A 137,573-nucleotide genomic window follows, 5' to 3' on the forward strand; every position below is an offset into this window, starting at 1 on the left:
GTAGACCTCACACACTAAGAGTTGAGCACCTGTTGTATTTGGCTCTGTATGTAGGAAATTCTGTGCAACTGTGTAGGAAATCTTTGTGAAGGCTTTGTGGAGGGGAAGGCAAGTTTATTTTAAAAATGATTTCAGCCACTCATGCTCACCCCTGCAAGCACAAAGACATGTCATGTTGTCTGTCCAGGCAGCAGTGTGTATGCAGGAAGAAGGACAAGGGATCTTGGCTTTCAAGTTTTCATGGCATCTCTGGGGTTGTTCTTAAGAGCATGTGAAGGTTTTGGATAGATCTTTTTGTACCGTCTAGGAGCTGATATGGTGTCTGCATCTTGTCCCACCTCTGAGCCATTAGGACTTAGGCTTTTGTCTCCTGCTCTAAATGTCCCGAGAAGTTTGAAGCTGATGGACAAGGATCTCAAAGAGCTAAATGGAATGCCATCAAAAACTTTCTCCTTTTGTTTCTTCTGGTGCTTCTACCCCCAAGAAGTCCTGATTTTCCATTAACATCTGTCTGATGTTCTTTATGTGTTTTATTACAATCTGTGATACATAGAGACAGAGCTCTCCATGTATTTCCTGCCACGTGTTACCATCCAGACTTGGGCTAAGAGTCACTGAAGTAGAAGTGAAGATATGCCTAAACTTAAGCTTCTGAGAGAAGATATCCCTCCAAGTATGTAAGAGTATCTTTTATTTTCAGACATGATCCTCATTCTCCCACTGTTCTGGTTTCTAGGTCCAAATCTCTGACTCTTATACTGGCTACGCCCACTTAAGGGTGTTCGAAGCCCTTCCTCAAAAGAAACAAGGTCCCAGCCTTGAGAGTTATCAAACCGGCAAAACCAGAGATGATCCTCTGGACTACTTCTGAGAGATGGTGGGGAATGTTTCCCGACTTCTGCAAGTTGCACGGGGATTCTGCCTGTGTCAGTAAATGCATGAGAATAAAATAAGTTTTGAAAGCTGTGTTCATCTCCTGCTTGTTGTGTCTGAGTCTGCCACCTGTCTAAAGCTTGAGAGGGCTCTGAAATACTAGTCAGAGCTGTTTCTGCCACCTAAGATGCTGTAGCTCTAAGACAGAGTACACTCCTTTTATCTCTTCTTTCCTAGTACTGTCAGTGTTCATAGGTCTAACAGGCTACCTATTTCTTGGGTTTGCTCTTAGTGCATTAAACACAAGGCTGCTCTTCAGAAAGAGTGAGAGAAATTTCTAGGGGAGGAATTGAGGAGCAAAACGGTGTGCCCCTCTGTAAGGGCAGCTTGACTGGTTAGGGTTGGGTGAGGAAAGGCACGACCTGCTCAAAGTAGCAGGAAGAGGGACCTCCTGCTGCAGCAGGAAGAGCTCAGTCCCAGCACCCAGGCCCTGGAGCAAAGCGTGACCATCATGATTACAGAGCATGGTTTACTGGAGATGCATGCAGCTCATTCGTTTTTTGTAGCGTCAGGAACTGGCAATGAGATCAATTTTCAGTTAAGCTCTGAGGGAACAAAGGAAGAAAGCAACCCCAAACCATGACAACCATATTTTTATGTTACCAGCTGCTTCAGTAGGTGTTCTTGAATTACACCCAGTGCAATCCAAGCCAATGAGTTTGGGCTCAGATGTGAGACATTAAATGTTTCAATGGGTCTCATGCCATGCCTTGCTTGTGTTCATATTTGTGTGCTGTACTGACTAGGCATGCATTAAGTCGAGCATTATCAGTGCTAGCTGACCTCTCTCACAATACCATTTGGCAATATGTTTAGCTTTTTTGAACCATATAAAATACTTCAGGATGGAGAGTTTACCAGCAACAAAAAATACCATCTCCAGAAGCACCTTATTTTAGCAAAACAAGCAGTGCATAACAGCCCTGACGTATTCCACCAATGTTCTACATTGGGAGTGTGGGAGGAGTCTTTGGGCTGATGTGAGCAAAAGAATATATGCAAAAAAGTAGTCTGAGCTCCCTGAAGCTCCCCTTAATAGTTAGGAAGCAGATCATGCTCTAAACCATTCTGGTTACATGCTCACAGAGCATTCCTGCCACAAGAGGCATAATAATGTGCATGTGTAGTTTCTTCAGTGTGGAAGCAAGAATCTGCCCTGGTGTCATACACAAGTGGGCTGTTTCTTCTCAGTTCAGGATGCAGCACCACCTCTCCCAAAGTAAACTATCAAAATTTCCAACACACACACACACACACACACCTGACCTCCAACCCCCATCCTCCCTCCCCAAAGCCTTTGTTGTTGCCTCACCCAATTAAAACAAAGTATTTCTAAGTAAAAGAAATATTAATGTAAACATAGATGTGGTGCTTAGTGGCACGGTTTAACAACGGAATTGGCAGTGTTAGTTTAAGGGTTGGACTAGATGAACTTAGAGGTCTTTTTCAACTGAAGTGATTCTATGATTTAGTCATCTGGAATGTGAAAAAGGCTCACGGAAAAAAACTGAACAAGATAGTAACTATTATTGAAAAAGTGGCAAAGAAAACATAGACATGTGTACTGGGTCTGGCTGGAATGTTAACTTTCCCAGCAGCAGCCCATACAGTGCCGTACTCTGTACTTGTAGCTGGAACAGCAGTGTTATCACACCAGTGTTGTGTCTACTGCTGAGCAGCAGTGGCACAGCATTGGGCCTTTCTCTAACCCTCCTAGGGGGTGGGCAAAAAGTGAGGAGAGAAACATCACTAGGGCAGCTGACCTAAACCAATCAAAGGGATATTCCATACCATGTGGTGTCACACTCAGCAATAAAAGGTGGAAACAGGAAGAAGGGGGGAGGGGTGGGCTCTCGTTGAGAAGACGTCGGTCCTCCTCTCGAACACCGGCTGCGTGCGTTGAGGCCTTGCTTCAAGGACGTGGTCAATCATCGCTCATTTGTGGGAAGTAGAGAGTAATTTCTTTCCTCTGCACTTCCATATAGCTTTCATTTATTTTGTTTGTTTGTTTTCCTCCCTTTTTCCCCTTTTCCCTTTTACTTCCCCTTAGTTAAATTGTTTAGTTCATGGTAGTCTTTATTTAATTATTATAATTATTTCCCTTTAATTAAATTATCCTTATCTCAACCCGTGAGTTGTTCTTTGCTTTACTTCTCCCCCTCCTCATCTAAAGAAGGAGGAGTGAGAGAGCGGTTGTGGGGTTTAGCTGCCCAGCACGGTAAAACCACCACAGTCCTTTTTGGCGCCCAACGTGGTGCTCGAAGGGTTGAGATAACAATAGAATTGATTAAACGCATACAACTAACACACTTGCTTACTAGTAACCATGTACATTGTCCTGTTAATAATAGCTTTGTTCATATGTCATGCAATCCGTGTCATATTCTCCTTTCTCCTATATATCTGATCTGACAAAGTGCTACAATCTGTGTTCACTTTTTTTAATTCGCTGTGCTGCCAAGCACTGACCTTGGGTTTAATCTGGAATTCAGGCTCTGCGCTGTTATCATTTGGGTCCCATGGAAACTATCTTCCAGAGAATATTCAGAACTACACTGCCTTCCTTTTCTCATCTGGACACCAGTTTATTAATAATATCAGGAATGGTACCTTTCCCTTCTTTCACAGTGGGCTAATTACAACAGTTTGGGAGTATTTTGAAGATCCATCTGTAACCCATGTATTGCTATTTCTAATTCTGAATAACAGGTTTCATTTTCTCTCTAAGATTAGTCGATTGTTTAGAAAACTTATTTGGGAATCTGTCCCAAAACAGTCTTGTGGTGAGTGGCACGGTGTGTGGGATGATGTTAGCAGATACCTGTCACGAGTGTCTCCTCCAATAGTTTTGAACTTCACCCCTGAGCAAGTGCTAAATCCTAAAAACTTGGTAGAATGTTTGAGAGTTGTATGTCCTGACCCTGATAATGCCGGAGAACAACAGCTTGCAGCATTGTGCTGGGTCCTGGTTTATTCCTATCAAACACTGTTTAACATCATCCAGCAATTTGAAGAGCGGGAGAAAGTCTCTGAATCTGATGACCAAGTAACACATGCTGTGGCTGACCCAGAGGACCAACCAACTATGGTATCAGTCGCCCCCATAGTCAAGTCAAAACAATGGAAACGGAGGTCAGCTCGTTTAGTAAGGGAAGAAGGCTCTCCTAAGAAGGAGGGAGAAGGGGAATTGGCAGGCACCTCTAAAGCAGAGCCGTCACAAAAACAGCAGGAAGACGAGACGGAAATCATAAAGGAATCAGAAATCACTTGATCCTTATCCCTGAGTGAGATGCGAGAAATACGAAAGGATTATGGTCGACGCCCAGGTGAACACATCCTCACTTGGCTGCTCCGATGCTGGGATGCTGGGGCCAGTAGCCTACAATTAGAAGGCAATGAAGCCAAGCAGCTGGGATCCCTCTCTAGAGAAAGGGTAATCGACAAAGTAATCGGGAGAGGAGCACAGGCCCTCAGCCTCTGGAGACAACTCCTGGCAGCTATCAAAGAAAGATATCCCCATAAGGAAGATATTGTATATCACATAGGCAAGTGGACCACTGTGGATAAAGGTCTCCAACATCTGCGGGAATTAGCTGTGCGGGAGATGATTTATAGTGATTTGGACAATGCCCAGACACCTCAAGACCCCGATGAAGTCCAGTGCACAACATCCATGTGGCGTAAATTTGTGCGGAGTGCACCATCAGCACATGCCAGTACCCTGGCAGCAATTCACTGGGATGAGGGGATGGGACCAACAATGTATGATGTCTCCTGCCAGCTTCAAAAATATGAAGACAATCTCTCTGCTCCGCTACAGTCCTGTGTCTCAGCTGTGGAGAAATTGTCTAAAGGACTTGACAAGCTTGTGGAGAAAGTATATTCCCCCTCATCTAGACAGAGTGATACTTCAGCCACTAAGAATCAGCATTCGCCTGCTCAAGAGAGAGAGTACCCAAGACGTACACCACGTGGCACCTTGTGGTTTTATCTGCGTGACCATGGGGAAGATATGAGGAAATGGGATGGTGTACCTACTTCAACCCTAGCTGCTCGGGTACGTGAACTGAAAGGAAATACAGCAGCAAGAAGAGGGGCTCCTAAAAGAAATGCTGCTCCGGTTTCTGTTGGGCAGTACCCCAGAGGCAGTAGAAGAGCTGATGTTATTCTTGACCATGATGAAGGGACCTCTACCTCTCATTTGCAAGAATTAAGTGGCAGACGCTCCAGCCAGGACTAGAGGGGCCCTGCCTCTGGCCAGGTAGAGGAGAGGGATAACCGGATTTATTGGACTGTGTGGATCCGATGGCCTGGCACATCAGAACCACAAGAATACAAAGCTTTAGTGGACACTGGTGCACAATGTACCTTAATGCCATCAGGCTACCAAGGGACAGAACTCACCTGTATCTCTGGAGTGACAGGGGGATCCCAACAACTATCTGTACTGGAAGCTGAAGTGAGTCTAACTGGGAATGAGTGGCAAAAGCATCCCATTGTGACTGGCCCAGAGGCTCCGTGCATCCTTGGCATAGACTATCTCAAGAGAGGGTACTTCAAGGATCCAAAAGGATACTGGTGGGCTTTTGGCATAGCTGCTTTGAGCACAGAGAAGATTAGGCAGCTGTCTACCCTGCCTGGCCTTTCAGAAGACCCTTCTGTTGTAGGATTGCTGAAGGTTGAAGAACAACAGGTACCAATTGCTACCACAACGGTGCACTGACGGCAATATCGCACCAACCGAGATTCCCTGATTCCCATCCATGAGTTGGTTCACCGACTGGAGAGTCAGGGAGTAATCAGCAAGACTCGCTCACCCTTTAATAGTCCTGTATGGCCAGTACGAAAGTCTAATGGCGAGTGGAGGCTAACAGTGGACTATCGAGGCCTGAATGAAGTCACGCCACCACTGACTGCTGCAGTGCCGGACATGCTAGAACTTCAGTACGAACTAGAGTCAAAGGCAGCCAAGTGGTATGCCACAATTGATATTGCTAATGCATTTTTCTCCATCCCTTTAGCAGCAGCATGCAGGCCGCAGTTTGCTTTCACTTGGAGGGGCATCCAATACACCTGGAATCGGCTGCCCCAGGGGTGGAAACATAGCCCTACCATTTGCCATGGACTGATCCAGTCTGCACTGGAGCAAGGGGGAGCTCCTGAGCACCTTCAGTACATTGACGACATCCTCGTGTGGGGCAACACAGCAGAAGAAGTTTTTGAGAAAGGGAAGAAAATAATCCAAATTCTCCTGAAAGCTGGTTTTGCCATTAAAAAGAGCAAGGTCAAGGGGCCTACACAGGAAATCCAGTTCTTGGGGGTAAAATGGCAGGATGGACGTCGCCGTATTCCAATGGATGTGATCAATAAAATAACAGCAATGTCTCCGCCAACTAGCAAAAAGGAAACGCAAGCTTTCCTAGGCCTCGTGGGATTCTGGAGAATGCATGTGCCAGGCTATAGTCAGCTTGTGAGTCCTCTATATCGAGTGACTCGAAAGAGAAACTATTTTGAGTGGGGCCCTGAGCAACAACAGGCATTTGAACAAATCAAACAAGAAATAGCTCGTGCAGTAGCCCTTGGGCCTGTCCGTACTGGACCAGCTGTGCAAAATATACTGTACACTGCAGCTGGGGAGCATGGGCTCACCTGGAGCCTTTGGCAGAAAACCCCAGAAGAAACTCGAGATCGACCTCTGGGCTTCTGGAGTCGGGGCTATCGAGGATCAGAAGCCAATTACACCCCAACTGAAAAAGAAATACTCACAGCATATGAGGGTGTTCGAGCTGCTTCAGAAGTTGTGGGTACAGAGGCACAGCTCCTCTTGGCACCGCGGCTACCTGTGTTACACTGGATGTTCAAAGAGAAAATTCCCACTACACACCATGCAACTGATGCTACATGGAGTAAGTGGATAGCGTTAATTACACAGCGGGCTCGAATGGGAAAACCCAATCGCCCAGGAATCCTGGAAGAGATTATGGACTGGCCGGAAGGCAGAGATTTCGGAGTGCCAACAGAAGAGGTAACCCGTGCTGAAGAGGCACCACCATACAATGAGTTGCTAGAAGACAGAAAGCAGTATGCGTTGTTTACTGACGGATCCTGCCGTGTGATAGGGAGCCATCGGAAATGGAAAGCTGCTGTGTGGAATCCCATACGACGAGTTGTGGAAGCCATGGAAGGGGAAGGTGAGTCGACTCAGTATGCAGAAGTAAAAGCCATACAACTAGCCCTAGATATCGCCGAAAGAGAAAATTGGCCAGTATTGTATCTTTATACTGACTCATGGATGGTGGCAAATGCTCTGTGGGGGTGGCTGCAGCAATGGAAAGAGAGCAACTGGCAGCGCAGAGGTAAACCTATCTGGGCTGCTACCCTGTGGCAAGATATTGCTGCCCGGGTAGAAAACCTGGATGTTAAAGTACGTCGTGTAGATGCCCACATGCCCAAGAGTCGCACTACTGAAGAACATCAGAACAACAAAGAAGTGGATCGAGCTTCGAAAATTGAAGTGGCTCAGGTGGACCTAGACTGGGAACGTAAGGGTGAGCTGTTTGTAGCTCGATGGGCCCATGAAACATCAGGACATCTAGGGAGGGATGCCACTTACAGATGGGCTTGTGATCGAGGGGTGGACTTGACCATTGAGGCCATCACGCAGGTTACCCATGAGTGTGAGACCTGTGCTGCAATCAAGAAAGCCACGAAAGTAAAATCTCCCTGGAACAGGGGGAGATGGCTAGGGTTTCAATATGGTGAGGCCTGGCAAATTGACTATATCGGACCACTCCCAAAAACTCGCCAAGGCAAACGGTATATACTCACCATGGTAGAAGCAACTACTGGGTGGCTGGAAGCATACCCTGTAAACCATGCCACGGCCCGAAACACTATCTTGGGCCTGGAAAGACAAGTATTGTGGCGTCATGGTACACCAGAGAGAATTGAGTCTGACAATGGGAGTCATTTCCGAAACAATCTTGTTACCTCCTGGGCAAAGAGGCATGGTATTGAGTGGGTGTACCACATCCCTTATCACCCACAAGCCTCTGGGAAGGTTGAGAGGTACAATGGACTGTTAAAGACTATGTTATGAGCATTAGGTGCTGGGACGTGGAAACAATGGGACACAAATCTACCAGAGGCCACTTGGCTAGTTAACAATAGGGGGTCTGGCAGCCGTGCTGGTCCTGCCGAAACAAAACCCCTACACACTGTGAAAGGAGCTAAAGTTCCCGTAGTGCATATAGGAAGGTGGATGGGGAAGGCAGTGTGGGTTGCTCCTGCCTTGGGAAAAGGCAAACCCACTTGTGGGATTGTCTTCGCCCAAGGACCAGGGTATACCTGGTGGGTCATGCAAAAGAATGGGGATATCAAGTGTGTGCCTCAAGGAGATTTGACATTGAGAGAAAACTAATCTATAATCTAAGTTGTATGTTGTAGGAAGATGCTGTAGGATCAACGACAGGTCAACTTTGCAAGGAGCCGGGCAGTGCAACAAGGACTTGAGCTAAGCTGGTGCTGGTGTCCAGACATCCAACTCCGCCTGCCTTGAGTGGCCACTTTGGCAGATGAAGACCTAATCATCAACAGTTCTTATGAACATTTTCCAAGAAAGACCTATGGAATGAAAAGATACACCTGCCTATTAATCCTGTCCTGTTAAATCCTTGTCCTGTTAAAGGACAAGGGATAATGATGAGAATGCTTGTATGCTAAAGTATGGGGATCTGAGTGTGACACAAATGTTATGGAATAAGGGGTGGAGGTTGTACTGGGTCTGGCTGGAATGTTAACTTTCCCGGCAGCAGCCCATTCAGTGCCGTACTCTGTACTTGTAGCTGGAACAGCAGTGTTATCACACCAGTGTTGTGTCTACTGCTGAGCAGCAGTGGCACAGCATTGGGCCTTTCTCTAACCCTCCTAAGGGGTGGGCAAAAAAGTGAGGAGAGAAACATCACTAGGGCAGCTGACCTAAACCAATCAAAGGGATATTCCATACCATGTGGTGTCACACTCAGCAATAAAAGGTGGAAACAGGAAGAAGGGGGGAGGGGTGGGCTCTCGTTGAGAAGACGTCGGTCCTCCTCTCGAACACCGGCTGCGTGCATTGAGGCCTTGCTTCAAGGACGTGGTCAATCATCGCTCATTTGTGGGAAGTAGAGAGTAATTTCTTTCCTCTGCACTTCCATATAGCTTTCATTTATTTTGTTTGTTTGTTTTCCTCCCTTTTTCCCCTTTTCCCTTTTACTTCCCCTTAGTTAAATTGTTTAGTTCATGGTAGTCTTTATTTAATTATTATAATTATAATTATATTTCCCTTTAATTAAATTATCCTTATCTCAACCCGTGAGTTGTTCTTTGCTTTACTTCTCCCCCTCCTCATCTAAAGGAGGGGGAGTGAGAGAGCGGTTGTGGGGTTTAGCTGCCCAGCACGGTAAAACCACCACAACATGCCAGTGAAATATACCATCTAAATTTGAGAGAAGTACTTACTCTTATTAGTGCAGAAATGCTTGTAAAGTTCGAATTCCTTTCTAGGACTTCTCCTTAGGATCCAGAAAAACATCAAATTAAAAAAAAAAAACAACAAACAAACTCATACACCCTCTACTGGACATTATATCCTACTGCTGCAAGAGGAAAAACATGATTACCAAGGGAATGTTTCTTTCCAAAGGCTACAGTACTCCTCTTTTCCCTTGCTCTCTGAATCTTTCTGTTCAAGTCCACCTTCCAGTATTTGCCAATAAAATACACTTGAATTTAAGTATACCTTAAATCTACAGATGTATTCACCGTTGCAAAACAGTACATAAAAAGATGCAAGATTTTCTCTTGCTGCTTGCTGCAAATCCACACGTGCTAGTGTCTCTTCCCTGCAACTTCCAGACCTGGGAAGTCCACAAACACGCCTCAGGCACAGTATTCTGGTTGAGGTGCACTGTAGCCAGTGCAGGTTCTTGGGTTTGCATTAGGAAAAGATGAAAGGAGAGCTATGTGATTCCTTCAGATACTGTGCAGTAAGAGAATGGCATGAGAGAAAGAGATTGTTTTTTCCAGATTTGTTAAAAAAAAATAATAAAAAAAAAAGGTATTTTCTTGTTCTTTGATGGAACAGGAATCAACCTTTTGCAGCCTAAGAGGAATTCCACTGCCCTGTGTCCTTTACCTTGATAAAATAGTTTGTTCCAGCAACCACCTGAGCCTTAAACTCCACTGCACTGAAGACATCAAAGGTTTTCCCTTCTTTTTCTTCTAGCTGAGGCTTCACCTTAAGGAAACATCAAGTGATTAAGACTGATGCAATACTCATGTATTTAGGACTGAAGGCTCACGCTATCAGTGTGCCCGATTACCCTGAAGGTCTTTTTTGTGTGTTGAAGCAAGGCCAGGAGTCTAGAGAGGCAGCACAACCAAGACAGTGATGTGGTTCCATCATCACAGACAGAGACCAAGTCTGGAGACAGCCTCTACCAAAGCACTGTGTTGTTATTCTAGAAGATTTATGTTGATGTTATTTCCACTGTTAACGTCTCAGCTTCCCTTCTGCCCTGTATATTTAACAACAAATGTAAAGTGGTTTACTATGTACATCCACAAGACTTTAGGTCTTTTAAAAAGAGAAGATTTAAAACATATGTGATCTGTTCAAAAAGAAGAGGGCTGTCTTCAGTGTTAGCTCCCTCTTCAAATCACGTAACAGACAGGCCTCCAAAAAGCAAGCTTGGAAAGCAACACACCTCAGATTGAGGCTTTACAACACTGGCCAGTTCTACCATCATTTAATAACTGCAATATGAAGCGTTTCAAACTGTAAATATTTCCCGCTCACCCAAAAAATAACAAGCATTCGGAGTCATCATTCCCAGTTTCCAGAGTGTAAAACCTGTGCTGAAGAAGTCAGAATAACTCGACCAGTACCCCTTATATGGACGTGAGCTCTCATGCGTTGCTTGCCCTTTTTCTGTCCCACACTTGTCTGCCGAGAATCTCATGGCTATACAGTAAGATTCTTGGGTGGAAAAAGAGATTTCAGGGTTTGTTTGCAAGGGCAATATGAAATAGTCATGGAATCCCTGCTGCAAGCTTGGTGCTACCCAGAAGGCCTTCTTCATTGCACTCCATCATTACGAAGCCCTCACTCCACTCCTAGCACAACAGTAACAGCAGTGAATAGATTTTCTCTTTTCAGTTATATTACACTTCTTCTTTGTACATGAATACATTTGCTATCCTGCCTGCATCCCAACTTGGGGAAAGTGAGCACGACTGCCACCACTCAGGTGCTGCACCAAACTCTGGTGCTTTTCTGTACACAAGAGTGGATTCTGAATGTTAGGAAGCATGGTGGAGGGCAGATGTAAGTATCCCACTGTCCCTGTCCTGTCCTGTGCTCCCAAACTCACCCTAGATGCTGCGCAGGTTTGGTTTCACAGGTCTCAAAATTGCCCCAGCTCAGCACATTTCCTATTTCCTCCACAAAGCTCAGCACTAGGCTCGGTGGCTACCAGCAGCTCAGAGTCACATGCAGCTGTAGCTTGTTGGGGTATCATGGCAATGACTCCCCACGGTGTATGACAAATGGACATCCTGACACAGTATGGAGAGCTGAGAGAGAAGTAATCCCTGAAAGACCTGATTTCAACCCACTCTGTTAATTCGTGATCAAGGTCCAGATCTGGGGGTCCCAGTGGGCAGTACACTAAGCATGAACCAGCAGCGTGCCCTGGTAGTGATGACGGCTAACAGCACAGTGGGCTGCATCAGCAGGAGTCGAGGCAGAAGAGAGAGTAAAGTGATTATTGCCCTTTACTTGGCACTCGTCAGAGCACATTGAGAACTCTTTAAGATCTCCCCGGAGCCTTCTCTTCTCCAGGCTGAACAATCCCAATTCCTTCTGTCTGTCTTCATAGGAGAGGTGCTCCAGCCCCTTGATCATCTTTGTGGCCTAGGACATGGTTGGCTTTCTGGGCTGCAGGTGCACACGTGCTGTCTGTGCGGTGGGATGTTTTGTGATGGGATGTAAGTGGCACTGGTGTAGCTGTGGGCCATGCTAAACGAGTGCAGATAAAATGGTCTCTGTGTCTAGTGACCCCTTTCCATTCTGGGATCTTGCTTAGTCTGTGACTGAATGCTCTTTCAACTTTGCCATCAAGGTAGTCACAACATTACTGGGCCTCTTGATGTCACGTGTATCAAATACTGGAGCCAACAAATACCTGGATTTCATCCCTTTTCTGGTTGAAACTTTGTTTCTGCACGTAAAAGCACTTTAACGAGAAGCTTAGCTGATATCCTTGCTGAGTCTTGATCTCGTGCAGGTAGTCATGTCTTATGACTCACTATGCAACCTTCAGACTGACCCACTTCTTTAGATGTCCCAGTCACTTCTATGGAGACGGTTTCATTTCTTGTTTAAAAATAACTCATAAATACCTAATCCTAGGGTTTGGATTCTTTTTTTTTTTTATTGTTGTTGTTACTGTACCGGTATTTTTACTGACTATAGTTTCTGTTTACTACTTAAAATTGTTTACATCGGACCAGAGTAGAGACACAGTCAAGGTCGTCAATGTTCTGCAAGAGATTGTGGAGTAATTGCCTAAAGTGACTAGGAAGATTAAACTAATATTCACAATTTAAAGACAATGTCCAGCATTGAAGAAGCTTTCAGGGTGGAGTGTAGCTGCATTACCAAAGTGTTCCGTAGGCCTCTAACCTTAGATGTTGTTGCACTAGGGGAAGCTGGTGTGCTGCCTCTAAGAGGAACTGTACGGAGGGTGGAGTAGAGTGGAGTGGAGACATCGCGGCCAGGCTCCGTGTTAAGATGGGAACTCAAAGGTACAAGGGAACTGATAAGCTGCATATTTGCTACCCTGGGCCAATGGCCTGCCATGTTTTTGACAAAATGCTGTCCTTTTGGTGAACTTTGCTCATTATAATATCATTATAATACCAAAACACACCTCCATCCCCAAAGCTACCCACCTCCAAGGCGCGACCACCCCGCACTGAGCATGTGCTCTGAATTTCTCGGAGCCTATAACTTTAAACAAAAGCGAAAAAATTTAGCACCAATCATAAGGAAGGTGTGTATGACTAGAGTCACTCAATCTCCACCTAGAAGACAGAAAGTAATATAAATTGGATGAAGAGAGAGGGGATGTTAGGGAAGATAGCATCCTGACTTCTGGGACCAGTTGACGGGCTGAGCGTCTCTTCCCCCCCTCCCACAATTGGGACACCTTTGGGTGAGATTTGAACACTTGGTTATAGTGGGTGTCTCTGCAGAAACATAGAAATCTCTGTAGGGTCTTTGTACCTTTTTAACGCATGAATTGCCAGGCTGTGTATTTCATGCACGTTAGCTTGCTTTTGCAGACAGTAAATCATCGCTGGCAATCCAAAGAACCTGTGTACCTCTTGCTGTGATAAATTGCACTGAATTGCATTGTTCCTAGCTGTGACAGTTCTCACTGAATGTGACTGTTAAGGATGTGTTACATTGTTGGTGAATCCGTGAATGTGATAGTTCAGTATTCTGAATCCAACCGGATTGACATCGGTTAATTCGTTATTGGTGAATCTGTGACTGTGATAGTTTGGTACCCTGAATCTGTCCGGACCCATAATGAGTAATTGTGTACACGTGTTAACGCGACAGAGCTGTGATGAGGATGGCTGTTCTTTTCAAGGCAACATTCTAAATGCTGTTTAATTCCATCCAGAGCTTAATGGAGAGAGGTTTAGACTGCCTTAGATAGCCCGTTGGCACTGATGAACAAGTCTGTGAGTTGTCAGCATTTCAAAGCGACTTCATGAGCTGTGTGTGCAAGAGAGCACTGCACCCTGGTGTTAGATGTATCACTGCATTTTGAGACAGCCGTTAATACATCTGTTGAAAGACAATGGGCTAATATTCATGTGTAAACTTCAGTGTCAGCTGAACAGTTAAGGTTGGCTTCCCTTCCCATCTGCACAACTCTGCGTTCTGGGGGAAGAAAAAGGTTCTTGTGCTTTGAAGGCAACACCCAACAAACCCAGAAATATGGAGTGACTTCCACACAATATTAACGTCTTTAGTTTCACTCCTACTGTCTACCTGAGATTATAGCCTAACTTGCCTTAGTACATTTCTTAGTAATCAGAAGCAAGCATTCTCCAGAGGGGTTGTGTTGCTTTGGGAACCGAATCAGAATACCTTCCAAGGGCATTAGTGAGATCTGCATCCTGGTGAGTGGAGAAATTTCTAAACTGGCTTGGTTTAGCCCAGGTGCTGTGCTGTTATTGGATGTACTCTGTGACTTGTGGCCTCAGCGTGGTGAGCTGGCTCTCCCAGTTTGCTAGCTCATCTGTCTTGCTGTGTGAATGAGACACGTGGTAGGAATGTGGCAGAAGACAATCAGTGCTTGAGTGAATCAGCAATGTCTTGTACAGATGAAAGAGGTTGAACTCATTGGCTTGAATTGTCATTCCCTCCATGAACGGGGCTGTGAGGATCTCCTCATGTGGTGTGGTGAACTGAGAGAAAATGGAAAAGTTCCAACACCTGCCACTCCCTTTATTCCCAAGAACTGTGAATGTTTTTCACTTTGTTCAGGAAGTGGTATTAGGACAGCAGTTTTCCCTCATCCGGCTTTCATCCAGTTACATAACACTGCTGCTCAAGCTTGGGGCATTCTGCAACATCCTGGTTAGTAACATGCTCTTATCTTGATCTGTATACCATTGAATTTAGACCCCAGTCAGCTCTAGTTTCTCAATCTCAAGTTCTATGTACCAAGAACAGTCTTGAAGTTGGATATGAAGCACGTTTTCAGTCTGTTGCATCACTCGTTATCTGTGAGGAAGCCAATAAGCGGGAAATTGGCCCTGGAGTTCCAAGAAAAACAAAAATGTTCCTGCATATAAAATCTGTCTAGATTGTCTGAGTGCTGGGAAATGCTGAGTGAGGCTTTGCTGCATTTCCTGAATGTATGGACTGGTCACCTGCATGTGGGTGAAGAGGCAAGAGGCTTCTAGTTTGAGCCCTAACCAACTGTCTTAGGGTATGGATGGCTGGAGACGGTCATTTACCTTTCTTGCTTTCATGGAGCCATTATACACATAAGATTTTAAGGTGCTCCTTACATTTACTATTAATAGTACTAGTGCTTTATATGGCTTGTTGCTCCTGTTTTCACCATTTCTCTCCTCATCTAGTTCTGATTAAGATTACACCCCTCTCTTTACAGAGCTTGAAACCAAGGTAACCCTAATGCATTTCTTGCTGATGTTGCTTGTAACTCTACCTTGTTCGCTTTGTGCTTTGAATGACTCTTTGTGCATGGATCCCACTGTAAAGAGGGCTTTGTCTTCTGTACGTGATTTACCTGATGACTTCTTTCCTGCTGTAAAAGTATTATTGCAGCAATCAGAAACTGCTCCCGAGCCTTATTAGTCTAATGCAAGTTTGAATGCTCAATGTTATTACAGCCGCCAACTTTGCAGATTTGATGCAAGATTTTTACCAAACCACCATCCCCTTACAAAAGGCTTCTGCCAGGTCACAGGACTTAGCACCTGCTAGCAAAGACATTGCCCCAGAAGAAGCATTGGCTTGTTAACAGGATTATACAAAATACCTGGGTGCAACTTTAATCTAACTGGAAAATGTCTGTCTTTACAAAAACTAGTATTGCTCAAGAGGCATAACAGGAATTTCCTTTGAGAAACTGGAAATATTTATCCCCAGTTAAATTTGGCCCAAAGGTATTTCCTATTTTCCAGTGCAAGCTGGGGTAAAGGTAAATAAGTATCCAGGTTTTGAAATCTCCCATGAATCTCTGTGTGCGTAAACTTGAATGAAACTTGATGTGCGTAAAATGGTTCCGGCTGGGATCTTGTACAAACAGGAGTCAAAGCACCAAGTCTCTTTTTGCGGTACGGCTTACTTGTGGGAGCAGCAAGACCTTGTTTCCAAACAGATCCAAAGAGGACATGGACCACACAAGCCGACGTCAGGATGCCAGGCAAAAGGAGCGGAATCATTAATCAGAAAAACTTGGAACTGTTTAAGGGGGTTAAAACACTGGTTAAAATTGGTTAAAACATGGTATCAAGTTGTCACTGCTAAATGTAAGTTTTCTTTTTCTCATGCTTACAAAGTAGCTGTGTAGAAAGGCACTACAGAGACCTGCAGGCTGGCACTATGTCCTTGTAATAAGATACCAATTCCAAGATTAGCCATGGATGCTACATCCCAAAAGGGGGCCATTTCCTGTATCAGCGGTGGGTGGTCAACATCCCAATTTAGCAAGGAAAGGGCAATTCATAGAATCACAGAATCACAGAATATCCCGAGCTGGGTCGGACCCACAAGAATCATGGAATCCAACTCCTGGCACCACACAGCTCTACCCCAAAATTCAGACCGTATGACTAAGAGCACAATCCAAGTGCTTCTCAAACTCTGACTGGCTTGCTGCCATGACTGTGTCCCTGGGGAGCCTGTTCCAGTATGCGACCACCCTGTCCGTGAAGAACCTCTTCCTGATGTCGAGCCTAAACCTCCCCTGGTGCAGCTGGACACCATTCCCTCGGGTCCTTTTGCTGGTCACTAAAGAGAAGAGATCAGCGCCTGCCCCTCTGCTCCCCCTCATGAGGAAGCTGTAGGCCGCGATGAAGTCTCCCCTCATTTGTTAAGGGTTAAACTGAAGGGCATACCTTGTGATTCTAGCTTTGCTTACCATAGACATTTTTCTACTCAGAAGTGGCATGTTAGTGTGTATGCAAAGAACATTCTTACGAATACAAGGATGTACTATGTTTCGTCACAATGTAATCCTACCCATGACAGGCTTATTCTCAGGAAACCCCTTGATTAGTCCTCTGTGCATTAAACACTTTTCCTGAAGCCTTTAAAGTTGCCAGCCAGGAGATATTCTGATTAAGATGAGAGTAGTGATTGGTTCTATATGTTAATAGTCATAGGATTCCATGGTACATAGAGGTATATATATACAAGGTGCCTGATGACTCTTCTCAAACTACTCTGGACTTCCCTCCTCAGAACCACCCATCATTTCGGAGACGTTACCTGCCACAATGGAGCCTGGGGGCTTATCTAAAACTCAGCCTGCTACTCCAGAAATCCAGCATATTGTTGACCAGGTGAGTTGCAACCTATCTAAAGATGAAGTCTGTGTGAAGGGTGAATCTTGTGTGAAGGCTGAGAGACCAGGTGGTGATACTGAGTGTTGAAAGTGAAGAAAATGCCCTTGCCAGGAAGTATTTTTCTCAGCGTTCTGCGTGAGGCACTGTGCAAGTAAGACAAACCCAAATCACTTCTGTGTTTCATCCTCGTCCATAGGCAGGCATAGTACTAGCTACCTTCACTTAATCTTTGAATACAATCAAAAGACCAACTCTTCTGTTCTTGCACTGTGGTTGCTATATTTGAAAGGAGAAGATTGTACCTGATAAGTACCAATATGCAGCTTTTAGGAAAAAATTGTTTATGAAACCTAATTCTAACGTGATGTTAAAGAATGCTGGAGGCAACACTTGAAATAGGAAAGAATGCTGGAGATGTGGTTGTAAATTGAATTATTTTGATGGTTCTGGCTTTATTTTCTTACAGGTACGTGTTTAGTAATATGCAAATTGGAGTGGTAGAATTGAAGGAACAGCCTAAATATGAACCTGCCAACAGTTTTTTTTTTTTTTTTTTTCTTTTTCTTTTTACAGGTGAAGGCAGAATATGAAAGAAGGGAAAACAGAACATTTGATATCTTTCAAGCCATAGTATATAGGGATCAGTTGGTTGCTGGAACAAACTACTTCATTAAGGTTTGTATGTGTTATAAGAGGGATTATTCTGTAGTCAAACAACATAGGTGACTTGCATAGTGGTTTATAGCAAGAAAGGGAAGCAAATGTAGACAACCTGATGGGACCAACAAGAATCAACACTATCTCTAGCTGCTTATAAAATTCCTCTGTCACTACTCTAGAATAGAAGTATAAAAACATAAACAACTTTCACTGTGCTTGTTGAGATATGAATGATAACTTTTTTAAGATCATCTCACTTGAAGAGAGTGGATAGCCTTCTCAGCTCAAATTATCTAAACTAGCCAGAACTGTGCTGTCCTGTTGCCTTTGAAGGCAAAGAAGCAGATTTCATATTCCCTCTTGTGTCCTCCAGTAGTGTTTATGATGATTACTTTGAAGCCAGCCTGAGCATTTGATGGAGAGTTAGTCCATTTGTTAATTTAATGCGAGCATCCCAGATTCTTCTGACTGGTTTTGTATGCAAGCACGTGTGCTGATCCTTTGGTTCTGTGTCATCTGCTGCAGAGGTACAGCCTGCCTGTTCTTTCTTTAGTTAAAACAAACAAAGAAACAAACAGACCAACCACTTTGCAGACGAATGTAGTGCAATTCATCGTCTATTGGAAAGCCTTACCCATGGATTCCAGCAGTTTTCTGAGAAGTAACATATCAGAAATTGCAAGTCATATCCTGCAAGCAGAACTGAAGGCGTGAAAACAATTGCTTAGAGGCGGGCTGGCTTTCTGTACATAGCACAAACCCTACATGTGACTGCTCTAATATAACCTCACGTATGAGTGGATATAAGCCTGGGTAGGATGCGCTCTCTTGACAAGAGTCAGAGTTTGTTTTTTATGGAAGAGAACTGGCAGATAGGGTTTGGGGAACAGTGATTCTGCAGAGACGTAAAGAGCATTTGCTCTCAGATGCCCGTATTTAGTTGATCCCAGAAAGGACAGATAGTGCCAAACCTCCTTTCCTGAGCCCTTCCATAAAATAACTGTTACCAGTTATTTCTACATTCTGTGGGTACAAGGGAATAGTACTGACAGGCCACCTACTTGTATGGCCAGTTAGAGTCTTACTTAAACAAATGATGTTTATCCTTCCCCTGCTCCTGTGAGATGTGCCTTCATTTTGTGGTCGAGTTGGTGAGCAATGAAGAGTAACGACTCATAGGAAGGCTGCGGTAGAGCCAGAAGTCACGCCCAGTTAGATTTCTTCCCTTAGTGCTTATTGCTGACCTAGGCAATCACATGTGTAAAGTACTTGCGTGCTGTCCATGGTAAGCCTACCAAGTACTGAGTAGCCTACCTACTACTGAGGAGCCTGACCAAGCTACTCAGAAGTTAAGACTGATATGTAATCAAACTTAAAAAACGCATTTATAGCACTGGTGACTGGTGCTGTCTTGCCCAGTTTTGCAAGTGACCGGAAACACTTCTTCAATTTAGCGTTAACTGGAGTGAGCGCTTTTATACTTGGATATTTTCCACATCACTAATATTTTACCAACAAATTTACAGCTGAGATGTAATGCAGACAACGACAAACATAGTGCAACACTGCAGTCACCAGAAGGCATGTAAAGACCTCTTAAGAGCCTAAGGCATTAAACCTTCCTTTTATACCGTAGACCTCACACACTAAGAGTTGAGCACCTGTTGTATTTGGCTCTGTATGTAGGAGATTCTGTGCAACTGTGTAGGAAATCTTTGTGAGGGCTTTGTGGAGGGGAAGGCAAGTTCAATTTAAAAGTGATTTCAGCCACTCATGCTCATCCGTGCAAGCACAAAGACATGTCATGTTGTCTGTCCAGGCAGCAGTGTGTTTGCAGTAAGAAGGACAAGGGATCTTGGCTTTCAGGTTGTCATGGCATCTCTGGGGTTGTTCTTAAGAGCATGTGAAGGTTTTGGATAGATCTTTTTGTACCGTCTAGGAGCTGATATGGTGTCTGCATCTTGTCCCTCCTCTGAGCCATTAGGACTTAGGCTTTTGTCTCCTGCTCTAAATGTCCCGAGAAGTTTGAAGCTGATGGACAAGGATCTCAAAAAGCTAAATGGAATGCCATCAAAAACTTTCTCCTTTTGTTTCTTCTGGTGCTTCTACCCCCAAGAAGTCCTGATTTTCCATTAACATCTGTCTGATGTTCTTTATGTGTTTTATTACAATCTGTGATACGTAGAGACAGAGCTCTCCATGTATTTCCTGCCACGTGTTACCATCCAGACTTGGGCTAAGAGTCACTGAAGTAGAAGTGAAGATATGCCTAAACTTAAGCTTCTGAGAGAAGATATCCCTCCAAGTATGTAAGAGTATCTTTTATTTTCAGACATGATCCTCATTCTCCCACTGTTCTGGTTTCTAGGTCCAAATTTCTGACTCTTATACTGGCTACGCCCACTTAAGGGTGTTCGAAGCCCTTCCTCAAAAGAAACAAGGTCCCAGCCTTGTCAGTTATCAAACCGGCAAAACCAGAGATGATCCTCTGGACTACTTCTGAGAGATGGTGGGGAATGTTTCCCGACTTCTGCAAGTTGCACGGGGATTCTGCCTGTGTCAGTAAATGCATGAGAATAAAATAAGTTTTGAAAGCTGTGTTCATCTCCTGCTTGTTGTGTCTGAGTCTGCCACCTGTCTAAAGCTTGAGAGGGCTCTGAAATACTAGTCAGAGCTGTTTCTGCCACCTAAGGTTCTGTAGCTCTAAGACAGAGTACACTCCTTTTATCTCTTCTTTCCTAGTACTGTCAGTGTTCATAGGTCTAACAGGCTACCTATTTCTTGGGTTTGCTCTTAGTGCATTAAACACAAGGCTGCTCTTCAGAAAGAGTGAGAGAAATTTCTAGGGGAGGAATTGAGGAGCAAAATGGTGTGCCCCTCTGTAAGGGCAGCTTGACTGGTTAGGGTTGGGTGAGGAAAGGCACGACCTGCTCAAAGTAGCAGGAAGAGGGACCTCCTGCTGCAGCAGGAAGAGCTCAGTCCCAGCACCCAGGCCCTGGAGCAAAGCGTGACCATCATGATTACAGAGCATGGTTTACTGGAGATGCATGCAGCTCATTCTTTTTGTAGCATCAGGAACTGGCAATGAGATCAATTTTCAGTTATGCTCTGAGGGAACAAAGGAAGAAAGCAACCCCAAACCATGACAACCATATTTTTATGTTAGCAGCTGCTTCAGTAGGTGTTCTTGAATTACACCCAGTGCAATCCAAGCCAATGAGTTTGGGCTCAGATGTGAGACATTAAATGTTTCAATGGGTCTCATGCCATGCCTTGCTTGTGTTCATATTTGGTGCTGTACTGAATAGGCATGCATTAAGTCGAGCATTATCTGTGCTAGCTGACCTCTCTCACAATACCATTTGGCAATATGTTTAGCTTTTTTGAACCATATAAAATACTTCAGGATGGAGAGTTTACCAGCAACAAAAAATACCATCTCCAGAAGCACCTTATTTTAGCAAAACAAGCAGTGCATAACAGCCCTGACATATTCCTCCAATGTTCTACATTGGGAGTGTGGGAGGACTCTTTGGGCTGATGTGAGCAAAAGAATATATGCAAAAAAGTAGTCTGAGCTCCCTGAAGCTCCCCTTAATAGTTAGGAAGCAGATCATGCTCTAAACCATTCTGGTTACATGCTCACAGAGCATTCCTGCCACAAGAGGCATAAGAATGTGCATGTGTAGTTTCTTCAGTGTGGAAGCAAGAATCTGCCCTGGTGTCATACACAGGTGGGCTGTTTCTTCTCAGTTCAGGATGCAGCACCACCTCTCCCAAAGTAAAATATCAAAATTTCCAACACACACACACACACACACACCTGACCTCAAACCCCCATCCTCCCTCCCCAAAGCCTTTGTTGTTGCCTCACCCATTTAAAACAAAGTATTTCTAAGTAAAAGAAATATTAATGTAAACATAGATGTGGTGCTTAGAGGCACGGTTTAACAACGGAATTGGCAGTGTTAGTTTAAGGGTTGGACTAGATGAACTTAGAGGTCTTTTTCAACTGAAGTGATTCTATGATTTAGTCATCTGGAATGTGAAAAAGGCTCACGGAAAAAAACTGAACAAGATAGTAACTATTATTGAAAAAGTGGCAAAGAAAACATAGACATGTGTACTGGGTCTGGCTGGAATGTTAACTTTCCCGGCAGCAGCCCATTCAGTGCCGTACTCTGTACTTGTAGCTGGAACAGCAGTGTTATCACACCAGTGTTGTGTCTACTGCTGAGCAGCAGTGGCACAGCATTGGGCCTTTCTCTAACCCTCCTAGGGGGTGGGCAAAAAAGTGAGGAGAGAAACATCACTAGGGCAGCTGACCTAGACCAATCAAAGGGATATTCCATACCATGTGGTGTCACACTCAGCAATAAAAGGTGGAAACAGGAAGAAGGGGGGAGGGGTGGGCTCTCGTTGAGAAGACGTCGGTCCTCCTCTCGAACACCGGCTGCGTGCGTTGAGGCCTTGCTTCAAGGACGTGGTCAATCATCGCTCATTTGTGGGAAGTAGAGAGTAATTTCTTTCCTCTGCACTTCCATATAGCTTTCATTTATTTTGTTTGTTTGTTTTCCTCCCTTTTTCCCCTTTTCCCTTTTACTTCCCCTTAGTTAAATTGTTTAGTTCATGGTAGTCTTTATTTAATTATTATAATTATTTCCCTTTAATTAAATTATCCTTATCTCAACCCGTGAGTTGTTCTTTGCTTTACTTCTCCCCCTCCTCATCTAAAGAAGGAGGAGTGAGAGAGCGGTTGTGGGGTTTAGCTGCCCAGCACAGTAAAACCACCACAGTCCTTTTTGGCGCCCAACGTGGTGCTCGAAGGGTTGAGATAACAATAGAATTGATTAAACGCATACAACTAACACACTTGCTTACTAGTAACCATGTACATTGTCCTGTTAATAATAGCTTTGTTCATATGTCATGCAATCCGTGTCATATTCTCCTTTCTCCTATATATCTGATCTGACAAAGTGCTACAATCTGTGTTCACTTTTTTTAATTCGCTGTGCTGCCAAGCACTGACCTTGGGTTTAATCTGGAATTCAGGCTCTGCGCTGTTATCATTTGGGTCCCATGGAAACTATCTTCCAGAGAATATTCAGAACTACACTGCCTTCCTTTTCTCATCTGGACACCAGTTTATTAATAATATCAGGAATGGTACCTTTCCCTTCTTTCACAGTGGGCTAATTACAACAGTTTGGGAGTATTTTGAAGATCCATCTGTAACCCATGTATTGCTATTTCTAATTCTGAATAACAGGTTTCATTTTCTCTCTAAGATTAGTCGATTGTTTAGAAAACTTATTTGGGAATCTGTCCCAAAACAGTCTTGTGGTGAGTGGCACGGTGTGTGGGATGATGTTAGCAGATACCTGTCACGGGTGTCTCCTCCAATAGTTTTGAACTTCACCCCTGAGCAAGTGCTAAATCCTAAAAACTTGGTAGAATGTTTGAGAGTTGTATGTCCTGACCCTGATAATGCCGGAGAACAACAGCTTGCAGCATTGTGCTGGGTCCTGGTTTATTCCTATCAAACACTGTTTAACATCATCCAGCAATTTGAAGAGCGGGAGAAAGTCTCTGAATCTGATGACCAAGTAACACATGCTGTGGCTGACCCAGAGGACCAACCAACTATGGTATCAGTCGCCCCCATAGTCAAGTCAAAACAATGGAAACGGAGGTCAGCTCGTTTAGTAAGGGAAGAAGGCTCTCCTAAGAAGGAGGGAGAAGGGGAATTGGCAGGCACCTCTAAAGCAGAGCCGTCACAAAAACAGCAGGAAGACGAGACGGAAATCATAAAGGAATCAGAAATCACTTGATCCTTATCCCTGAGTGAGATGCGAGAAATACGAAAGGATTATGGTCGACGCCCAGGTGAACACATCCTCACTTGGCTGCTCCGATGCTGGGATGCTGGGGCCAGTAGCCTACAATTAGAAGGCAATGAAGCCAAGCAGCTGGGATCCCTCTCTAGAGAAAGGGTAATCGACAAAGTAATCGGGAGAGGAGCACAGGCCCTCAGCCTCTGGAGACAACTCCTGGCAGCTATCAAAGAAAGATATCCCCATAAGGAAGATATTGTATATCACATAGGCAAGTGGACCACTGTGGATAAAGGTCTCCAACATCTGCGGGAATTAGCTGTGCGGGAGATGATTTATAGTGATTTGGACAATGCCCAGACACCTCAAGACCCCGATGAAGTCCAGTGCACAACATCCATGTGGCGTAAATTTGTGCGGAGTGCACCATCAGCACATGCCAGTACCCTGGCAGCAATTCACTGGGATGAGGGGATGGGACCAACAATGTATGATGTCTCCTGCCAGCTTCAAAAATATGAAGACAATCTCTCTGCTCCGCTACAGTCCTGTGTCTCAGCTGTGGAGAAATTGTCTAAAGGACTTGACAAGCTTGTGGAGAAAGTATATTCCCCCTCATCTAGACAGAGTGATACTTCAGCCACTAAGAATCAGCATTCGCCTGCTCAAGAGAGAGAGTACCCAAGACGTACACCACGTGGCACCTTGTGGTTTTATCTGCGTGACCATGGGGAAGATATGAGGAAATGGGATGGTGTACCTACTTCAACCCTAGCTGCTCGGGTACGTGAACTGAAAGGAAATACAGCAGCAAGAAGAGGGGCTCCTAAAAGAAATGCTGCTCCGGTTTCTATTGGGCAGTACCCCAGAGGCAGTAGAAGAGCTGATGTTATTCTTGACCATGATGAAGGGACCTCTACCTCTCATTTGCAAGAATTAAGTGGCAGACGCTCCAGCCAGGACTAGAGGGGCCCTGCCTCTGGCCAGGTAGAGGAGAGGGATAACCGGATTTATTGGACTGTGTGGATCCGATGGCCTGGCACATCAGAACCACAAGAATACAAAGCTTTAGTGGACACTGGTGCACAATGTACCTTAATGCCATCAGGCTACCAAGGGACAGAACTCACCTGTATCTCTGGAGTGACAGGGGGATCCCAACAACTATCTGTACTGGAAGCTGAAGTGAGTCTAACTGGGAATGAGTGGCAAAAGCATCCCATTGTGACTGGCCCAGAGGCTCCGTGCATCCTTGGCATAGACTATCTCAAGAGAGGGTACTTCAAGGATCCAAAAGGATACTGGTGGGCTTTTGGCATAGCTGCTTTGAGCACAGAGAAGATTAGGCAGCTGTCTACCCTGCCTGGCCTTTCAGAAGACCCTTCTGTTGTAGGATTGCTGAAGGTTGAAGAACAACAGGTACCAATTGCTACCACAACGGTGCACTGACGGCAATATCGCACCAACCGAGATTCCCTGATTCCCATCCATGAGTTGGTTCACCGACTGGAGAGTCAGGGAGTAATCAGCAAGACTCGCTCACCCTTTAATAGTCCTGTATGGCCAGTACGAAAGTCTAATGGCGAGTGGAGGCTAACAGTGGACTATCGAGGCCTGAATGAAGTCACGCCACCACTGACTGCTGCAGTGCCGGACATGCTAGAACTTCAGTACGAACTAGAGTCAAAGGCAGCCAAGTGGTATGCCACAATTGATATTGCTAATGCATTTTTCTCCATCCCTTTAGCAGCAGCATGCAGGCCGCAGTTTGCTTTCACTTGGAGGGGCATCCAATACACCTGGAATCGGCTGCCCCAGGGGTGGAAACATAGCCCTACCATTTGCCATGGACTGATCCAGTCTGCACTGGAGCAAGGGGGAGCTCCTGAGCACCTTCAGTACATTGACGACATCCTCGTGTGGGGCAACACAGCAGAAGAAGTTTTTGAGAAAGGGAAGAAAATAATCCAAATTCTCCTGAAAGCTGGTTTTGCCATTAAAAAGAGCAAGGTCAAGGGGCCTACACAGGAAATCCAGTTCTTGGGGGTAAAATGGCAGGATGGACGTCGCCGTATTCCAATGGATGTGATCAATAAAATAACAGCAATGTCTCCGCCAACTAGCAAAAAGGAAACGCAAGCTTTCCTAGGCCTCGTGGGATTCTGGAGAATGCATGTGCCAGGCTATAGTCAGCTTGTGAGTCCTCTATATCGAGTGACTCGAAAGAGAAACTATTTTGAGTGGGGCCCTGAGCAACAACAGGCATTTGAACAAATCAAACAAGAAATAGCTCGTGCAGTAGCCCTTGGGCCTGTCCGTACTGGACCAGCTGTGCAAAATATACTGTACACTGCAGCTGGGGAGCATGGGCTCACCTGGAGCCTTTGGCAGAAAACCCCAGAAGAAACTCGAGATCGACCTCTGGGCTTCTGGAGTCGGGGCTATCGAGGATCAGAAGCCAATTACACCCCAACTGAAAAAGAAATACTCACAGCATATGAGGGTGTTCGAGCTGCTTCAGAAGTTGTGGGTACAGAGGCACAGCTCCTCTTGGCACCGCGGCTACCTGTGTTACACTGGATGTTCAAAGAGAAAATTCCCACTACACACCATGCAACTGATGCTACATGGAGTAAGTGGATAGCGTTAATTACACAGCGGGCTCGAATGGGAAAACCCAATCGCCCAGGAATCCTGGAAGAGATTATGGACTGGCCGGAAGGCAGAGATTTCGGAGTGCCAACAGAAGAGGTAACCCGTGCTGAAGAGGCACCACCATACAATGAGTTGCTAGAAGACAGAAAGCAGTATGCGTTGTTTACTGACGGATCCTGCCGTGTGATAGGGAGCCATCGGAAATGGAAAGCTGCTGTGTGGAATCCCATACGACGAGTTGTGGAAGCCATGGAAGGGGAAGGTGAGTCGACTCAGTATGCAGAAGTAAAAGCCATACAACTAGCCCTAGATATCGCCGAAAGAGAAAATTGGCCAGTATTGTATCTTTATACTGACTCATGGATGGTGGCAAATGCTCTGTGGGGGTGGCTGCAGCAATGGAAAGAGAGCAACTGGCAGCGCAGAGGTAAACCTATCTGGGCTGCTACCCTGTGGCAAGATATTGCTGCCCGGGTAGAAAACCTGGATGTTAAAGTACGTCGTGTAGATGCCCACATGCCCAAGAGTCGCACTACTGAAGAACATCAGAACAACAAAGAAGTGGATCGAGCTTCGAAAATTGAAGTGGCTCAGGTGGACCTAGACTGGGAACGTAAGGGTGAGCTGTTTGTAGCTCGATGGGCCCATGAAACATCAGGACATCTAGGGAGGGATGCCACTTACAGATGGGCTTGTGATCGAGGGGTGGACTTGACCATTGAGGCCATCACGCAGGTTACCCATGAGTGTGAGACCTGTGCTGCAATCAAGAAAGCCACGAAAGTAAAATCTCCCTGGAACAGGGGGAGATGGCTAGGGTTTCAATATGGTGAGGCCTGGCAAATTGACTATATCGGACCACTCCCAAAAACTCGCCAAGGCAAACGGTATATACTCACCATGGTAGAAGCAACTACTGGGTGGCTGGAAACATACCCTGTAAACCATGCCACGGCCCGAAACACTATCTTGGGCCTGGAAAGACAAGTATTGTGGCGTCATGGTACACCAGAGAGAATTGAGTCTGACAATGGGAGTCATTTCCGAAACAATCTTGTTACCTCCTGGGCAAAGAGGCATGGTATTGAGTGGGTGTACCACATCCCTTATCACCCACAAGCCTCTGGGAAGGTTGAGAGGTACAATGGACTGTTAAAGACTATGTTACGAGCATTAGGTGCTGGGACGTGGAAACAATGGGACACAAATCTACCAGAGGCCACTTGGCTAGTTAACAATAGGGGGTCTGGCAGCCGTGCTGGTCCTGCCGAAACAAAACCCCTACACACTGTGAAAGGAGCTAAAGTTCCCGTAGTGCATATAGGAAGGTGGATGGGGAAGGCAGTGTGGGTTGCTCCTGCCTTGGGAAAAGGCAAACCCACTTGTGGGATTGTCTTCGCCCAAGGACCAGGGTATACCTGGTGGGTCATGCAAAAGAATGGGGATATCAAGTGTGTGCCTCAAGGAGATTTGACATTGAGAGAAAACTAATCTATAATCTAAGTTGTATGTTGTAGGAAGATGCTGTAGGATCAACGACAGGTCAACTTTGCAAGGAGCCGGGCAGTGCAACAAGGACTTGAGCTAAGCTGGTGCTGGTGTCCAGACATCCAACTCCGCCTGCCTTGAGTGGCCACTTTGGCAGATGAAGACCTAATCATCAACAGTTCTTATGAACATTTTCCAAGAAAGACCTATGGAATGAAAAGATACACCTGCCTATTAATCCTGTCCTGTTAAATCCTTGTCCTGTTAAAGGACAAGGGATAATGATGAGAATGCTTGTATGCTAAAGTATGGGGATCTGAGTGTGACACAAATGTTATGGAATAAGGGGTGGAGGTTGTACTGGGTCTGGCTGGAATGTTAACTTTCCCGGCAGCAGCCCATTCAGTGCCGTACTCTGTACTTGTAGCTGGAACAGCAGTGTTATCACACCAGTGTTGTGTCTACTGCTGAGCAGCAGTGGCACAGCATTGGGCCTTTCTCTAACCCTCCTAGGGGGTGGGCAAAAAAGTGAGGAGAGAAACATCACTAGGGCAGCTGACCTAGACCAATCAAAGGGATATTCCATACCATGTGGTGTCACACTCAGCAATAAAAGGTGGAAACAGGAAGAAGGGGGGAGGCGTGGGCTCTCGTTGAGAAGACGTCGGTCCTCCTCTCGAACACCGGCTGCGTGCGTTGAGGCCTTGCTTCAAGGACGTGGTCAATCATCGCTCATTTGTGGGAAGTAGAGAGTAATTTCTTTCCTCTGCACTTCCATATAGCTTTCATTTATTTTGTTTGTTTGTTTTCCTCCCTTTTTCCCCTTTTCCCTTTTACTTCCCCTTAGTTAAATTGTTTAGTTCATGGTAGTCTTTATTTAATTATTATAATTATAATTATATTTCCCTTTAATTAAATTATCCTTATCTTTACGCGTGAGTTGTTCTTTGCTTTACTTCTCCCCCTCCTCATCTAAAGGAGGGGGAGTGAGAGAGCGGTTGTGGGGTTTAGCTGCCCAGCACAGTAAAACCACCACAACATGCCAGTGAAATATACCATCTAAATTTGAGAGAAGTACTTACTCTTATTAGTACAGAAATGCTTGTAAAGTTCGAATTCCTGACTAGGACTTCTCCTTAGGATCCAGAAAAACATCAAATTAAAAAAAAAAAAACAACAAACAAACTCATACACCCTCTACTGGACATTATATCCTACTGCTGCAAGAGGAAAAACATTATTACCAAGGGAATGTTTCTTTCCAAAGGCTACAGTACTCCTCTTTTCCCTTGCTCTCTGAATCTTTCTGTTCAAGTCCACCTTCCGGTATTTGCCAATAAAATACACTTGAATTTAAGTATACCTTAAATCTACAGATGTATTCACCGTTGCAAAACAGTACATAAAAAGATGCATGTTTTTCTCTTGCTGCTTGCTGCAAATCCACACGTGCTGGTTGAGGTGCACTGTAGCCAGTGCAGGTTCTTGGGTTTGCATTAGCAAAAGATGAAAGGAGAGCTATGTGATTCCTTCAGATACTGTGCAGTAAGAGAATGGCATGAGAGAAAGAGATTGTTTTTTCCAGATTTGTTAAAAAAAAATAATAAAAAAAAAAGGTATTTTCTTGTTCTTTGATGGAACAGGAATCAACCTTTTGCAGCCTAGGAGGAATTCCACTGCCCTGTGTCCTTTACCTTGATAAAATAGTTTGTTCCAGCAACCACCTGAGCCTTAAACTCCACTGCACTGAAGACATCAAAGGTTTTCCCTTCTTTTTCTTCTATCTGAGGCTTCACCTTAAGGAAACATCAAGTGATTAAGACTGATGCAATACTCATGTATTTAGGACTGAAGGCTCACGCTATCAGTGTGCCCGATTACCCTGAAGGTCTTTTTTGTGTGTTGAAGCAAGGCCAGGAGTCTAGAGAGGCAGCACAACCAAGACAGTGATGTGGTTCCATCATCACAGACAGAGACCAAGTCTGGAGACAGCCTCTACCAAAGCACTGTGTTGTTATTCTAGAAGATTTATGTTGATGTTATTTCCACTGTTAACGTCTCAGCTTCCCTTCTGCCCTGTATATTTAACAACAAATGTAAAGTGGTTTCCTATGTACATCCACAAGACTTTAGGTCTTTTAAAATAGAAGATTTAAAACATACAATTTGTACAAAATAAAGGGCTGTCTTCAGCGTTAGCTCCCTCTTCAAATCACGTAACAGACAGGCCTCCAAAAAGCAAGCTTGGAAAGCAACACACCTCAGATTGAGTCTTTACAACACCGGCCAGTTCTACCATCATTTAATAACTGCAATATGAAGCGTTTCAAACTGTAAATATTTCTCGCTCACCCAAAAAATAACAAGCATTCGGAGTCATCAATCCCAGTTTCCAGAGTGTAAAACCTGTGCTGAAGAAGTCAGAATAACTTGCCCACTACCCCTGATAGGGACGTGAGCTCTCATGCGTTGCTTGCCCTTTTTCTGTCCCACACTTGTCTGCCGAGAATCTCATGGCTATACAGTAAGATTCTTGGGTAAAAAAACAGATTTCAGGGTTTGTTTGCAAGGGCAATATGAAATAGTCATGGAATCCCTGCTGCAAGCTTGGTGCTACCCAGAAGGCCTTCTTCGTTGCACTGCATCATTACGAAGCCCTCACTCCACTCCTAGCACAACAGTAACAGCAGTGAATAGATTTTCTCTTTTCAGGTATATTACACTTCTTCTTTGTACATGAATACATTTGCTATCCTGCCTGCATCCCAACTTGGGGAAAGTGAGCACGACTGCCACCACTCAGGTGCTGCACCAAACTCTGGTGCTTTTCTGTACACAAGAGTGGATTCTGAATGTTAGGAAGCATGGTGGAGGGCAGATGTAAGTATCCCACTGTCCCTGTCCTGTCCTGTGCTCCCAAACTCACCCTAGATGCTGTGCAGGTTTGGTTTCACAGGTCTCAAAATTGCCCCAGCTCAGCACATTTCCTATTTCCTCCACAAAGCTCAGCACTAGGCTCGGTTGCTACCAACAGCTCAGAGTCACACGCAGCTGTAGCTTGTTGGGGTATCATGGCAATGACTCCCCACGGTGTATGACAAATGGACATCCTGACACAGTATGGAGAGCTGAGAGAGAAGTAATCCCTGAAAGACCTGATTTCAACCCACTCTGCTAATTCTTGATCAAGGTCCAGATCTGGGGGTCCCAGTGGGCAGTACACTAAGCATGAACCAGCAGCGTGCCCTGGTAGTGATGACGGCTAACAGCACAGTGGGCTGCATCAGCAGGAGTCGAGGCAGAAGAGAGAGTAAAGTGATTATTGCCCTTTACTTGGCACTCGTCAGAGCACATTGAGAACTCTTTAAGATCTCCCCGGAGCCTTCTCTTCTCCAGGCTGAACAATCCCAATTCCTTCTGTCTGTCTTCATAGGAGAGGTGCTCCAGCCCCTTGATCATCTTTGTGGCCTAGGACATGGTTGGCTTTCTGGGCTGCAGGTGCACACGTGCTGTCTGTGCGGTGGGATGTTTTGTGATGGGATGTAAGTGGCACTGGTGTAGCTGTGGGCCATGCTAAACGAGTGCAGATTAAATGGTCTCTGTGTCTAGTGACCCCTTTCCATTCTGGGATCTTGCTTAGTCTGTGACTGAATGCTCTTTCAACTTTGCCATCAAGGTAGTCACAACATTACTGGGCCTCTTGATGTCACGTGTATCAAATACTGGAGCCAACAAATACCTGGATTTCATCCCTTTTCTGGTTGAAACTTTGTTTCTGCACGTAAAAGCACTTTAACGAGAAGCTTAGCTGATATCCTTGCTGAGTCTTGATCTCGTGCAGGTAGTCATGTCTTATGACTCACTATGCAACCTTCAGACTGACCCACTTCCTTAGATGTCCCAGTCACTTCTATGGAGATGGTTTCATTTCTTGTTTACAAATTACTCATAAATACCTAATCCTAGGGTTTGGATTCTTTTTTTTTATTGTTGTTGTTACTGTACCGGTAGTTTTACTGACTATAGTTTCTGTTTACTACTTAAAATTGTTTACATCGGACCAGAGTAGAGACACAGTCAAGGTCGTCAATGTTCTGCAAGAGATTGTGGAGTAATTGCCTAAAGTGACTAGGAAGATTAAACTAATATTCACATTTCAAAGACAATGTCCAGCATTGAAGAAGCTTTCAGGGTGGAGTGTAGCTGCATTACCAAAGTGTTCCGTAGGCCTCTAACCTTAGATGTTGTTGCACTAGGGGAAGCTGGTGTGCTGCCTCTAAGAGGAACTGTATGGAGGGTGGAGTAGAGTGGAGTGGAGACATCACGGCCAGGCTCCGTGTTAAGATGGGAACTCAAAGGTACAAGGGAACTGATAAGCTGCATATTTGCTACCCTGGGCCAATGGCCTGCCATGTTTTTGACAAAATGCTGTCCTTTTGGTGAACTTTGCTCATTATAATATCATTATAATACCAAAACACACCTCCATCCCCAAAGCTACCCACCTCCAAGGTGCGACCACCCCTCACTGAGAATGTGCTCTGAATTTCTCAGAGCCTATAACTTTAAACAAAAGCGAGAAAATTTAGCACCAATCATAAGAAAGGTGTGTATGACTAGAGTCACTCAATCTCCACCTAGAAGACAGAAAGTAATATAAATTGGATGAAGAGAGAGGGGATGTTAGGGAAGATAGCATCCTGACTTCTGGGACCAGTTGACGGGCTGAGCGTCTCTTCCCCCCCTCCCACAATTGGGACACCTTTGGGTGAGATTTGAACACTTGGTTATAGTGGGTGTCTCTGCAGAAACATAGAAATCTCTGTAGGGTCTTTGTACCTTTTTAACGCATGAATTGCCAGGCTGTGTATTTCATGCATGTTAGCTTGCTTTTGCAGACAGTAAATCATCGCTGGCAATCCAAAGAACCTGTGTACCTCTTGCTGTAATAAATTGCACTGAATTGCATTGTTCCTAGATGTGACAGTTCTCACTGAATGTGACTGTTAAGGATGTGTTACATTGTTGGTGAATCCGTGAATGTGATAGTTCAGTACTCTGAATCCAACCGGATTCACATTGGTTGATTTGTTATTGGTGAATCTGTGACTGTGATAGTTTGGTACCCTGAATCTGTCCGGGCCCATAACCTACACCTCTTAGCGCAACAGAGCTGTAATGAGGATGGCTGTTCTTTTCAAGGCAACATTCTAAATGCTGTTTAATTCCATCCAGAGCTTAATGGAGAGAGGTTTAGACTGCCTTAGATAGCCCGTTGCCACTGATGAACAAATCTGTGAGTTGTCAGCATTTCAAAGCGACTTCATGAGCTGTGTGTGCAAGAGAGCACTGCACCCTGGTGTTAGATGTATCACTGCATTTTGAGACAGCCGTTAATACATCTGTTGAAAGGCAACGGGCTAATATTCATGTGTAAACTTCAGTGTCAGCTGAACAGTTAAGGTTGGCTTCCCTTCCCATCTGCACAACTCTGCGTTCTGGGGGAAGAAAAAGGTTCTTGTGCTTTGAAGACAAAACCCAACAAACCCAGAAGTGTGGAATGACTTCCACACATTATTAAAGTCTTTAGTTTCACTCCTCCTGTCTACCTGAGATTATAACCTAACTTGCCTTTGTACTTAGTGCATTTCTCAGTAATCAGAAGCAAGCGTTCTCCAGAGGGGTTGTGTTGCTTTGGGAACTGAATCAGAATACCTTCCAAGGGCATTAGTGAGATCTGCATCCTGGTGAGTGGAGAAATTTCTAAACTGGCTTAGTTTAGCCCAGGTGCTGTGCTGTTATTGGATGTACTCTGTGACTTGTGGCCTCAGCGTGGTGAGCTGGCTCTCCCAGTTAGCTAGCTCATCTGTCTTGCTGTGTGAATGAGACATGTGGTAGGAATGTGGCAGAAGACGATCAGTGCTTGAGTGAATCAGCAATGTCTTGTACAGATGAAAGAGGTTGAACTCATTGGCTTGAATTGTCATTCCCTCCATGAACGGGGCTGTGAGGATCTCCTCATGTGGTGTGGTGAACTGAGAGAAAATGGAAAACTTCCAACACTTGCCACTCCCTTTATTCCCAAGAACTGTGAATGTTTTTCACTTTGTTCAGGAAGTGGTATTAGGACAGCAGTTTTTCCCCATCCGGCTTTCATCCAGTTACATAACACTGCTGCTCAAGCTTGGGGCATTCTGCAACATCCTGGTTTGTAACATGCTCTTATCTTGATCTGTATACCATTGAATTTAGACCCCAGTCAGCTCTAGTTCTTCAAACTCAAGTTCTATGTACCAAGAACAGTCTTGAAGTTAGATATGAAGCACGTTTTCAGTCTGTTGCATCACTCCTTATCTGTGAGGAAGTCAATAAGCAGGAAATTGACCCTGGAGTTCCAAGAAAAACATAAATGTTCCTGCATATAAAATCTGTCTTGATTGTCTGAGTGCTTGGAAATGCTGAGTGAGGCTTTGCTGCATTTCCTGAATGTATGGACTGGTCACCTGCATGTGGGTGAAGAGGCAAGAGGCTTGTAGTTTGAGCCCTAACCAACTGTCTTAGGGTATGGATGGCTGGAGACGGTCATTTACCTTTCTTGCTTTCATGGAGCCATTATACACATAAGATTTTAAGGTGCTCCTTACATTTACTACTATTATTATTAGTGCTTTATATGGCTTTTTGCTCCTGTTTTCACCATTTCTGTCCCCATCTAGTTCTGATTAAGATTACACTCCTCTTCTTACAGAGCTTGGAACCAAGGTAACCCTGATGCATTTCTTGCTGTTGTTGCTTGTAACTCTACTTTGTTCACTTTGTGCTTTGAATAACTCTTTGTGCATGGATCCCACTGTAAAGAGGGCTTTGTCTTCTGTGCGTGATTTACCTGATGACTTCTTTCCTGCTGTAAATGTATTATTGCAACAATCAGAAACTGCTCCTGAGCCTTATTGGTCTAATGCAAGTTTGAATGCTCAATGTTATTATAGCCACCAGCTATGCAGATTTGATACAAGACTTTTACCAGACCACCATCCCCTTACAAAAGGCTTCTGCCAGGTCACATGAAGTAGCACCTGATGGCACAGAGAAAGCCCCAGAAGAAGCATTGGTTTCTAAGGAAGAAGCTGAAGATTTGGAATTAGATGAAGTTTTTGAAGAAGCAGTTTTAAAGATACAAAAAATGGAATCTAGGTTATTCTGTTCCTGAGGTAGTTCATTTGACAGTGTATAGTGAAATTCAAATGACATCACTTGATAGAGGAAAACGATTATTGTGGTGGGGTATTAATGGTCTCACCTGGGGAGAGTCTTCTATTGCGGAATATATTGCCAGGCTTCAGACTTGTCTGTCTAACCCTGAAAAATATAGGGGAAAAGATGCCCCAACTATTGAAGCAAGCACTAGAGCAATTGGAGCATCACCGCAGTGCTCAGGGGCATCTGGAGCAGCTAGAGGCCTTTTTTGATCTAGGTGACAGTGCTTGGCCCCTAGACAACAAAAGGTCAGAACCACGGCTGAATATGGAAGGCCCTGGTCCAAATCATGACACAGACAGAGTTCACATGTGGGATCCCTGGGCCTGCATTCTGAACCATCTAGCTGACGATGCCCCCAGCTGGAAGACAATACTGACGGGATTCATCAACTCGGCTTGATAACAGGATTATACAAAATACCTGGGTGCAACTTTAATTCTAACTGGAAAATACCTGTCTTTACAGAAACTAGTATTTCTCCGGAGGCACAGCAGGAATTCCCTTTGAGAAACTGGAAATATTTATCCCCAGTTTAATTTTGGCCCAAGGGTATTTCCTATTTTCCAGTGCAAGCTGGGGTTAAAGGTAAAAAAGAATCCAGGTTTTGAAATCTGCCATGAATCCCTGTGTGAACTTGTTCACTGTAAAATGGTTCAGGCTGGGATCTTGTACAAACAGGAGTCAAAGCACCAAGTCTCTTTTTGTGGTATGGCTTATTCGTGGCAGCAGCAAGACCTTGTTTCCAAGCAGATCCAAACAGGACACGGACTACACAAGCCCACGTCAGGGTACCAGGCAAAAGGAGCGGAATCATTAATCAGAAAAACTTAGAACTGTTTAAGGGGGTTAAAACACTGGCTAAAATTGGTTAAAACATGGTATCAAGTTGTCACTGCTAAATGTAACTTCTCTTTTTCTCATCCTTACAATGTAGTTGTGTACAAAGGTACTACAGTACCTGCAGGCTGGCACTCTGTCCTTGTAATAACATACCAATTCCAAGATTAGCCATGGATGCTACATCCCAAAAGGGGGCCATTTCTTGTATCAGCGGCAGGTGGTCAACACCCCAATTTGGCAAGGAAAGGGCAATTCACAGAATCACAGAATCACAGAATATCCCGAGCTGGGTGGGACCCACAAGAATCATGGAATCCAACTCCTGGCACCACACAGCTCTACCCCAAAATTCAGACCGTATGACTAAGAGCACAATCCAAGTGCTTCTTAAACTCTGACAGGCTTGCTGCCATGACTATGTCCCTGGGGAACTAGTTCTAGTGTGCGACCACCCTGTCTGTGAAGAACCTCTTCCTGATGTCGAGCCTAAACCTCCCCTGCTGCAGCTGGACACCATTCCCTCGGGTCCTATTGCTGGTCACTAAAGAGAACAGATCGGCACCTGCCCCTCTGCTCCCCCTCATGAGGAAGCTATAGGCTGCGATGAGGTCTCCCCTCATTTGTTAATGGTTAAACTGAACCTTGTGATTCCAGCTTTGTTTGCCATAGACATTTTTCTACTCTGACGTGGCATGTTACAATGTATGCAAAGAGCATTCTTAGGAATATAAAGATGTACTATGTTCCATCACAATGTAATCCTATTTATTACAGGCTTATTCTCAGGAAACCCCTTGATTAGTCGTCTCTGCACTAAACACTTCTCCTGAAACCTTTAAAGTTGCCAGCCAGGCAATATTCTGATTAAGATTAGAGTAGTGATTGGTTCTATATGTTAATAGTCATAGGATTCCATGGTACATAGAGGTATATATATACAAGGTGCCTGGTGACTCTTCTCAGACTACTCTGGACTTCCCTCCTCAGAACCACCCATCATTTCGGAGATGTTACCTGCCACAATGGTGCCTGGGGGCTTATCTGAAACTAAGCCTGCTACTTCAGAAATCCAGCATATTGCTGACCAGGTGAGTTGCAACCTATCTAAAGATGAAGTCTGTATGAAGGGTGAATCTTGTGTGAAGGCTGGGAGACCAGGTGGTGATATTGAGTGTTGAAAGTGAAGAAAATGCCCTTGCCAGGAAGTATTTTTCTCAGCGTTCTGCGTGGGCACTGTGCAAGTAAGACAAACCCAAATCACTTCTCTGTTTCATCCTTGCCCATCGGCAGGCATAGTACTGGCTACCTTCACTTAATCTTTGAATACAATCAAAAGACAAACTCTACTGTTCTCGCACTGTGGTTGCTATATATGAAAGGAGAAGGTTGTACCTTATAAGTACCAATATGCAGCTTTAGGAAAAAAATTATTTAGGAAGCCTAACTCTAACGTGATGTTAAAGAATGCTGGAGGCAACACTTGAAATAGGAAAGAATGCTGGAGATGTGGTTGTAAATTGAATTATTTTGATGGTTCTGGGTTTATTTTCTTACAGGTACATGTTTAGAAATATGTAAATTGGAGTGGTAGAAGGGAAGGAACAGCCTAAATATGAACCTGCCAACAGTTTTTTTTTTTTTTTTTTTTTCTTTTTCTTTTTCCAGGTGAAGGCAGAATTTGAAAGAAGGGCAAAGATAACATGCGATATCTTTCAAGCCATAGTATATAGGGATCAGGTGGTTGCTGGAAAAAACTATTTCATTAAGGTTTGTATGTTTTATAAGAGGGATTACTTTGTAGTCAAACAATATAGGTGACTTGCATAGTGGTTTATAGCAAGAAAGGGAAGCAAATGTAGACAACCTGATGGGACCAACAAGAATCAACACTATCTCTAGCTGCTTATAAAATACCTCTGTCACTACTCTAGAATAGAAGTATAAAAACTTAAACAACTTTCACTGTGCTTGTTGAGATGTGAATGATAAGTTTTGTAAGATCATCTCACTTGAAGAGAGTGGATAGCCTTCTCAGCTCAAATTATCTAAACTAGCCGGAACTGTCCTCTCTGTTGCCTTTGAAGGCAAAGCAGCAGATTTCATATTCCCTCTTGTGTCCTCCAGTAGTGTTTACTATAATTTGATTTATTTTAACAAATTCAATCTTAATAAATGCATTTATAGTACTGGTGACTGATGATGTCTTTTCCAGTTTTGCAAGTGATAGGAAACAGTTCTTCAATTTTGCGTTAACTGGAACGAGCTGTTTTATACTTGGGAATTTTCCACATCACTAATATTTTACCAACAAATTTACAGCTGAGATGTAATCCAGACAACGATGAACATAGTGCAACATTGCAGTCACCAGAAGGCATGTAAAGACCTCTTAACAGCCTAAGGCATTAAACCTTCCTTTTATACCATAGACCTCACACACTAAGAGTTGAGCACCTGTTGTATTTGGCTCTGTATGCAGGAAATTCTGTGCAACTGTGTAGGAAATCTTTGTGAAGGCTTTGTGGAGGGGAAGGCAAGTTTATTTTAAAAATTATTTCAGTCGCTCATGCACATCCCTGCAAGCACAAAGACATGTCATGTTGTCTGTCCAGACAGGAGCCTGTTTGCAGTAAGAAAGACAAGGGATCTTGGCTTTCAAGTTGTCATGGCATCTCTGGGGTTGTTTTTAAGACCATGTGAAGGTTTTGGATAGATCTCTTTGTACCGTCTAGGAGCTGATATGGTGTCTGCATCTCGTCCCTCCTCTGAGCCATTAGGACTTAGGCTTTTGTCTCCTGCTCTAAATGTCCAGAGAAGTTTCATGCTGATGGACAAGGATCTCGAAGAGCTAAATGGAATGCCATCAAAAACTTTCTCCTTTTGTTTCTTCTGGTGCTTCTACCCCCAAGAAGTCCTGATTTTCCATTAACATCTGTCTGATGTTCTTTATGTGTTTTATTACAATCTGTGATACATAGAGACTGAGTTCTCCATGTAGCTCCTGCCACGTGTTATCATCCAGAGTTGGGCTAAGAGTCACTGTAGTAGAAGTGAAGATATGCCTAAACTTAAGCTTCTGAGAGATCTCCCTCCAAGTATGTAAGAGCACCTTTTAGTTTCAGACATGATCCTCATTCTCCCACTGTTCTGGTTTCTAGGTTCAAATTTCTGATACCAGCTACGCCCACTTAAGGGTGTTCCAAGCCCTTCCTCAAGAGAAACAAGGTCCCAACCTTGAGAGTTATCAAATCGACAAAACCAGAGATGACCCTGTGACCCCCTTCTGAGCGATGGTGGGGAATGTTTCCCGACTTCTGCAAGTTGCACGGGGATTCTGCCTCTGTCAGTAAATGCATGAGAATAAAATAAGTTTTGAAAGCTGTGTTCATCTCCTGCTTGTTGTGTCTGAGTCTGCTGCCTGTCTAAAGCTCGAGAGGGCTCTGAAATACTAGTCAGAGCTGTTTCTGCCACCTAAGGTGCTGTAGCTCTAAGACGGAGTACACTCCTTTTATCTCTTCTTTCCTAGTACTGTCAGTGTTCATAGGTGTAACAGGCTACCTATTTCTTGGGTTTGCTCTTAGTGCATTAAATACATGCTACTGGCTGCTCTTCAGAAAGAGTGAGAGAAATTTCTAGGGGAGGAATTGAGGAGCAAAATGGCGTGCCCCTCTGTAAGGGCAGCTTGACTGGTTAGGGTTGGGTGAGGAAAGGCACGACCTACTCCAAGTAGCACGAAGAGCGACCTCCTGCTGCAGCAGGAAGAGCTCAGTCCCAGTACCCAGACCCTGGAGCAAAGCGTGACCATCATGATTACAGAGCATGGTTTACTGGAGATGCATGCAGCTCATTCATTTTTTGTAGAATCAGAAACCTGCAATGAGATCAATTTTCAGTTAAGCTCTGAGGGAACAAAGGAAGAAAGCAACCCCAAACCATGACAACCATATTTTTGTGTTAGCAGCTGCTTCGGTAGGTGTTCTTGAATTACACCCAGTGCTATCCAAGCCAATGAGTTTGGGCTCAGATGTGAGACATTAAATGTTTCAATGGGTCTCATGCCATGCCTTGCTTGTGTTCATATTTGGTGCTGTACTGAATAGGCATGCATTAAGTCGAGCATTATCTGTGCTAGCTGACCTCTCTCACAATACCATTTGGCAATATGTTTAGCTTTTTTGAACCATATAAAATAATTCAGGATGGAGAGTTTACCAGCAACAAAAAATGCTATCTCCAGAAGCACCTTATTTTAGCAAAACAAGCAGTGCATAACAGCCCTGACATATTCCACCAATGTTCTACATTGGGAGTGTGGAAGGACTCTTTGGGCTGATGCGAGCAAAAGAATATATGCAAAAAAGTAGTCTGAGCTCCCTGAAGTTCCCCTTAATAGTTAGGAAGCAGAACATGCTCTAAACCGTTCTAGTTACATGCTCACACAGCATTCCTGCCACAAGAGGCATAAGAATGTGCATGTGTAGTTTCTTCAGTGTGGAAGCAAGAATCTGCCCTGGTGTCATACACAGGTGGGCTGTTTCTTGTCATTTCAGAATGCAGCACCACCTTTCCCAAAGTAAAATATCAAAATTTTCAACACACACACACACATAGACCTGACCTCCAACCCCTATCCTTCTTCCCCAAAGCCTTTCTTGTTGCCTCACCCAATTAAAACAAATTATTTCTAATTAAAACAAATATTCATGTAAACACAGATGTGGTACTTAGTGGCACGGTTTAACAATGGAATTGGCAGTGTTAGGTTAAGGGTTGGTCCAGATGATCTTAGAGGTCTTTTTCAACTGAAAAGATTCTTATTTAGTCATTTGGAATGTGAAAAAGGCTCACGGAAAAAAAATGAAAAAGATAGCAACTATTATTGAAAAAGCAGTAAAGAAGACAGAGAAATGCCAGTGAAATATACAGTCTAAATTTGAGAGAAGTATTTATTGTTGTCAGTGCAGAAATGCTTGTACAGTTTGAATTCCTTTCTACGACTTCGCCTTAGGACTCAGAAAATAAGCAAGTTTTTTAAAAATCTCATACATCCTCTACTGGATATTACATCCTAGTGCTGCAAGAGAAAAAATTAAGGGAACGTTCTGAAGACTACAGCACTCCTGTTCCTCTTGCTTTCAAAGTCTTTTCTGTTCAAGTCTACCTTCCATGAGTGTTACTGTCACTCCCCTGCAACTTCCAGACTAGGGAAGTCCACAAACATGACTCAGGCACAGTATTCTGGTTGGGGTGCACTGTAGCCAGTGCATCTCCTCGGGTTTGCATTAGCAAAAGGTGAAAGGAGAGCTATGTGATTCATTTAGATATTGCACAGTAAGAAAATGGCAAAAAGAGAAATGGATTTTCTTTCCAGCTTTGTTAAAAAAAAAAAAAAAAAAAAGATATTGTCTTGTTCTTTGTTGGAACAGGAATCAACATTTTGCAGCCTATAGAAAATATACATATGAAATCATTAGGAAGTCACACAGTCACATAAGTTTGCTAGAAATAAGTCAGTTCATCATGCTTCAACTTGCTGCTCTGGTATCCGTGGAGACTCAGTGGCTTATTCTCATGAGGAAGGCTTTTGAACACCCGCAGGTGCACAAACTCATCATTTCCAACATGGACCTGAAAGGCACAGAAACAAGTGAATGCTATGGAGTAACAGTCACCTTCATCAGGAGGGATGATTTAGGTTGCTGTGTTTGAGGTTGGGGAAGCAGAGACACAGTAAGGGAAAACATCACCTCAGAAGGTGTGGCCTTGCTTGAGGCAGACTGGGAGTTGTGACTTTGTGGAAACACCACCTGATCTTTCTGTCTGTTAATCCTCCCTTTGCCTGAGACAGGGAATGTGTCTCAGAGTTGCTGAGAAGTGATTAAATACATGAAAAATACTCTAATCTTATCCGGAAGAACAAAGACTGAAATGCTTTGATTACAGTTGCTTATTTTTTTTTGTGTGACATCACTATACGCAGAGTCAAAGCAGGTTTGATGCTTAACTGTATCCTTCCACATTTGGACTTCACTTAATACAATATCAGTGCTCAGCGTCATGGATGTGTAATTTTTAAAAAACAAGTTTCACTAAGTAAGACAGGCTGGGAGGCGGGGGTGATTTTTTTTTTTTTTTTAATTTAAATGCACAGATATATACTTATTAATGCCAAATCACAAGTGTTCCTGTGTAGGTAAAGTAAAGGAAAAACGTGTTTTATAAAATACAAAAAAGGACAAAAAAAAGGGGGGGGGATTCCACCGCTCCATGTCCTTTACCTTGATAAAGTAGTTTGTTCCAGCAACCACCTGAGTCTTAAACTCCACTGCAGTGAAGACATCAAAGGTTTTTCCTTCTTTTTCTTCTAGCTGAGGCTTCACCTTAAGGAAACATCAAGTGATTAAGACTGATGCAATACTCAAGTATTTAGGACTGAAGGCTCACGCTATCAGTGTGCCTGATTACCCTGAAGGTCTTTTTTATGTGTTAAAGCAAGCCAGGAGTCTAGAGAGGCAGCACAACCAAGACAGTGATGTGGTTCCATCACCACAGACAGAAACCAAGGCTGGAGACAGCCTCTACCAAAGCACCGTGTTGTGATTCTAGAAGATTTATGTTGATGTTATTTCCACTGTTAACATCTCAGCTTCCCTTTCTGCCCTGTATATTTAACAACAAATATAAAGTGGCTTACCATGTGCATGCACAAGACTTTAGGTCTTTTAAAATAGAATATTTAAAACATACAATTTGTACAAAAAGAAGAAGGCTGTCTTCAGCGTTAGCTCCCTCTTCAAATTACGTAACGGACAGGCCTCCAAAAAGCAAGCTTGGAAAGAAACACACGTCGGATTGAGGCTTTACAACACTTGACAGTTTTTCCAGCATTTAATATCTGCAATTATTAAGTGTTTCAAACTGTAAATATTTCCCTCCCCAAAATAACAAGCATTCTCAGTCATTGTTTCCAGTTTCCAGAGTGTAAAACCTGTGCTGAAGAAGTCAGAATAACTTGCCCAGTACCCCTGATAGGGACATGAGCTCTCATGAGTTGCATGCACCTTTTCTGTCCCACACTTGTCTGCCGAGAACATCATGGCTTCTTGGGTAGGAAAGCAGATTCTAGGCTTTGTTTACAAGAGCAATATAAATTAGTCTTAAAATCCCTGCTGCAAGCTTGGTGGTACCCAGAAGGCCTTCCCCAGCTGCAGTGCATCATTACGTAACCCTACTCCATTCTCAGTGCAAGAGTAACAGCAGCTAATAGATTTTCTCTTTTCAGTTATATTACACTTCTTCTTTGTAAATTAATACATTTGCTGTCCTGCCTGCATCCCAACTTGGGGGAAAATGAGTGCCATTGCCACCACTCAGGTGCTGGACCAAACTCTGGTGCTTTTCTGTATACAACAGTGGATCGGTAGCCACCCCGTCCCTTGGAGCTGTGACCATACTCTACATCTTCCCTCTGAGGTCACAGCTCTATACTTCCTCCAGGCTATAAGCAGTACATCAAAAGTAATATAATGATGTTTGGATGGTTGTGTACACATGCTTTTTGGCATATAGAAATCAAAGTGCACCCAATAATTTTGCATTTGCAAATGCATGGAGGGGTGAGTCCCAGAAAGCACAGTAATTCAGTCCTCCCTGCTTCTTCCCACTGAGTCAGAGGATGGAGCAAGTGGTTTCCTTTCTCATTCCTAGTAGAGCTACTGTTCCAAATTTTAGGAAGCACAGGGGAGGGCAGATGTAAGTGTACCACTGCCTCTATCCTGTCCTGTGCTCCCTAACTAACCCTAGGTGCTGTGCAAGTTTGGTTTCACAGGTCTCAGAATTGCCCCAGATCAGCACATTTTTTATTTCCTCCACAAAGCTTGGCACTAGTCTTGGTGGCTACAAACAGCTCAGAGTCACATGCAGCTGTAGCTTGTTGGGGTATCATGGCAATGACTCACCATGGCATATGACAAATGGACATCCTGACTCAGTACGGAGTAATGATGGCTAACAGCACACTGGGCTGCATCAGCACTCGTCAGAGCACATTTAGGATACTCTGTCCAGTTTTTGGCCCCCAAAACAAGAAAGAGAGATGTCAATAAACACAGTGAGCTCAGTGAAGGGCCACCATGAGCTAAGATGGCTGCAACACTTGCCCTTTGAGGAGAGAAAGATTTTTTTTTTGTATGAGGACAGTCCAACAGCACAACAGGTTACCTACAGAAGCTGTGCAGTTTCCATCATAGAGTTTTTCAGGACCTGAGTGAACAAAGCCCCAAGCAGACTGTGACTGCTGACCCTTCACTGAGCAGGAGGTGTAGCCCCTTCCCACCTGAACATCTGCAATTCAGTGACAGGGCTGAAATTATCATATCCTGGCAGCTCTTGGATGATCTGCACAGCCTGTTTGCGTACTCCCCAAACAGCTACGAGAAAGACGAAGGTTCAAAATCACCCTGACTAATCCTTGGCACAGCTTCCAGCGAGAAGCCAAAGACTGAGCAAACGCGGGAGGGAATCCTTGCTCTTACGAAATAACGCCGCGTAGCCGAGAGCTGGAAAAGCAGGAACAGGAAACGCACCCGCGTTAAGCACACCGGCAGGCTCTAGTACAAAGATTCAAGCAAAGAAGATCATTTGAGAAGCCTATCCTGATTTCACAGAGCATGTTTTTCTCGATATCTATCCCTGCAGGCAGCGACCCCAGCACCGTGGGAGCGCAGGGCAGCCCCCAGCAAGCCCACGCCGGGCTCAGGCCCTGCGGGAGCCGCCCGGGCCCGCGGGGTCTCGCCGTGCCCGTCCCCCTCACCTCGTCGGCGATCTTCTGGGTCTCGCTGGTGGCAGGCTTGGTCGCCGAGGCGCCCCCACACAACATGACGGCGGCCTCCCCTCTTTCCCTCTCCTTTCCCGGCCTTTCCCTCTCTTCTCTCCGCCGAGCAGCAGCCTCCACGCTGGGGCCCGCCCCGGGGCCGGGCCTGCCGCCGGGGCGGGCCCAGGGCGCTGGGTTTGTGTTTATTTCTGGCTGCTCTGAGCAGGTTCCATAGAAAAACAACAGCAAACCCGCCTCCCCCTGCGCATCCCCAAGGCCCCTTTGTAAATTTGGTAAATATATCCCTGAATTTACCAGCGGTGGGTGTTGCATCCTGCAGGGATTTCCTGTGTGGGTAAGGGAGGACACACGTGAAACAGAATGGGGAAGGAGAAATTCTGTCCCCTTGCATCGTCCCTTTTCTGATGGTCCAGCAGATACCAACCAAGGGCACACACTTTGATGTAGATTTTTGAGCCGTGGGTGGTGGGAAGGGGCAGCCATTCACACGAGTGACTTCTGCTGGGGCATGCCAGTGGCAGTTCATGGGCTTGAGCTTTCCACAGAAGCACGTAACCTTCATCAGTATTGTCTCGTGTTACAGGCAGCTGAGCAACCTTCTCCTGGATGCAGCAGGATGAGAAGATACACCCTCCATGAATGGAAAAAAAAGAGTTTGGTTGCAAATCACCTTCATGAAGAGGTTCCTTCTTTACCTATTTCCCTAGCCTCTAGTGCGTGCGTCACTCAAATAAGGCTGCAGCAGAAGTAAGCACATAGCCTGTGTGGCTTGAGGCTTTCAGCGCAGGGTAAGTGTGCAGTGAAGGTGGATGGGGCTTCCCCAGGAAACTGAGCATTCAAATTTGTCACAAGGAAATTATGGCAGGCCATTGGAGCCTCATTGTGTGCCACGGTAGAACTTCCTTTTAAGTAGATGTAATGAATTAAGAACACCCAAGAAGCTTAGCAAACAATATCAACATTATCTACTGTGAGTGTAGCCAGTGAATATTGTCCTCCAAACAAAGCAGGCAGTGGTGACTTCATGTCTCACATTACATGTGTTTGTGCACAGTTTATATCTTGTGTTGTCCTCATTTGGTTAATTGAGAACTTCTATACTTTCAAGGCTGTCAGCTTCAGGGGCTACTTACTGGGTCTGGCCTGTAGGAGTGGTTCACTAGTCCTAAAGTTATTTGGCTACTGAACTTTTACTGAGAGTGAACTGTAATTAAAGTATTTTTTTTTTTAGCCCTTTTGCCATCTAATAGCTATCTGCATTCACATGTTTGCTTAGACCCAGGAATCCATGGGTTTCAATTAGCACCTTTAAATTAAGCCTGGGGGCTGCAGTCAGCAGCAGCCTGGGAAAGGGACCTGTGTTTTTTTCAGAAACAATGAGCAACTCCCACTTGGTCTAGTGTTTTCTGAAAGTGTGGCTGCAGTGACTTGTGTTTTCAAACTCTTTTTCTTTCCTTTAACCCGCAGTACCATAGCTTTAATCATATATTCTTATTTGCAGGCCAAACAGTTAAAGTTGGATTGGTTCTTACATTGTGTAATTAAAATTTGAGCCCACTCCAAGTAGAATATAGCAGAGCAACAGAAGGGTTAAAATAACTTGTCTCAATAGCACTCTTCATTGGGTTCTGGATTTCCACTGTGCCCCCGTAAAGCAAAACTCCTCAGCAGCCAGTGGAGGTTGCAAAACAAAGTTTTTATGCAGTAATGTCACCTGCAAGTTTTATTTTCCTGCCCTGGCGAAAGAACAAACAAGCAAAAACAGTAACAAGAGAATTGTATTTTCCCCAACACATTCACACAGTCCTTTCATCTCTGCTCACGCTAAGCTGCAGGCCCGTATGCCTTTCCACAGGGGTCTAGACTACCTTCATGTTTGATGAGTGAAGGTACTGACATCTTCACAGCAGATGCCTGTTCTTGTCTATGGGATCTGTAAATAGGGAAGTAAATTCTGCAACATAGCCTCACCCTTCCTGCTGGGCTGCCTAGAGGCACTCTTACTTTCATCAGGCTGCAACAAAATTTTCTTCTAACAACTCTCTTACTTCAACCTTTCCAGCATGGATGGAGAGGAACCAGGCATACCCTGCACAACCAGGAGCACTTACGTCTGCTTTTGGGGGTGTAGAACAAGAGTCAAGAGTAATGAAGGTCAACTGTGCTGTCTTCTGAAGTCCTTACTCTTCTCCTCTAGGTACAGTGCACCCTTCCTCTTCTAAGTACCCTCTCTTCAAGATGGGCCAGGAGGGACATAACCAAGTAGAAGGCATATAGGAACCAAAACATACAAAATTTACTCATTTGTCTGTTGGAATATCTCAGAGCCCAGGTCTGTACATTTTCTTCACCCCATCATCTACCAGCATGCACACTTGCAATATTCATCTGAAATATTACCAAATTTGGGGGCTATTTCTCCATCCCTAACTCCTCCATTTCACCTTGTTTTACTGGGTTTGTATCAGGCCCACGAGTACTGTCATGACTAGCGCAATGCTATCTGTAGGTGTGAGGCAGATTAATATGGCAAAGCACAACACTGACTATGGTGTGAAAGGGTTAGCCATGTATGCCATGTGGAATATTACAGCAGCAACACTTTGTTAAGCATACAACTACTAGCAACATAATCAATCATGAATACATGTCATTGTGCTCTCGCAACGTTCTCCAGGGGCATTTACAAGCTGTTCTCCCCCTCCACCGAAGCAGGCAGGTTGGAGGTTAAGCCACCTCAGCCGGAAGAAAACAGTAGGAAGCTAGTAGCTTGGTCTAGTGCAATGGAGTCTAGGAAGGGTATCGTCCAGTATTTCTTGCTGGGCGGAAAGGAGAAATTGGGACATTACTAAATATAAATAGCAAGGCGCTCTGTCACATTAAATACTTTACATGTTCACACCCTTGGCTGTACACAGCATGCAGGACGTTGGGGGCTTTTTTATTTTCCCCCTGACTGTGCTTTCCCCAAGTGAAACTGTCTATCTTGCTTTTGAAGAGCTGAGAGTCCTGATGCACATGGTTACAGATCACATATACTGGGTAAAGAGGGAATATTATACATAGTGGGGAAGAGGAATATTATACATAAATGTAAAAGCAGAGTATAGTGGAATTGCCCAGTGCCTCCCGTAGTCAGCTGAGTTGCAGTCTGGCAGGAAAAGCTTACACAGGCAAGGCAGCATGCAAAGTTCTGCTTAAGCCCCACCAGAGGCAATCTTCACTTGTCCTTCCAAGATGTCCTGATTTCAATAAAGCAAATGCAAATTCAGTTCAAGGCTCCCCAGACACAGGCTTCTGACAGTCCTTCCTCTGGAGGCATGTGTGTTACCCTGCCGGCACTAACAATAACGTGTGGTGGGGCTATGTCACAGATATGTATCTTTGTTGTCTTTCCCATTCAGAAGCAAGAGGTGAGCAAGTTCCTCTTGGGGACTGGTGCGCTTTTCATGATCTTCTTTTGTTAGGAATGTACCGTGTTCTCTGTGACAGAGCCACCTCCAGTGCCTATAAAATTTCGAGAATTAGCTGATGGCAGGGAAGGCTCTGCCTCAGGGCTTGGTACCTCTTCTTTGGTGTCTCCCACCACTGATTCCTGCGAGCTGGACTCTGGGCTGGAAGCTGCCTGGAAGCCAGGCTCAGCACCGAGGGACTCACTGTTCTGCAGGGGAAGCAGGGCCCGGTGCCGCATCAGGCTGTCGTCACTGTTCTGGGCCTCCAGGGAGTTCCTGCGCTTGGTGTTCCTGTTGGCCATGGCGTTCTTCTGCGGTTCCTCGAAGCTCAGGGACAGGGTAACCGTGCCGCTCCCGAAGCTGACCTTTTGCTTGCACCCACGCTGCTGCTGGCGCTGCCGCTCAGCCGAGGCTGGTAGAGGAAAAGGGTCTTCATGGTTGCTTTTGCTGCTGATGGAGGAAGAAGGGGTGGATCCGGTGGAGCCCCCGAGGCTGTTGGAGCGCTTGCGTGACACGTTGCTCCGTCTCAACGTGGCCCTGGCAGCCACCTTGAAAGCATGGGCGGCTGTGCTGCAGCGCACTTCCTCGATTGTGTTGCGGGATGGCTTGAAGAGAATAATGTAGACTTTGTTGAAGAAGATGCAGGCCAGGAGCCCAAAGCTGGCAGCCAGTATCGCAATCACCTCCACAGCAGAGACAAACTTGCCATATGTGCTGGCATAAGCAGGGATGAAGGAGATCCAGACAATGAAAAAGATCAGCATGCTGAAGGTGATGAACTTGGCCTCGTTGAAGTTCTCAGGGAGTTTTCGAGACTTGAAGGCGAAGAAGAAGCAAATGGCTGCCAGAAGGCAGGTGTAGCCAATGAGGAAGCCAAGGGCCATCAGGGAGCCCTCATGGCAAGTGATGAAAATAATCTCGTCCTCCAGTTCATGGTTTCGATAACTGGATGGTGGGGCTGTGTAGAGCCAAATCACGCAGATGACAATCTGTACAAATGTGCACAAGAAGACCAGGAGGAACTGGAGGTTGAGGCCCCACCACTTTCGGTGGAGGCTTGTGGGGATCTTTGCCTCAAAGACAAGCAGGACGCGGTTGGTTTTCACCAGGATGCAGGAGATGCAGAGCACGAAGCTGATGCCAAAAGCTGGCTGCCGCAGACGACAAGTCCAGTTCTGGGGCTCACCAATGAAGAACAGTGAGCTGGAGAAGCAGCAGAGCAAGGAGAAGAGGAGGAGGTAGGACAGCTCCCGATTTGTGGCCTTGACAATGGGAGTGTTGCGAAATTTTGTGAAGACTCCCAGGACAAAAGAAGTCAGGAAAATTCCCAGCACAGCAAAGAGAGTCAGGGCAATCCCAAAGGGCTCTGTCCAGGACAGAAACTCTATTTGCTTGGGGATGCAGGATGTGTGGTTCTCATTGGACCAGTAATCCTCTGGGCATTTGTCACAAGCGCTTGCATCTGAAAAAGAAGTGACAGGGAGAGGGAAGGTTTGTCAGAATAAGAGACTGAAATGGGAGACAAAGTGCATGGCAGCTACACCCTGTTCTTCACCTTAAATACAGGGAGTGTTCCCTTCAGATGCCTGCAGGTTCACAATATCATTTATTACTGTCTCAGAGTGTTCTACAGTGAAACAAGAAGCCTGCCAACTTAAAACAAAACAAAACAAACAAACAAAAAATGAAAACAAAACAAAAAACAACAACACAATAACAACAAAAAAAATCATGCCCATGCACTCTGTTTTTTGGATCCATTTCTTGGTAAAACTTTGCAAAGCTTGTTTGATTACTTTTAGCTGTTACACAAGCTGTGTCCCCCTCTGTTTCTTCATTTTTATCATCTGCTTCTCTCTGTCTTCATGCCTCTCGCACTCTTATCATCATGTGAAACATCCTGCCTGTCTCTACTAGAGAGAAAATGAAAAACGTGCTTGCCTCCTTAAGTGCTTGAGAGCTTATTTCTTATTCCTTGGAAGTGAGTCTTAGAACTGTTTAAATTGCTCATCTCTGAAGGCAGGAAATGCCCTTGACTCCCAGCACACTCTCATTTCATGCTGGAACATCATGGGAAGATGTGTCCTAAGGATACCACTCAGACAAGCGTCCCACTGATAGTTGCAGAGGGAGAATTCATGCCTCTGTCTCCTTCCTCTGCATAAAAATAATTAGAACCTATTGGGATGGCAACATCTGTCTCCAATGGCTGCCATAATCAAAAGGGAAGAGCCTGCTGCTCCTGCTTTTCAACCCAGACAGGTCTTGTGCTCCATTGGTGAGGGTCATGACTCCTTTGATAGCAGTGGAAAGGGGTTGAGAGCAATGAGTTGGAGGTTACATCCTGCCTCTTCCTTTGGGATCCCATCAGGATAGCAGTGGGCTGCAGTGAGTGCTGGGAACAAACACTCAAAAAACCCCTTTCAAAGGGGAACCCCTTTCTAAGCTCCCCTTGAGCTTTGCACCTGTGTGTGGACAGAAGCCCTGAGAATAACTCCCTGAGAAGCTCCTTGGTGCTAATGAAGAAGTCGGGAATGCAGAGCTAATGAGTGCAAAGCATTTCAAGCTCTCTCTTCTGGAGGGGTGACTGTGGGGAGCATCCACTGCTTGATATGATTCTGCTCTCCTAATGACTGCTTGTCTCTCTCACCTAAGTTGTTCACCTGAAAAACTTGCACTGGATGTAAAAGCACACTCAGAAGCTCCCATCACCATGTCATTTCATTTACTTTTGTTCAGCCAAACTTTTTTTTTTTTTTTGTGTGTCTTTTACCCGGAAGCCTATTGCAAACTGCATGCATGGCAAAGCTAACTTCACATGCCAGGGAATTCAGCCACCTCCACCTGATACAGAGGCAACTATTTATCACTGCATCCTAAAGAAGTGCTTTCACTTTTGTCTTGAGCTGACCTAGAGACTACACTGCCACATAAGGGAGCAAAACAGATCTCCCTCCTCCCCCAGGGCTGCTCATTCCTTCCCCTCTTTGTGTTAGCACGAGAATTCATGCAGCTTCTTGTTCCAGTTGGAAATGCAATCTGCCAAAAAATGAGATTGTTTTCAGGAAGACCACAGACCTAATCCAATTTGCTCTGTGGTTGCACAAGTACTAGACAATGGATGAAAGCAAACAGCTTGGGGAGGAGACGAGAGATTGTCTCTTTCAGTAGTATCACTATGTCAGTTTGATGAGACTGGTTGTGAAACTGTTCTCTGTGCCTATAAAACTGGTAAGTACAGGAAGTAAAGAGCATTGCTGTCAGCTGAAATTGCAGCAGAAAACTGAGGAGTCAGAAAGCAGTCATTCCCTCAGCCTCACAAATTTCACAAATGTACCAGGGCCAGCTCCCAAAATCTTGTGAAAAACACCAAATGACACCTATTAAAAATGACCAGGATTGCTTCTATTTAATTAAAATATGTTACATGTAAGCAACTTGTAATATATGTTTATGTACCTATAGTGCTTTAAAGTGCTATGTGTTTACTATGTGTTCTTGTAAAAGTATTACAATTCCTGTCTGATAGGATGCAGATTAGATTCTCTCCCAAAGGAGAATACTTCTTAAGTTTTGCATGCAGCCTACTGGTTTTCATCTCAAGTAAGGTCTGCAGTATGCACTGGGGCTGGTGCTGCTGGAGAGGGTCCTGAGCACTCTGCAGTATGTGGGGGACTGCTGCTTGGAAAGGATTTACTTGCCTTCGTTAGCCTGGGCATGTCCAACACCGAGGAAGTTGTTGGTGTTGGAAGTTGGTGAAGGAAGAAGATGGTGTTGGATGTTCAGAAAATTTCAAGCAACTCTAAAACTGGAGTTAACTTTTCCCTTCACTGCAGAACCTGTGTGGCTTGATCCAAGCTCCCACCTCAACCAACAAAAAGAATGCTGTGGCTGTGGGTGTTTGATAGGACCCAAGAGATTCTGCTGTCTTGCAGCACCAATGTTAAGAAGCTGTGGTTGGTGACCCCATAAAGGGAAATGTTCCTCTTTGCTTTTGAAGTCGGGAATGGAATGGTCTTTATTTCTCTGTAAAGCATGAAATAAGAAGCTGATAGCAAGAGGAAAGATGGAGGCAGACAGATAATTACAGTACTTAGGACTAGGGTAGAGAGTGTCTCTTTCCTCCAGGTTTTTGGAGAAGCAAAAGCTATTGCTACAATGCAGTGGAGTTTGCCTGTGGCCTGAGAGGCTTCCTATGTGCAAGTCCTTTTCAATTTCTCTGCCTTAATTTTCCTAATTCAGAGCAGGAGTGACAAGCAGCTTAGCAGAACACAAGACCTGAGGACCACAGGACTCAATTCCCATAAGCTTCTCAGGAGAATGTCCTTCCAGGCTTTCTGTGAAAGCCCCTGGCAAAGCAGCCTCCAGCTCAGCACTGCAGGTAAGTGACTTTAACAGAACTGTAGGTGATGCACAGAAGGCTCATATGGTCCACTGCAAACCCCAGAGCAACCCTGTGGGTATTACCTGTTTCATCACTGTACTCCCCGTCGGGGCAGTCCACACACTCGAAGCAGCAGGTGGGCTCTCCCTCAATAATACCTTTTCTGGTGCCTGGGAGGCAGTCCCTGCTGCAGTTAGAGAAAGGTACCTGTAAGAAAAGAGACCAAAGAAGGTTAATGGTAATAGTGCCCTATGTACAGACTTCCCACAGCAGGACCTTGGGATTACTCCAAGGGTGTTGCTGCTTGGTTAAATGTTGGAGAGCCTCAGACAGTCCCCTCTTCTTTCCACAGAAGAGACACATCTTGCATAATAGTCTTCCCTTAAGCCAGTGTTTGAAGGATTGCATCAAGGAATGGTGGGGAAGATCAGCAAGAGCTCTGTAATCTCTACTGTGTTGTGTGCACTGTGAACTGGTTTGTGACCCATGAGACATATGCTAAAAAACAGTCAGTAGGTGATTAAAAGAAAAGACAATCCATGTCTACTGGCAGGAATTTGAGTCAGCGTTGGAGATGATGACCTCTGACTACTGATCCCCAATCCCATAGACTGCGTATCGACTACTAAAGATTTATGGGACTTAAAACAGTTCCCTGAAACCCACTTTCTCCCAATGTCCTGAAGACCCTCTCTGGCCTAGAAACAAAAAGTAACATAACTATGCAAGAGGAGCCTTCATATTAAAGAGAGAAAGGCCCCATTTTAACAACACTGAGCATCTACAGATGCAGATCAGCAGCTATATGGCAGATACAGAAAAGGGGATGTCCACAAGAAGTACACCTTAAGTTTTCCATGTTTAAGTCCATAGAGGAGACTTGTAAACCCCCCATCTCACTTTCATCAGAACTTTCAGCAGAAAGGTTACTTGGGTTTCCAGGCTTTTGCTGCTGCAAATGACCAGAAGTGTCACCTTCTGACTGCACATTTATCCTATGCATGAACCCACCAGGGCATGGTCATATCCTGTCAGTAAATGGTCAGATGAGCATGCATGGGCATGTAAAAATGTTAGTTAAACCCACATTTTCCACTGCCAGCAGAGTGCCCTGACCTGTATGTAGCTAAGGGCTGCTCTGGTTGAAAGCCTCCACTCATGTTTTTTTGCAGGTTTTCTGCTATGTGGAAAGGAATGAGCCTACCTCCCCTTCTCCATTCCTTACCGTAGGATCTAAAACCTACCTGAATCCTTTAACTTCCTCGCTTTTCCTATTGCCTGGCCCAAGTGCTGCTAACCTTCTCATCTCCAGAAAGCTCCTCTGTGGATATGCTTAGGCAGCGACCCTGGGTTTTAGTCTAGAAATTGCCTGTGTGCAGGCATAAACCTCAGCCACAGGGTAAGCAAGTCATGGGTAGTGGCAACTCCTTTGTGGAGATGCCCACCTTTTGGCTCAGGTATTCACATGCAGCTGAGAGTGGTTGCTGCTGCCTGTTGCTCTGAAAAACAGTTGCAGCACAGTTTGGGAATCCTGGTTCTAAGCTGTTAATCAGGATTGCAAAATCAACTGGTCAGTTGCATATCCAGGGCAAATTCCAGCAGCTCCCCACCTGAAGCACTCTCTGCAGTGAATTGTTAATACCTATTCCCTGGGTCAGTTTTTCTGCACACTGTGCATCCACCAAGAGGATTTGATCACTCTAGACTGTCCTTCCCTAGGCTGCCAGTGATGAGCTTGAACAGGGCTGAATCAAAACCCCAACTGAAGTTGTGTGCTGCTTCTCCATTATCTACTAAGCCGATTGTGCTGCCAAAGAGGAAAATTAAATACGTTTGACATGATTTCATCTTGACAAATCCAGGTTGCCTTTTTCTTATCAGTTTACTATCCTCTAAGTGTTTATAAATTGTTTAATATATTTTTTATCAAGTTTTTGGGGTTACTGAAGCTCAGCTCAATTGTGTGTAATTCCCTTGGCTCTCCAATATCTGCTTTTAGAAGCAGGTATTATGATTACCCTCCCCTAATCCTTTGAGACATCACTCGTCCTCCACATTTCTCAATGACAAATTTCTAGTACTTTTGAGATTGCTTTGGCTGTCTTCTTCAGTATTCTGTGGGAAACTTCATCAAGTTCTGCCAGAATGAATCTATCTTACCTACTCTTTAACTTGTTCTTTTGCAAATCTGGCCAATACCGCTGTTCCCATGTTAAAATTAATTATGTTTAATCTTTTTTTTTTTTTTGAGGAAGATTGAAGGCCAGAAGTCTTCAATGAGTAGTGTACTGGATAGTCTTTTGAGCAGAGCCTTTTATCTTGAAGAAATTCAAATTTTATAAACTGAAAAAAAATACCTACAGTAGACCTAAAGATCATGATCCCTTCCTGGTGGCACACAATTTACCTGTCCTGTCATGAAAGTCATCAATATCCAGCTGCATAGGACAGTGAATAGAGATAAATGTTACACTGTTGGAGGAATGCAGACCAAAAAAAAACATAATTACTCAGTTTAAGTGGAAAAAAGGAAAGGAAAGGAAAGGAAAGGAAAGGAAAGGAAAGGAAAGGAAAGGAAAGGAAAGGAAAGGAAAGGAAAGGAAAGGAAAGGAAAGGAAAGGAAAGGAAAGGAAAGGAAAGGAAAGGAAAGGAAAGGAAAGGAAAGGAAAGGAAAGGAAAGGAAAGGAAAGAGAGAAGAGAAGAGAAGAGAAGAGAAGAGAAGAGAAGAGAAGAGAAGAGAAGAGAAGAGAAGAGAAGAGAAGAGAAGAGAAGAGAAGAGAAGAGAAGAAAAGAAAAGAAAAGAAAAGAAAAGAAAAGAAAAGAAAAGAAAAGAAAAGAAAAGAAAAGAAAAGAAAAGAAAAGGAGTGTCCTGAGTGTTGGAAAAGGTGCCAGTGACATTTGTAACAATCAGAAGAAGGGATCAGAGTATCGGGGTTTTTAACTCCACTTGCAGTTTAGGCTCAGTCTCTAGCTGCACTTAGAAAAGCCAGGGCTTGGTATTTCTGCAGTGGTGAGCTCTGCCTGATTAGCAGATCCTGATTAGGCAGAGAGCACTTAATTTAATCCGTAAGTGAAACTGGTGTAGCTGGAGTAAAGGTAATGCTTAACTGATGATGTAAAGGTGTAAGGCAAATATAGTTGTTCAGACAGAGTTACTCAGTCTGCCAGCCAAAGCGAATAATCACCTGGAAGCGAATTGCCTTATTCATTCATCAGGTGCCAATTTAACACATCTAAATGTTGCAGCAGTGCCCAATGGCAACATTTTTAAACTAACACACCCTGTGTCACCTCCCAGGCCACAAGCTCAGTAGCTGCTCCAGGAGCCAAGCTGTCTGTTCTGTCCAGTCTGTACACTTAGCTCTTGTCTGGAGATCTCTGCACTATCATGTTCCCATCATGTGAGGAGAGAGCCCTGGAGGCTAGAGAAATACAATCATGATAAAAAGGTCTTACACCTACAACTAAGCAGAAAAGGACCTAGGCCTAATGAAAGTCAGTGGTTACATCAAGTACTTTTGAGACATATACCTATACATACACCTTCTGGTAAATTAAAAAAAGGTATCAGGTGCTGGTGTGTTCCACCATTTGAGAACCAAGTCCAAGTTAACTTAGGACAACAAACAGGAGTTGTGCTGTTTGTTTTGCAAGGCAAAGACATGAGGAAGGCTCTGGGACATGGAGGGTAAAGACAGCAGAAACAGCTTAACTTGGAACAGGAAGAGACAATTCTTGTTTCAGAGATACTGGGAGCAGAAGAGATGTCTGTTTTCAGTGATGAAACTACTGTGCTCAAGAAACCTTGACCTAGTCAACAGCCAGGCATGAATTTCTAATCTTTGTAGAAACAGCATTACGAAAACCTAAGCTAACTATTTGGGCCAGAGAAAAGGCATTATTTAAAGCATTCGTACATAGGCTTATCAAATGTATAGGAAGGGAGAAGCAGCTCATTATTTCCAGAAGTGTGTACTGAGGGCGTGAAGGACTGGGGCAGAGAATATGTATACAATAAGATGAATGGGTGTTTTAATGAGGCATGGAGCAATAATACGAGGAGTATGCAAGGTTGGTTCAAATTACATCTTGAAGCAACTTGTTAAATACTGCTGTGAGGATTTAAGCACTTACCTCCTTTGAGAATCCACTCCACAGGATTTTGTTTTCGTTGATAAAGAGCCTCTCCCCTTTCTTGGCGTAGACATTGTAGTGCCCAACCTCCTCAAAGACGACTGAGCCATCCTCCGGAGAGAGATGCCAATTTATTATTGAGTAATTCCCTACTAGGTCTCCAAACTCATCAAAGTCCACTTGCTCCCCCATATTATTGGTGAAATTTAAGTGGCGTAGGTGCTTCAGAACCTGGAGAGAGATATAGAGACACTGTGAACACCTGTGTCACAACCCTAACACAGGACATGTCTGCTATTGGGACAAAACTGGAAATAATCACTTTACTACAGTGTTTAATCTCTTAAAAATCACTACATTACAGCAGTAGCTGACTTTTTTCATGAACATCACATGGAAACAGAAACTCTGTACAAACCTTGTAGACATTGCAAAGTATTGTGGCCCATTGGATGGATGGCAGCCATCTGCAACTTTGCTTACTAGTTGCTGCCCCTCTCAGCTTTTTGTTACCCCTCTTCAGTCCCTTCCCACAACCTCTCCAACAGCTCTTCTTTAGGGGCAGAAAAGTGACAGCAGCCACTGAAGTGTTTTGGTCACCCAGGCATCCCACTCACCCTGCTCTTGCAAAATTTATGCTCTACATAAAAGCAATCTTAGAATCATAGAATATCCCAAGTTGGATGAGACCCACAAGCATCACCTAGTTCAACTCCTAGATTCCCAAAAGACCACACAAAAAATTAGACCATGTGTCTCAGAGCACTATCCAAATGCTTCTTGAACTCTGGCAGGCTCAGTGCTGTGACTGCTTCCCTAGGGAACCTGTTCCAGTGCCTGACCACCTTCTTGGTGAAGAATCTTTTCCTGATATCCAGCCTGAACTACCCTTGTCGCAGCTTCAAGCCACTTCCTCAGGTCCAGTTGGCATCATTCATCTCTGAATGATTAATCACTCAGAAACATAAATGCTTGCGAAGCAATTCAAATTTGTCCTTTGATTTAAAAACTCCAAGTCCAATGTACTTGAGTAAAATCCAGCAAATCAGACTTGTTCACCACATGGCAGGCCTGGGCAGTTCACAGCACTTTTTTGGACTCCTGTCTCCTCGTCACATGGTTTCAGGTAATCACATTCTGCCTGTCCCCACGTGTTGACTCCTGTAATTTTCATGCCTTAAGCTGTCACATGCTGTGAACAAGAGCAGTTTAAACCAGGAACAACTGCAGTTGCAAAATTCATGATCCTGATAGCTGGACAAATAGAGAAAAGGAGCAGCAGCATAGAAGAAAACCTGTACAAATGACTGTGAGACAATTCTTTTACATAGTAGGTACTTTTCTAATCTTCAAGAATAAATTGCTGTCTTACGCATTTATCATTTTTTTTTTCTGATTTAAATTGAGATTCTTGTAGAAGTCATGTATGGATTCCAGCTGTTGTGACTCTAACGGCAGCTGGATGTCAGCTGTCCCTAGACCACTGCTGCTCTGGTTCTAGCACCTACAACAGCTTGAGGCCAGTTCTCCCTCTTTTATCTATGGGTGCCCAACCATACAATCCTGGATGGCAAAATGTAAAACAAAATGAACAAGCAAACAAAAACCCAAACTAAATCAATCTGTGGGCAGGCAGAGACCTCCTCACCACATAGACATAGAACAGATAAAAATGTTTCGCTGAAGCCTTTTCACTTGGAAACATAGGGACAGAGGAGCAGAATCACTTCATTAATTCCTGTCAGTTTTGCTAAATTGTCTCATTTTTCTCTGTTTCCCCTTAGGATCCTTCTATCACAAAATAAAATCCCAAGAGCTCCAGAGATACCCTTGTCTCTTCTCACACTTATATTAATGCCAACCTGAGAGAGTCTGGAACAATCAGAGTAGTACTACACAGGACATGACTGGCTATACTATACTACTTAATCTTTGTGTAATGTTGATGGAAGTACATTGAAATATTAACACACTATTTAGTCTTTGAATGTTGAGTTAGATGGTGGAGGGAAGAGTTTTTTCTGTCTTTCTCATCCCCACTGTCCCTCTTCTGGAGGGACTCCTCCATACTGCATTATCTCACTTTGGCCTTTTTTTTTTACAGTAGGGCTGCAATCCTGGATGTGTTAGCAGGAATCTTGCCCATAAGGACAGTACCCAAGCACCTGATGATGCAGGAAACCTGCATTCCTCTTCAAGTTCTAGCACCTACCCCAGGGTAACACCTCCAGTATTGACATCCAGACCAGAGTTCAGTCATGATGAGCTGCGTTTCATCCTTCTCCTCACTCCAACAAAATCATAGAATCAAATGTTACACTCTCATGCAGTACTGCAGCACTGCTGAACTACACTAGCCCTGAGTGGGTATCACTGCTGGGTTGAACTTTATCTGTATAGGCAGGAGGTGCAGAACACACATTTCTTTTGATTAAAGTTACTACACACATTAAGGGACAATCTTGCAAGAGCTGTATTTAAGATGCTTCAGTTTAAGTCCTGCCTCTCCTGCTCAGCTGCAGAGGCAGGAGGCTGGCTGTTCTTACTGTCAGTGAGACAAATGATAGAGAAACTTCTGGATCCCCTGGATATTTTTTTAAAATCTATCTTCATAGCATTCATCTCAGTCACTCTGTTCCTTAAAATTCACAGCGGAGGTGCATCAGGACAACGGGAGTAACAAAATAGGTTTCCCCTCTCAGCAAATACCAAAGTTTGCCTTCAAGTGTGAATTTATGAGGGGCACCTTGTGAACCAGTAACTGAGTGACTGCTAGGACATGTTCTTGTTTTAGATGGTAATAAAATCCAAGGATGTCACCTGTATATCACACAACCAGTTTTAATGTCTATGGGATGAAAATACAGTTTAAACAGCCAAGAAACATATAAGCACTAAACTTCAGAAGAGGAAGTTGTAGACTCTACGCTTGCCTAGAATTACTGCTGCACTCTTATAGGCAGCAGTCTGTTAATGATTAGCTAAAGGCTTTACAGTTAAAAACATGTCACTATATTTTGTAACTAAACATAGAAACATAAATACCCAGGACTCAATTCATGAAGACTTAAAAGACCCTGCTTCAGTGAGGGCAACGGCATGTGTCACGGGTGTATGTATAGCATTCTGGAACCAAGAGTTTACAGAAAAAAGTGTTGACCTCATAGCTTGAGTACACCTTCAGCAGCTGGTGGAAGCCTGTGGGGAGCCTGTTCCACAAGCTGCTGACTTCAGATGTTTCTTTCTGTAATTTCTCCCCCTTTTCTTCTGTCTGAATTACAATGCCTTTTAATTAAAACACCTGTTATCAGAAAGAACTTGTAAGGTGCCTTCTAGTCCACCTTCCTAGGCCACTCCTAGCCAGGTAAGGCCTTTCCCATGGTAAAGCCATTCCCAGCCATGTTGCCTCCCATGCTTTATCCAGACTGGATATTCTGAGTAATGTTATTTCCACTGCAAGGAGCATAAAAACATAACACGCATATAGTTGTAGTAGGTCAGACTAGCAGCTCATCTCCCCAGGACCTGTTTCTGACAGTAGCCAAACAGCAAATGCCTAGGCAAGAGTCAAAGGGGACATGATACTTCCCCAGAATACTCACACATTTTGCAGCTCAGTGATTTCCTGGGCCTAAGCTATTCGTACTTTATAACCCATAGTGGATTATTTTTCCATGATGCATATCTGTGTTCTGCACCTGTGCAAGCTTTTCACATCCACAACTTCCTAGCAAAGAGATCTACATTTTATGACAAAAACTACTTGTTGGAACAGAGCAGATGCTAATCTCTTTTGATACACTTTGTGTTTATGCTGGAAGAGACAAAGAATCATGATTTGCAAATCACCTTTTCCATACATCTCAGGATTTTACAAGCCTTTGTAAGATCTCTCTTCAGCTATTTCGTTCCAAGGCTGATGAGTCCTATCTGACTTTGCTGCTTCTTATACAGAAGCTGCTCCATTGACTCTTCTCCAAATTTTCCCAGTCTACCTCATCCATTCAGAGATCTGCATATTTTTGAAGTGAGATGCACCAAGGCTTAATAAGATGGCTCCAGCACAGTTTTCCTCTCCGCCCCCTTTCCAGTATGACCATTCTTAACACTCCATTTGCTTCTTTGATTATTGCTCAGCCAGAACTGAGCAGTCCACCTGAGGACCTGTTCAGTCTTGAAGATATCATTTGTGATTAGTCAGAACCAACCATTTGTTTTTTTCCTTTGCTCATTGTCTTTCAAACAACAGTTTATCCATGAAAGGAATGAATTTGGTGGCAAACTTACGAAGCCACCTAGAAGCCTGAGCTGTCACTACAAACAGGATCTCCCTTATCCACATGCAGCCTGATGCCTTCAAACAACTTCAGGAGGTTTGTAAAATAGGACTTCTCTTCACAAAAGTCATGCCAACTCCTCAGTATATTCTGTTTTGCCTCCATGCTTTATTATTATTATCATTATTATTGTTGTTATTATTATTATTATTAAAGTACTATTTCTAATAATGGGCTCAGTCAGTCTTTGCTAGTTGCTTGGATCTCCTCCAGAGTTTTTAAAAAATGATTTTCACACCTGCTATCTTTGTAGGCCTCGGGTCCCAACACAGTTTTAAACAAGAGTTTGGGCACCATAGCCAGGACTTCATCTACTTCATCTATGAGTTCTGGCAGAGCTCTTGGGATAATGTTATTCACTTGCACGTAGTTATTAAGTTTTGAATGCTCCTGTGTCCCCTAGCTTCTTCTACATGCACTGCAATATCAGACAGATCCTCTAGAAGTCCCCTATAAATGAACAAACTCAAGAACCTTCTCAAGTTCTCTCAAGTTCTTCCATAGTGAACACACATTTTTTTTTTTTCTCTTTCCTGCTATGGCCTTACCTTTTCTTTTGCAGTGATTATCTATGGTCAGATTATCTATGATTATCTGCAGTCACTCCTACTCTTGAAGTGTTTAAAGAAAGATTTCATAGAATCATAGAAAGGTTTGGTTGGAAGGGAGCTTAAAGGTCATCTAGTTCCAACCCCCCTGCCATGGGCAGGAACACCTTCCTCTAGACCAGGTTGCCCAAATCCCCATCCAACCTGGCCTTAAACACTTCCAGGAATGGGGCATCCACAGCCTCTCTGAAAAACCTGTTCCAGTGCCTTCAGAATAAAGAATTTTCTCCTTATATCTAATATAGACCAGGATGTGGCTGGCTTTCTGGGCTGTAAGACTATTGTATTAACCCAGTGGTCATGGCATACAGCATTTGATTTCCAATTGGCAAGTACCAGGAAGAAATATGTGCATGGCACGTCTGAAAGAACAACTCATAAAATGCCATAAAGGCAATGTTCCCTGCAGCAATAGGGATTTTTTTTTTTCCTCCATTCCTTCCCTTCTATGTATCTATCTTTATCCTCATGCTAGCAAAGCTCTAATTTTTATTGTGTATCCCAATGTATAACTCCTGCTGCTTTCTCTATTTTGGACCATCTTGTTCTTGCTGGTTTTTATGCAGGACCAATTGGTCATTCTGTTGGAAAAGATCCTGGGATGTCTTTCTGTAACGCATTTTCAGCCCCATGCACAAGGTCTGTAGGTGGGTTACTGGGCACCTCATGCTAGAATAATGAAGACTAGTCATTGCCTACTGTACAAGGACTAGGCTGTTCTTCAGGATGGAAAGTGTCAGGTTGCCAGCACTGCAGATTAACAAAAGGAGTTTATCTCTAGGCAAAAGGCTGGTGCCAGAGTAGAAGGGAGGGAATACTGATAGTCAGAGACTCACTGACAATACTGCAAAGCAATTCAGGCAAGCTAGGGTGGACATCCCAGCTCTGGTAAAATGCTAAATCTACCAGAGGCTCAAAAAAACATGAAAGAAAGCATTCAGTTCAAGATTCAGGACTAGCTGTACAAAGGCTGAGAATAACTCAAAATCATTCAACTTCTTCACTGAAAGGGTTGTGAGGCACTGGAACAGGCTGCCCAGGGAAGTGGTGGAGTCACCATCCTTGGAAGTCTTCAAAAGACGTTTAGATGTAGAGCTTAGGGATATGGTTTAGTGGAGGGCTGTTAGCGTTAGGTTGGAGGTTGGACTCGATGACCTTGAGGTCTCTTCCAACCTAGAAAATTCTGTGATTCTGTGATTCTGTTGTTATGCTTCGATAAGAGCTGAATGACATCCTCATAAAGCTAGGTAGGTCAGCAGACAATGTGACTGAATACTAAATGTATATGAAAAATGCAATGTGCCATATATTAAAGTAAGAATTTAAGCTATTCGTGATCCTTACTGGAAGCTAAATTAATTGTAACCACTTAAGACAAAGACCCATTTGTTACTGTAGGCAGCACAGTAAAAAGCTTTGTCTTATGTAGTTGAAAAAGCAAACAAAATATTAGAATAGACTGAGAAAGAATAATGCTGAGAATATGGTGTCAATATGTACCTCAATAATACAGTTTTCCCTGGAAAATGTGTTTAGTTCTAGTTGCTTGATCAGAAAAAAAAGAATAAAATTAAAAGAAGATTAGAGCAGTCCAGAGGTGGTGATGATAACTCTTAGACAGCCAGTTTGACTTCCATTTGATGAGAAATTAAAAAGTGCAGAATTATTTTACTCGAGGGAGGAGGCAGAGGAAGTTTATGACACATGTAGTGATTTGTAGGAAAGAGGTGATTTACATTCATACAGAAGCAGAGACTGCTGCAAAGCCAGCTGACTTTATTCAGGGATTTAGACAAGTGTAGGACATCAGACTGTTGTGAAATTGGAAGATAGAGCAGCTTAGATGGAATGCATTGGAAACACCTCACTTACTGCTCAGTGGAAGGTTCTTGGTGTTCTCTGTATCTTGTGCTATGCTTTGAGCGCTCAGTCTGCTTGGAAACTGAGGAAGCCTAGAGTTTCTTACAACAAGGACTGTTTGTAAGTCTGTTTGACTGTAACTGGGCTTGATGGGTTAGTTTACGTGTTTTTGTAGCTAACAATCAAAGGACGCTGCTTTGCTGATTCAAAGCTGTAGCAGCTTTGATGGTTTATTGATAGTGAGAGGGGACAGAAGTAACAGCAGTGGAACAGGTCACTTAGACCAAACGTGTTAAAGACATATGTTTCAAAATGAGAAATGATATAAAATAGGGCCAATCTGATTTAGGGTCAAATTTACTAAGGTATTATGTTTACAAGGATGACCAGAAAAAAACTCAAAAGCGGAAGCCTAAAAGGGGTTGGAAGTGGATGGTCTTTAAGGTCCCTTCCAACCCAAACCATTCTATGACTCTGTGATTCTATGCTTCAGAAAGAACTATCTGCCCAGTCATAGAAGTTCCCAAAGGAATCAAGAAATGATCATACAGTATGATCTTACAGCCACTGTGTGGCTGTTTTTTCAGATAATATAACTATCAGTTAGGAGGGCACAGGACATAGTAAACATGGGACCAAGATATTTTGTTTCCTGAAGGTCCTCAAAAATTAATGCTGGCCATGTGCAGAACAGCTGTAAAGTACATTGTGTTTGAGCATTTGTGAAATTGTTTTTTCCATTCTATGAGCACTTGTCCATAGAATGCTGGTACTGAAATAATGCAAAGCTGGTAGTGAATAACACATCATTTAAGGATGCTATGATAAAGGATGATGATTTTGCTCAAAAGTGTAGCAGGAAAATTTTCATTTGCTTAGCTTTGATTGAATGTATGTAATACAAGAGCAAATAAACAGAGTGGCAACATCCTCTGCATTACATCTCAACCACGGAGTTTTCAAAGATTTATGTAGGAAAACAGCATGTGAAATCCAGTCAATTGAAATTCAGTGCAATGTATTTTTTAAAGTCAGACTTAAAGATGTGACCTTCAAATCACAGTTCTATTTTTAATTGTAATTACTTTTTAATGGGAAAAAGACTCACTTCATTTTGAGTCTTTCAAAATGTTTATTTGGATAATGTTGTTGCAACTAACTTGGATTTAACTGAAGCTAGTGAATTTGATTAACTCTAGGGGAGAATGGAGGTGACAATAGCAATAAGTTTTAACACTATTTCAGAATAATCTTAGGTTAATTCTAAGGTAAGAGTTTTAACTCTGACGTTTTTCCCTCTTTCTGATTTAAACGAAAATCCAGCTGTATGATGGTAACTCAAGATATTTGTATAGCCCACAGCATGAAATTGTATGATTAGTTCTGTATAGTCCAAAAGAGTCCTTCCTCCGAGTAACTTCAGCAGCGAAGGCATCTGAGGTAGCCTTGGTCCCAGTTCAGTGCCATCCCAAGAAGACTTCATCTGATCCACCAATGAAGAGGAGTGCCTGTAGGATTTAAATATGCATCTGGAAGTCTGTGATCCTATACTTCTGGAGAAAAATGCCTGTAATGACAGCATCTTTCCCCTCCTTACAAATACAGTGGGAATTAATGTAGTTGCTATTACTTAGGACAAAAATCATGTCAGCAAAAGGAAGAAATCATGTCTATGGGGAATCCCTGGGCCTGGAATATAAGGATACAAAAAATCAAACAGTTTTCTGACTAGTCACCTGACTCAGTAATGTACAAGTGTAGGCCAGTCATAATGGAGGTCTCTGTATCCAACAGAACAGAGAAAATCCACTGAAAATCTAGAGGAAATGATGGAACAACTGTGCCTGATCTGCATACATGATAAACCCAGTATCAGTTCAGAGGTTTTGTCTGTGTTCATTAAAACAAAAGCTCATTAATTAGGTGGTAATGATATGTCACTGACTTCATCATACAAATAAATCTCAAAGAGCACTGTTTATTGTGGTGTGCTCTGAGTGTTGCTTCAACAGAGATCATTCAAACAAGACTCTGAAACACAAGTATTATACTGATGGAAAGTAGAACAAATATACAAACTCCTGGAGAACAAATAGGAAAAAATCATTTGGTGTATTAAGAAACGTCTTGAATGTATTAAAATGAAGAGGGTGTCACGTATGCCAGACCCTCATGACGTAAGATTGAAAGAGACAGATAAAGAGGATGGTGAAGGAGCAGGAAAGCAGAATGAGTGATGTGTTATTGCACTCACTATCAGAAAGAAAAACACACAGGATGTTCTTATCCCAAGGGCACTTGCTTTGAAGCCATAATATGACATTAATGGAAGTGGAAGGTCCTTAAAAAGAGATTAGAGAACAGCCTGAGCAATTTAAATTGGATCTAAAAGACTGACAGAAGCAGACAGTTCTTCACAGCATTCTACTAGCAATAAGAAGAGTGCTAATACAGCTGGATTACAATATACACATAAAAATGCCACTGGCCTTGAATGACAAAGTCAGTATGCTACCTAATATTATTCCACAGCAATCAAAACCCACATTTCTAGTATACATTCAAGTGTAATGCATAGCCAGGAGCATGTCTGAAGTTTTCCTCTGTATCAGCCCATGTAGGACATGCACCACTGCTCAAAGGGACACTCTAGAGTCAGCCTCTGATGGGCTTGCAACAGGGGCCAAAGGAAGACAATAAAAGGCAGAGGTATGTCCTCCTCTGTAATCAGACTGGTTAACCTGACCTCACTCCCAAGAAAAACAATGGGAAAACAAGAGTTAGGGGTTGAGGATGAATTAATACAAAATTACAGGACAGACACATAATTGCTACCAGTCAGTAAAGCTTTGAGAAATAAGGGTCTTGTTAATACAAGTTTGGTTGTCAAACACAACCCTTTGGAATTGAAATACCAAGGCTTTACATTTAATGTAAAGCATCCTCCTAAAGGTTTACCAGCAGATTTCTAAAAGCAAACCATCCATTCACAGAGAATTCCTCAAGGCTCAGTAAACAACTCAGCTATCCAATATGTCCTTCAGTACTCTGGCAGCAAACACAGAAGTGCTGCTGGGAGAACTTGCAGAAAACAAATGGATTAATGTAAGGGTAAATAACAACAAAGACAAATCATTCCCCCTAGGTTGCTCTCTCACATCTGGGTTTAATGTGGTAAAATTCAGACTTACGTGTTAAGGCATAAGAAATTCCTGCCACAGGCACAGAAAGGGTATCACATCCTGTAAAGCATTACAGGCAATTCACTGCAGCCTTTCCACCATGGTAAGGAAGGCTAATGTGACTTGTTCATGTATAAATGAAGAAGTAATAAGTGTATGTAAATGTGGGACTTTTTTTCCACTGTCTGGTTGAGGCTGAAAATGTGTCAAAAAGGATGAGTAACTGGACAAGATACAGAAATAAACCAGATAAAGTATCTTATGAACTAAATTTACTCTGTTTAAATTACCAAGATAAGACTGAGGAATAATTTATCAATGTGCATAAACACCTCACTGAGAGATATGATGGACTTTAATAGAACAAGGCCAAATAGAGACCAGTGGAACTAAAGGCTAGTTAAAAATTCAAACTAGAAATAAGAGACGATCTGTGACAGGAGCTGTGACCTGCCATAGACTGTACTAATAAAGAAAAAGCTCTGCTAGGTAGCACATCTGCTGGGGATAATAAATCTTGTTCAACACAAGTATGCTGGCAAGCACAGCCCTTCAGAAGTGAAATACCCAGGCTTTACATCTAATGTAAAGCATGCCTTAGATGAATCAAGATTACTCTCCTGAATGTGATATACATTTACATGGTTTATTATACAAAGGATTGTAAACTGCACAGTCATTTAGCAAGTGACTCTATTTTAACATTTTTGAGGTTCCTATTAAGGTTTTGTCTCTATACAGACAAAAGCAGCAGCACAAGTACAGGGAGAGCTCATTGTCAGTGCTATTGGATGGTGCTCTCTAGTGTACTCTATATGCTTCTATCTGTAGCTAGAGCCACCATATGAAAGGACCAGTGTGGACACCTAGTCTATACCCAATGCCATAGTTGCTTTGTTTTCCACTTTTAACAAACACAATATGAACTAATCCATTGCACACATGGGCCCAGGGAACTGTGTTTACTAATGGTGAAGAATCTATCGTCAGAAATCCTGACTGAGTAAACGATGCTTTAATACTCTTGGGATGTCAACATACCACACAATAACTGTTATGGCAAAATATCTAAGAGCCTAAAATAGGGTTCTTTTTATTAATTTAAGTCTAAATTTAGTTCTAAGTGGTATATTGTGAATTGTCCAATTATTAAAGCTATTAGTAGAGCCAGTAGTTATCCTACAAGCTCAGTGTTTTTAGGCACCATAATCCACATCTGATTGAAATGTCTCTTCTGGGAGGTGTTTAATGCCATCTTTACCCATCTGTGCAGAGATCTAATCAATATATGAGGCTCTCTGCACCCATTTGCTGTCACTTTCCAGTAACAACTCTTTATAGTCAGTCTATTCAAAGTCCCAACAGGATCTGAAACTGCCTTCAGCAATTCTTCCTGAACGACTAAGTTTCATACCAGCCTAAGTTAATACCTGTTTTGAAATTATCTTGCTCTGTATTTCACAACGCAGTTGTTTTCAGTACACCATTTTAATTGTCCAACCGGCCTATATAGTTCAACAGACACAAAATTGATTAGATAAGCGCTTAGGTTCAAAAGTCTGGAGAGATGTATGTCATCTAAGGAAACACTCCCTTCTTTAAGGCCTCACAGAATCCAATAAGTTGAAGCCAATTCATATTTGATTTTTTCTAATTATTTAATTATTTTCTTAAATTTTGGTTGAACAGCATAAGGCAGTTTTTCACAAAGTCTGAGGTCAATCAGATTTCTAGGCATTCTTTACCAGGCATAATTTACTTGAGTGTGTCCTTTATCTGCTAACCATTTGGACAGACCATTTTTCAGCATGTACATCTTTGCCTCAGTGACTAGAAGAGCTATCTCATTTTTTACTCATGAGCCTGCCAAAGTTTACAGCTTCCAGTAAAATCACAACTTGAAAATAGTCCATCTAAGGATGCTCTGCTCCATGACCCTGTGACTGCACACTTTTGCCTTCGCAAGAGCCTTCTCAAAACCCTACTGAATCACAACAATTTTATTCTGAGACAGAAAGAGAAGCCCATCAGCTGTTTGTTCAAAAATGTGGATTTGTTCTATCAAAGAAGATGTTAAGAAAAGAGGGGCTGTAACAGCAGACTATTGGAGCTGTTACTGATAAACTGGACAAAGAGGTAGGGAAGAAGCTTCAGTGCAGGAGGCCTGAGCTCATGCTGTACCCTTGCCATACTGTTCTATAGCTTATGGGAGAGCCTGTGTCTGGGGAAAGCAAGTCCATGAACCAGCGAAACAAACAGAATTAGCTTTACTCAATACACGCTTCTAAAAATATCACAGTCCACCAGTGAATGAGAATGCGTATCTAGCTGGCTCACGGTTCTGTGCCAGGCCTCATGCTATCCAGTTCAGATGAAATGATCACTGAGATAAAAATGTTATTTCTATACAGAAATCCACACAAACACCCTGAACAAAATATATATAACAGTTCCTCTAAAAGGTTTGTATTCTAAGTACATAATATACTAGCAGACAATAAAAAAAAAAATAACTCTTATGAGTTAGTGGGATAATATCACTGAAAAGAAACAAATTCAAACTATATGAAATTATAAAGCAGAACACACTATTTATCCTCACCAGCCACTGACCCTGCTGGCAAAGACAACCATGGAAAGGAATTCAGGATAATGGAGCCACAAGTTCACAGGGATTGCATTGTCTGTCACACACACCACCTGGTCAGTGATTTCAGACACTTAGTGGCTGCTGCCTCCAGTGTCTGGCAGGGAGGCTTCCTAACACCTTTCTCACTCCTGCTGATTGCTTTCTACTAAGAAACCATTGAAGTGATTGTATGAAAAGTGAGCAGCCACAGAACTGCTGTGTTCCAGGAAGTTAATTTCTGCAGTAAGGTTTTCTTCAGTCTTAGATTCTGGTTGTTCAGAAAAGTGTTCTCTGGAGATGCTGGAGGATGGAGGTTTGTGAGGTAAACTCATTACTCCTGTGGCTAAGGAAAGCTTCCTGAATGTAATGAGCTACAAGGGGCTACAATGAGCTACAATGTGAAGTAGGTGTGCTCACAGATTTGGCATTTACCTGCTATTCATAAGTTTGATGTTGAAATGAAGTGAAAAAATGCACAAATAGCAAATATGCTTGACAGCCAACACCACATAATGGTGGTCATATCAGATATGCACTGCTCCCTTGTAGCACCTGCTATTCCTATCCAGTCCTGTTCTTCCCCCCAACTCTTTCTTGGTGCTATAAGCCAGGAAGCCTGGATCAGTGTGCTTTACATTTTGATATAGCTATCCTTCAGTACCAGACAAGAAAATAAAATAAAAAAAAAAAGACATTCTTCCCTGTTTTGGAATCCTCAACAAACACATTACTGCAATTTATTGTGAATATCCCATTCTTTTTTCTTTCCAAGGCGACAAAGCATGAGGGAATAAATTTAAAAATATATTTATTCTGAAACACTTTTAGCAATACAAATTAAAGCTAAATCTGTCTATGACTTGCCCAATTCTGCCAGTATACTCCTGAAAAGCAAAATAGCATTGAAAGACAGAAACCTCAGAGCCAGCAATTGCAGAATTCCTCTACACTAGGGTCGAAACCTGCACTCAATAGCTCCAAGTAAAATGTCTTTGGCAGACCCAAATTAGGTACCTAGAGCTAAAGAGTGCAGTTTTCAAAACTGCCAAGAAGAATCTTTTACTTTGTTTTGACTGATGTTTATGCATTTACCGAGAACAGACAGAAACCAAACTGCAGTTCACACATGTGAATGCTGACCCAATATCTGCAAAGTCTGTGTCATGGGCAGCCTCTAGTTTGGTTAGTCTATCCCAGACAGAGGGAATTACACAAACAAACATGCTTGTGATCCTCTTTTCATTCATTAGTGTTCTTCTGATTTCAGAATCTTTCAGATTTCAGTTTGGGATCCAAGTTTTATGTCATGACCAGAAATGGGCAACTAATTTGCTGCATATTTGGCATATTTTCATTTGTTAACCTTAAATCTAATCCTTCTATTTGAGAATGTACTGGATAGTCTAAACACACAATGAATAGTGCATTAGATAGCACAGTCAAATGCATGACAGGATATAGAGTATTAATAAAGGATCAGAAGACCAGAATGCCAGAATATTATCCATAAACCAGTGAGCAGAATTTATCAACTGAATTAGTGAATGTGTTGTTAATATCATTTTATCAGTTCACAAATACCATTGCCATCTATTATTTATCTATTATTTGCCCAACGGCCACACATTATTTTTCTTCATTATTCAATCTGCTTTAGTTTGATCCTATATAAGCTGAAAACTGTGGAAAAAAAATATGGCCTGTATGGAAAATTGCTGTGGGATTGCAAAACCTGTAGAGCTTGCCAAAGACAATGAACTCTAAAAACTGTTTTCCTTGTTTATGTGTTCTCTCCAGACCCTCTTGTTTATGTAAGGGCTTAATATATGATCAAATTACCTTGTGTCAGCCAAGCTGTGGTAATTGTGTGTGTGTGCACTTTTGGCCTGTAGCGAATACAAGAAAATTTAACTTAGTTTAAACCCCTTCCACTGCAGGCAAACCTTACACAAATTACTTTCACTGCAAGGTGGACCTAAATTGCCTGCAGTGATATGCTAAATCCTAGGAGCCTGACTGTTTGTCCAAGACCCAGGATTGTGAAAGGCACCCCTCCCCAGGCAGCCTGGAGGCGCTCCAGGACAGCTTTTCTTTTTTTCTATGAGTATCTTGCACAGGTATGCCTTAATAGCAACAAAGAACTTACCTGCCATGCCTCAACCTTCTTAATGTCTGCACAGGATCCGTTAGTGAAGAGCCCTTTCCCAGGGGTACAGGTATATATATCCTGCAAAGCGTGGGCAATAGAATATACTGCCAAATACACGTTATAGGATATCCGCAAGTGTGTGTAGTCCATGTATGGTGTCTCCACACTGGTGATGTTCTCATCCCCTGTGCATGGAGGTCGAAAGGCAGTTGTACTGTTTCCAATGCCCAAGCCCTCTTCATGGGCCTTGTGGAAGGAAGCTGAAGCTGGAGAATTTTTGGACCCATCGGGGAGATAGCAGTTAAATGTCTCCTCCCAAAATTCCTTGGCAAAGCCATTGTTGGTGGATTTCTTGGGATGCACCTTTTGCAGGAACTCACGAAAGCCTGGGATCTGTCCTGCCTTCAGTGCAAACCCAATGGTGCTGCCAATGACACGGAAGAACTCTGGCATGGCTATCAGGGAAGAGCTGGCCCAGGCCTCACTTGCCAGCCAGATCTTGCCAGTGATGTTTCGCCTGACGATCTCTTTGATGAGTGGTTCCAGGTCCGGGCCACTGGAGAAAACAACAATCACTCTTGCTGTGGAGTTCTGGATGACCTCCACCACCTGCTGGATCTCTTCTTCGTCTGAATACTGGGAGATGAGCTCACTAAAATCGATGCAGATGTCTCTCTCCTCCGCCTCCTCCCGAAACTTTTCAATCCCTGGCCGTCCATAGTCATCATCAGCTGCAATTGTCCCCACCCAGTTCCAGCGGAAGTACTCGATGATGTCTGCCATCGCGGTGGCCTGATGCTCGTCGTTGGGGATTGTGCGGAGGAAGGACTTAAACTGGTTCTTATTGCTCAAAAGACGACTGGATGAGGCATAGCTGACCTGCAAGAGCACAGCAGACAAGTAAACGAGACCATGAAGTGAACTGCCTGGGAATAAAATGCCAACATTTGCGTAGATTAACTGTCAACCTGTACAACCTCAGATGGGATGAACGGAAGACTGGCACCACATGGTCAGCCATGTTCTCTTGGCCTGTGGTTGCACACGATCTAAGAGACTATGTACTTGTACCTCTGGATGTCCTACAGAGACACACAGGGAGAAGCAGCTGCTCAGACCTCAGTGGATGGAGCAAGTGTGTGCCCTCCTGTAAGGCCAAGGGTCAGAGGGAGCATGACTCTGACACCATCCTGGGAGAATGATGAGGAGGTGAGCCATGGGTGGCACTGATTCTCCTGTCACCTCTGTCCCCATCCTTAAACAGGCTCCATCAGGAACCATAGGCATATTTACATAGGCCATATTTACAACCCCTGCCAGCTGAAGTAAGGATGTGATATGCATCAGTGGCCTTGACCCTGAGGAGTGTTGAGGTAATGCTAGTCATTACCTTAGCATGATTTACCGATTGCCGGACATAATCAGCAAAGAAGCCAGTAGACATTCCTCACTCTATGAGCCACCATGTTTTGCCATCAAAATGGGATTTTATTTCCTTTACTAAAACTATCAAGAAATGTTTTCTTTTTTGTATGCAGAACAAGTGCCATATGCTTTTAAGATATAATTTGGATGTTCTGTAAGTAGGGAAACAATAAAACCCAAAACAGAATAGTTTAAAGATATGAAGTTTTAAATCTCACTTATCTTTGCATTTTGAGATTGGTATCTGAACTCTTTAGGACTGCCTCTCACTTTGAAAAGTCTTCTATAAACAGTTCATTTTGTACAAAGTGGAAATTTACATAAAACCTTATCTCTTCCTTAAAATCTGGCATTTAGTGCTTCTGCAAGAAGAAAGAAAAGAAGGAGGTTTCCTAGTGCAGTTTCAAGGGCCACAGGAACATATTGTCCTTTCACAGAGCTGTGCTCTCCCCTGGACAGGCTCCTACCCAGAACTACCCTTATCTCCTGCAACCTCATGCCAGAAGGTACAAGCAAAGTACCCCAATCCCGCAGGTGCTGTAAGAGGTGAATTTCCTTTCCAGGGTTATTTGTGTTCCAGAGCAAGGCCTGGATTCTCCAAGGGAGGTGACCTTAGACGAGGTCACAGTGGCTTCCCTGTTTAGACCTTAGCAGTGCCCATTGGTTTGGGAACTTCAGCAAATGTCCTGGCATCTCTTTTAAATGTGAAAAAGTCTATCTTTAATGAGTCCCCTTATTCTTAACCACTAGCAATTTAATAGGGTACACTGAAGTAAGATACTAAGAAATAGAACAGAAGCCGTAACATTTTCGGTTTCTATGTCAACAGGATGAGTAATGAGCCTTAGATTAACTGTAAAATATACTTCCATCTTATACTGAAATGTAGGGTTTATTAAACATGGATTTGCTAATGGCTTGCAGTAAATGGCAGTGATAATGCATATTCTAATGCTCCCCAACAACTCCCAGTTTAAAAGCCTGCTTTCTGTTGTCAGACTCCAGCCACCTGTCTGAAATTTCATTCCACATTGCGAACTGAACCTACTGACCTCTACCCATTTCTGTAACCACTAGATAAAGGCTACTTCCTTATAGCATAAACATCATTCCCTGTTCAAAGAAAAACTCCGAGAACTGCAAACATCTATTAGGTACAGTCAAACCCACCAACCCTTCTCAGTAGCCCTCGTTAACCTGGTAACATGTTGTGTAAATTAACAGTATGACTTAAAATGCCACCACAGTGTTTATTACACGCCACCTTCCAATGCTGCTCTGGGCAATATCTAGATGTTGGTTGTAGCTTAAACCATTCTTTCCTGCTCAGACACCCAATGTCCATTTCTTCAGATTCCTGCAAGGGAATCAGGCTAATAAGAACATTAAGTAGACAAGATATATTACAGTGCACCAGGCAGGCAAAAATTCTTCCTTCTTCATTTGTGGTATAGATGGGAATTAGAACCCTGGCTGAAATAATGATATATCCTTTCAGGGCCGAGTAAGAGAACAGTGTGATGCAATCTTGTCACAAGGCCTTCTGTAAGCTCTGGCACCAACACTCATTTCAGAATGGGAACAAGAAACGTTAGGCTATGCAAGGCAACACCTAAATGCATAAAGCCAAGCACTTTTCAGAAGTTGTCTTCAGTGTGGAAACCTAAAATCAACAACAGCAACATTAGGCTATAATATGCCAGCCTCTAATTTTGCTTAGGGTCTTGGCAGAGCAACAGCTTTGTCAAACAAAAGCGTGGGACTGTGGTTACTGTCCCTGGTCCCAACAGAGTCAGCAAACTGCATGAAGGATGCTATGGCACAGCAGCTGGCACAACTACACTGCCACGCAGATGACCCAGGAACAAGTTGGGACATACGCACATACTCTCACAAACCATGTTTTGGAGTCCCTAGGTCAAAGAAAGGCAGGCCAGCCCAGAACAACCCTTCACAGCACCTGATCAGCAGAAACAACAACTTTACAGATCACCTACTTGAATAATCAGAGATACTGACAGAGGTAAGTGTGTCTGGCAATGAATGAGGTCTGCCTTACCAAGCTCCATGCAAGGTGGGCATAACTAGAAAGTGACCACAGTGAAACAACATCACAACTAAGCTGTCATAGTTGGCACCTGACAATGACTTGTCTAAATTACCAGTGGTCACAGGCTAAACTGCTCATCCTCTACCCTTCTAAACCTCTACTTTCCTCCTAGGCTACAATATTGCTGTTGGCTGGATGTCATTACTGGCTGCCTGGCAATCTTTTTTTGGGGGGAATTACAAATTTCTAGCAAGAAATAGTTCTCCCATAAGAAAACAATCACATATTTTGTATTGACCTTCTCCTTGAGGGTCTATGTGAAGTGGCAAAGATCTAACTAGCCATGGAGGTTGAACTTTGCTTGAGCCCTTCTGGTGGGTGGCAGAGAGTGGAACGGAGGACCTGGCACAGCCTCTGAATATGCCTGTACTGGTCCAAATATGTATCTGACACATCTGAGACCAAAGGCTCGTATCTGTTACTAATAAAAGTATTCATTTTGATGTGACACAGTACATTTGGAGGTAAATAAGGCTGTTTTCTGTTATATAAACCATTGTCCCACTCTGAAAGACAGTGCTTCCCATCATTGCCTTGCCCCTTAACCCTCCTAGGATGTATTCAGTTACTGTATACAGTTAGGGCCTCTCCATTTCCAAACCTTCTTATGTTTGAAACAGAGACAGAGCACATAAGCAGCAGTGTGGTTCTCCATCCTTGTTCTGTAATGTACCCCTCTCCAAACAGCAATATCCCCAGCTGCGCCATACACCTGGCAGCACTGCAGAGCAGAGAGGCAGGCCACACCTGTAATCTAAGCAAGACAAGTGAAAGCATACCTGAGGTATGTAAAAGAGTCCCAGCAGATTGGCCACGGCGGTGGAGACCCCAGAGCCGGTTGCCCCCACGACTGCAATGGTGGAAGGGATATGTTCTGAGCAGTTGCAGAATTCATCCAGGTTCAAGGAGTCTATCTTGTTCTGAGCCACAAAACTCAGAGTGGCCTCAAGGGCTTTAGAGACTGTATTGCAAGTGTCAAATATCCTGTATCCCAAGGTCATGTTGGGAAGGAGATTTGGGCTACTGTTTATTTCTTCTATGGCAAAGATCATAGCCTGGAGCCAGCGGAAGCCTCGGAAATTATACCTGGGAGAGTGAAACAAAAATAACACAGAGTGAGAAGGAGGGAAACAGAGGAGATGAGACCAGGGCTGAGACAAGGGGAAAATGAAAGATTCTCGACACAGAAGGCAAAAGCAGCTTACACTATTCATCTCAGTCTCGCATCCGGCTGAATTCAGAAACTTTTGCTTTTGTCTGTTCAGTGGTTATAAGAAAGGTTTGCATATGCGAAAAGATTTTGTTCTGCTTTTCAACACATCATTTTGGGAGCTCAGTTAAGAGGTCGTGAGGATAAGATGACCTTTTCTAAGTTCCTTAAATTCTGGGAAAGTCAAAAGAGAACATGCCTGGAGGGTTGGTTCTCCTGAGGACACTGGGCCTGGATCTCATGATTCTTCAGAAAATGCTCTAACACAGAGCTTCTCCTGCCAGATTTCCTTCCAGCCTGCCTCCTCTGACACATTTCTGAATGCAGATGGCAGTGTCTGCTAAGCCTGACCACGATGCTGTCAGGAACTTGGGCTCAGGGATACCTAATGTGCCAGTGCCTGGTGGCTTTAGGCAGGCAATGTGAGATAAGACACAGCACTGGCATGCTGCTGGATGCTCTGCTCAAAATTTAGTCATCTGTAACACTGGGCCTCATATCACCACTTCACACTGTGAGAGAGGGCACAGCCAACCTGTTTATATCAGCAAACAGAGATATGTTATAAGCATAAATCCTAGTGTAACTTGTTAACTTGCTAATTAGGTACTTCATTGTTCTCATTGAAACAATAATATTCTCTTTATTATGGTGTTTTCATACATCTGCTTTAGACACAAGCTCAGAAGTTGCCACCAGAGCTGGCCTGTAAAACTGAAACACTGTTTTTTGAAGCTTTCTCTGTTCTCTGAAGTGGAGAAGCTGTGTTTTCTGACATGGAATAGGAGCTGATGTTGGGTGAGTGACTAACCCAAAACAGAGAGAGGCTTCTTCATGGAAAGCAGCAGGAAGAAAGTAACTTTGTCATGTGCTATTCTCTTACAGTAAAAGCTGTAAAACTCTGAAAGCAACCAGTAGTGTGTCTATTAAGCTGCTACATTTTAGGATAACTCAGCTGGAATGGCTAACTCATCTATGAACTGACACTTGCCTTTCCTTGTAATGCACTATAGATCAGGTTAGCAGCTGGCTTACAGTTTAGTGTTGAGTTGCAGTTGGAAACAGGAAGGTTTCAAAGCTGTTATGCTTGAGATTAATTGGAAAAACTGATGGGATCCAGAACAGGATGAGCCTGGGGAAATGGTTGACCCTAGAATAGATTCTATATAAAAAGGTAGATTTTGGTTTTCAAGTAAGTGCTATTTTGAAATGCTTTTCCATACCAAGGTGAAGGTTTCTAAAAACGAGGTTTATAAAATCATGGCCTTTCAATTTCTGAGATATATGACATTTTTTAATTACTGGATTAAATGAATTGCTTCCAAAATTTATGTTTCCCATGACTGATTTCTTCCAAGCTGAATGAACATACCAAAATTACTGCTTTTCTAAGAGTTTTATCTGACTTATCTGGACTCAGAAATTCTAAAGATATCACATCTAAGGTTCATCTTTAGGTCCTAAAAAACTTAATTTATCCAACTTCATTTCACCAGAAATCTTTGGATAATTTCCAAAAGATGTTCTGCTCTGACGCTGTACTTCAAACAACAGACAGCATGGTTTCAGCACAAATCTCTTGAGCAACTTCAGGTCAGAAAGGTTGAGGCCAATAAAAATCCTTAGTTATAATGTATGACCAAAGGGACAGCTAGCTTTACTAAGATCACCCTTTAGAAAATGGACACCATTTAGAGCATGGGAATGTGGGTTACATTTAGAAGTTGGTCATTTAGATTTTTTTGTTCTCTAGTTCCAAACCATTAAGGAGTGAAAGGCAATGGGAGAGCTCTGAAATAAAAGGGCAAGTCTCAGAGTGAATGAGGCAGTCAAAGTACAAAAACCAAATGTGCTGGGCATACCAAGCTGCCTCACACTGTCTCTAATGAACTCTGGGAATCATAATGGCAGCAAGAAGGGGTTTTATGGTACTTCTTTTTAAAAATCTAAATCTGTGCACAGATATTTTTAACTAAAATGAAAATAGGATTTGAAACAAGGAACAATATTCAGGCTTCTGGTGTAAAACAGAAAAAAATAAAACATTTTTATATATTTAAAGGGAAAACTGTCGAGAAGTTGGGAAGTACAACTGTAAGGATTTTCACACACTCTAGTATGTGTAAACATAAGTATAAGCGAGTTCACATTAAATTATAGAAGTGGATAAAAAAAGTTAGATTGAGTTTTCTGTCCCTTTGACAGCAATTCGTTTTAAATGATTAAAATGCTGCAATATTTCAGGTGGTATTGTCAAAAGCAGTAAGAATTGAACTGTCTTCTTCTTGATTTCAAAGAATGCTTGTTATTCCATATGGCATGTGTATCACTCAGATGCAGAGTGACTAGATTTTAGATTTCAAACGAGTGCCATTTTAAAATACTTTAAGATATGTTTCCATTACCAAGGTGAAGATTTCTAAAGATAAGCTTCATGAGATTGTGAACTTTCAATCTCTGAGTTACGTGACTGAGATATAACAGACCCATGATACACAACTGCTTTTCTTTTCCTTTCTGACATACATGTATGTTCCTGATGAATATTTATTTATAGCATTAGGCCTGCACTTCATTTGCTTGAGATTGGGTTGGCTTTCTTTTGGAGGGGAAAGGAAGGGAAGGAAGCCTTGTTTAGGAGCTAGATTCCAAATGTGTTTGAAATACTTTTGATAATTTAGCTCATACTAACATGGACAGCAGGCATGCAGTTCTTTCCAGTTGCACCTGTAGTAATAGCAGCATCGGCAGATTAGCAGAAGAGGATCAGATGGGATGGAGACAAACACATCTCACTCCATCTTTTCTAATACCTCTTAGATCTTCAGACAAGGTCTCATTTGTTAACTGAGAGTATTCTATCAGTACTATAGAGATAACACTGATAAAGTCAGATGAACGCAGTGACACTAAACTTGTCTTACTGAAGCAAGATTTCAGGATTCCTTCAATCTCCATGAATGGAAATTGTGTGGATAAATACTTTTCCATTGTACTGTAAGAATCCAACAAAAGGTTGCAAATAGGTTACTTCTGGCTTGGTGTGTATGTGAATTATGGGTAAAAATGGCCTTTGAACTTGGCAGCAGGTTACACAGATCCAGCTGACCTCTTGTTGACCTGCTGTGACTAATATTACTAGTCACTGTTATATTCTTTCAACCATGCAGAAATTTGACTGGTAATTTCCACAAAGAAAATACAACATGCAAAGCATTTACTAATAGAAGCAGACCTTTCATTAGACTTCTAGAATCTTTAAATAGATACTGGTATTGTTTTAGTGGGAAATAAGCAGACTCCAAAACTTATTTTCTGACATGTTATTTTTACAGGAGTATTGACTTAGTCTTGTACTTTAGCATTTCTGAGATGTGCAGCTATGAAAAATGGGCATCAAGGTCTAAATGGAAGTTTACTGTAAATAATTCAGTGCCCAAAGGTATAGAATTGAATTTTTATGTACACTCAGTTCTTTAAATGCTTCCGCTATCATGACCATTCTCCCACCTTTCCCTCAGACCCAGAGCAATCCACTGTTCTTTCAGTTCCCAGGCAGGAACACAAAAAAGGAAAAAGATATCAGGAAAAAAATCTTCCACAAATCTTAATCTTAATCTTCACATCCCCAGAGGAAAGATTATTTTTGCAGCAGTCCATGTTGCTAGACAAGATTGCAAACAAGATTTTTTGCTAGACTAGATTGCTAGATGATATTGCAAACAACATCTTACTAATTCCCATAGGTTTCTTTCTAGTTGGTATAAATGTGTCTGTCCAGGGATGCTCAGGATGCACATGCTCCTCCTGTCATGGGTTTATGATGGGACCCTGCTCAAGCTGTTCTCTAAGTTTCTCCATCTGTAAGATGAAGCCAAAGCTAATAAATGCACAGGGGGATGTCAGAAAGGATGAAGGATTGCAGAGCCTAATGACTGCAAGAAACCCTGAAGAGAAACCTGAAATAGTGATTGTTTGTCTGGTTCTTGATAGAACAGCTCACATTATCTGGATCCAGCAGGAAAAGGGAGATGTGCTAGTTTCCATGAAGGAAAGACAGCTTCATGTGAATTCATGACCTTCATTTATCAAAACCTGCAAGGCATGTAACTGAGACCTATACAATATGAAGGAAAAGGAGAAAGCAATGTGAAACATTGCTAAACAGCTAAAAACTTCCACTTACTCTCCCATATCTGACATAGTTTTTGTTCAAGAATGGTGGCAAAGGCTGCATATGCCTCTTCACTCATACCAGTACTCCTCTTGCTGTAGTGGTTGTACACACATACTAATTTCTCTGTCCTCTCTAGATTTCCAGTACATTAATTACATGTTATTGCTGCTACTACCACTGCTATTACTAAGATATGCGAAGGGGAGACCTTCAGTCATTTGTCAGATTCCTGCAGTCAGGAGGTATAACGAGTTGCTTACCACCCTTAAAAGTTAGAACTTTGGTGAAGGGAATTAATTGTGCAAGCCAAAGCTCAGGAGGCTGAGAAGGAGGATAGAAGAGAAAGAAGAAAAGGAAGTAACTTGCTATTGGAGGGGAAAGAGAAGATCTAAATAGCATAGTAAGCATACAGTTCTGCATTTGGATTATCAAACACATCCACAAGAGAGAGTGCATCGGGGTAGCATTAAAACTCTGTTCTCTCAGACATGCTGACCCAGTGAGCTCAAGTGTCCTGGAGACCTGCAGTATGAAGCCATACACTATGACACCAGGACGATGTCTCACCATGCAGTGTTTCACAGCTCAAAGGCTGTCACAGTGTGGGACCTTGTCTAGATCTCTGATCAGAATAAAGGAAATATTCACAAAAAATCACAACCTTGTTACACCATATTGGCTATGCTGTATCTCAACACAGTGAAGGTATGTGCACATTGCAAACAGTCCATTACAGTGAGAAAAATCCACGGGTATGACCAATCTGTGCCCAATGTATGACCAATATATAAAATATATTGTTATACTATCAATAACATTGCTAACAATAACACTAACAACACTACCACCACTAAAACTGCTGATCTACCTGGCATCAAGAAAGGACAGAGAAATCAGGTTATGAACAGGCCTCTGTTGGTGCTGATAGGGAACAGGGGTCAGGGATCGCTTGTGCTGCAATCAGACTCTGTCTCCAACCGTACACATCAGATATGCATCAGCAAATGTTATAAGGAAAGTTGCTGTGACAGCACCTGAGGTACACAAAGACAGAAGGTGTATTTATATCAAATGCGGGACACTTGATTGTTTAAACAATAAACCCTGTAACTAATTCTGAAGCACAGGAAACACATTGCTCTCACTCCTCTATGACATTTGGTGTGGAAAAATCATGAGAAAGTTTACAGTTTGGATTCTATAACCCCTTGCTCAAAATGCAAAGACGCATTTTCAGTATCAGCATGAATCAGCATGAAAGGAACTATGAACAGGTCATTACTGTTCCCTTTTCCTTTCACTGCTGGGTTATGGGAACAGTTTTTCAAATAGTCATGTGCAAGGTACGCACAGTAGGTTTGTATGCTGAGATGGGGATATAAGCACAGTACTGCAACAGTATGAAGATTGTGAAAATCGAAAGAGTGGAGGGAAAACTGTCCTACCCATTTTGAGAGGCCCTGTTCAGGAGTATAGGTATGGCACTGAACAGAATTACATGCGTGGAAAAAAGTCCAAACAGCACAGATCAGGTTAAATGGTTCTCAGATGAAAGGAAAGCCACATTTTCATAAATCATTTGATACTGAACTCCAGAAGACACAGAGGACAAACCACCTGTAGAGTTTCAGTGGGACCCTTATTTTTTTTCCTGAACTTGAGGCAAGGAGCCTGTCATGGTCTGATGACTTGTTGCTGTTATTGCCTAATGGTGGAGAGAATTATGAAAGAGAGAGGAGAGAGGATGCCCACAGACTACTCTAGTGACCTGGGTCTAATTTTCCTAATGGATATGTGACATATTTTCCTATTCAATAAAGAGATTAAAGGCCATCTAAAAAAGGGATGGATATAAAATGAATTAGACTCAGCTTTGAAAAGATACAGTACCACTGAGGAAAGCTCAGAGAAGTGTGAAAAGGGCAGCCAAAGTATCAAACAGATTCTGCACTGTTGGTTTTACCAGATGTTGCCATGCTTATGCTACTTTAGTGGATTTGCCATCCTACAAAAGGCTCTACAAGACTGGGGAGATTTGACTTTGGGAAGAAACTGAAGCCTATAATTTTATTGTCCAGAAAGTATGAGTTTCATTTTTCTGGACTGACCAACTGCCCAGAACTGAGGAAACTGAATTGTGATATGAAAGACTCTAGCTCATGACTTGGAGAATGTATTGAGTCTGCACGCACAACCCTGCCCCAGGTTACTACCTAATAATAGGGCCCAAAACCAAAAAGGACCACCTTTTGGTTGTGGTCCTGTCTTGTGAGATCTCTGTGCAATTCCAGACAGAAGAATTTTCTGCTTGAGATAGCAAATCATTTCAGGAAAAATATCTGCTTTTAATTTAATATGCACTAATAACAAAAACCTCACCACAGCACATAAACTGTCTCATGGATTAAATATCTTCATTAAAATCTGATGACCAGTCTCAAAAGGTCTGCCCAACCTAACCATTTTTGAATTAAACCTTTCCTGGAAATAGGCATTTATTGGTGAAGATGTACAATGAAAGAGCTTTGAGCTACCTCTAGACAAATTGCTCCTGTTGTAGTTGCTACTACCTCTTCAGCTAGATTTTTGTCTTCCATTAAGTATTCTTTTGCATTATGCTACCAACTCATAACTTGTCCAATTCCTTGAAGAAATATGGAAAATGGCATAAGTGCCTCTTCAGTCAACTCCTTCATTTTGTGCCTGCAGCTTCTTGGTGCAGAGGTAAGAGGAACACAGATTTTACCCATGGAAATTTCATGTGGAGTATGCCTCTTGGCAGATCAAATGCCACCTATAAGGAGCTCCCATTGTGTCCGTAAAACAGCTGGTCTACTTTTTCAGGATATGCTTGTTGTTGGCAGTGCTGCCTAGTTAACAAATCTTTTGGCAACCCACATTTGCAGTACTTCTGAGGGAACATTCTCCTGTGATGCATTCTAATAATATGTCCTTGTCAAGACTGTCACTGAGGCTGACCCAATGCTAGCAGAAATGAATGCTATATTCAGTTTGCAAATACTGGCATGTGCTGCCTGTCACATGGAGCAGGTAAAGAAGACAATGAGTTGAAATATTCCATCACTTCTCAGCATTCCAGTTTTAAATTGCTGCATCCAGGAAAGAAAGAATACTAATACAAGCTACATCTTGCTCCATGAAGTAGACATTCTACACATATTTAGTTTTTGATTTTTGTGTACACGGACTTAAGAAGGCAAAAGAACCCCTATTTAATTACTCTCCTTTCTGTGTGCTCCCTATGAGAACATCTGGGTATGCTCTCATAACCTGGATGGATACATTCTGCTGAATATTTCAGTAGGAGACTGCACCTGGAATCTGTGAGCATTGCAGGAATGTTGTCAGTTATTCTTCATTACCATTGCAACAGAACTGAACTAGGATGAGAAGTCCAAATAATTCTAGATATATAATTTATTACATATGATTCCAAAAGAGGTCCTATGACACTGAAGTGCTTTCCCATGCAAGGTCATGACAAAATTCCCTATCAACTGTTTTTTTGGCTGTATGTATGTATTTCAATTGCAATCAGTTTCTGTCAGTTCCCAATTGTTATGTGTATTATGTGCAGAGCTGTAAAGTGTCTCGTGTTTCATCATAAAAATGCCTACACTTCAATAAGAGAAGCTGTTTTTATGTGCATTTCTCCCTCCAGGGTTAACTGACAAAGATTTAGACAAAATCTATATGTACTGTTTACACAGAAGAAGAAGACTGAGTGAGGAAAAGCTGAGTAAAGAGTTCAAGTCTGGGCTTTGTAAATGTCCTAAGGGGACAGCTATGTGTTCAGTGGGATTTTTTCAAAAGCAGTGACCTATGCCGCTCTCACCTATTCACTTGTTTAGGAAACCAAACAGTTTGTAAAGATGAGAGGCAGACTGTAAATGAAACTCCAAATCTGATATCTGAGCTATTTTATCATGTATGACTGTAATCAAATGAACTTAAAGGTACTACATGTGATTTTCTGTCTGTCTGCTAGGAAAACTAGTTTTTGGATACTATTCAAGCATCCACTGTGAATGGCCAGATAGATCAGTATATTCCTGGTTTGGCAATGTTGAGTAATGCAGGGATTGCCCTCTTTTACTATCCAAATATTACTTGTGATACTCTTTTAAAATACACACTTCAGTCTTCACATTTTTTTTTCCTATTATTTACACCATATCCTTCCATTACCTTGTACAGCAGGTCTCTACAAGCACTGGATTACAGACTGTATGTATACAGTTTATAGCAGCATATCACTTGCAGTTAGCTGTAGTACTCCCCCACCAAAACTTTTTTGTTTTCTCTTTTTGTGGCTTACCTTATACACTCTACTGATTCAGGTCTTGACTTTAGATCCTGGTCTTTAGCAGCCACTCCAAAATGGATGGGGAACAATCCACCAAGAATAATGTCTCCCTTCTTCTGTGCCCGTTGGTTTGGCCCATAGGCAGCAGTGTTCCACATAAATAGCAAAAGAATCAAACAGCAGCTATATAAAGTCATTGTTCCTATTTTCACCAGGGGTTATAGGATGTGAAATTGGAAAATATGACGTACAAAAGCAGATGTTGCAACGTCCAAGCTTTTCTTTTCCTTAATACAGCACAAGGAGGATTTGGGACACATGACTGCAGGGAAGTAAGCAACAAGGTGGAAGCCACAGTGCTGGTATTTCTGCTTCTCTCTTCTCCATTGCAAAACAGCAATTCAGCAGTCCTTGTTTCTTCATGGCCAAAGCATTACAGAGGGCCCATCTCTGAGAACTGCAAAAGAAAGAAATGAGAAGTGATCCCAGCTACACACCAGGGCCCTGTGATTCCAGGGTGGTTCTACTTTGACAAAGAAACCTCTCAGTATGCCACCCTCCAAGGCTGTCCCCACTCAGCAACCTGCCCAGGACACATACCAACTTTGAAAGAGGTTCAGGCACCACAGGGATCCCAGCCATGTCTCCTCAAACAAGTGTCAGGGATTCTCTCAGATGCCCTAACTCTCTATCACACCTGTGAAGTGTATTACTAAACCTATCCACGATTCTACATGACTATGGCCACAGAAGACCCTGCAGAACTTGCAATCAGACCTCAATGTACAGAGCACATTGTAGGAGATGCTTGGATGGGAAAGCTGGAAATATGGAAAAACCAAATGTGTATTAGGAACCAAAACCTTCTCTTAAGCAAATAACTAGGATAAAGTTTTGGTGTATTTCCATCCTATCCTTTCCATTGATCACTCTTTACTTTCTGATTTGAACTTATTCTTGCTAAAAATGAAACAAGGTCAGAAGAAAGACATCTAAAGCAAGAATAACTTCCAGGGAAGCATCTGAATTCAACATACTTCTCCATAATTAATTGGGAAGGCTTGAAAAGTTCAGTCAGCATGTCACTCCAGGTTTACCTGAAGTGGTTTGAAGCTTGTGTCCTACTAGGACAAGAAATACTGCAGCTTCTCTGTGCTCAATACATTTTCCCTTCAGCACATCTACAGGCCTGCCAAAAGAAGAGCTAACTTAATTATGGCATACAAAAATGGCAGTGGCTCTAAGGGAGGAGGGGACAAGAAAATTCATCATAAATGGCTCTTCTGCCTATTGGGTACAGGTGCAAAAACTAGCAGTAAAACTCTGAAGTTGGCCAGTTTTCAGTCTACCCTGCTAATCCTGAAGATGATTGAAATTTCTGAAGCAAATCATCAAGACTTTTCAAGTGCTGAGAATATTTTTATGAGGATGGTTTATAATGCAGTAGATATACCTAGAGGATTTGACCTCTACCCAGGTCAAAAGAGGAGCTATTGCAGGGAAACACTATTATCACAGGGGTTCTTCTACTACTCAGCCCTAATGATTGTGCATGCTTTATAACCACCAAGCACATGCAAATATTTCACACATTTTGGTTAAAATGAAGGTCCAGAAGCAGCAGTCAACAAAAGAAGAGAGACAAAGCTCACATCATTCTCATGCCTCTGCAGTCAGCACACTTGGAGGGCTGGGTATATGCTGCTCTTATCTGTTCTAAACTATGCTTTGGTCCTGGCTTAAACAAACACATTTTTATTGGCAAGGAGAATCAAACCTTTGGCTAGAGATCAAAATACAGCTAGGCAAAAGATTTTCTACCAGGAAATGTGGAGTCACATTGAAACATCTTGTAGGAACATACTGGGTTTTGTATGAAAAAAGACATATTTCATGTTCACAGAATCAAAGGGACTCAGTCCAGAGTCTGAAACTCCCATTTTTGGCAAACCTGACAGCTAGATCTCTATTGCTGAGTAGGCATTTCATCTCCATCCCCCAAATCTGAAACATGTGCATGAAATGTCCAGCTGCTGCTGACACTGTCAGCTAGAAAACACTTTGGGACATTATTCTGGCAAGCAACTGGAGTTATGTCACACTGCTCTATTCAGGGTGCAATATATCTTCCCACCTGGCTGAGGCTAAGTCTGCCAGCTCCTATGGGACATGTTACTGAAAGGCAAGCAATCACTGCAGTCAGCTGCAGACTCGTTTCATTCTGCTCTGGTTCACAAAGGCCTCCTGCTGTCTGATGCCCCATGGAAGTATTTACAATCATCTACAGAATGGATATCTGGTCTCATGGCAGGAGAAAAGGTATTTTGTCTGCCTGCTACAGAACAGAGCTATATGCAATGACCTTGGCACATTGCCAGCCTTCCTGTGCATACAGTCAAGCACCTAACAAATGTTCAGCAAGCTCTGTGCTTAAGGAGCACATCAAATACACTGCAGATGGGGAGGGATGTCAGGTATACTATGCACACTCTCTACTGCCCATCGCCACTCCCTGCCCAATTGAAAGAACCGCTTAGGAAAGTTCACACCTGCATGGAGAACTGTGGCCAGAACATCCTTATCACTACTCCGTTTGTCCTTTTTCCCAAGCACCCCTCAGATCAGGCAGCAGGGAGGCACAAATTCAAACGAACTGGAAAACTGGGACCTCTTCTGAACACTTCAGTAAGAAATTCTGTAATTCTGTTCCAAAAGAAACAGCAGCCAAAAGGTATGCAAAATGGTCTTCTGGGGAGCACAGCAAGATTTAAAATTGAGAAGTAACATAACAGTATTATTGAAGTCAACTTAAATATGCTTGCAGATAGTGTTGATTCAGATACACATGTCACAATGTAGAATATAGAATATATAAAAGCAGCCCCCCCCAAAAAAAAACACAGTGAAAAAGTTGTGTGTCCAGGAGAGATTTCATGGTTAGAAAATCTGGTACTGTTTAAATTAAAAAAGGACATGAAGGAAAGAGGAGAACAGAAAAGATGTGAAATTACAGGCAGTATATGGAACCTAAGTTAATAATCAAGAACTCCTGACATTTGTGGACATAGGAAAGAGGGGCAAGCTGGAGCTTTGGCAAGAGGCTACTTTCTGTAGGGAGCATTCTGCCAGCATCTCTTAGAGAGCACGGACTAGAGGAGCCAGCATCACTGGCACAGCAGTCATGCTATTGTTGAACACTCTTGCTTAAATACCACCAGTTTTGAGGTGGAACAGAACATCACTCATCACCTCCAGTATGGACAAAACATGCTGTACCCAGACTAAGGGTAGGCTGCGGAATCACTCCTGTGCTGAGGGAGATGAGGAGTTACTCCAGCCAGCAAGGCAGCTTCACAGGAGAACAGGGAGGAGTCCTCAAAAAGGGAAGCAGGAGGAAGAGTTATCTGAATTTTTATTTCTTTTATACTTAAAAAAAAGGAAAAAAGCTGATACAGCATACTGAGGAGAGGTTCAGCACCAACAAGGCTGAATTTAGAGTACAGTACTTAAAAATGAGGTGTCTGAAGTAGGGAGCAATAATTTCTTCAGGTGGTTGCAAAGAGATGGGATGGTCTTACTATTTAGCCAAGGGCATCCTTCTCTCTTTACTCCCTTCCGACTGGCAGAGAGCTGGAGGTATGCATGCTTCTTCAGGGGGCACTGTGTGTGGGTCTCAGCCAAGGTGGGAAGGGATCAATGACTTCCACATCTTCTGTGGGGAGAGGGTGAGCTTAAGACCACATCTTTCCGATTTAATAATCTGCTTTTCCCAGTTTTCTGTTTTCTCTTTAATACGGCTTTCTTTTACCTTTAGGGTTCTTTGCTTATGAAAGAGGAAAGAGTTTTCATCATGAACAGACAGACAATGTAATTTAGTTCGCTGGGATGCTGTGAAGGGGTTTGAGCTGATGCTACTAAATATTTAGGAACCTCTTTTTGTCACCCAACTGTACATGCCTGAAGTATTAAATGCAGGAAAAGTGAATTCACATTCTTTATCTTTCCGTGCAGCAGACAAAGTTGAAAGGTAACAGATTTGGACTGATAAAAAAAGGTTAATTTTAAAACAGTATTTACAGAACTCAGTACTCCAAGATGTCATTCAAGAGCATGACAAGGCATTAGACAATGAGAACAAAGTTACTCATTCATGGTATAAGGTGATAATTAGCATCTCACTGAATAATTTGGAACTATCTATTCACAGGATTGGGACTCAGAACTGAAATAATATCACAGGTCCTCTCTGTAATAGGCTGTGGATGTATAAGTCACATCCCTGTGGCAGCAAACTGAGGCACAGATGTACAAAGATGTACTGACAAAAAAGATGCAGATGTCCTGTAAGACATCCAGAAAACAAACAAACAAACAAACAAACAAAAACCAAAACAAACAAACAAAAAAGAAAAAAAAAAAAAACAAAACAACAACAAAAAAAAACAACAGACAAAAACTAAGTGTATGTCCAGCTCCTTGTAAATCTCAGTCGATGGCTGTCTGTAAATAAATACCTCCTACAGCTCGGACATTAGGTATCTTCAACTCATTTAATATGACAAAAGTCTCCCAGCTGCTTTCAAGTGCTGTCTGTGCCTGAGGTTGAAAAAAAATTAAGATACTGATTTTGTGATGAGCAGCTATTTGCTCAGTGCCAGTAACAAGAGCTAATATCCTCTAGCATCATCTTTCATTGCAGCAAATTTTCCTTCAGGTCTCTTTTCTATAATTGTATTAAGATTATGGGCCTCTTCCTTATTAAAGGAGAGTGTTATGCAGCCAAATATTGAATTACCTGCTAATGCATGCCTGGAGACATAAGAATTTAGCAAAATACAGGTGGAAATTGTACCACTAATAGAACAAATTACTGTGCTCCTGCAGTTTTCTGCTAACAAATTAAAAACATTAAATTAACAAACAACTAAATTTAGAAAGAAGCTTTGTTACTATTTTCTTTTCTTTGCAAATAGTTTTACATTTAAAACATTTAGTATTAGCATGTAAACATTGATTATATGCTCTCCAGTGCAGAAGACTTTAAAATATTTTTTAACTCCTTTTTTTCTTCTGTTTTGTCAGACCTTTTGATTTTAAACTCTTTTGAAAGTGGAAGTAAAATAGCAGCTATCTCACTTAAACTTCAGTTGAGGAACTTGAAGGGGCTCCAGGCACAGGAGGAGACAATGGGACACTACTGTCATGGCAGAAACACTACCTGAGGGAGAAGAGGAGGTATCCTTGGGCAGGCACATGTATTTGAGAGATTTGCAGCAGTTGGCACTGTTTTGCTAGTTGAATCTGGCTGTCAGGAATCATGCAGAAAATTCAGAAATGTTCAGTTTGTTCTTTGTGTGAAAAGAATATGAATGGCACTTTCATAGTACGTATTACTTCTTAGTCGGACAGGAATGAACCACAACTTTAAATAGCAGCTTCTCAAAAATAACAGAGTAGGAAAGGATCTCAAGGGGTTATGTAGCCTGTCCCTTAGCCAAGGATGGGCACAGCAATGTTTGTACTAGTCCCAGCATATGTTGTCTAAAGCCTTACAAGGAAGGAGATGTGTCGGACTGCCAGAGCAACCTATTCCAATGCTTCCTCTACATCTAACTTGAATGTTTTTTTGTTGCAGCTTAAGCCTATCTTCTTTTGCTATTATATATTAGCACTTTCTTCGTTATAATCACCTATTTGAAATTGAATTCCCTTCCTCTTATTATATCCCCTTATTTTAGACCAAACAAACTATATCATTTGTTTTTTTCCTTTTTCAAAAACAATATTTTCCTGAACTCAGATTATTCTTGTTTCGTTCCTCTGAACTCTCTCTGGTGTGTCTCCATTAGTGTAGACTAGTGCCCAGAAATGAACATAGTGTTCTTGCTGGGCCCTTACCAGAGCTGAGCAGAGTGGTAGGATTACTTGCAGGCTACAGCCCTATAATGTTTATACATCTCAGCATGGCACTTGTCTTTTTTGGAACAGCATGACGTTGTTAACTTACGGTAGATCATCAGCTGAACACAAATCAAAGTTGAGCCTGTTTATATCCACAATGCCTTGAAATTTCAGAAGAAATTCTCATCTTTCAGAAGGTTTTATCTCCCATTCAGAATAAAGGTAGAACTTGCTGAACTGCATGTGGTCAGCCTGGGTGCTGCAAGGTTGCCAACATGCTCAAGCTCCGCTGTCTCCTGGGCTTGCAAGACCTTTTTACAGCAGGGAGCTGGGGAAGACTCCTGGTCCTGGCTGTGTACCATGGCAATAAGCCTGTCCTCATCCACAGACCCCAAAAGACCTTGGACTGCCACATAGTCTTGCTTAGCCAGTCTGCCCTGCCTTTGTGAGGCCTGGATGCCCCACAGTAAGCAGGGCCTGTAGGTGAGATTGTCCCAGAGCTGTGGTGTTGGTTGGTTTGGAGGAGCTGAGCTCATCACTTACCCACTAGAGTCCTGTTGAGCAACATGCCTGCCCTCAATGGACGTGGAAGAGATTCAGGTAGAACAGAGATTAGAGGATAAATGTGGTCGAGTTTGTGTCCAATCTCATTGCTCAAGACAGCTGAAGAAGGGCATTCCATAGAGAAATGGATGATGGACACAGAACACAAAACTTCATAGTTCTGAGACCAGACAAGACTTCTAGCTCTGAGGTACCATGATACTATGAAAAGTAAATTGTTCATATATGTCATCATGGCAGGCACTAGCACAGCATTTTTTCACCTGTTTGGTCAAAATGAACACATCAAAGATATAACCAAATCCAGACTGCTACTATGGTCTAACAGAAGATCTGTATTTGAAATCACTTGGTGGAATTAAACTGTTCTGTCTTTAAAGTAGAAAAATGTTAGGTGAAAATAAAACATTTTTTGCCAATGTCAAAAGCAACAATTATTACCTTCCCTTATAGTAGAGAGATTTTTGTCTGGTAAAGTGACATGATTCAGAATGGGATCTCAACCTCAGAAAAGTATGGAGAGTTCAGAGACATGTGGTGTGGACAGCAAAATTCAGATCTAGAATAATGATTTCATTTAAAAACCACTACACACACATTTGGTTTCAAATTAAAAACAAACAAACAAACAAAAAAAAAAAACAACAAAAAAACAACAAAACAAAACAAAACAAAAAAGCACAAAAAAAAAAAAACACAAAACAAAACACAAATGCTACAAGTTTTACTAAGAATGAGACTATGAAATCATCAAGACTATCAGCACAGGATCTCCAAGACAGTGTTTCTGTGCCCTGTTATTAGCTTAAGGGGGTGATATCTGGTATAAATGGAACTCTGTTGGCAGGAATCAGGATGCAAATATCCTATTATATTACTGAAAAAACGTGTTAAAAAAGATATATCAGAATCACATTTGGCATTAGAGAAGCTAAAGCAAGGCCAAAAATATTTCATACAAATCTGCCATGATACTGAAGAAGCTGCTGAAGCTCGTAAATAACAAAAGCTGGCCAGGTCAAATTAAAAAAGAAAAAACAACACATATTCTTAGCACAGGGAGGAATAGCCTGCAGAAAGAAAGTGGGCCTTAGAATATGTTTAAGTTGGTGAAGAAAACCTAAGAATTTGTCCTAGATTAATATTCTTAATTCTCCAGGATAAACTAAATATAAAAATGTATATAGTAAACCAGGCAATTGTATCACATTTAATTCTGCTGCATCAGATATGCCCTTCAGTGTGAAGTTTGTCAGGGGGTTACCATCTGCTAGGTGTTTAGAATAGTTTTCATATCTGTAGCATTATTTTCATGTAGCAGTCATATCACTAGTTTTCCTTTACCACTAAACTCATGTACTGGAGTCCAAGTAATAAAGAATAATAAAAAGTCACACTCTGATCTGTGTTCAGGACTTCTAAATTGCAGGGGGGGAGAAAAGTGCCTAGGGTATCACTATTGATAATCTGCACAACAGAGCAATTTGAGAACAAGGAATCCTAAACTGTTAGAGATTGATGCCTAAGCCTCAGCCAGGTCTAACCAGAGCACTGTTTCAATGAGTCTCAAACAAATATGGTGGTAGCAAATGGCAGTTTGCAAGGGCAGTTAAAAGAGCATCAGCTCCTGGCTTTTGCACAACCAGGTAACCCACACCTTCTCAGCTCATCAGGCAGCATTTACCATGTGTGGATTTAGTAGAGAGACTATGAGACTTTACTGTCTCATAAAGAGAGTATGATTCCAGGCCAAGCAATACAGGTGGGACCATGTGACTTCATAGCAACCTCCATAGCATCAGGACTACACCTGATTTAGGGATTCACATAACACTTTTGAAATAACTTGCAAACCAGAAGTAGCATGTTCAAAATCCTTGATCAGTGTGATTTAGGTCCTGGGAACTGATATCTGTTTGTAGAAATAACCCTGTGTTTGCTGATGGTGGGAAGCAAAAAAAAAAAAAAAAAAGCGAAAACAGAAGTGGAAGTAGAAAAAATCTCAGAGACATATTTTGGCTTTTAACATTGAATGGTCTCAGCTAACTCCATTAGATGTTAACAGACATGGGTCCGTAAGTGATTTTTGGACAGAAAGAGCCTAGTGGATATCTATGTGGTGGGTGGCATTGGTTTTTGGAGCCACTTCTACACAGGCAAGGCTTCAGGCTAGCTTGCAAAGCAGCTCTGAGGACCTCATGGGCATCTCTTTATTCCTCTGAAGTGTGAGAATTTTCCATAAGAAGAGCTAAACACCATTTCTGAAAGACATACCACAAATCTCTGAAGCAAACTCCATGAGGGAATAAGACAATCCTGTAAATTTTCATCTTTCCACTCCTGTTCCTGTTTCAGTACAATCATAGCAAAAGTGTGTGCGTATGCGTATCAGAAAACATTGAAATGAGTGAGGATATCAAAGCATCCTACCAAGCAAAACATTCTGCTGTGCCCCCAGTGCTTATTGGGAAATGACTAGACAAGAAGCAACGTGATAAAGTCATCAAACTGTTTAATGAATAGCTAAAAAATCCTTCGGAGCTAAGCACCCACCATCACCACCCACTAGCCATGGCAGAACTGCAGGGCTTCAAGTGATTTCCAGGCTTTAGGGAGTTCTAAGAGCTCAACAGCCTGTCTCTAGCCTTTTGGAAAGCTGTCATGAACCAACCAGTTACTGGTTACCCTAATTTATGCTGGAAAATGCATTGGGCCCTCAAGCAATCTCAGATTTAAAGATTTGAGGTGCCAAAGAATTCATGTGGTCTGCATCTGCTGTGTTTTTCCTCTCTATGTTTGAAATTCTTGCCTTATCATGGATAACTTACTTGGCTGTTTCCTTCCCATCCTGTTAAAAACCTACCATCCTGTAAGTTGTTTAAAGTGGGTGAAAATATGACTTAGATATAACAACAGTCTGAGGATCACAGGTAAGTTGGGCTGTGGATGTGGTCTACGTACATTTCAGTAAGGCTTTTGACACCATTTCCCACAGCATTCTGCTGAAGAAGCTGACTGCTCATGAATGTATGCCTCACTGACTTAAAAAGTATCTGGGTGTCTGGGCCCAAAGACTCGTGGTGAATGGAGATCTGGAGGCTGGTCACTAGTGGTGACCCCAGGGCTCAGTACTGGGGCCAGTTCTCCTCAATATCTTTATCAGTGATCTGGACAAGGGGATTGAGTGCACCCTCAGTAAATTTGCAGATGATTATAAGTTAGGCATGAGTGTTGATCTGCACGAGGGCAGGAAGGCTCTATAGAGGGATCTGGATAGGCTGGACCCATGTGCTGAGGCCAATGGGATGAGGTTCAACAAGGCCAAGTGCTGGGTCCTGCACTTGGGGCACAACAACCCCATGCAATGCTACAGGCTGGGGAGAGAGTGTCTGGAAAGCTGACTGGAGGAAAGAGACCTGGGGGTATTGGTCAATAGCTGGCTGAACATGACCCAGCAGTGTGTTCAGGTGGCCAAGAAGGCCAATCGCATCCTGGCTTATATCAGAAATAGTGTAGTCAGCAGGACTAGGGAAGTGACTGTCCCTCTGTAGTCAGCTCTGGTGAGGCTGCACCTCAGGTACTGTGTTCAGTTTTGGGCCCCTCACTACAAGAAGGACATCGAGGTGCTGGAGTGTGTCTGAAGAAGGGCAACAAAGCTGGTGAAGGGTCTAGAGAACAAGTCCTGTGAGGAGTGGCTGAGGGAGCTGAGTTTGATGTGGAGAAAAGTAGGCTCAAGGGGGACCTTACTGTACTTTACAATTACTTTAAAGGAGGTTGTCGCAAGATGTGTATCAGGCTCTTCTTCCAAGCACCAACTGATGAGGCAAAATGGCCTCAAGTTGCTCCATGGAAGGTCCAGGTCAGTTGTTAGGAGAAATTTCTTTGTTGAAAGGGTTGTGCAGCATTGCAATAGGCTGCCCAGGGAAGTGGTTGAGTAACCATCCCTGGTGGCCTTCAAGAGACTTGTAGATGTAGAACTTTGTAGCATGGTTTAGTGGTGGACTTGTCAGTACTAGGCTAAGTGTTGGCTCAGACGATCTGAGAGATCTTTTCCAACCGGAATGATTCTATGATTTTTGTCTTCATTTAGAGGGGAGATTGGGACCCTTAAAAGCTACCATAAAATGAGAGGTAAAGTACTTTACTAAGATTATATATTTTTTTAATGATCGTAGTCTTTCTAATTTTTCTTTTCTTTTCCTTTTTTTTTTTTCTTTTTTCTAAAGATAGTCCCATCAACCATGCTGAAGTGTGTAAGCATGTGCAATCCAGTGACAACTCTGTTACCCCACTCCATGTTTTTGGGAGGTTACTAGACAATCCTGGAGAGATGGAAAAAGCAAGCTTGAGGGGTGCTCTGCAGAATGAGGACATTACAACTTTGTGGGATGGCACTAGATATTCTTTGCAAAGTTTCATTAGTTCACACTTCTGCCTGCAGGTGAAATGGTCAGGCATTCAATCTGTGTGCTTTTCAGGATTTCTTACATTCCCGCATATTATATATACATCCCCGCATCTCAAGCAAGCCTTTTCTTCTGCATCTAAGCTTTGCAAGCAAGTATCACCCAATTGAATTTCTCTTAATTCCTAATTTTCAGTGTTAATAGCTTTTCTGAGGTTGTCCTTAGAAGATACAGAAGTGTAAATGGGCATTATGTTCACAGCTCACAGAAGAAAATCCAACACTGCCTTACAGAACACTATGTAGGTAACTGGAAGTTTCTCCATCTTTCTCAGTTCTTAGTCAATCTTCTTTCTTTCCTAACAGAAGCATGTCTGGGGTTGAGAAGAGGGCTCAATCCCTCTAGCACAATCTTTCTTCCTTTCTAGGCATGCCCATAAAAAATACAATCGTATTATACACTTTGCATCAGGGCATTTCTTAAGATGTTTTTCTCTACAAGCAAATGAAAAGAAGCTTCAGATCAGTTCTTGTATATGAACAAATGCCAATCCATGAACATAATTTCTGAAACTGTGCTTCTTTAATCTGTTTTAGAATAAGAAGTAAATATCCTTGTTATCAAGTTTTGGATGCTTTGTACCCTACATCCATTTTTTTTTTTTTTTTTTTTTGTCTTCCAACTGCTTAGAAAATAACTGTTTAGAAGGACTGGTCAAAAGGATTAGACATTTTTAAATGGTTTCCTCTCTATGCTATGTCATGAAGCAGGAAAGAATTGGAGAGTGATGTAGGAGATGCCAAAGTAGTCAGTGGTCTGTAAGTAGTTAAAATTACATGATGTAGTGCTGTGCCATTCAAAAGAGATCTCACACTTTCTGACTGGCCAGTGTAAGATATTCTGGTTAGCAAGATGAAATGTCAGAGAACATGAAATTATAGAATAAGAACACTAGAATAAAGAAAAACATAAGTATCTTCCTGTATTTTTCAGAGTTAATAAACTAGCTTTTGATCATTCCTTTAAAAATAGCAGGAGCAAAATAAGCTTGGATTATCTAAATAAATATGAGAAGAATCTGGGTTGTATCAGCAAAATTCTTTCCAAAACTTTCTATGATGCATTGAGGTTCATTGCAAGCTACTAGAAATGTCAATCTGTCTGTAAAGTATAACTTTAAAAATAAGTAGGATAACAGATTTCTGATAACAATGTGGTATGGCTTTGTCAAAAATGATGTTTTCCTGGAGGTGGCATGGGCAAGGGTCCTTGACATGATACCTGCTTCTTTCTCCTGACTAGGTAGCCTTACTCCAATCACTTTCCTTGTCTGGGACTTGTCTTCCTGACTTGTAAGAGTAGCTAGAAATTATTTCAGAAATTTCTTGCAACTATGCTTCCTCAATGTGAAACTGACAAATATCAAACTGAATATCAGCTGAATTAAGGTTGATTCAGACTTTCCTCTAGGAAAAAAATATAAATCAGATTTGAGAACTGAACATTTTTCCCAATTCAACTTTGTGAAATTGCTTGCAAGGGAGAAACATATTTTGCCTAGTAATTTCCTTTAATTTTATTTGATTAAAAAAAAAAATATCTCAGTCTGAAGCAAAACACATTTTTGATCCCATTTTTTCCCCTGCAGAATCCTCAGTGAACCAAATAATAAGGACAACTGTAATTCTGAGCCAATTTCAACATAAATCCAATTCAGAAAAAACACTTAAGTATGTGCTCAACTTTAGTGAGATTGACTGTAATGAAATTTAGTAGATTCTAAAAGCTTACCATGTACTTTAGTGGTTTGCTGAATCAGAAGCCAAAGTAGCCCCTGGCTGGCTGCTCCATTCTCATTTATACTCTTATTAAAAACAAACACTTTATTTTTGTTGGATGGTTTAATTTATCATTGTCCAGTGTGATTTATTAATAAATTATTTTAGATTTTTTTTTCCCTACACTTTCTTTCCTTTACACTTCTAGTTCTCTACTGTCCCAGGATGTCTTTCCCTCCCCTCCCCTCCCCCATTTTTCTATTGCCTATTTTCTATTTGTTATGATTTTTAAACCAAATAATTATTCCTTCTCCAGCTTTCTTCTCTCTCCTTTCATTCTAATAGCAAAAATCTCTCCCATTTTTGTATTTCTTCTGCCTGTATACTATGTGTAACCTCTTCCCATTAAAGAAGGCAAGGGTGAATAAGGACCTAAAAGGTCCCCAGGAAAGGAAAGTATTATTAATATACAGAGAGTCTTGATAAGTTCATGGGAAAAACTGGACTCTTAACAAGGACAGAAGTTCTGCTGAACCCATGAAATTCACTAAACATAGATCAGTGGAAGGCAAAGAAGAAAATCAACAATAGAAATGTAGGCATGAGGAGAGGTGAGTGACTGACACAGACAGGCATATGTCCTGCCCTAGTCCTACAGGGAGAGAACAGCAGGTTTTGCTGACTCAACCCTGCAGAGCTGGCTTGTGCTAGCATGTCTCATGGCAGCAGTAGCACAGGGTGGAATACAATACCATACACTATATGCTGATACCTGAATAGGACCAATAACCCTTATTTTCATGTGCAATGCACTGGAAGATCAAAGTGATATGCAAGGACTTGTTTATCTTCTATGGCTTTATTATTCATCTAAGAAATGCTGGCTGGGTCTGTGGAGCTCCACTTCCCTGCTAAAGATGTCAATGAGATAACAAAGACCCATGACATGCAGCCAGTACTGGCAGTACCAAATCCAAAGCAGCAATGTGCAAGCACCCAGCATAGCTGTCCCCTATTGCTCCACCTGCCCTTTGCAGGGATGTACTATATTTTTTACAAGTTTGTACAAAACTTTCCATGATTAATTGTAGAAGATGAGGAGGACTAATTCAAATATTTTTTCAATATTCTGTTAAAGATTATTTACAGAATTAATTTTGAACCCTACAGATGCATAGTTTCTGCTCTGTAATGTATGGGAGTTATAGAAATTGCCATCTTTATTCAAAGCAGCATCTCATTTGGTCTGAGACCTCATATCTCATTTGGTGTGAGATCCTGCAGTACCCAGTGATATATGCTTCAACAATACTGTGCTAGACTATTATAACATTAGTGTCTCAAGAAATATTTCTAGCTCCACTAGTTAACAGTTGGTTAACATCCTAAGCAGTTTTGTGAATATCAACCCTATAAGTCAGTTCTAGAATAAAGTAATCAACATCTTGCTCAGTGTGAGTGAAGGAAGCAGAACTGAGGTGAAGTTGTGGACAAGGGAAAATATTCAAATTCTAAAATAATCTGCATTTTGAGCTAAGGACTTCATCCAACCTTCACTGTACAAAAAAGGAATGCCTAAAAGTGCAAGTATTATTTTTCAGCACACAAAAACTTATGTGCTTAAAACAGTATAGGACAGAAAATCATCATCCTTTCTGTCAGAGTTCCTCTCTGAAATAAAGCAGGGGATCCCAAGCTTGTCTTTGGTGAGTCTAATTTATAGAGTTTGCATTCCTTATTTTTCCAATGGAGCCCTTTTCCCCCTTTCATTAGACACATAAGTTTTTCCAATTTGTTACTGAAGAAAGATTGGCAAGGATTATCAATGCATCATTGCAGGACAGATGACCCTTTCCTCTGCTTCCTTTCAATACCTAGCACAAAAAATTCCCATAGAAAGATAAAAGCAAATCTATTCTTTCGTGTCATGGAAAGTTCTGAAGAATGCTCTGCTTTACTGCACAAGCTGGCACAGTACAAATGACCCAAACACTGTCAGATGGAGCCTGGCTGCTGTACTAATCATCCCCCCCATGCAGTGGAATTGCCCAGGAGCACTACAGGCCTATGGACAGGCTCTGGTAGGGATGGGGCTCTTGACCAGTGAGGAGAAAAATGATGTCAGAAACCCAGGAAGATATATTATGGCTTTCACAGTCTTTGCTTTCACATTCTTCACATTCACAGCCCTTTTTATTTCCCATGTCGTTCAGAAATCAGAAGAGACCGTGGATAGGAACTGTGAGCTGGCACTCCTGCCAATTAGCCACTGGGCCTTGAGTACCATGTCCCAAAGAATCTACATAGGCCTGAGGTAAGCAGGATCATCTATGCATCCCTAACAAACACAACCACATCATTTGACCACAACATTGCAACCCCTAGTGAGCACGGTGCTCTTTTAAAGTAATATTTTAATTTGACTTCTCCCCTCCCCACCTCGTTCTGAAGGTGATCTTTCTGGAACACAAAAACAGTCAGGGTCACACTCCAGTGAGCCCCAGCCACCTCACCTGCCTGCCAACTCTGCAGCTATATGTGCTTCATCTCCGGGACGACGGTGTGACTTTTGGAGGCTCCATGCCTCATTTAGCCGTGGTAATGGCCTAATTGGGTTGGAAAAATGCAGGAGCAGGAGCGTGATAAAAAAAAACAAAAAAACAAAAAACACAACAGCTCTCCGGTGCTTATTTAAGCAAGTGGAAAAAGAAAGAAAATAAAAGAATAGAATAGAAATGTAAAAATAAAAAATAAACACATTTCCTACCTTGACTAGATATTTATGCATATATCTTTGTTTATAACAAGGAATTAGGCTGACTGGTGGTGCTGCTGTCAGGGTTAACGTAGCAAATGAAGGCATGCCAGGACAGGGCCAGACTTAGATGTGCATTTCACTTCCAGTGATGGTTTCCACGGGCACAAATTCACCCCAACCCCTGCCCCCATCCACGGCTTTTCACTCTATCACTGAACGGTTCTCAGCATTGGTAGAGTCAATGGGTGCTTTCAGCAACTACTTGGGAGGGGAAACAACACAATTCTGGTGACAGGAGTGACTCCTCTGCAAGTTCAAGTCATAAAACAAATCGTAGAATCATAGACAATCTGAGTTGGAAGGAACCCACAAGGATCAATGTGTGTTCACCATTTCTTGGCCATACTTTCCCCTCACCTAGGTTTTTTTTTTTTTTTTTTTTTCTCCTTACAAAAGGAGAACCATCCAGCTTAGTCTTGAGTCGCTCCTATAATTATTCATGGCAGTCTATAAATCTCCCAAAGAAGGATTCTCCTCAAGAAACTGGCTGCCCTAGGCTTGGACTGGCGCATGCTTCGTTGGGTTAGAAACTGTCTGGATAGCCGGACCCAAAGAGTCGTGGTGAATGGAGCCAAGTCCAGTTGGAGGCCAGTCACTAGTGGCGTCCCCCAGGGCTCGGTGCTGGGGCCGGTCCTCTTTAATATCTTCATCGATGATCTGGACGAGGGCATTGAGTGCACCCTCAGTAAGTTTGCAGATGACACCAAGCTATGCGCATGTGTCGATCTGCTTGAGGGTAGGAAAGCTCTGCAGGAGGATCTGGATAGGCTGCACCGATGGGCTGAGGTCAACTGCATGAAGTTCAACAAGGCCAAGTGCCAGGTCCTGCACCTGGGGTGCAATAACCCCAAGCAGAACTACAGGCTGGGAGATGAGTGGTTGGAGAGCTGCCAGGCAGAGAAGGACCTGGGAGTGATGGTGGATAGTCAGCTGAATATGAGCCAGCAGTGTGCTCAGGTGGCCAAGAAGGCCAACAGCATCCTGGCTTGTATCAGGAACAGTGTGACCAGCAGGGCTAGGGAGGTGATCGTCCCCCTGTACTCAGCTCTGGTGAGGCCGCACCTCGAGTACTGTGTTCAGTTTTGGGCCCTTCACTACAAGAAGGACATCAAGGTGCTTGAGCGGGTGCAGAGAAGGGCGACGAAGCTGTTGAGGGACCTGGAGAACAAGTCCTACGAGGAGCGGCTGAGGGAGCTGGGCTTGTTCAGCCTGGAGAAGAGGAGGCTCAGGGGCGACCTTATTGCACTCTACAGATACCTTAAAGGAGGCTGTAGCGAGGTGGGGGTTGGTCTATTCTCCCACGTGCCTGGTGACAGGACGAGGGGGAATGGGCTTAAGTTGAGCCAGGGGAGTTTTAGGTTAGATGTTAGGAAGAACTTCTTTACTGAAAGGGTTGTTAGACATTGGAACAGGCTGCCCAGGGAAGTGGTGGAGTCATCATCCCTGGAAGTCTTCAAAAGACGTTTAGATGTAGAGCTTAGGGATATGGTTTAGTGGGGACTGCTAGCGTTAGGTCAGAGGTTGGACTCGATGATCTTGAGGTCTCTTCCAACCTAGAAATTCTGTGATTCTGTAAGGAAATTCGGAAATTTTATCTCTGTCCTCTGGAAATGTCAGGAAAAGAACTGGAGGGAGGCAAGAGACAGACCATTATTAAGCTTCAAAAGGTGCCTCACCCCTTCATTTAGGGATCTGTTCTCCAGCAACGATACAAGTGCAAGACTGGGGAATGACCCATGCTCTCCTCCACGCAAAGATAAACCTGAAGATCAGAATGTATCTTCATTGATGATGTTTTAGAAATGCTGTGATCCAACAACAAACAGCACAGAATAAGAATGCAGCTGGTAGGACCAAAAATAAAAATAAAAATAAAATGTTTTTAGGCAACCATTTGCCTCCTTTTGGAATCTTGCTGGAATCATTCCTAATGACTTTTTACTCATCTCCTCAGTGAAAGCTTTCTTCTTATTATCATTTAGTTCTTATTACAATTTCCTTGCTAACTTGAAATAAACTGTGTCATCAGGGCTGTACTCTTGCTAAAAAGTATGTACTGTATCTTTCAAGTGTACAATAACAAAATGACTGTTAAGATTACCAGGGCTCCTGTGGTAATGCAGACACTTCCCTGTCAAAGCTAAAATAGATCAGCCACAAATGTGTTTCTGGTGGAGTAGATGGTGTAACTGCTTGCCTTGAACTGGCAGTTGCCTAGGTAGTGGTGATAGTCACCATGTGCAAGCAGAATGTGTCATCAATCATAATAGAGGATCGGTTCCAAAATATAGACTTGGAACTTTAAACAGGACAAAATTCCAAAGTTTAGGATGATTGTTAGCCCAATTGACTGGTAGTGTAAAATCAAATGGGAAATGTAAAATAAAGTGCTAAGCATATCCAATCACAAGCCAAAAATGCACTTCTAAGCACAAAAATATTTATACTAAACCAGAAGCTGTCTGGGCTAGATGATGGCAATAAAACAGTAAAACTCACTTATCTGCAGCATGAAAGAAAAGGAAGAGTAAATGTTAATAACAATTTATAAGATAAAATATGCAGGAAACTTATGAGGGAACTTAATAAAATCAAGGAAATACTAATAGTTAATAGAGTTTTATGAGAGAAAAAAGATATTTTTATAAATATTAGAAAAAGTTTTGAACTGGCCATGAGCCCATTGCTAGGTGTGGATGATAAAACTATAAATGGCAATCCAGGAAAGGCGGCAATACCCAATAAACATTTTGTCCTTTGCACAAGGACAAAATTGTCCTTGGAATGAAGCTGGAGAATGTATCATCCCATATTACGTCAGCCCAACAAAATTCACTGTAGGTAATAAAAAGAGATGTGAGATGAGATCTGCTAAAATTAAATGTTTTCAAATCAACAGGCCTGGAGTCTTACATAAACTGTATGAGGAGTTCTTCGAACCACTGATGTTGATACTGACCATCTCATGGAAAACGGGGAAAATTCCAAAGGGCCAGAGAACTGCAAATGTATCTAGGTGTTAAATAATTACTAAAGAAGGAATGCCCAGGAAATTTTAGGCATTGTACCCCAATATCAATGTGGATACAACAATGAAATCAATTAAATTAGCATTATTTCTAAAAAATCAGAAAGGATAAAGTGAAATTAACACGAATTGTCTTGTGTCCCCCACCTCCCCCTATTTTATTCTGAGAAGCTGCTTGATAAATGTGACTGTGTAGAGTACCAAATGGACTTCTCCAAGGTATATGGGCAAATGCATTTGAAAATTGCAATTAAAGGAGAGATTCAAAACTAATTTATGGAGAAATCTCAAAGGATTTTTAAAGGCATTATATCAATGAGTGGGGGCATTTCTATAGAGATCAGTTGGAGATCAGTCTCGTTTTGAGTTTCTTTATTTATTATTTATTAACTAGTCATCTAGATAGCAAAATAAAACTGGTTTTGTTAAAAACTGAGAAGAACAGAAAAGCTAGCATTGAAGAGAATAATTTTCATGTTTAAATGATCACTAATGTCGGAATATATAAACTACAACTCTCCCATGGTGACTAGTGGCTTTCTGAATTGTGCTCCATAAACTCATCTTTCTGGTAACTCTGCATTGAGATGTACACTACAACCAACTCTCATGTTTCAAGGTCTCTGTTGACGGCCTGAAGGAGGTAGAGAACAGCTCTTTTTTCTGATGCCCAATTTACCCACACACTCTAGGATGTTTGACGGAAGACAAAGCTTCATTGATCGGCAGCAGCCAGACTAGGACCTTGGAAAAGTTGCACCAGTGTCCTGTTAGGACACAAAGAATCTTTCTTTTCTGAAGTGTGTGTGTTGGTCTATCTTGCTCACATGCTGAGGGTCAAATTTAAAGTCAGATATGGAATTAGGAAGGAATTTTCCATCTCACAAAGACTGGCGAGAATCCCAAGTGCAGCTAAGTCACTGTTTTCTCTTCTTATCTCCCTAGACTTCCACAGGGAGATGCAAACAACAAACTTAAACCTAGAGATTTGATAGATTTACAAGATCTTCAAATATTCAAACACATTTTTTCAGGGGATGCAATCACAGCCTTGTTTATTGTGATTATATGTGCAGCAAAGGACATGCATAGCATCTGGGTAAAGGAAGGGTACATATCCATGACAGTTTTGCTGCAAGCTCCTCAGAGCATAACATTTTTAAAAGCCAACATGTATATAGAGTATGTGTGCCATACTTATCACTGTCATGAAATGAGAACAATGTGATAGTGGATTATGCTGCAGATTGTCTATACTTTGGCTGTTGAGGAATTAACTCAGTGGAGCTTTCACATTTCAGCTGTCTAGGCAACTGCTTTTGAGTATCTAAAAAAGTTAACAGAAACTGAAAAAAGTTGCCACTGGTTTTAAGTGTTGTAACTAGTGGTGTTGACATATCAATTTACTGACAAGGGAAGTGTTTCCTATAGTGTCAGCATTGTAAAAGTTGAAGTCTAGGTCACGTGTATACTTGTCTTGAACATAAACAAAAAGCCCTGATAAATTCCAGATCCAGAGTGCTTGTGCTGTGGGTGCTACTGTAGTGAAGCAGAACAAGCCCAGCTTGATTTTCAGATAGTAGGCTAAACCTGCAGTGTTAGCAATGGTGTTTTATTTTGTTTTGACTTAGAAACTGAATAGAACAAAGACAAAGCCTCAGAAGAAGAATAAATATAGATTAGCAAGAGGTCATTTCATTGATAGTTCACTTTCAAGAGAGCTAACTACATTTACAATGGGAAGCACAAATGCAGCACCTGAAAACACATTCTCTAACCCTCCTGAGGCTTCTCAATAAAGTAATGTACAATTTTCTTTGCTTTTTAACTCCACAGATTCAATATTCAAAATGTGCCTTTGCTAAGCCCAAGTCTACCAGATCTGTAGTTTGCTAAAAAAAGCTAATGTGATACAAAGCAAAGGGAAATAATCTTAAAACCAACTTGTCAATGGAAAAATGGTCATATAATTCCCCTTCCCGCTATTAAAAAGAGAGACCTAAGATGTACCACAGAAATTCACTTGAGCAAATCTGCATTTCTGCAATCTGGAAAACTCTATGAAAATACCAGCTAGGCAGTGAAAAAGTACCATCACAAAAGTATCATCACAAACATTCAGAAAGTGACTTGGAGCAGCTAATTTTAATCAAATTTTTACCCTCTCCCATTTATTTATTTTTTAATTATGTCTGAAAACACTGCTAAAGAGCCTTGCAAAAGACCTAGCACAATCATCATTTAATTATTAAATGTCAAGGCTACTCCTAAATCTTAAGAGGACAGGAAGCTCATTTCTCTTGATATTTGCAAAGCTGAAGGAAACAACTTCAAACAAAGCAAAACACCCCCGTATTGGTCCTTCTGCAAGGAATCAAGGAGAACACAAATCTAACATTAACATTTATAACCTCTTTCTGAGCTTAACTTATTAACAACAAAAACATGGCTATGAAAACAGTAGTAGGAGGTACACTGTATCAGTAAGATTTCCAGTGTTCACTGTATATGCCATGTTTCTTGACAGCTTGATTTCTTGCTTGGCCGTTTACTCCTTGTATATTGGATGCAGCAAAAGAAACCTCTTCTTACCAAGACAGTAAATAGAGAGATAGCAATTAGCTTTGACCTTTTCAGTGGAGGATGGATTATACTGAAAATGAGTCATTGTTTCTCAGTAGAATAAAGGAAGAGGATATTATTATACATACCTTTTAATGATAATAATACTGCATACACCTCTCATACTTTCTCTCCAAGGATCCACGACTTCCTAATGAACATTAAATGAAGTCTTGCCTCACCTCCACACTCTTGGAAGACAAATAGTTCTTCCCCACAATGTGCAAGTGGGAGGATATAATGAACAGCTAATTCTTATGCACCTAATTAAAATAGATGTTTTCATGATTTTATTTGTAAATGTTTATTTAATTTATGTAAAGTGAAATCAGGAAAAGTATACCATTCCATGCCAGACTCTCTCCATCCTTTCAGCTCTTTGAAGCCTTTGAGCAAAGAGCCTGTAAATTCAATTTCTGTGTCTGGAGGCTCAGCACTAATAACTCTGTCTGGAACATCAGTATCAAGGGACACTAAGTGTTTTCAGAGTTTATAGGAAGCCACAAAGGGTTTTCTGAAGAGATAGAAAAGTTTCCTGTTATCTTAGGAATATTATCTTAGAGATAGATTAATAAGAGGGGAATATTATAAAAATATATTATTTTGATTATCAGACTCCCAGTAAGAACACCAAGATTTATATACAGATACAGAGAAAAATAGATCCACACCTCTATATGACTTGCCTAGACCCTTTCTTCAGCATAAATTATTGCTGGTTATTTCAGAACTATATACACTGAGCTGCAATAATTAACCTTTCACCTTAAGTGTCATCTTCATCTTCTACAGTTTTAAGTTGTTGAAGCACTGATGCAAAAGGACTTCATATTTCTACCAGTAAGTTTCATCATTAGCAATGAATATTTTTATTGCTCTTATTATTTGTCATTACTTAAAAAAAAAAAAAAAAAAAAAAAAAGATAAATCACTTTTGTAAGCCTGTTATATTCCTGGGTTGAAAAAAAAAATTATCTTGTGCTTTAGTTTTCCACCAGTTGACACCAGTCACACAGTATCCATTCTGTACTGCTTTTTTCTGTCTATATTGGCTGAAGGATGGAGATGGGAAAGTGCTCACAAACATATTGTTATGTACATGGTAAGACCATCACGAAGAGACCATGCTGAAACTGTACTTAGGGGACAAAAAATAAGGAACACTCTGTTGAAATCCAGAAATGCATGTTCAGCTGTTCTTTTTCTTATTTCAAAGGTAAGCCATTTTTGACTCAGTTGTCTTTACTATATTTGCTTGTTACTGTATCTTCTGTCAAGAACTATCAATTAGACACCATCACAATTCTTATTTATGTACCTATATGATTATTTCTGAATTTATGGTTTATAAATGGATATTTATACTCAAAAGTTTCATTAATACATTTATGTATTTAAAATCATGTAAACTCAGCAGTGAAGCACCGTGTCTTTGTCTGCCTGTCAATCTGCTGTTCCTGGGTTTGGTCTCACTACTAAGACTATTACCTATTCTGTGTCTTCTGGAATCTAGCCATGTTGGATAAAATTAGCATCATATAAGCCCTGTAAAAACATGCAAATTGAGCTTTACCTGCAGCTTTAAAACAATACAGTTTTTAGGGTAAATTCTGATGTCTCATTTGCAAGAATACAGGTGCCAAACACATATAGTTACACAGTTCCATCACCTTCAGAAGTTCTGGTCTTGAGAGAGGTGCCTGTTTAAACACTTTTAATACATTTGACACACATTGAAATGGACCAATCATTGCAGGTAGTACAACTTTTCCTAAGCCAGAACATCTTCTGTAAAATATAGACCTATACCTGAAACAACCACTCTCCCCTTCACCCCCCATAAAAAAGTTGCTGAATGAACAGTTACAATGTTTGGTAACAATAGGGCATGGAAATAACAAATGAAACTAAGAACTGGAGATTTAGTGAGAGAAAACACATTGGACTACAGTTTGATCAAATAAATGCTAATTGTTTATGTCACAACACCACAAACACTTGCCGTTTCAATAGACACTATAGATGAGAGTCCTCAGACCTGGGAACTGAAGTCAGAAAGAGCTGGATAATTAGGTATGTTTGAAAAGCCCAGTAACTTCCTAGTCAAATGTTTAGGTATTAATTAAGTATAAAAATCTCACCCTTGAGAATCTAAGTCTTGCTGAAAAGCAGCAGGAGCTTGGCTTACACCTGTCCAAGATGTATTTATTTACCATGTAGGTGTCATTCAGTTTCAAAACCACTAGACAGCCACCCCTATAACAAAGCTATGTCATAAATAAATAAATAATCCCTATGTAGTGAATGCTGGCAGAACTTAAGATATTTTTCCATTCAGCGTCAGAAGAATTACAAAACCTTTCCCAGTTTTAAGCCAGAAATGTCAGAAACATTGCTCAGGAACAAACATGGACATTGGAGAGGTGGACACTTGTCTATAACACAGTTTCTGGAGATCTGCCATCTCTGCTTGGTGTTGACTTGGCTGAAAGACTTGAACCAACCAAACTTCAGATTATTGTAATTCAATTGTGAAGTGGGTCTTTGTTTTTTGACCCCAAACTATACTGTGTTTTTGCAAAAACAAAACAAAACAAACAACAACAACAAACACCACCTTTCTGATACAACTTCCATGTTTCCATAATTTGATTTAAATAATTTAATTTTCTGTTAAATCCTGCCCTCATTCATCTTTCAGATGAGTATCACTGAAAAGACCTCCAATCTCCCTTATCCCTGTTCACACATGACTATAGTAATCTACCATTTTGCTCAAGAACACACCCAGACAAGCTGGTGAACTGCTCAGACCCCCAGATGAAGTGTCCGAAGCTAGGCTTTTAAAGTAGACCGAAGAAATGTGGTCTGCCACTGGTCAAACCACACAGCAAGAAGTCTGAACCAAATTTACCAATACTGAAAAGGTTTGACAATAGGAAATTCAGGATCCTAGTGAGAAAAATGCACAGTACCAGAAGCCAGAAGGTAGATAAAAAGAGTACACAGCTGGAATCTCATCACAGAGGAGGAGCATCCCAGTCTCTTTACTTGCCATCTTATTCCATGGCAATTTATGTAGCTCCCAACTTAATTGCTACCTTCAAATCTTTCAACAGGTCATTCATATGTTGTGTAGGAAATCTGTAATTCAGGATAAAAAAACTGATGAGTGGTTAACCAGACAAAACTAAGTGTTGACTTGCTCACCAGAGAGCATCAATTCTCTGACTTGAAAAGCCTGACCTCGAGTCAGTTTTGAAAAGAGAGTTCAGTCTCTGTCACTCAGGTCTTGCAGTGCCAGTTGCCATTATCTTTAAACTATTTTTCAAAGCATGTTCAATGTAATGCATTCATATGATTATTAGAAGTACATATATTTTATTTCTTTCTTTATTATTATTTTAATACCATTTTTTTTTTTTTTTTTTTATAACATAGGTTACCAGAAATGCTCAAAATACAGGTAAAGACAAAGTTGAAGTAGCATGTCTGGTTCAAGCTCTATTCTATTCTGTCAATACAAAACTGTTGTTCAGACAGATAACATATGAGAAGGTTTCTTTTTCTTGGTATCATTTAACCTTGAAAGGATCCATTAGCTGCATACATATTTTCTAACTTCTAAACTAATAATATTTTAAGACTATGGAATAGTGAATAATACATGAAGAACAGCAAAGGAAATTTACTACTGATAAAAATTTCTAAATAAGTATTAAATCTGTGTAAAGTTGATTAAAATTTCAAAATCTGCTATCAATTTTACTTATATTCTATTAGTAATAATCTGATTACTTATGTGTGATTAAATGATCCTGGAATCAGGATGCAAGAGCAGGAGCTTTTCTTCAAATCCGGGCTGAACCTGACTGATTATTTTTCCTTTTTGTTTAAATGAGATGAAACAACTTCTGTCATGGCAACACCTGAACTAGAACTGAACTAAAAAATTAGCTAGCTCAACCCCACAGCACGAGCTAAAGTCTGTACAGATCTGTTTGTCCATTGTTTCATTTTTCAACTAGATGAGATTTGCATTATCATGTAATCTTTATTTATACATTCATACAGTATTCCTAGAAAAATATCATATCAAGCAGCTGTTATTATCATTTTGTACGTATCACTGTAACATCTTGGAGCATGTAGAATTTTTTGGAAGAAATGGTTGTAGGATAGTTCATTTAACAATCTGCAGAAGAACCACAAGATCTTTCTGTTTCTTCAGTCATAGGAAAAATGCAGGTATATTGAATCAGAGTTAGGATAAGACCATTTGATATAGTTATAAATTTTGTTCAGAGTGAGGAAATCTATATATTTTTTTTTCATAAAATGGTTATTGTAAACCTTTTAAGTTGCACTGCAAATATGCACCAGGATAAACAGATATCAGGACTCCAACAAACTGTCAGGACTTGCAAACTAAGTAAGCAGTGGAAGACAGATTTATTTTTTACCTTCTTAAGATCTACACAATCCATGTATAAAAGTATTTTATTATTTTATTAATGAAAAAATAAAGATAGTGGAAAGCAATGCATCTCAGCATCTGTTACAACCCATAGGAGGAACTATGAGCTGCAACAATTACACATAAGTAAATGCTGCTGTACAAGTCATGCCCAGATTCTCCAAGCTGTTCTTGGCATAAGGCCAGATGGGACAGGGTGAAACAGAAATAACTTTATGACATCTTTGCATTTCCCCAAATCCAGTAACAAACAGGGAGGCCAGCTTCAGCCCTGCATGTTGCTGTATAACTACAGGACCACCCTGCATCACTCAGTTGCCCATGATTCTGACAAGGTTTTTAACAACTGAGTACCACTGGGGGAAGGTTATCTTTAACTCCCATGGGTATTTTCTCTAATTACAGAAAAAGTTAAGGAAGTTAGCAGGTTCTCAGGAGATTGGTCTCTAAATTTTAGAAACAACTTAAAACTGTAATCCACAAACTTTTTGGAAGAAAGTGCCAAAATATTAACATGAGAGCACTTAAATTTAATGTGGACAAAGTACATAGGAAAAGCAGAGAGATCCCTTAGGGTCACTGTTCATCTTTGACTTCTATCAGTCCACAGTATCAAAAGAAAAAGATTAGAGCATGAGTTATCTAACCCTACTGTCAGCTCTATTAGTGAAACCGTGTTCCTTTAATTAAGAGATATGTATCTCATAATCCCCTTCTCCAACAGGATGTGAATTCTTTCTCACCTAAAATACTTAACGTAGGAGGAAATGTGCATTGCTGGGTACACATCGGCACTGTTATGTTAGATGCTTAACCAAGAATTATGTCCTTTTTCCTTCCTTGTTATTGTTGCTGTAATGTTGCCTGAATAACTTTAGTAGTTGCTTTGCTTCTGAAGAAGATGCTACATTATTAGCTTAAGCATCATAGAGCTTTGTTAGCTGGCGACTACAAACTGAAGCAAAGACAAATTATTTAAAGCAAAAAAGAAATTTAAGAGCACAGATCCCAGTGGGCAAAAATAAATAAAATAGGCTTTTAAATGTTTTATATGCTCACGGAAAATTCTCCCTGTCATCTTTGGGTCTGGAAATCATGTTACTTTCAAACTCGAATGCAAACTGCCATCTAAACCCATATTTAGACCAATAACATGAATCATAAAATGAACATGAGTACCCAGCAATAGAGATCTGAAAATTATTGTTGTATATTTTTTATATTTTGATAATCCTTGATACAAAATGGAAACCCATTATGCTGTAATTATACATTTTTAAAAGCTCTTTCAGATCTTTTGATGAAAGACAGTATCTGGAGGCCAAGCCATTGTCAACAGTTATTACTGTCTAGAATTTTATGTTCAAATCCTGGATCAATTCAGCCATACTTTCTTGTTTCTGAGGCAGCTATTTAAATATGCTGTGATTTACTACAAGGAGAGCTTTCAGTCAAGGCCACATAACGTAGAGCTGTTTTAAAAAGCTATGATAAAAACAAAATCTTAATATTCCATGAGTTGTGTGCAAGTGTATTCACTTCATAATTTGTAATATATTATTATTTTTAATGGCCATTGCTCCAAGATTACCTTCCAGTCTGCAAATTGTTAACAACAACAACAAGTTGTTACAACGAATTGTGCCCTCTGTGTCACTTAGGTGCTTCCATATTTTCCTGTCTGGTGTTACAACTGTCACTTAAAAGTCAGTAATTTTCTAGGCAATACTAATGAAGAGAGAGGGTACAAATAGTTGTGTCAGCTCTGCTAGTTTTGCAATGTTAATAGAAACCACAGTGCTCAAGATTTGTTTTTGTCTTTTGTAAGTGCAGCTCTCACCTTGATAAATATGGCAACAGATGTATTGAATAGGAAAATAGGACTATTAGAAATCACATCCCAGAATAAAATTTCACTCTAAAAATTGAAAATGGTAAAGATATCTCAGTATTGCTTACACGAGAGATAATTTGGCAAAACCATAAAACTTTCAGGAAGAAGACATTTCAGAATAAAATCTTTAAACTACTTTGATATAGTGGCATCACACTACTCTACCCAGCTACCTTGTTCAGCACTGTAGACATAATGTCAGACATCTGAATTCAACCAGAGCAGTTCCAGTTTGACAAGTACTGAAATCTGGCTAGATCCAGGCCCTACCTAAGTTCTTTCAGCTCTATCATTGCATGGGAGGTGTCCAACAACATAAAGAACCACTGTATCTCTTCTCCCCATATAGTTCATCCATGACACTCACCACACTCATCACATGAACATATCAGCATTTCTAGTCGTATTAAACTCCTCTCCATTCAGAGTGCCTTCTGCCCAATATTTGTTGGTCTTCCATCATAAAATACTTCCTTGCCCGAAATGAAAACTTAAATAAACTTTGTGAAAGCAACAACAATAGCTACAGCAAAACAACCCCATGGACTTACTCTGCTTCATTCTGGCTCTTTCCAATAAAAGTTGATAGGCTCTGCCTGTATGAGATTCCAGACATAGAGCTACAGATACATCTATGGTCAGAGCATGAACTCAGCAAGAATGTACCTATGACTTTGTTGATTGGCAATCAGGTGTTTTAATTTGAATCACAATTTCCAGCTAAATTAAACACTTCTGGCTCTCATGGTTGTGGACCAAAATGTCAACACACAAGTACAGAGAAACAAATACAGTAAATGTGGCAGACAATCCAGAAGAGGAAGCAATTGCAGTTCTTAATACCAAGGAACTGAAGTTCAAATGCTCAAATGTTCCTGAGATACTCATTACCCACTTCAGGCACAGAATTTTTTCCACCCTCAAAGTATCATTCAGATGCTGCCTAGCCTTGGATGGTCAAGATATCTTCTCTGCATGCTAACACATTGACGCTATGCCTTCTGCATCATTTCATAGGGAGACTCTGCTCAAAGTTCTCAAATTGAAAGCTCCAAGACATCATATTTGAAGTACATGCTCTGATCTAACTGTAGAGAGACGAGGAAAAAGGCTTTTCCTTAAGATTAAGCAGAGGTTTCTGTTTGATAGCTTTTCAGAGGTGTAGGTATGCAAATGCCCATGAAAATGGACAAGATACATCAGATATATGATACATGATACCATTAAATGTGCAAACAAGCCTTCCAAGATATGGAAGCAGCAGTTTACCTTTGCTAGCTGGTACAATTACTCAACCTAACACTGTCCTGGGAAGTAAAAGAAACAGAATCTCTTATTGATGTATTTATTGAAGACATAAGTCTAAATCATACCAAAAAATCATGCCTTTGCGTTCACCTATAGATTCACACACCACTGTTGCTATTAATGTTTGTGTCTTTATTACAATGTTTTAGACAAGGGTAATATATAGGGTGATGCATTTAAGGATGTTGTGGTGCAATGGGTGGAAACTATTTCTGCTGTTTAGAAACCAATTTTATATCCAGTATGTCATTTGTTAACTGGATCCAGCCCCTTCAATCTCTAATTCATAAAACAGAAGAATTACAGTTGTCTTCCTATGGTAAGATAAGGACTGTAGGCAGGTTGCCTGGAATCATGATAAAAGCAGCGTAAGACTTAGGATTACATTTTGGTTTATAAATCTGTGCTTTTTCCCTAGACTGAAGGCTACTAAATGGAGAAAACTCATCAGCAGCATTTGCTGTTTTATCATTTATGCAAGAATATGACAGTCTTGCAAAGTATATGACTATGAAGAAAGACTCATGGTATTTGTGGGACTTAAATGTGATGTAGATTAGTTGTCCTTAATTGTCCTTTGAGAACTGCTGCCTTTCTAATATGAAGTCTCCTGGAAGGAACTACTTCCATTATTAAAAATACTTTCAAAACCCTTGTGTAGAGAGAACAACATCTTAGCAAGATGCCCCAGTGCATGGCATAGAGTGAGTTTACTGTTTGGTGTAGACAGGGTACAGTTTAGTTAAATTCCTCCTCAAAGGCTAAATGTAGAATGTGTTATAAAATTTAAACAAAGAAAGATAGATCTGAAAACTGGTTTAGTATTGCAGGGCTTGGATGGCTGGCTCACTCAATGTTAGTCAGAAGTTCCTTACAAATACCAATTATGATACTTTCAAAATATTTAAGAATGCATGCAGCTAAGTAGTTCACCTTGAAAACAGCTACCATAGTGGACTGCATGTGGCACATGTAGACCCACAGAGCTTCCCACAACTCTCAAGTGAGGCCAAAGAACAGAGCAGAAATGTGCATTGTGTGTGACAGCAATGAGGTGAGAGGTGAAAAATGATGGGAGTAAGAAGGCAACCCCTGCCAAAAGCACCAACTACCTAGACACTGTTTTGGATATTTAAACCTGCCTACACACTGTTCTGAGAGAACTGCACCAGTCTGGCAGACATAACACCAAACCTACAGGTCCTTACCCTTCCAGGACACAGCAGCTGTGGGCTAGGCAGCGTACTGTTTTGCATCGAAAATGACAGTCACTATGTATTTTAAAGGATCCTGAACATTTTTGGGAAGAGGGAGGGGGCTTGATGAAATTGTCTGCAAGCTCTACATCATCTCAGGCTTCTCAAAGATGAATTTAAGTAATGCTGGATGAACATGAAATCTGTTACCTCTATCCCCAATCTGTAATTTCACTGGTGAATCCCATCATCACCAAAGCCCATGCTCTCTTTCTGCCTTGCCTCTGTGGAGATCTGTGTGCAATGGACCATGCAAATGCAGCCGTGAGTGGATACTTCTGAAGACCTTCTAAATTTGCTGAACACTTTGACACTAAAAGCTGGTGTAAGAGGCACAGATCTGCTGCACACTCACTGAGACAGTTGCTCCCATCTCCATCACCTGCTCATACTTCCAGTTGGTGCTAGAGGAGCTAGGAGTAATGGGGCTGGAGGAAATCTCCCCATAATACTACGTGTCTCCAACAGCTTGTCTTCAGTGGTGCTCCTTTTGCACAGGCAGTTTCTCAATCAAAGCAACTTCTCAAACAAATGCTTAATTATTGGTGTCATGCCACTAGTAAGACAAAGGATGGAAAAACAGAAATGGGGAATGAATGTCACCATTTCAAGCAATGTTGCAAAATGAAAACAAAGCACAGAGAACAGAAAGCAGAAAATACAGGTTATTTGGTACTTCTTGGAGAAAAGGGCTACATCTGTTAAACTCTGTCTTGAGGACATGATGACAGGAGATGAAAAGATGAAATGTCTTTCATCTCCTTAACCTAATCTGCCTGGGACAATCTCACCACTTTATAGCAAGGACCAGCTTTTTTTCTGTTTGCAGAGCACATTATAGATGAGTATTCTGGTTTCTGACATGCCCTCCTAAGAGAAGTAATGGTAACAGCAATATGTCAGCAGCCCTGCTGCTTGCAAAACCCAGCACACTGCTCTGAGCAGCATCACAGTGCTAGAAAGACTTGCAGACTGAAAGCAGAAAGTGGGGAGGGCTTTTTACAGCAGAGGTGATTTACACTGACAATTTAATGTTAGACTTTGCTTTGGGTTGCTCCTAAATGTTCTGTTTCTCATAAGAGGTATGTAAAGGATCCTAAAGAACCTAGTTTCCCAATATTTTAACTCACAATATCAAGTGTTCAAGCATATTAGTGGCACAATAAAGAAACAGATGCATCAGGTATCAAACTCTCAAGTTACAGCAAACTTTCTGTAGATACGTAGAAATGCTCTTTGATTATTCATGATTAACATCTGAAGTCAACTGACTAAAGTTACATGAATTCTTGCATATTTGGTTTGCTCAGAGTAGTTGGTGCATCTGTTAATATCTCTTAATACTCATATATTGCTAATTGCAAGTTTAAAGTGCAACTATTAAAATTTACTAACAATTTAAACTAAGAATAAACTAAAATTTGCAGATCCTGTAATTTAAGGAAGTGTAGAGAATTTCTTGTTATTCATTATGGGCCATTTAATGCATTCCTACCTTATTAAGCTGAAGTAACTGTGTCTCTAGACGCTGACTACGAGTAAAAATCTCAAAAATAGTCTATTTGTGTACACTATTACACAAATCAAGCATACAAACGAATTCCTGCAGGCAGTAGCAGAGACAGTGAGCTAGTTTCAACAGATGCCAACATTTTAGTTGCAATGAGCAGTGTATTCAGATGGCTTATCTATTATTTTGGTGGTGAGATGTCTCTGAACAGACTGAGTTTTTATTTTATTTTATTTTATTTTATTTTATTTTATTTTATTTTATTTTATTTTATTTTATTTTATTTTATTTTATTTATTTCAGGACCATCAGTGTACCTTCCTAGCTGACTCACAGCTATGTATTCATTTTTGGAGAGGACTGAATTATGTTTCATGACTGTTCATGGGCTGCATCATAAATTCAAGACTACACACTCCCCTCTTTCCACTGATCTCCCACAGATGCCAAAAGGAAGCTTGCACAGAGATCAAAGGAAGAATCTGGGCTCTGTGTAGTAAAATAAAACTTTCAGTTGTTATTTTTTACATCACATTCAGAATTGCTCACTGGAAAATGTTCCCTTTGCTAGAATTACTGCTACCCTTGCTCCTGTCTCTTTTCCATTCCTTTGTTCTTTCTTTTCTCTGGCTTCTTTTCCTTCTTCTCTTTTTATCTGCCACCACAAGTTCCCATTCCCAATGCAATGCAGTGAAATGGTGGGTGTTGGAATGGACACAGCATGTGAAGTGCCACCATAGCCATGAGTACTTACACTTTGAGAAATCCTGGGGAGCAATGGTTCAAATCTACCTCCAGACTTAGGACACAGCACAATGGCCCTTACTATCTGCGTAAGACAATGCTGCAGGACTGTAGCTACAGTATCACAGTTGTGTTAAAAACAAAACAAAACAACAGCAACAAACCCAAAGCCTCCTCCCACCCCAGCCATGTTTGCCACATGAAAAACAAACAAACAACAAAAAAAAACCACCCAGGCACTTACTAACTGCCATCCCCATATCATACACTCACCCAGGTGTTCAGCGTCTTGTCCACCAAAGTACTCAATATCAGTGCAATGAATCGTATGTGTATGTTATTAAGTCAATGCCAAGTGCCCCAAGCTAATGATTAGAAAGTGTCAAGTTAAGTATCATGAAATTTTCCCTACGACTGAAAACTTCATTTTGATCACTAAAGCTAGTTTCAGATACAGGGGATCCAGTTGTAAGATCCACTTGAAGAATGCAAAACAGAAGCAGTCACATGATCCTATGCACCACAGCAGTCGATTGAAACCTCCTGAACACGGTGGGAAAAAGGACCAGAAAATTCTGAAACTTCCCTTTGCTTTCATGTTCCCATATGGTAATTAGGCTTTGAAACAATACAGAGTTTTTGGCATGGAAATTCCAGTGTGCTTTAAAAAAAACACCTATTTCTAAATGAGACATTTCCAACAAGACCACATAAAATGCTGTCCTTAACCCCACTTTTGAAACAGGAAAACTGAAAGGAAATAGTTTTTTCAAGGTCAGTGTCCAAACCCAGAACAAGTTCTGGAATCGTCTTTAGAATTAAGTCACTAGATCATATTGCACTCACTTGCGTTTCACATACACATGAAAAGATTACAATCTCTCATATTTTGTGAGCTGAGCAGTTCAGTTATCCTAACCTTCTCAACTGAATAAAATGTGTTCATATGGAATAGCCCTGATACATTAGAAAAGAAGATTTTGATACTAGAGCTACCAATGCCCTCCTCGGTCTACTTTGAGTATCAATAACGTTCTTGCAATCCTTGGCACAAATTAGCGCAGGTAAAGCATTCCTCACTCTTGCAGTTAATAAGTGACCAAGAAAGTCCATCAACTTATGCAGAAGAGGTTGTTTGCAGCCACCAGTACACATGCAGATGGAATGGGAGCTTACTGAAAAGCTCTTACTGTCTCATTTGACATTTTTGCTTATATTTCAGAAGATAATTCTAACGAGGTAATCTAATATCAAGAAAGCATTGCTCTTTGAGAGTGGTGCAAAGCATGTCAGACTGACAAACCTGGAATCTTCCACTGAGCCTTAAATTTAGTGTGGAAAGTAACTGTACAATCTTCTCCTTCAACATCACTCTACTGCTGCTTTGAGAACAATGCCAAAATGTTGCCTGGATGTCACCCATTCCACCACTAACCTTAGAAAAAATTATAGGTTGGACAGTTTGGTGTCAAATACTGTGAAACACACTTTGCACAAAGTCGGGATCACCCTAGGAAATATGTAGGTGACTTCAAATGCTTCCTCTGAACAGCCATCAGCTCCCTTCACTGCCACTCAGTACACCTTGGCAAAAATATATTTAATAATCATCCTAACCATATTTTTTCCCCTCTCACAACTAGAAAGGATGTATGGATACAGAAACCATGACACTGAGATCAATGACCACATCCCAGAGAATTCACTGGGAGCAGGACTGGATCCTGTTCCCTGGGCTGGAAGTTGCATTTCTCATTGAAAGGAGAGCTTAGTAATGCAGCTTGGTGAGGCTGCAGAAAGGCAGGACAGAGAAGAAAGAGTCCACAGCTGCCCAGCCCCAGCCTAAATCAGGAACGGGAGTTAAGGGCTCTAATTTCCACTACTAGCATAAACACTTTCAGGGACACTACACTGTCTGGAAATTAGCCTTAGCAATGCCTCACTAATATTCCCCTGACCTCGCCCCTCCCAGCACATCCTCTTTACATTTACACCAGTTAGTGAAACTCGAGTAGCTCGCAAGAAAGTCTTGACTGTGATAGAAACACTACCCAAATGGGGAAATCAGGGAAGGATGCAGATGCAAAGCCACTCTCCTCCACACACCATGACAGAACAGGAGCATCACACTGGTGCTGCTGGGATATGTAGGGTGACTGGCTTGTCCGTTATGTCCCCTGCTCCTCTAAGTGCAGCCTGGGTTGTCCAGCATGGTTAATTCTAGTTTGTACAGCAAGCACACAGAGGCAGGTTTGGGGGGCAAAACCTGACAGAAAACAGGAGGTCTGCATATATTGGGCTGTCTGTTTCAGGTTGGAAAAACATCATCAAAAACGGAAACACTTCAAATGATTAAATGTATCAAAGGAATTCTAAAGATTGTATCCCCAGAAGTAAAAATGAAGGTTTTAAGAAAAGACTCTAGTTTTTTTGAAATCCCTTCAGACATATGGTAACATTTTGAGTAGTGTTTGGAGTTCCCCAAGCAATAATTATGATTCAGTATACACGATATCGCTGTTAGTTGCTTTCCATCGGGACAACTTGAGGCGATTTTTTTCCCCACCACGTGTGATTTCAGTGAAACGACCTGTTGCTCTTCAAAGTTTTGTTATGAATTACGGTTCTTCGCCTCAATATTATTTCTAGATAACTTCAGCCAGAGAAAACACCTCTGAGCTGTCCGGCGATCTCTCCTTTTGCCGGATGGTAGCTGTACCACAAGCCATCCTGCCCCAGATTTGTGGAGGGGAGGCGGAGGGGGTCCCTCCGACGAGTTACGTCTGCATCCGGCATTGCCGGCCGGGCTCAGTCAGCCGGGGATGCCCCTCGCTCCCCGTCGCCCCCGACTCGCGCCCCCACCCCGCTGCTCCTCCGCTCTCCCGCACCCGCAAAGCCCAAACCCGGCGCTGCGCTGCCCTGCGGGCTCCCCCCTCCCGGGCACGGAGCAGACCCCGCGGGCTGCGCCCCGTCCCTTCCCCGTGCGCCCCCAGCCCCCAGCAAGGGCGGGCTGCTCCCGACGGCAGCGCTGCCCACCCCGGCCCCGCTGCCGGGCGCCCACCCGCCCCCTTGCCCCCGCTCCCCGCTCACCTCGTCCCTCCGCCGGGGCTGCTCCTGCTGCCACCAGCGCCTGCCCTTACTCCGGCGCTGGGTAGGGCGGCGGCAGCATCCCCCGCCGGCCCCCCAGCTGCCGCGGCGGCACTTGCAGCCTCACGGGAACCGGCGGCGAGGGGAGGAGGGGGGTGGGGGAGAGAGAAACCCCTGGCCAGGGCCCCGTCCCAGCCCTCCCCGCCGCCTCCGGCACCCGGACCCGCTCCCACGGGCCACGCAGGCGGGGCGGGCGGCGGAGACCGCGGGGACCCGCCCGGGCGCGCCCCGCTCCCAGGCTCGGCAAAGCCCGGCCGGGGCACCGGGTGTGGGGTGGTGGGCGAAGCCGATACCTCTGCGAGGCTTCACCAAGGTTTTTTGCAGCGGGGCTGCCCCCACGGGCAAGTTCCCACGCGGGGCAGCGATGCGCCGGGATGCTCCGTGTGCCGCTCCCCTCCGTGTGCCGGCACTGGCCGGGCTGACACCCGAGCCCGGAGCCCTGTGGTGGGGCATTGCCGCGGGGAAGGAAAGCATCCCTTGCTTCGTTTTCCAAAGGGTAGAAACGGGGTCGGACTCCAGTTCACGCTGGGAAATCTCCAGCCTTCTTCTCTCTGTTTTTCCCCTGTGGCTTGAACCTGATGCGGTGAAGACAGTGCCAGAGACCTGGATCTCCGAAGCAGAAAATCCTCAGCTCTGTCTGTACTGTGTTGTGTGGTTGCATGCATACATATAACCCCACATTTTCTTTATTCACCCAAACGGACAATTTATTTGGATCTTAAGAAACGAAATACAGAGAAAAAAATGTTTTCATCAGTATTTGCTAGCACTTACCTTACACTTCTTTTCACATCCAAAGTTCAACACTGGTTGAGAGCCACACTGTCTTTTGGGATCATTACATAGTTTGTATCTGAAGCTCATCTCTTAGGTGTATATCTGAAGCTTATCTCTACTACTTTTTTAAGATATCATGCTGCGTGTAGCTCTATACTCAGATTTTTGTGCCATTCTGCAGCTCAACCCCAGTGGTCTGGATACGTTCCAAAAGTTTAGTTTCAATTTTCCGAAGATAATAACAATGAAAATATTGTTAGAGTTTCAATGTACTTGTGAGAGTGACGCTTAGAATATATTAAAAGTGTATGGTAGCTTTCAACCTGAAGAGTTGACACAAGACCTTCGCTTCTGAAAGAGATTCACAAGGCCTAACTTTAGAAAATGACTAGTCCACATATTTTTGCAGAACTACCAATGCTCTCAAACCCACCTGGATCCTCAAATAGCATTGCACAAATCAGGAAGCAGTTAATTTTGCAGTTAATTTATTTTCCCATTTCTACTGCAGTACAATATATATATATTTTTTAAGAAATAGAGCAACATCCTTAGGAGTTTTTAAAGTATAATTGTATAATCATAATGAGAGGACTACAGTTTCCAGATTAAAAAAAAATATTTTATAGATTGCAAAGGTAAATGAATAACTCTTAATCATGCTTAATTGGAAGAGGTTCTAGAGAAAAGGTTTACAAATGCAGAGAATTCACTGTTAAGGTTAAACTAAAGATCTTTAGGCACCCAAGCAAATCTAGCAGTTCCAGACAGCACTCTAATGTGTTAATATTTTGAATCCCAAATAAAAATAAAGTTTTCTTTTAAGAAACATTAGAGATTTCTTAGTACACCAAGTTTATGGAATCATATTTTCCAGGACTACACCAGAGCATAGCAAAAAAACCCTTTTTCTAAAGTCTGTTCTCTGGCTGTGGAGAAACTGTAGAAGAAGAGAGAGTTGGATATTTCGAACAAACACACAGCTATAGTTATGTGACAGAGGCAGAAATGATGGAAGAAAACAAAACATTTTAAGTAGTAAAGGATCCAGGCCAGATGTCACAAAATGCCTGTGGTGCCTTTCCAAACTTCATCCACAATATCTGACAGACAGATTTTGCTGTATTCATTGCTGAACCAGCCCCGCCTAGCCAGTGGTGGAAATTATGTCATAGATTTTGTCTAGCTCTGTGGAAGAGACCATGGACTGGAGTAGCATCTGTAGCCACCTAGGCCTAGCTGTGGATTTATGCATGTAGCACAACTTATGCCCTGCACTAAGGCAAACAGAGGCACAATTGAACCAACTCATGTAAGTTGTCAGCTCTTTTGATGCTGCCTTTGATGGCCTCTGGTCAGGGATAATATCTCTGTTGCAGGACATCGCAGACACATTGGTTGTGAGGATGACTTTCTCCTCTCCAAGTTAATCTCCTACTGAGTAACGGGAATAGGGAATGTGCAGATGCCATGAGGTGATGGAGTCCCACAGAAGCATGGGGAATGGTAAAGTTGTGTTGATTTGAACCAGGCAGGTGACAGCTTATACAGAAGAGAAGTAAGGGTCGCTTTCTGCATATAGTCATTTTGTTCTTGCATTGAAGGTCCCTACTGGGAGCGAAGGACAAAATAATACCACAAATGGGGCTACAGAAGGATTTCCCTGCAGAAACTCTGCAGAGGGTTAAGAGGACAATTACATCCATATCTCTAACTAGCAAACTCTGGACAGAGATGTAGGTGACCTCCCAAACAGAACTCTTGCAGCTCTCAAGTGCAGCAGCTAGGACTGGCTTGGTGCTCCAGTAAGTTAGCCTATTATCTGTGCCTCTTACAAAAGGTGTGCATGTGGCTGGAGAAGAAGAAGGGGCCAGGAGTGAAGCATGAAGGCTAAATAGCAAGGCACAAAGTCAGATGGCCTAACTGGAAAGTCTGATGCTAGTTCCAGCAAAGCTTGCTGATGATGCAGCTGGTGCTTGTCAGAGGTATGCCTAATGCTACAGGTATGGGTGCAACTGGCTTGAGCCAGTTGCCTGGGAAGCTGGAGTCCAAATTTGAGCCACGTTACCAATGGCTTAGCCTTGTGACCAGGCCCCAATGTGCTGAAGAGAATTATAGATATAAAGCATAAAACAAGCTCTCCTTTGTTTTGTTCTCTTACATAAGTCCAGGGAAGTACATGATAGGAAAAACAACTATGTCTGCCATATCTTCTTAAGTTGTTTTTAGTGCTAATAAAAGAAGCTGAGCTGATAGTGTGAAGACAGCACTCTGAAGATCTACAACCCAGAAAACTGAGGTCTTCCTTCCAGTGGACAGACACATCATAAAAGGCAAGGCATACTCCTGTCTCCCTCTATCCCAGAATGTTCCTCATCTTGGATTTTTATAGAAGAAAAGGCTTCAAGACTTCCTCTCTGCTGAGACTGAATGATATGAGTACACAGAAGGAATACGTGCAAGCGGAGATCTGACTAGGATTCAGAGAAAATTTGAGTTGTTAGGCTGTGAAGGAAATGCCAGATAGGGCATTTAGTGGTGTGTGAAGCTGACATACTTTGGCCGTGTAAGTGAGGCTATATCACTGTCTAGTGGCTGTCCCATGGAACACAAGTCCCTTCACTACAGCTAGACTTTATAGATGCACCACGTGCTCAAATACAGAGCTCTGTGTTTTTTATATCAAAAATTCCTCTTCCCCTGCTGAGGATTATGAAGTCTTTGTATTTGCAACACATGGCTCTTTTACAGAGGAGCAGATTTGCTGTTGGAGGATAACTGATGTTGTTTTGTTCAGTGCAGGAATGAAGAAAGAAATCAGCACTTGGTGTAGTTTCTTCTGGGTGAGTAAATGCAGCAAGGACTGGGCTGGTATTACACTACCCAAAACGATATCTACTGATCCAGCTAAGGAGTGAAATACAAACAAAGCAAAATCTGAATTAAAGGCTGCTAGAGAGAGACAGCACCCAGTGTGCACTGGGTAGAATCAGCAGCTCTGTGGACTGAGAACAATCCAACAACAACTCCAGCCCAGCTCCATAAATGTTATTGAACGAGTCTCATGAAGGTGTGTCCTATGTGAATTAGCCTTAAACAAAGAGGACTGAAAATCTTAAGCCTGTTCCTTCTTCCTCCCTGCTGTCTTGTTTCAAAAAGTTGAAAAGTCATGATTAAGTTGGCTGAACTTGTTATTTAATATATTTTATTTAGTTTGTATCTATGATTTTTTTAAATATTTACCATATTTCTACAGAATGGTGACTGTTTTCATAGAAACTGGAGATGGAAGAGACCCAGAGTAAGTTCACATCCAGTCCATCCCTCCTGCTGCCACTGCAGAATTGTTCTGCATGAACATTTTCCAGGATCACCTTCAAACTCATTTTGTAATGTTCTGATTCCTGGGGAGGGGGATCTGTGTTCCTCATGTAAAGATCTAGAAATAGATGCTGATGTCCATTCTTTTATTTTATTTTATTTTATTTATTTATTTATTTTTGTCTCTTCATCTTTTTTGTTCTCCTTTTCCTTTTTGAGGTACAGGCACTTATTATTTTGTTGTCCTACAGGGTTTCTTCTCCCTCCTTGGCTTTCTTATAAAGGATCTGTGTAGTTGGGCAGGGCTACTCTGGCAGACACAAGCAGCCTAAGCGGTATCATTTCAGCAGTTATTTGTTGAGCAACCCTGGAATAACCTGCCCTGGGGAGTATGAAAAAACAAACAAACAAACAAACAAACAACAAAACAAAAGCTCCAAGGTATTTGCTGAATACCAAAGCAGAAGCACACAGAGAACATTACTCTATTAATCATGTCTAAGCACACTCTTCTTAAAACCTTTTATTGCTGTAATTTTCAGCAATGACTTTTCTATAATATGATTTATAACTGTTGTATCTCCTTTGTTTATCACTCTGTACTTGCATCTGTTGGATCTGTAAGTCACATTTAGCCTATTTGGGGCAGCTTAGCGAGTAAGCTGTTTTCCTTCATGATAGAGTTATCTTAGTGCTTCAGGATCATGGATCAAACAATTTCATATCCACATTTTATGACTGCAAAGAAAACTTTTCAGATGTGAGCCAGTCAAAATGGAAGTGGTGATTGATATATGCCCCTGAATGCTGCCAGCTTCAAAAAATAAGTCTGAGAGGTAGGAATTGCTTTCCATATTTCATTTCCAGAGCCCATTAACAACTATTTAGAAATCACTGTGGCGAACAATATCTGTGTTTGCTCATAAATGAAAAGAGACAATTAGCATGAAAAGACAGGCTGCTGAGGATAAAGCTTTCCCATGTTAGCACAATAACTGAACTGAAGACAACATTTACTAGGCTTTGGCTGTCTGCTGGCTCCTCCTGTATTCTCTGACCTTCTTTCCTCAGTCAGTTTTCTCCCCCCTCCTGCCCCCCCGCTACCTCCGTCCTTTTTTTAAATCCTTCTAATATTAGTTCTTTCATTGTCTTCTCTCATTTTCACATCTGTATTTCTTCTCTATATTTCCAAAATTTGGTTCAGAAGAGCTACAGAAAAAAAAAAAAAATATCTCACACATACTGCCCTCTCTTGCCTCAGACTGAAGCACAGGGGTACCACTTTTCCCTGAGGCAATAGTGATTAGTAAGTCCACAGGTCTGCAAAAGGTTACTCCTTTTGTGCCAGTCTGCAATTAGCGCAAATGTAGTGTTGGGATGGAGAACTGTCAAACCTAATTTCAAAGGAGGGTCCCTAACATCCCTTCAGCTCTGACAACCTGAGCAAAATTATACTTTAAGATTAAAAACAAAAATGAAAACGCATTGAAATTAGAAGACTATTAAGTTACAGCTGAATAACTTAAGAAATTCACACCCCACCCCTGCCTCCTTTTAGAGGTGCTTTTGGAGAACCTATATATGTGTATTCAAAAATTTCAAGGTCAAAACTGAACTTGAGTTCTCGTTTACTCTTGAGAAGCCTCTTGATCTTCATTCATGCATCCCTAGCTTCTGTCCTCCCTGATTTCCTGTTTTGTTTCTATGAAGAGAACATGTCACTGAAGTGCTGTATTTTAACAAGATTTCTAGCCACAGTCACATGGTCTTGCTTTTCTGGATTCTTCTCGCAAATCCTTTCTCTTGTAATTTCTATTCCACATTTGTGTTGCACACAGGATCTTTCCCCAAATTGTAACACTCTATATTTGCACTCCAAATAATAAACAGCCTTCAAAGAGCTGTAGGATCTCAATTAGCTCACAAGCAAAAAAATAATTTTAGAATGCTATTTATTTAAAGAGTCGATTATTTTTCATGCAGTTAGACATGTAAGCAGATTTTGACAGATTGACTTCGGTGTGCCATGGGATTTGTGTTTGGTTTTGGTCAGTTCAGGTATTATCTGTCTGGATAAACATTAACTGAGAGATGGATCTTACGTACAGCTGCTATCATGGTTAATTATTTATGATGATGAAGGTTAATAGCTTCTTTTTTTCCTACAGTCTTTGTAAGTGAAAGTTTTTACCATAGTAAACGCTGAATGCTAATGCATTCTTCCATAAAAATCACAGATCTACCTTTCTACAAAATAGTTGCCTTATCTCGTTTTTTCTAATAACAATAGTCAGATGAAGAACTGTCAGTGCAAGCTGTGATCTGTAACGCAGCTCCTTTAGGATACTCAATATATAATATATAACAGAAGGTTAGTGAAAGTGTAATGTTCCCTACCAAGATCTGAACCTTCCCCTGGAAGTGCCTGTCTCTAACTACTAGAGAGGGAGCATGGAGCAATTTTGCTCCTAATAAAGGCATTCCAGTCAGGGCTTTATAGTCTGGATGGAAAAAAAATAAACCAGAATGAATCTATTTCTCATTATCTTTTTAGATTAACACAAAATCCCATTCATCTTGCCTCCGTAATTTCACTCATTCATTCAGAACTACTCAATCTCTTCATCTCTGCTTGGGTTATTCACGATAAGAAATCCACACACATTGACACTTGCACATGTATTCACTATGGTTTATTCCGGAACTGCTATAAAAGCAGTTGGAAATCTCAGTAGATATGTAGATGAACATCAAGTTCACCTGAACAATGCTTCACAGAAAATAGTTAAGTTATAAATCGAAGATATTCTGCCTTTGTATCTGGGCGGCTGTGACAACAGATGGAATGGTGTATCAAGTGCAAGTGTTCTCACTTTAAGACAGATGGCCTTAAAACTGGAGAGGAGCAAGAAAAAGAACATGAGAATTACTAAATATTTGGAAAAAAAAAAAAGGTCTCAGTGAAATTTTTAAAGAAACAGGTTTGTTTAGTTTATAAAAAAGGAAGGTGAAGATGTTAGTTTATCACAGTTTTCAGATATCAAAATAGGAGGAAAAAAAGAGTTAATAGAGAGATCTTCAGTTTCTTAGTAAAAGACGGTTTTATGGTAGTAAAGCAAACACACCTGTTTGGTATTCCAAACTAAGCAAAAATATATGGGTATACTCCTGACTCCTCAAAAATGGGCATCAGGTACATAAAAAAACAAAAGTATGACAAGAGACATTTATTGGAATTTGAATTTAAGCAAAATTTGACTTGAAATCAAGTACATTTCATAAGTATTATTGACAAATTTTTGACAGAACAATAACCAACATCCTCCTGAAATGAAAATCTCTTCAATTTAAAACATTTTTTTTCTTTCTTTTTTAAAAGCCAGACATTTATTTCAAACCTCACAGTCTCTGTTACAGAAGAGGTCAAACTACACATTTGCAGTGCTTACTCCTGTCTTTGCATCCTCCCACACTCTGAATTTATGCCTTTATTACAGTATTGTTTCATCATCAGTCTTAATGAAGTTCTCATTAACCACCTCTGCTTTCCTGTCAAATGGTCACGCAAATGGTTCAGCCATTACTGAATAAATCTAGTCATTAAGGAAAGGAAATATTTAATCTTGTCTTTTGAGCCACAGCTGCTAATGGGATGATATAGTATCTGTAATGTACATCAGAAAGTAGATTCTGTTTCTTTTTAAAAACATAAAAATAAATTTAAAATGATATGATGTTGCAGTGCTTTTTTTTTCTTTTTTTTTTTCTTTTACATTCATCTTGTTAGGTTCTATGACAAAACTTTCTCAATTAAGGAAGTATTTTACTTCTTGGAAAGTTCTCTGCTCCAAAGACACCCTTGGTTGAGTATTGCCTCATCTTTGCAAATAGAACTCACCTCACTTGAATTAATATCCATATTCAGTATTGCAGAGACTACTTTCAGATAGTTACAGGACTGAGTAATTCCACTCCTCCTAGGCAGTGATTTATTAGACACATCTTTAGTGCTGGATATTTGAAAACCATTTTCCATATAACCAGGTCTAATTGTCTGTAACAAATCTTGGTAGGATCTTGTTTACCTCATTATCTGCCAGCGACTGGCCAGTTTAACTAACTGATTTCACGGCTTCATCCAGTTCTCTGCCTGACAGGTAATTTGACAACTAGGTCACTATTGAAATAAAGTATATGGGCCTATTATTGTGACACCAGTCATTCTGGATATTTAATAGACAGAAAGGGCCTAACAAGATACACAGATGAATATCAAATATCACTAAGCATTCAAGTCTATTCCTCTTGTGGCCAAAAGGCACTATGACAGATGTATCTCCTTCAGTGTCTGTAGACAAGACTGTGGCTCCTTGAAAATCCTCCTAGCGAAGGCACAAAATTTAGAAATTCTTACTTTTCTCCCTTGGCCCTAAGCACTCATCCACATCCCTATTCACCTTTCTTTGCTGTGTTAGTATAGTTGCAGGGATGGACAAGAAATTGTCTTAATTCATCTGAATGAAGAAACCTAATTAAATACATTTATATATATATGTATTTCTTTTATATATATATATATGTATATATACATATACATTTAATCCTGTTCCCTGTACTGCCCTACAATCTTTAGTATCATCACAACTGAGGGGCCCAGATGAGAACATAAAGGTGGACATACCTGCATCAGAAAAAAAATATTTATAAATGGCCCTAAAGAGTGTCTTTGTTCCTTGAAGGTTCCTGAAACTATTCTGAGAAATAACCCAGAACACATGAATTAACTTGAGGTAGATTCTTGCAAGTGGTTAGCCCTTGCTTAGGGGTTCTCAAAATTCTTTTGTAAGCTTAAGTCATTCTTCAGCTTGAAATGTCCCCTATTTGTATAATCAAATTTCAATCAGACATTAATTCATGCTTTCGCTTCTCAATGTTCACCTCAAATTTCTAGGATTTTGGGTTAGAAAGAATGATACAAGTGCATTCATAATCTAGCTACTCAATTTATTACACATTTTCAACTTTAAAACTACAGCAAACACTTTACACATAACTTAATTGTTATTACAGAGGGTCAAAAATCAGTATCATCACTTCAAAGTTTTTTAGTCTGGGATGACTGAATGACAGCACTCAGATATGATGTTTCAGTATTCTGTACTCTTAACATTGAAATTGCACCTTTTGCTTTATGTTGATCATTGTGTAGTCCTCCATCAGTTGTAGTCACGCTTACTGCTTTTACCACTTGTCTTCTCTTTTAGTCTTTTATCATTACACTTGCTTTGCATTATTTCATAGAATCACAGAATTTCTAGGTTGGAAGAGACCTCAAGATCATCGAGTCCAACCTCTGACCTAACGCTAACAGTCCCCACTAAACCATATCCCTAAGCTCTACATCTAAACATCTTTTAAAGACCTCCAGGGATGGTGACTCCACCACTTCCCTGGGCAGCCTGTTCCAAAGTCTAACAACCCTTTCAGTAAAGAAGTTCTTCCTAAGATCCAACTTAAAACTCCCCTGGCGCAACTTAAGCCCATTCCCCCTCATCCTGTCACCAGGCACGTGGAAGAATAGACCAACCCCCACCTTGCTACAGCCTCCTTTAAGGTATCTGTAAAGAGCAATAAGGTCACCCCTGAGCCTCCTTTTCTCCAGGCTGAACAAGCCCAGCTCCTTCAGCCGCTCCTCGTAGGACTTGTTCTCCAGGCCCCTCAACAGCTTCGTCGCCCTTCTCTGGACCCACTCAAGCACCTTGATGTCCTTCTTGTAGTGAAGGGCCCAAAACTGAACACAGTACTCGAGGTGCGGCCTCACCAGAGCTGAGTACAGGGGGACGATCACCTCCCTAGCCCTGCTGGTCACACTGCTTCTTATACAAGCCAGGATGCCGTTGGCCTTCTTGGCCACCTGAGCACACTGCTGGCTCATATTCAGCCGACTATCCACCATCACTCCCAGGTCCTTCTCTGCCTGGCAGCTCTCCAACCACTCATCTCCCAGCCTGTAGTTCTGCTTGGGGTTATTGCACCCCAGGTGCAGGACCTGGCACTTGGCCTTGTTGAACTTCATGCAGTTGACCTCAGCCCATCGGTGCAGCCTATCCAGATCCTCCTGCAGAGCTTTCCTACCCTCAAGCAGATCGACACACGCGCATAGCTTGGTGTCATCTGCAAACTTACTGAGGGTGCACTCAATGCCCTTGTCCAGATCATCGATGAAGATATTAAAGAGGACCGGCCCCAGCACCGAGCCCTGGGGGACGCCACTAGTGACTGGCCTCCAACTGGATTTGACTCCATTTACCACGACTCTTCGGGCCCGGCTATCCAGCCAGTTTCTAACCCAACGAAGCGTACACCAGTCCAAGTCAAGAGCAGCCAGTTTCTTGAGGAGAATGCTGTGGGAGACGGTGTCAAAAGCCTTGCTGAAGTCAAGGTAGACCACATCCACAGCCTTTCCCTCATCCACCCAGTGCGTCACTTTGTCATAGAAGGAGATCAGGTTCATCAAGCAGGACCTGCCTTTCATAAACCCATGCTGACTGGGCCTGATCGCCTGCTTGCCCTGCAAGTGCTGTGTGATGACTCTCAAGAGGATCTGCTCCATGAGCTTCCCTGGTACTGAGGTCAAACTGACAGGCCTGTAGTTCTATGTAGCTTTTTTTTTTTTTTTTCTTTGTAGCTTTTTTTGCTGTTCTATGTAGCACTTGCCACACTTAGAAAGTATTTTAGCTATTAATTTTTTGACTTTCCCAGAACCCAAATTACTTTGTTTGGAGGTTGAAATAAAATCAACATACATCATTTTGCAAGGCAGAAGAAAACATTTGGCAGCATAGCTTGGTGTTAGCAATGTTTTTCAAATTTATTTTTCTGCTGCCTATTTGTTTTGGGTGATGGCAAAGATGACTGTTTTGCATGTTTCTCTTCATTTTTATTCTTTTTTTTGGTGGTTGCTAATTTTGTTTATTTTATTTTATTTTATTTTATTTTATTTTATTTTATTTTATTTTATTTTATTTTATTTTATTTTATTTTATTTTATTTTATTTTATTTTATTTTACTTTTAGAAGTACTTGTCTAGTACAAAAGGACTTGCAGTGATTATAACTGGTTGCTATGCAGCTACCATTTCTTTTCTTTTCAGCTTCTTGTTGAGTCTAGTAGACTTGTAGATGCCATGGGAAGACTATAACATGCCCACATCTTGAAAGTTGTCCTCAGCTCTGATCTTTCCCACTGCAAAAAGAAGTTAATGGAACTGAGAGGGGTACAAAGTAAAGGATTAAGAATAATCAGCAGACTGGAATTATGTAATTATGGAGAGACTAAATAGGCTGTCCACTTTGAAAAAGAGGTAGCTGAGGGCTGTTGTGATAGAGGGCTGCAAAATCATGAATGGTCTGGAAAAAGCAAATAAGGAACTTCCCATAAGACAAGAAGTAGACTGGGAAGCAAGTAAAACAATATGGAGAAGTGCTGAACTCCAAAAAGTGTGGAGTACCTTTTCTGAACACATTGTGTAGTTCAGTGACAATGGATACAACTTGAGAGGCAACCTCATGAGAGGAACCTTATTATGCTCAACAAGGGTAAGTACAGGATCCTGCACCTAGGGAGGAATAACCCCAGGCACCAGTACAGGCTGAGAGGTGACTCACTGGAGAGCAGCTCTGCAGAGAGGGACCTGGGAGACCTCGTGGACAGCAGGTGGACCACAAGCCAGCAGTGTGCCCTTGTGGCCAAGAAAGCCAATGGTATCCTGGGCTGCATTCAAACAGCGCTGCCAGCAGGTCAAGGGAGGTGATCCTCCCTCTGTACTCAGCCCTGGTGTGGCCACACTTGGAGTATTGTGTCCAGTTCCAGGCTCCCCAGTACAAGAGGGATATGGAGCTACTGTAGAGAGTCCAGAGGAGGGCTATAAAAATGCTTTGAGGACTGGAGCACCTGTCTCAAGAGGACAGGCTGAGAGAACTGTGCCTGTTTAGCCTGGAAAAGAGAAGACTGAGGGGAGACCTCATCAATGTGTATAAATATCTGAGGGGAGGGTGTTGAGAGGATTGAAACAGTTTCTTTTCAGTTGTGCCCAGCAGCAGGATGAGAGGCAATGTGCACAAAACCGAAGCACAGGAAGTTCCAGCTGATTATATGAGAGGGCACTGTGAGGGTGACATAGCACTGGCTTAGATTGCCCAGAAAGATTGTGGCATCTCCTTCTCTGGAGACATTCAAAACCCACCTGGATGCCTTCCTGCACAATGTGCACTAGGTGATCCTTCTCTGCAGGAGGGTTGGACTAGATGATCTTCAGAGGTCCCTTCCAACCCTGGCCATTCTGTGATTCTGTGACGGCAAGAGGACAAAACTATGAATGGGTTCAAAATGGGATTAGGCAATCTCATGAAAGAAGTCTCCACTGATGACTGCTCTTGACTGTAAGGAGGACTTGAACTAACGGAGAGAACTGAACCACACTCGGGCTATTCCCATGTTTACCACTGGCCTACAGAGCTAGTATGCTGTTTTCTTAAGTGGACCTACAATATAGAGCATGGCTGTTCTTACATTTGGAGAGCTGGCATGAGGGAAGGAGAGGGAGATGGAGTGGTGCGTTTAGTGCATGAGGATATGAGACTGATTCATCAGTAAGAAAGTGCTGACTGCTAGTTGACTGCTAAATGGGGAAGGTAGAGATGGAGGGATGAGGGACAAAAACCTCTCTTTTCCTCTCTTTGTCCTGTATTTTGAAGTGACTTTGCAGTTTTCAAAGTGTGAGGCTACTCTTTTGTTTCATTTCTCATGTTTTCTTTCTATTTATGTCCATTTGGCTTGGGCAAATGGTCTTTGTTTTTTAGTCTTTAGAGCATAATCACTATACAATGCATATGTAACATGCTCATTACTACCTCTATTCCTATTTCTATTCCTGCTCTTTTTATAGCTCCACAATGTTCCCTAAAACAAATACAAGAATCATAGAATCATAAAAACAAATAAGTTGGAAAAGACCCTTAAGATCATCAAGTCCAACCACCAACTACCACTAAACTACATCCCTGGCATCACATCCACACGTCTCTTAAATACCTCCTGGATGGTGACTCCAGTTCCTTGGGTAGCCTGTTCTAATGCCAAACCATCCCTTCCATTAAGAAATTCTTCCTGATATCCAGTCTAAACCACTCCTGGCACAATTTGAGGCTGTTTCCTCACATCCTATCCCTTTTCACCTGAGAAAAGAGACTGATACCCACCTTGCTTGCAATCTCTTTTCAGGTAGTTGTAGAGAGCAATGAGGTCTCCCCTCAGACTACTTTTCCCCAGACTAAACAACCCAATTTCCCTCCAACACTCCGCATATGTCTTTCCTAGTCCCTTAACCAGCTTAATTCCTCTTGTCTGAATACATTCCAGCAACTCAATATCCTTCTTATAATGAGAAGCTCAAAAGTAAACACAGTTCCGGAGGTGTAGTCTTACCAGCAGCAAGTACAGAGGGACAATCACTTCCATAGTCCTGCTGGCCATACTATTTCTGATTCAGGCCAGGATGCCACTGGCCTTCTGGGCCACCTGGACACACTACTGGGTTGTGTTCAGCCAGCTATTGACCAGACCCCCCCAAATCCTTTTCTGCTGGGCAACTTTCCAGCCACTCTTCTCCAACCCTTAGAGGCAAAATATCCTTCATATATCTTCTGCCCTGAAGTAAACCTTCTACATTCCGTATAATCTCCTTTGTCACCAGAAGTCCTATAAAAATTTAATTTCTTCTGTAGGCTACTGTTCTTCTCTTCTAGACATCATATTTCTTATTTTAGAACAGCTGCTTAAATGTTGCTAATGGTTTCCCCTTATTAAGCACCTGATGTATAAACAAAGGTCTTCTGTACAAAACAAAATCGAGTTATCATCTTTGATCAGATTGTTTGGATCAGGTTCAGCTGACAACTACAGAGTTGTTTTTCCACCCCTATGCATTTTCAACATGCTGCAAATCCCTTATGCTTGTGGGATTTCTTGTTTGTTTGCTTAGGTTTCTTCAAAGGTTAACTTCTCCAAAGATTAGTGTTGAAAAGAAAGGAATGCAGCAAATTTCCCAGATCCTGAGGAGCAAAGCATATGTGTTGCTGGCAGAATATGAATGCTAAGAAACACCTCGGATGCCATCAAGCTAAAAGCATAAGGGCTGTGAAGTCAAAGAGTGTATCCACAGGAAAACAGTGAAGCTGAAGCTGTTAGGCCATTGAGCATATGGTGCACATGTGAAACAGATCTTCAAGATCAAAGGTTAAAAGTTATTTTTTAACTCATGTAAACAGTTCTTTTGTGCTTCCACAGTGCCTTTTGTCTAGGGATGCTAAAGCGCTTTTGTAGCTTGGGGGACCATTACCTTATCTAGCAATCAGGGACACTAATGTGCAGAGAGTTGAGGTGCAAAGCCAAGTCACGCAATCAGACAGTAAGGGCTGGCAACAGTGGAGACTGCTTCTTTTTCTGTGGACCTTGTTTTTATAGCAACAAAGATCTAATTTTTAAAGGGGACAAATACTTTGTTATTAGCATATTATTAATGGACTAACCCATCCTATAGACAAAAAGACCAGCAAAATGTGACTGTAGCGAAATCCCTGTGATTTTCCAAAAGGGAGACTAATACCTACCCAGGCTAGGAAGTATCATTATTCCCATTTTAGAGATGAGATACTCAACATTCAGTCCTGTGTTCTAATGAATGAACATTTGCAACAATTATGTATTTACAGACCTACTCTGTCCACCTTTGTAAGATCACAAATACTGAAACACATGCAGCTAGACAATGCAGTAACATTTATTTATTTATTTAAAACTGGGCCTTACTGCAGACTCTGATTGACTCTCTGAGCCCTAAGTATCAAATCTCCCACTGGGAAGTTGTACGTTGCTGTACTGATGCAGTCAGTATAAAAGAAACTCTTTACTGGTTACAGAGCCTGACAACAGCAATGCAAAAATGTTTTGTCCAACATATTAAACATAAGTGCTCGAGGTTCAAATTCAATTTATGCTTTTAAGTGCTTACATATTTCTTCACTTGCCCTCATCAGGCAGGAATGAAACTAGAAATAGCATAATACTACTGTATGGATAGATCAGATTCCTCTTGCAGTATTTCATACCCTGGAACTGAAATATGAAGTGGTTCTTTCTTTGATCTAGAAAGTCTGAATAACACCTAGAGTACCAAAGTACAGGAAAGGGCATGATGGAATGCATTCATTTTGCCAGTGCCTGTGATTTTAAATGAATCACACTAAACAGAAGCAGATGTTTGGAAAATAGGCAAAGTTATTGGCAAAGACTGTAGTATGAACTGCTTTAGAAGAGTGCCTGTGCCTGATTTGCAATATTTGGATAGGCATCCATGAGATAACATTTAATTAAATAAGTAAAGTTTACAAAGGAGTCTCAAGTATATTTTTTTTGTTGTTTTTGTTTCTATGAAGGTCTGATTTTCAAGTATATTTTCTTCCTGGCATGAAGACCCTCAGCTTATAAAACATAGTGAATAGAAACTCTGTGGGAAATAGTCTCTGGGAAAAAAAAGATTGGGGATATTTGAAATGTTGTTATGCTGATTTTGAAAACCACTTTTTTTATTTGAGCTTCTGAACATTTTAAGCCTTTTAAAATATAAATATTGGAAACAAAAAAAAAAGATTTTCCAGTTGAAAAAGAAGGCTTCATTATGAAAACATTAAATTCAGCTGTCATAACCTCATATTTTTTTTTTTCACAGACTTTTACTGAGTTAATTTATGAAAAGCTGTTCTTTCTCACTAGCATGGATGGTTACAGTAAATTAGCTTTTTCTAATGAACAATGTTACTTCAGAAAATTCACAAGCAGTTTTAAGGATTGTGTTTAAAAGCAATGCAGTATTCCTCAGATGAGGGCCTGGCAGCACATACTGCTTGTTGGTAATGAACACTTCATCACCTGGTGGTAGCTAGCTTTTATCAATAGCTGTCAAAGGTATGGATCAACAAGACCAGCACAGAAAAAAATGTGCTGATGCAGGTATCCTGAGTAGGAGGCCTGACCATGTAAGATAAAGAGGAGATAACATGATCTATTTCTATTTTTATTTTTATTATTTTTATTTATTTATTTATTTATTTTTTACAGGGGATGGAATTGCTGGAGGCATCAATTAACAACACGGATGTATGCACAGAGAAGCACATTCCTCATGGATGCAAATGATTCAAGAAATAATTTACAAGGCAAGCTGTTTATATTGTCCCCATCAAAGTAAAATTTAAAAGTTCCTGATCAGGTTAGTAAGCTGGTTCTCAATGCCTACTGACAGCTTCCTGGCACTAAACCTACCAGCTGTATCTGCACTATACTGCTGATGCAGTGTATTTTTTTAGGTGGCTGGGAACTGAACAGCGATGGGATTGCTATGGAAAATCTATTAACATCGCTGTGTACTGACTGTACATGTGTTATGGTCTAGGATCCAGGAGCCATGGAGATGCCAATGGCTTGTTTAAGAGATGCAGTATTAATAAAAGATTAAGTATTCTTGTTTAGATGTCTGTCAAGCAGGGATATTTGCTCTAGATAGTAAAAAGCATATTCTGACAAGAAAATACAATACTTAAACCAATAAATCAATACATCCTTTAATCCATGTTTGCCAAATTGCTACTTCTAAGCTTCTGACTTATTTGTTTCCTCCATTGGGCTCTTTTTCCCTTGCAGATCAAAGTTCACTCAGATTAAAAACTTGCTTGTAACAGATTTGCAACTCGGAGACATCTACATCCCTTTTTTAACCTGGCTTAAGTACAGCCTGGAACAGGATTTCCTGTTAAAAAAGCAGTTGCAGTGATTGAGATCATCTGTTGAACAGCTGGCAAAGACAAGGACGAATGGCCTTGTGGATCAGACACTGGCATGATTCTCAGACCAAGATACTGTACCTTGCTCTTTTAAAGACTTTTTGTATGCCTTCAGTCAAATTACTTAGCTGTGTTTTAGGTCTGTCATGGGAAAGAGTGATATTACTTGTCTAATTCTCTTGGGAATTAGTGATGCTGAGGAAAACAAGCACCTAAATACCTAGATAGCTCCAATCAAAATTTTTAGGGCTACAAAGGTGGTGAAGGGCCTAGAAGGGAAGACACAGGATGAGTGGCTGAGGTCACTAGGCCAGTTCAGCCTGGAAAAGAGAAGGCTGAGGGGAGCCCTCATGGCGGCCCACAGCTTCCTCACGATGGGAAGTAGCGGGGCAGACGCCGATCTGTTCTCTTTAGTGACCAGCAATAGAACCTGTGGGAATGATGTCAAGCTGCAACAGGGGAGGTTCAGGC

The 137,573-nt window shown here is 41.9% G+C and overlaps 4 protein-coding genes across 4 annotated transcripts in view; 2 read left to right on the forward strand and 2 right to left on the reverse strand.

Moving 5' to 3' along the window:
• Positions 1-960, forward strand: part of LOC116500823 (cystatin-A-like) — a 3,321-nt gene extending 2,361 nt beyond the window's left edge. Inside the window, exon 3 of the mRNA XM_032206098.1 lies at positions 737-960. Within this exon, the coding sequence (XP_032061989.1) occupies positions 737-871 (135 nt within the window). The 3' untranslated portion in view covers positions 872-960. The remainder of the gene's footprint in view (positions 1-736) is intronic.
• Positions 961-17,025: 16,065 nt separating this feature from the next.
• On the forward strand, positions 17,026-39,121 carry LOC116491457 (leukocyte cysteine proteinase inhibitor 1-like). Its single transcript, XM_032191468.1, has 3 exons — positions 17,026-17,091; positions 17,668-17,769; positions 38,993-39,121. Exons 1-3 carry the CDS (start codon positions 17,026-17,028, stop codon positions 39,119-39,121), a joined length of 297 nt encoding a protein of 98 aa, XP_032047359.1.
• Positions 39,122-40,755: 1,634 nt separating this feature from the next.
• Positions 40,756-44,813, reverse strand: LOC116502072 (cystatin-B-like). Its single transcript, XM_032207795.1, has 3 exons — positions 44,647-44,813; positions 42,113-42,214; positions 40,756-41,462 (listed from the first exon to the last, which is right to left on the reverse strand). The coding sequence occupies exons 1-3, from the start codon at positions 44,710-44,712 to the stop codon at positions 41,334-41,336; spliced, it is 297 nt and encodes a 98-aa protein (XP_032063686.1). The 5' UTR covers positions 44,713-44,813; the 3' UTR covers positions 40,756-41,333.
• A 2,408-nt stretch (positions 44,814-47,221) lies between these two features.
• On the reverse strand, positions 47,222-120,451 carry CASR (calcium sensing receptor). Its single transcript, XM_032207955.1, has 7 exons — positions 120,398-120,451; positions 84,664-85,108; positions 75,717-76,023; positions 71,400-72,281; positions 56,638-56,868; positions 52,587-52,710; positions 47,222-49,581 (listed from the first exon to the last, which is right to left on the reverse strand). Exons 2-7 carry the CDS (start codon positions 84,846-84,848, stop codon positions 48,131-48,133), a joined length of 3,180 nt encoding a protein of 1,059 aa, XP_032063846.1. The 5' UTR covers positions 84,849-85,108; positions 120,398-120,451; the 3' UTR covers positions 47,222-48,130.
• Between the last annotated feature and the right edge of the window lie 17,122 nt (positions 120,452-137,573).

The sequence above is a fragment of the Aythya fuligula genome, chromosome 1, assembly GCF_009819795.1.
Source record: "Aythya fuligula isolate bAytFul2 chromosome 1, bAytFul2.pri, whole genome shotgun sequence".
In the NCBI taxonomy this organism is placed as follows: Eukaryota; Metazoa; Chordata; class Aves; order Anseriformes; family Anatidae; genus Aythya; species Aythya fuligula.

Bases quoted from the DNA above. Each gene is read 5' to 3' on its own strand.
- CASR (XM_032207955.1), bottom strand. From the start codon at position 84,848: ATGACTTTATATAGCTGCTGTTTGATTCTTTTGCTATTTATGTGGAAC. The intron at 56,869-71,399 runs GTAAGTTCTTTG...ATCTCTCTCCAG, and splicing joins AGAAGGTTGAGGCATGGCAG to GTTCTGAAGCACCTACGCCA. The intron at 49,582-52,586 runs GTAATACCCACA...CTTCTTTTTCAG, and splicing joins GGAGTACAGTGATGAAACAG to ATGCAAGCGCTTGTGACAAA.
- LOC116491457 (XM_032191468.1), top strand. From the start codon at position 17,026: ATGGAGCCTGGGGGCTTATCTAAAACTCAGCCTGCTACTCCAGAAATC. The intron at 17,092-17,667 runs GTGAGTTGCAAC...TTCTTTTTACAG, and splicing joins TCCAGCATATTGTTGACCAG to GTGAAGGCAGAATATGAAAG. The intron at 17,770-38,992 runs GTTTGTATGTGT...TCTGGTTTCTAG, and splicing joins GAACAAACTACTTCATTAAG to GTTCAAATTTCTGATACCAG.
- LOC116502072 (XM_032207795.1), bottom strand. From the start codon at position 44,712: ATGTTGTGTGGGGGCGCCTCGGCGACCAAGCCTGCCACCAGCGAGACC. The intron at 42,215-44,646 runs GTGAGGGGGACG...TGTTTCCTTAAG, and splicing joins CCCAGAAGATCGCCGACGAG to GTGAAGCCTCAGCTAGAAGA. The intron at 41,463-42,112 runs GTAAAGGACATG...TGTGCCTTTCAG, and splicing joins GAACAAACTACTTTATCAAG to GTCCATGTTGGAAATGATGA.